Below are 137,535 nucleotides of genomic sequence, written 5' to 3'. Positions count from 1 at the left end.
CTTGGAGAGCTGCCAGAGCCAGCAACTTGCCCGGCTTCCCCCGACAAGCGCTTCCCTTCCCACCACTCTGGGCTGGCCTCAAAGGCTGAGGGGGCCCAGCAGAGCCGGCGTGAGGGCCCGCACAATCCTTGCAGGGCTGGAGCCCTGGCCACAGGCTGCTTACTTTCTCGGCACTGGAGACACCATTCTCCACAAGCAAATCCAGCAGGGCAGCGCTGGTCTCGGCATTGCAGAGGTCAGAGCTTGCCATGCCCCCAGCACCCATGGCGATGGTCTCTTCCCTCCAAATGCACCTGCTGAATTGGCAAACCATCTGCAGGAGAAAGGCAGGAAGAGAGGGATGTGCCCTGGAGAACTCTGACAGCGGCGCCAGGCTGAGCAGGGACAGCAGGCCCAGCCCAGGAGGCCGTGGCTGCAGGTACCTGTGCTGCCCTGCAGAAGCGGCCCCGGGCGCGGTCCTGCTCCTGTGTCCGGTCCCGTCCTGGATCTGGCAAAGAGCGAGCGCGGTCAGAGCTGAGGGGCTGCGGGACAGGCCGCAGAACACGGCCCAGCCCTGCGCTCCACAGGCAGGGCCGGCCCCGGGATGGCCAGTGCATGGAGCTGCCGGGGGATCAGCCCCGAGCCCTCCTTCCCCCTCCCTTTCCTTGGCCCTGTCCACAAGGGATGCGATGGCAAGAGGCTCATCTGGCTGCAGCCACCAGCCCTGGGGCCCAGCTGTGCCACTCACCCTCCTGCAGGGGCTGGGACTGCTCCACCTCCTCAGGCTGCTGGGCTGGGGCAGCTCCAGGGCCTTCCTCCTCCCCCTCCTTCAGCCAGGCCAGCTTGGGCACCCTGGGGGGTCTCTGCTCTGTGTCTCTCTCTGGCTTCATGGCTTCCTGCAGGAGAGATGGCACGGAAAAGCTCTGGCTCACCAAGTCCTGCACAAGTGCCTTGAAGGCACCTGCAACACGGCAGGTTTGGGAACACTGCGGCTCATCAAGTTCCAAAGTCTGGCCTGGAGGGGCCAGGGGGGAGTTGGAGAGCTGCCAGAGGGAGCAATTTTCCCAGTTGCCCCCAAGAAGTGCTTCCCTTCCCACCATACTGTGCTGGCCTCAAAGGCTGAGGGGGCCCAGCAGACCTGGCTTGAGGGGCCACACAATCCCTACCCACAGGCTGCTTACTTCCACAGAGACAACTCTCTCCCCAGGAATGTCCAGACCAGGAGCACTGGGCGGGCACTGAACGGCTGCGATGTCAGTGTCTGCCTCGCCCTCAGGTGTTGCGCCGTCAGCCTTGGCCGTGAGCTCACTGGGCGTGGGGTCAGGCTGTGCCATGACCTCGCCTGGTGCGATCCTGGTCTTTGGACGCCGAATGCCCACGAATTTCCGAACGGCCTACAGGAAAACAAAGGGCAGGGAAGAGCGGGATGTGCCATGGAGAGCTCCGACAGTGGTGCCAGGCTGAGCAGTGGCAGCAGGCCCAGCCCAGGAGGCCGTGGCTGCAGGTACCTGTGCTGCCCTGCGGAAGCGGCCACGGGCACGGTCCTGTTCTTGTGTCTGGTCCTGGCCTGGATCTGGCAAAGAGCGAGCGCGGTCAGAGCTGAGGGGCTGCGGGACAGGCCGGAGAACACGGCCCAGCCCTGTGCTCCACAGGCAGGGCCAGCCCTGGGATGCCCAGTGCATGGAGCTGCCAGGGATCAGCCCCAGGCCCTCCTCCCCCCTCCCTTTTCCTGGCCACGTCCACAGGGGATGGGATGGGAGGGGATGGGATGGGAAGAGGCCCAGCCGGCTGCAGCCACCAGCTGTTGGCCCAGCTCTGCCACTCACCCTCCTGCAGGGGCTGGGGCTGCTCCACCTCCTCAGGCTGCTGTGCAGGGGCAGTCTCAGGGCCTTCCTTCTTCTTCTTCCTGAGAAACCTGCACAGGCTGAAGCGTCTCTCCGCCATCCTACAGTCGGGCCTCAAGGGTAGCCGCCGCAGGGATTGGAGATGCCAGGGAAAAGCTCCAGGGCACGAAGCCCCAGAGAGTGGCCTCGAGGGCACCTGCCGCAGGGCCTGGAGACTCCTCGCCAAAGCTCCGGGTCACCAAGTCCTGCGGTCTGGCCTCGAGGGCACCTGAAAGACAGAAAAGCCTACAAAAGGCAAGTCCCGCAGTGCGGCCTCAAGGGCAGCCGCCGCAGGGATTGGAGATGGCAGGGAAAAGCTCTGGGGCACGAAGCCCCAGAGAATGGCCTCGAGGGCACCTGCCACAGGGCTTGGAGACTCCTCGCCGAAGCTCCGGGTCACCAAGTCCCGCGGTCTGGCCTCGAGGGCACCTGAAAGATAGAAAAGCCTACGAAACGCAAGTCCTGCAGTGCAGACTCAAGGGCAGCTGCCGCAGGGACTGGAGACACCTCGCAAAAGCTCCGTGTCACCAAGTCCCGCGGTCTGGCCTCGAGGGCACTCGCAGCACAAAAACGCCACCAAAACGCTCCGGATCAGAAAAGAACGAGTTGGCTGCACGGGGGCTCCGCACAGCACCGCTCTGTCCCGTCTGTCCCGTCGCACGCTCCGAGGAGCACTGAGGCGTGGCCACCTCACCACCACTACTAAGTCATCACGTGTCACAAAGGGCCCTGTGACACCCTGCCCCGTGCCACCCCACCGTGTCACAAAGGGCCCTGTGACACACTGCCACGTGCCCTGGGGACTCCCCCAGCCCGGCCAACCTGCCCCAGGCGGGAAGGAGTCCGTTCTCCAAAGCATCCAAGACAGCTGGACACGAACTTTAGGCACAGCTGAAAAACTAAGCAAACCCTCCCCTGCTGTGCCTGCCCACGGCAGCAGAAGGAGCCCCCTCGGCTGCCGAGGCAGCCGCAGCGGGAAGGCCACGGGGCCTCCACACGAGCTGGCACGGGCTCCTTGGGAGAAGTGCCGGCTGGTGGCCCTCCCGAACACGGGGCTGTGACACACAGAAGGAACGTGGGGGCGAGGGCACCAGTGCTGCTCCCACCCCATTGCCCGGGGCTGCACCAAAATCAGCAGCTCTGGCAAGTCCTCGCCCAAGGAGACCTGCCACCGCCCCCAGTCCTGGCAGGGCCGGTGCCCGTCTCCTGCCCCACACAGCTGTGTCCCCGGGGCACTTCTCTGCCCCAGGGCAGCCAAAGCCAACAGGCACTGATGTCTGTGCTCTTGCAGGGGGCTGTCGGGAGCAGCAGCTGGAGCAATTGGTGGCCGTGCTCAGCAGCTGTCAGAAGGCAGAAACACTTTCTCCTTGTGGGAATGATTTTTTTTGGGCAGCACAAAACCACTCTCAGTTGCTGAGTTTTGCAGGAAGATTAGATTGGTCAGATATCCTGTCAAGTTTCCTTGTGTTATTTGGACTTTTTTCTTGCATTCTGCAAAATAAAAGCTGCCCAGTCTGATGTTCAAAGCTCCAGGTTCTGCATGTCCGGCTGCGACTCCCAGCTGATAGCCAGGGCATTGGGGAAAGTGGAGGGGACAGGGAGAACTCAGGGATGCAAACCTGTTCCCTGTCTCTGATTAAGGTGCCGGCCTCCTGAAGGAGCAGCCAAGACAAGTGCTGGCAGCAGACGTCTTTTGCCGGTTGCTGCTCCCACATGGACACAGGGCACACGTGTTGCCACGGGTCCAGAACACTTGATGCAAGAGCAATGGGGGGCCATGCATTGGCAGGGAATGGGCTCCAGCAAGCCCAAGGTAGGATCCTCTAGCAGCAAAACCTGAGCTTGTGAACTGGGCCATCTTTGCAGCAGACAGCACAGTGCTGACTTCTCTACATCCCTGAATCTCAGCCATACGAGTCCCTGCTTTGCTTCAGCTTCTGCTGCTTTTTCCTTTGTTCCCAGCTCACAAGCTCAGGTTTTGCTGCTAGACGATCAGGCTTTGGTCTTTCCATTCCCTACCAATGCATGGCCATAAGCAGCCCCCGGGCAGCCCCCTGGTTCCCTGCCAGCCGGCTGCTCTGGTGCTTGCCACTCTCTTAGAGCCTTGCACAAATCCCATAGACCATGAGAGGTTACGTGGGTACAGCGTGGGCACCCCATGCCTCCTGCCTCCACTGCAAAACAGGGAAGGGACCTTCCTGCAGGGACCAACCCGCCGACATCCCAGCTCCAGAAAGGCAGAGAGCTCTGCCAGTGTTTGCTATAAATCCCTTGGGCTCAGGTCTAATTGCTAAGATGGAATGATACGTTACTGGGGATTTCAAACACCTCTATTAAAAAAGAACTCTGGGAAACAATACAAGGAAATCACGGAAAGAGCTCTGGGATCCTGTGTGAGGTGGGAGAAAAAAACACTTCTGCCAGAAACAAAGGATTAAAACCCATGGAGGGCTTCAACTGCAGCTTGTGAAAATACCATGTTTAGAACACTGGATCTAAGAGACATCATAAATAAATATCTAATCCATGATAGAAAGCCAAAACAGCTTCTTTTGACGTACAAAGCATGTTTTAATAATATATATATTAAAAGACAGTCACCAGTCCCTGGCTGTTGCTGGAATCCATAGGTCTGGAATGGGATTCCCATTGCCTTGATCAGCTCAGCCCAAGATTATTTAGATTTTCCAAGGCCTTTACTGGCACAGACTCCCCCCAAAGCTGAGCCTAGCCAAGCTCAGCCATTTTCAGCACCACTGACCCCCCAGATCAATGTCCCATTTTCGAATTCATGCAGATTGTCAGGAAGAAATTCCAACAAAGCTGCCTTTCATTCCTGCCTTTCGTGGGCCATTTGGTGAAGTACTTAAAGGGAGCCAGGGCCAGACCTGTTTTAATTGCATCCTGGGAAGTTATTTTTCCAGGGAGAAATATTTCTGGGGGGGGGGGGGGGGGAAATGTCCATAAAAGTAACTTTAGGAGCGATGCAGCTTTGTGGGTGTTTCCTGGAGGAAATCTGGGCGATTGAAATCCCAAGTTCCGACGCTTTTCCGCAGCAGCAGGGCCCGGAGGATGCTGCTGCCAGCCCCCCAAATCTGGCTAGCTCCCTTGGGAAGGGAATTCCTCCTGCAGTTGGGAGCCATGGCTCGGCAGGATTGGCCTCCTCCCTCTCAGCTGGGTTTTCCTTGGGGAGGGATCCTGGACACCCCCAAAAAGGGCCGCTCCAGGCGGGGATTTCCGTGCCCCTGGTGGTGGTGGGAGTTGTTTTTCCCTTCATCCCTTTAACCGAGGGCAGCCCCGCAGGAGCTTGGCAGGAGTTTCCCGGCTAGGAGAAGGGAAATTCATGGATTTCACAGCCATCAAAGTGAGAGTTCCCAGTGGATCCTCCAGGAGAGGCCTCAGGGTTTCTTCCTTTTCCTCAGGAAGTGACAACGCTGGAAACTCCAGCCCATGATCACTTTGTCCCCCTGAAATTCCTCATTTTTGGAGCTCTCACCTCTTGTTTCACCTTTCAACTTCATTCTGATCCCCAGGGAGCGCGGAGCTGCACCAGGAGAGCACCTTTCCTCACCTGAGGAGACGGGCTTAGCTTCCAAGGCAGCTGAAGGAAGGCAAAAGCAGCTTTTCCTATGGATAACAACAAAGAATTGGACACTCCGGAGTGTCCAGGGAGGGGTTTCCAGTCCCAGATGTGACTGGGTTGTCCTTCCCAGCCTGGGTTCCAGAGGAGTGACCAGTTGTAGGAATGGGAACACAACCTGGATTTGTGGAATCATGGAATGATTTAAGTTCCCAATTATTCCTTCCCAATATCCCATCTAAACCTAGTTTCTTCCAGTTCGGAGCCATTCCCTCTTGTCCTGTCCCTCCAGAGCCTTGTCCAAAGTTTCTCTCCAAGAAGGACAGTCGTAGGTGATCCTACAAGTAAGTTTGTCTCCAGTGCCTAAACCCAGGCTGGCAATCCCTAAACCAAGGCTGGCAGTGCTTAAACCAAGGCTGGCAATTCCTAAGCACTTTCCAGTTGGATACTTCAGACTTGAGCTTTAACCAACTTCCTCTGTAGGATAATTAAAGGACTTAATATGAGAAGAAATACTGGGAATAATATCCCAATATTTCATTAAAAATTAATAATTGATAACACATTAATGATGGAGCTGGGAATGAGGAGTGGAGCTGGAGCACCACTCTGGGAGAACCTCAGTGAGAGGGGGACCAGGAGCAGCATCTCATTCCCCCCAAAATGGACTTCCCCTCATAGATCCCAGAGTCCCAGATTGGTTTGGGTTGGAAGGACCTTAAAGCCCATCCCATCCCACCCCCTGCCATTGGCAGGGAACCTCCCACCATCCCAGGTTGCTCCAGCCTGGCCTTGGACACTTCCAGGGGTGGGGCAGCCACAGCTTCTCTGGGAATTCCATCCCAGACCCTCCCCACCCTCCCACGGAGGGATTCCTTCCCAATATCCTTCCCATCTAAATGTAATCTCTCTGAGTTGGAAGCCATTCCCCCTTGTCTTGTCACAAATCCTTCCCTTCCCCACCATCCCACCTGCAGCACCAGCCTGAGACATTTTTCCTCCTGGCTGCACTTTCCAGGCTCTGATCCAACACTTGGAGGAGCTTCCCACCGACTCCAGCAGGTCTTGGATCAGGTGCTGCGAGTCCAATTTGTCCTAGCCAGATCCCAGTCACAGGGGTGGAGTTTTTAAGCCTGAGTTTAAAGCTCATGCCTGGACTTGGCTCCCTCCCTGACCTCTCTGAAAACCTCTCCTCGTTTTCCTTGGCTCCTCCAGCGATTCTGCAGCCGCCTGTGGCTTTGGGAGTGGCTCAGGTTACTCACTGGTGGCCTCTTCTCCTGCCTCTGCCTTCCAGGAAGAGTTCCCTCCAGGATTTAGGACAGGGTTTTTGGTAGCACCCTCTGCTCTTCAACCTGTGAAACCATTTCAGTGCAACCACCTGTTTTCACACGCTCAGAATTCCACACAGTGTCCTCCTTTGGAGAGGAAATTTTCAAGGCTTCAGCTCTTGCTTGAGGCACTAGCTTTTGGGTTTGTTTGTTTTGTTTTTTCTTTCAAGAAAATCCCAAAAGAAAAAGAAAGTTTGATCCAAATCTAGTCTACATTTCTGCGCTTGGCCCAAGGGAAGAAACTTCCCCCCTTGGAAACACAAACTTCTTACCACACTTGTCTTGGAGCTCTAAGGAGAAAGCAGCGATGCCCAGGAGCACTTTAGGAAGAGGATTGGAGCCCAGCTGTGGGTTGGAAGCCCTGATCCAGCCCAAAGACTGGAAAAGGAGGTGCCTCTCCTTGCCTTCTGCCAGGTTGGGGCTGGCACAGGGCTCGTGGTGCCTCCAGCAGGGATGGGGAAGATGGTTCCTCCACCCCCAGAGCTGTGACCCAGCCTCTCCTGGAGCCAGACAAATGGACTTCTGCTCATACTTGCAAGTCCATCCCTAATTATGGGTGGCTTCAAAGCCCCCTGAGGTCAGGAGGAGCCTTTCCAGTGGCCTCAGCAGGTTCAAAGGGCTGGTGGGGTCTGGGGGAGGAGTTGGAACCCCTTCCAAACCAAGTTTTGCTTGGATTTTTCCCTCCCTGCTCTTCAGGGCACCCTGGGAAATGAAATGGAAAGAAATAACCCCAGGGCCATACTCAGGCTGGAAGATCAAGCAGTCAAAGTCATCAGGAAATTGTTTAAAAAGCCTTGCGTTGCTCCAGGAATGTTGTCCCAGTTTCCCTGAGCCGTTCCTGTTCTCCCGGGTTTAACAAACGGATCATTTCTCTGATTTGACCCTGTTGCTGGAGCCCCCAGGCCACCCCCAGGCCTGGACAGGGCAAACAGGGTCCTGACCCCAAACTTGGAGTTTAGCTGCCCCCCAACACCATTTGGCTCCTCCTGCCCTGGAGAGTTGTCCCAGTGATCATCCCCAGGCATTAATTCCTGGTGGGAATTCACTTCAAGCTCTGGTTTGGAAACCCATCCCAGGAAGTGTCTAAGGCCACCTGGAGCAACCTGGGCTAGTGGAAGGTGTCCCTGCCCATGGCAGGGGATGGGACTGGATGATTTATATGATCCCTTCCAACCCAAACCACTCTGTGATTCCATGTCCAGTTTGCAGCTGCCAGAAGACAGGGAGAAAGATCCCTGGGATCACCATTGGATCAGAAGCAAGGATCAGGATCAGGATCAGTTCCAGGATCAGGAGCTGAGTCTGGGGCACAGCCAAGTGTCCCAGGAGCTGTCAGACCATCCTCTCTCCACCCCTAAGGAAGCCAAAGGGAAGCTCCAGCTCTTGGTGGGAAGATCAGGATGTTGGTTTTCTTGGCCAGACAAAGGTGGCACCACTCCAAACACCCGGAATCCTGTTCCAGCCAGGAAAAAGCAGCCTTAGGAGCCCTAAGGCAAATTCCTCCAGCCAGAGGAGTTGGAATCACACATGTCCACGTGGATTAATCCCTGCTGGGAGCACTGGGAGGATGGGAAGCTCTGGGGGGTCTGCAGTGGGACAGTGAAGGTGTGGCAGGTCCACACTCCAACATTTGACACAAGAAAGGGCACTTTGCACTTGCACAGAACAAGGACAAGTTTTCTGGAATTGAACCCCAGAGGGCATCAGACACTTCCCACAAAACCCACTCCCTCCTTGGCAAATTTCAGCTTTAACTGGGCACCGAAATCTGCCCTGAATATCCCAACACTCCCCAAACTGCTGTGCAACAAACCCTCCTGCCCCACAGTTCCTGCCCTGCAGGGGAGTGGCACTCACCCTGGGCCATCTCCAGGACTCTGAGAAGGACTTTATCCCTCCTGGAGGGGCTCCAAGCACACTTTTCACCCCTTAGGGAGCCACCCGCCCTCCTGCATCCCACAGAAGCTTCCCACGAAGCCCAGGCACGGCACTGGGAGCAGCTGGATGCCTTGGGGTGGTCCTGCTGCTCAGGGAGAGCCCACAAAACATGCAAACCCAGCCCGTGATACCTGAGAAAGTGCCATTTTAATGGGATAACACCTTTCCCACACAGCTCCTGGTGGCTCCAGCAGCAGGAATAAACCCCAGCACAATAGAACAGTCTTTAGTTGTGAGAGAGCCGGGGCTCCCACCCTTCATTTTGGCTCCCAAAGACAAGGATCTCATTAATGGGAGCTCCCATTTCCAGCCTGAGGGAGCTAAACATAAACCCAGCCCTTTCCTGACACTTCCGAGCACAGGAGTGAAATGCTGAGGCTCTTTTCCTGCTCCCAGGTTACCTGAGCAGCCACCTCGGGTGGCCTGGGAATCCCTCCTGGCTCCAGGGCTGCTCTCCAGCACCAGGATCCCACCAGGGACGCAGAGGCCACCCAGGGCCATCTCCTGCTCTCCTCTGCCTTGTCCCACTCCTCCCATGGGCAGGGACACAGCTTTCCCACTGAAAACCTGCCACTATTGGAAAATCTCCGCTGGCTCAGTGGCTTCCCGGCGTCCAGGATGTTCAGGATCATGGATGTCCAGTTTGGATGGGGCTTGGAGCAACCTGGGCTAGTGGCAGGTGTCCCTGCCCATGGCAGAGGGTGGAACTGGATGAGCCTTAAGGTCCCTCACAACCCAAACCAGTCTGGGATTTTGTGATCCCTTTAAATGAGGTTCTCCTGGAGCATCCTCCAAAACAGAGATCCCTTTGCTCTCCTGTCAGGATATTTGTGTTGGGATCCAGCTCCTGCCCTGCCAGGAGCATCAAGGAGCAAGAATAAAACTCGTGGTGTGAGTGGAACAAACAAACCTTCCTGCACATCCCAGGAAGGCTGTGCACCCATGGCCAGCCCAACTAACACGGGATTGACCCCGTGGAAGTGGGACCCCCCAGGCAGGAGTGTGAGGATTCCTGCCCCGAGGAGGAAGGAGCAGCACAGCCCCCGTGTGCTGAGCTCACTGCAGCCTCATTCCCTGTCCCCCTGCAGGGGAGAAGGGAGAGAAAACCAGGAATGAGGTTGAGCCTGGGAAGAAGGGAGGGGTGGGGGAAGATGTTTTGGGATTCAGGGTTATTTCCCATTGCCCTGCTCTGACTGGATTGGGCATAGATTTGATTTCTTTAGTGGAGTCTGTCCCACCTGGGATAGTCACTGGGGAGTTATCTCTCCCTGTCCTTATCCCAATCCATGAGCTTTTCCTTATCTTTTTCTTCCCTATGTGGTTGAGGGGGGGCAGTGGAAGGTGTCCCTGCCCACAGCATCACGGGATGAGCTTCGAGGTCCCTTCCAACCCAAATCCCTCCAAGATTATGAAAGCCCAGCTCACTGTGTTCCAGCTGCTCCTTCCCAATCCATCAGTGCCATTTGTTGTTCCTGTCCCTTCCTACACACCAGGCACTGCTGCTGACCCAGGACCTACCTCAGGTCCCCTCCATTTCCAGCTTTGGAACGTGCATTGGAAGTTCTGCCCAGATTATTTGAGTTGGATTGGAAAACTTCCTTTCTCCCTCTCCAGGTTAAAGCCAGACCAGTTTGGAACCTCCTGCTCCTTCTTATCCAAACAGTTTCTCCTTCCCAGATGTGGATCCCCAGCTCCTCCCAAGCACAGCCCACACTTGGGCTCCAAAAAGTGTTCCAAAAAGCAGAGGAACCTGAAAGCACAGAAGAAATGAAGCAGCTCTTGCCTCCAACCTGATCCAAGGGAAAGCTGGGAGCCAGAGAGTGATCCCTGTGGTCAGGCTGCCAGCCCAGGAATTGGGAGATGCTCCAAGCCTGTCCCACTTCCCATCCATTTCCTTCTACACCGAGTCAGTCCTCTGAAACAAAAAGAGCTCTGTTAAAATGCACCTTTTCCATGAAATCCATACAAGTCCTTTCATTTTATATCCCACTCACCTGCAATGGGCTCCTCGGGCCTTCTGGGGATTCTGTGGATAGAAAGCAAGGGCTGTTCCTTTCCCCCCAGAGCTCCCTCAATGTGGTTCAGAGGGAGACAGAGAGGGCACAGGTCCAATATTTTCCCTGGCCGTGCCAGGTGTATCTGCTGTCCTTCCCAGGGAACCGAAATTCCTTCTGTCTCTGGATTTGGGTCGTATCTGTTATTTCAGGGATTTAAGTTGTTTCTCCTTTCCTCCCCCACCTGATCCTGTGCAGGGCAGAGTGAGACTGAAATGAGAAGGATACTGGGAAGGAATTCATCCCTGGGAGGGTAGGGAGGGGCTGGGATGGAATTCCTAGAGAAGCTGTGGCTGCCCCATCCCTGGAAGTGTTCCAGGCGAGGTTGGAGCAACCTGGGCTAGTGGAAGGTGTCCCTGTTCATGGAATGAGATGAGCTTTAAGGTCCTTCCAACCCAAACCCTTCTGGAATCCTATAAAATAATCCAGAAGGCACAGTCCCTGTCCTCCAGGGCTGGATGCCTTTCCAGAGGTGGAATCTCCTGTCCCATGCTCCATGGTGAGAAGGGCAGGAGCAGGGAGCACCAAGCAGAGGGTTCCACCCAACCAGCTGAACCGTGGCAGGATCCAGGCAACCCTGTGACCCCAATGTCCCTGTGGGCAGACCCTCCCCAGTCCTTCCTGCCTGTGCTCCTCAGCAGGCTGAAAAAATGCCAAAAACGGGGAAAGACTTGGGAGAGAAAAGCCCACCTGGCACCTTTCCTGCCACCTCTGCAGGACCCAGAGCTCCGTGAGCCCTGAACACCCCTGAGAGATGCCAAAGCAGCCCAAGCTGGCAGATCCCAGCCCATTCCCAGGCACACAGCAAAGCCCCGTCTGTGGCACCCCGGGGACACCAACCAAGGCCACCCCGGGCCAGCTCTGCTTCACAGCTCCTCCATCCGGGGGGGAATTTCTCTCCCTCTTCTCCTTGGGAAGAGTTTCCCTCCTGTGGCTCTCAGATACAATTCCAGGCCAGGCTGCCAGCAGGATTTGGGTAGGAGGGGGTGGGAGCTAATCCCTTTTTCATCACGTTAAATGAAACCATAAACTAGACCTTTTTAATTCCTTCTGATGAAATTTCTCCCTGGAAAAGGGAAATGTTGTTTCTCTGTGTTTTTTTCAGGGAACCGGGCGGGAAGCACTTTGGGGGAAATGTGCTTTGGTGTTGCAGGGAGTTATCCAGCACATTGTGGAGTTCTCCAAGAGCTGGAGGTCCTTCCATGGCTGGCAGATCCCGATCCATCCCTTGGACTAGACTGACTCACCTCCACACGTGCATTTGGAATTTGGGAAGAGGGAAGAGCACAAATTGATCTGAGATGGTCCAGCCATGTAAGACATGTAAGGTCCCAGTGCCAACCCATTCCCTTGGACTCTCCACATTCCCAAAAGCCCTTGGAACACCCTTTCCACAGCCCTCCTCTTCTGCAACATCAGGCTGTGCTGGTTCCTTCCTCAGTGGGTGGATCCAAGGTGCTTTGGGGGGAAAAAAGAAAGAAAAATCCCTGGAATATTTAATACTTAAAGCAAAACAGGTGGAGTGACCCAGGGTAGCTGAGCCAGAGCAGAGGGAGCTCCAGCAGGAGCAGGCACCAGCTCAAGGGAGCAGAGAAATCCAGATGGGATTTCGAGGACATCACGGCTGGGTTGGAAGTGGGATGTACCAGGATGCAAACACCTGACAGGAAATCCCTGATTCCAAGGCAAAAATAGTGGTGCTGGTGAGGATAATGAGAGTGGAGAGTGGTGGAACCCCCTTCCCAGGTCAGCAGCCACAGTCTGGGAAGTGGTTTCTTTAGGAGTAAAATGGGGTTTTTTGGGGGGGAATGGGAGGCTTGGGAAAAAATGGGCTTTTACTGGGAAGGAAATGGGGATTTCTGTGGGGAGGGGAGAGGGTTTTTTGGGAGGAATATGGGGACTTTTTTGGGGGAAATGGGGATTTTTGAGAGGGAAACGGGGTTTTCTGGGAGGGAAATGGTGGATTCCCAGAGCATTCCCAGATATCCGAGTCCTCCAGACATGGGGAGGTCCTGTCACGGCCCAGCCACTGTGTTTTGGGGATCCTGCCACCAGCTGGGAAATACTCCCCACCTCCCACCCTGCAGGGAATGTCAGGCCCATGGGGAAACACAAACCCTGCTCCCCCACAGCTGCCAGGCCCCATCAGCACCGGGGGGGCCTGACAACGTGAAGGGGTTTCAATCCCAAACCACCACTCCAGAGGATTTTCCTCGGCTAAGGAACCACCCCTATGCTGGAACACAACCCAAGGCAGAAGCGTGCCCAGCTATTCCCAATCCCTGTTTCCTGAGGCTCCTTTCCCACTCCCTGAGGCTCCTTTCCCCTCCCGAGGCTGTTGTTGGCCGTTTCAGTGCTGCATCCTCAACCTGCCTTTAAAATGAACTCTCCATTAAAATGAACCCTCCTTTAAAATGAATCCTCAGCTCCAAGGCTTTGATCCAGGTCTGGAAAACAAAAGCAACCCCGAGAGCTGAGGCTGGGGGATGTTAAATAAGTTATTAAGCCTCAGTACTGAACGATTCTTGTTTCAAGTGGCATTTGGTCCAGAAAGCAGGAGCAAATGGGTGGATAAAGATGCAGGAAGTCATTCCTAAGGTCTCCCAGGAGCCAAATTGGTGCCTGCAATCCCAAGCTTTCCACCCTGAGAAGGGCCAGGTGGACATGTGGCTCATGTCACCAGGCCAACAACCCCCAGGGACACCGAGCAGAGACAGGAGGAGGAGGAGGGGCTGGGGAGGTGAACTTATGGAATAGCTGAGGGAAAGGAAAAGTCAGGATTTCAATCCTGTTATCCCAGGGCAGAGCTGAGATCTCTGGAGAACACCCAGAACACCCTGCTGCTGCTCCAGCTGGATTCTGTGGATGCAGAAGGGGTGTGGGAGGGGAGCCAAGGGGTGACAAAGGGGGACAAAGCCAAAGGGGAACGGGACAAATCTCTCTGTGCCCCTAAAGGGTGGCTTTTTAGCACTGGGAAGCTCTAAGGGGCTTGTGGGGACAAACACCACCTAAGCAGGAGTCTGAGCAACCCATGATTTTTTGGTCCAGGTATTTAAAGGGAAAAGGGACCCCAAAAGTTTCCACCATTGGTTCTGGGGGTCCTGGGGGACATCTTGCCCCCCTTTTCCTTTCAGGATGCAGTTCCAGAAATCAGAAAACTGGAGTGGCAAACACAAAGTGTTCTGCAAACACCCCCAAGTGTCACGGGCTGGTAAGAATAGAACAGACCATTTCTCCTCTTCCTCCCCAGCTCCCCTAATTCCTGTCCCAAAGCCCCCAGGGCAAAGCCTCCCACCCTTCCAAATGTCTGCATCTGACCTGCGAAATACTCCCGTGGAGGGGATGATCCACTGGGTGGGTCTGCAGGTCCAGACAGCAGGAAAAGAAACCAAGAAGCAAAAAAACCCCAACAAAACAAACCAAAAACCCCCATAGAAACATCAATCACTAAGGAAAAGTAAGGCCACTGGCACTTCATCCATGATCCAAGCAACTAAAAACCTTGGGAACACCCTTGCAGGGGACTAAAGCTCTGCACCCAGTTGTGTCCACACTAATACTCTTTGCAGGTTTAGGAGTGCCTAAAGCTGGACTCTCCTGGGCAGAACACCCAGAGGTCAGGAGGAAAACACTGCTGACACCTGCAGCTCGCTCAGAAAGAAATCCCTGGAGTTATTTCCGCAGAAAAAGTCACCAGGACACACACTGGGGAGGAAACAGGTACTTAAATTAATCCTTTCTAAATGAACATATGCAATAAAAATGGAATTAACACCTGTGCAGATAAAACACTTCAGCTCCCTCACATGGGGATGCTCCAACTGCATTTTCACTTGGTCCTGATAGCTCTGAGCAGGATTCAGGAACCTTCTGACTGGCAGGAAGGGGGAAAAGAATCATTTAATCCCCATTTATCCTGTACCTCGTGTTGATGAGGAGAAGGAGATGTGGGGAGAAGTGGCCACAGAGGAGAAAAGGGCTCTGGAAACCTGGGAATGAGAAACAGCAGCTCCCACTTAAACAAACAAGTTATTTTAATAACTCTGCAACTTGAACATTCAAGTGAATATCATTTTAACCTGCAGAATAACATCTAAAAATCAATGTAATAACATTTTTAACACAATTTCAGGGTTCCAGTCCCTAAACATTTTATATCTGAACAAGGCATATCTGCTAATTGGGATTTGGTGGTTTTTTTGGTAGGAATGTCAGTGAGTCCCAAGGCTTTTTTTTTAGTCTTCTCTTTTCCCTCTTCTTCACTTCCTTGAAGCCTGGTTTATGCTGAGAACCATCCTCTGGATTTTTTCATCATTCCTTAAAATATTGGCTTTGACAGCACGAATCTTGTCCTGCTGGTCTTTAATCAACTGGTCCAGCTCAGCCAGCTCAGCTTTTAATGGTTCCAGAGCACTGTCTGTGACGCTGAAAGACAACAGCAGGATGTTGGTGGGAACTCTGAGCTCCCTCAGCTTATTTAATCCTCAGAAAAAGGACACTGCAATACCTGAAAGGCTGCAAAGTATTTCATGGAATCATCAAATCCCAGAATGGTTTGGGTTGGGAGAGACCTTCATCATCTTGTCCCACCCCTGCCATGGGCAGGGACGCCTCTCCCTAGAGCTCCAAGCCTTGTCCAACCTGGCCTTTAAGTTGTTCCCAACTTTCCTGAGAGAAAGTTTGGAAGAAGCAGCACAACGACAGGGATAGGGGAGAATATTGTACAGGACAGACCCCCACGAGGCAACAGCAAAACTCACCTCTTGGCTCATCTGGTTTAGCTGCTAAAACTCCAAAAGAAGGACCAGAGAAGCTGTGGCTGCCCCATCCCTGGAAATGTCCAAGGCCAGGATGGGGCCTGGAGCAACCTGGGGTGGTGGAAGGTGTCCCTGCCCATGGCAGGGGTGGAATGGGATGATTAAGGTCCCCTCCAACCCAAACCATCCAGGGATTCCATGATATAGAAACTGAGCCTCACTAGGGACAGACAATCCTACCCCAAGAGGAAATTTAATAAATTTAATGAATCCTACCCCAATAAACCACAAGTTGCATCTGAAGTCCATGAGGCCCCCTTCCATAATTCTGCCAATCCTCAGGAATGCTGGCCAGCCAGGGAATGGCAGCCTGGAGGAGCCTGCTGTCACCCTGAATTCCCCAGGCACCCCAGGGCTCATCAGCTGAGATCCACAGCTCCAACCCATTCCCCTTTCCCCTCCTTCCCACCACGGGAACCACCAAAAGCATCCCTACGACTTCCATGGAAGTTTCCCCACTGCAGCAGAAACAGAGCAAACAATGATGTGCATCCAAATCCCAGGACATTTGGGAAGCATTGTCTGATACTCTGGAATTCTTTCCTGTGCTAATCTGATTAGGGTCTCACAGGAAACCTCGTGTTCTCACCTACCAGGAGAGGAGCCAGCTGAGAATCCACCCATCTTGCTTCCACATGGATGAAGCACATGGATTCAGGGAGCAGCAAATCTCCCTGGGCTGGCTGTGACTCCAAGAATATGGATTTCTACTTCAGATTTGGGATCAGAGGACACACAGCTGGAAGGGATGGTGTGCTTTCAAGGAGTATAAAGGCACAGAGGTGGGACAAGCAAGGCCAAGGAATCTGTTCCAATGCCACTCAGACCATGGAAGGACATGGGAATCCATGGCTGAACATGGGAATCCATGGCTGAATATGCGAATCCATGGCTGAACATGGGAATTCATGGAAGAACATGTGAATCCATGGCTGAACATGGGAACTCATGGGAGAATATGGGAATTCATGGCTGAACATGTGAATCCATGGCAGAACATGTGAATTCATGGCAAAGAGCAGGCTGGGATTTAGGAATGCTCTCCCAGTCCTGACCCCAAAGCTCCTTTTTTATCAGCTCTCCCCCCACTGCCCTTCCCACCTTTGGGAGAAGGAAGCCAAAGCCTGAGATGCCACCTCCATGTCCCCTCTGCTCTCTGCACACCCCCCCAGACTGGGCTGGAGGCACTTCCCCTCTCCAAAGCCCACTCCAGAGCCCCAACCCACGGCAGGGCCTGGGGACAAGCTGGCTTTGAGAAATGAGTCCGGCTCTCCCAGAGGCAGGAATGTCTCCTGAGCCAAGCCCAGCCCTCCCTGAGCACACTGACCTCTGCTCTCTCCTCAGGGCTTCCTCGTGCTGCCTGTTCTCCTGCTTCCACATCTCCAGCTCGTTCTTCATGGCATCCATGTCCTCCTGGATGTAATCCACGATCCTGCCAAGGGCTAAGGCGTTCTGGCACAGAGTCTGGATGGAGGCCTGAGACTTCCCGATTTCTTTGGCTACCAAGTCCCTCTCTCTCTTCCTGGATCCTTCCGAAACAATCGGCTTCTCCTAAGGGAAAGGATCAATAAGGAAAGGATCAAAATTAGGGAAAAGTGAAGAATGCTTTGGAGACTGGGAAGGAGCTGGAGAAGTGTTTCTGACGGGATGAAATGGAAGAGAAAAACCATGGAATCACAGAGTGGTTTCAGTCGGGAGGGACCTTAAAGCTCATCCCATGGGCAGGGACACCTTCCACTGTCCCAGGTTGCTCCAAGCCCTGTCCAACCTGGCCTTGAACACTCCCAGGGATGGGGCAGCCACAACTTTCTGGGTAAGCTTTGAAAGCAGCAGCAAGTTCTGGGAGCTCCAGCACCTGCTGGAGGGCAAAGCCTCCTCCTGGTTCTCTAAACCCCTTCTCTCCCTCCACTGTCCATACCTGGATTTCCAGCTCCTAATTCTGGTCCCAGTAACAGCCCTTCCCAGCTCCAATACATGGTGGTGATTCCCTGCCTTGTTCTCCTGTTAACGGCTAGAAAACCATGCAGGCTGCAGGTGTGGCCTCAACAAACTCCCAAAGAATTCCTACTGCTTCCCTCCTGTGCAGCCAGCAGAGTCTCTGTGGGGCAGCTCCTAAAGCCTCAGGTTACTGCAAGTTAAATAGGAGTTTCCTACAGTGGGAAAGCCAGGAAGAGCAAAGGGATGCCATAAAAAGAGCAAAGCGATGCCACGTTGTTAATTCACTGCAATAAGATTATTTCAGGAAAACCATCGCCGTGAAGGAAAAGCCCACTGGTTTTTTTCGTCCCCACCAAGAAAAAACAACCTGGTTTTTCTTTCTTTCCAACACTCCCACAGGTCAAATTCCCAAACCCAGCCCCACGGAGCTGGAAGTGCAGCTATTTAAAGTCATTGAAGATGTGCCAGAAAACTAGAGAGGCCTTTTTCTCCCCCCACAACCGCAGGGTGAACCCATTCCTGGGCACAACTCCTGGCTGCTGTGGAAGCAGGGAGGTGGCAGAGGGCTCCTCCCTGGTGCTGGGACACAGGATCCATCCTCTTCCCAACCTGGCCTGGCTTCCTGTGTGAGCCAGGGGCTGTTTGCTCAGCTGGGTTTTGGAGGCAGCAGCAGCTCCTGCCAAACCTTGGTGAACTCAGAGGCTTTGGGGGAGAGAGAGATGGAGTTAGAAAAGCACTTTGGGCAAGATTCAAAGGCTGAGCTTGCCTTTGGTTGGGCTCGTGCTTTGCCACACACGTGGTGCAGGAAAACAGTGGGATTTGGGAGTTTAGTGGGAGTTTATGTTCCAGTTGTTTCATTAGGAACGGGGCTGGAGTGACAAACGTGCTGAACTCGTGACCTTCGCTTCCGAAGGGGCTCCATGAGCTGCTAAAAACAACACTCCCTGAATTCCCTCCCTCACAGCAGCAGGTGTTTCATTACATACAGCACATAAACCACAGCATTCCGTGTTTTCTGGAGCCATCCATGTGTTCGTTATCCCGTGGGATGCAGGGATGAAAGCGCTGCGCTCTCACTGGGTTTTAAAGCCCTTCTCTGTCCTAACTCTGGTTTCCTACTCCTTGTGCTCCTTTCACAGGGAAGCTTAATCCATGGCACTGGACTTTCCACATGGAACTGGGAAGTTAAAAGACAACCAGCTTCAACTCAGCAGCAGAGTTGGATCAGATCCAGCAGCTTCCCAGGATAAAGTCCCGTTGCCTTGTTTTTCCCAAGTGCTCCAAACCCTCCCCACTTTCCTCCCCACCATCCATTATCCAAAGCCTCAGCCAAGAAATAAGGAATTCATTCCAAGTCCAACCATGTCAGAAGGGAGAAGACTCAGCCAGTCCATTATCTGAGGGTTGGGCTGTGAAAACCCAGGGAATGCTTCCTTTTTATTTTCCAAATGCCAAGTTTGGGAACATTTCCTACGGCATTCTCCTGGAAAAGCTGGCAGCCCATGGCTTGGACAGGTGGATCTTTGCTGGGTTAAGCCCTGGATTGGCTGGGGCCAGGGAACAAGGGACAGGAGGAGAGGGAACAGCCTCCAGCTGTGCCAGGGGAGGGTCAGGTTGGACATGGGGAGGAATTTCTCCATGGAAAGGGTGGTCAGGTACTGGAAGGGGCTGCCCGGGGAGATTTGGAGTCCCCACCCCTGGAGGTGTCCAAGGATGTGGCACTCAGTGCTCTGGGCTGGGGGACAAGGTGGGCATCGGGCATAGGGGGGATCCATGGGCTGGGAGGGCTTTTCCAAGTAAAAATCCCCCAGCTCAGTAAAGAAGCAAACCAGAATTGTGCACTTTAGGTACAGAATATATCTCGATATAGATCTATAAAAGCACAGATCTCTAACACACAGAGCCAGCCAACAATTTGAAATATTCTCCGCCAAAATACGGAGCTGACTGAAAAGCTCAAGTGGCAATAAAACACCATGGAACGTTTGGGATCAATCAGGAAAACACCCTTAAAGTACAGCAGCAAATATTCCAAACTAATTCTAGCATCCCAGGAATTTCAGCATGTCCTTTGTGTAGTTGAATTCCTCAAAACTGACATGAAAAGGGCGACATATTGTCCCATCCAAAGTCAGCCACAGAATCCCAGGATCATTAAGGCTGGAAAAGACTTTTAGGGTCACCAGCCACTCTTTCTTCATTTAATTAACACTGCCAAGATCACAGAGCGGTTTGGGTTGGAAGGGACCTCAAAGACCATCCAGTTCCACTCAGGGACACCTTCCACTACCCCAGGTTGCTCCAAGCTGTCCTTGAACACTTCCAGGGCTGGAGCAGCCACGATGCCACACGTCCTGCAGCTCGGGAATGATCAGCACCAACCCCTCAGGCTTTGCCAACTCTCACTAATTATAAAGAATTAAGAGGGAGACAAACCCATTACTGTGTGTCCCCAGCTCTGCAGTTACACTTACAGGTTAAAATCCACGTGGGATACCCTTGGAAATGCCCAGGAATTCTGGCAGGGGGTTTATTACAGACAAGGTGGGTGGCACAAGGCCCGAGCACAACCTCTGCACAACCATGGAACTGGATATCTCCAGGAGCTGGATTAGCCCAGGCTGTTTCATTAGGCCCTACACCTCAACCAACCCTCCTTTCCCAACACAATCCATAAATTATCCCCACAGAAAAGGCTGGATCACTTCTGGAGGCCCAACACGCCCCCTTTCCTCCGTGTTTGTCACGAGGCACCAAGACCAATGTTTAGTTTGGATTCCCAGGAAAAGGCCTGCCTTTCCCATCCCCTCCGTGCCAGCAGAACATGGGCACCTGAGCAACTCAAGAGCAGGAATTTTCTTTTTTAATCTTTTTTCATCAATAGGGGGGAAATTACCAACAAGGCTCCAGAAACCACCAGAATTTCCAGAAACAGCCTTTCCTTACTTTTACAGCCACTCCTTTGTTCCCCTTTTTTTATTTAATTAACATCTTTTTAAATATGCATCAAATTAGCCCGAACATCCATCAAGCACTTAATAGTTTCTACAGCCCCTTTTAACTCTACTGTTGTGCCCCACTATGAAAACAGGCCCAAGTAATCAGAGTTTTATTGAGCTCCCCCGTCTGCCCCCACCTCTTTCTATGGGACAGGGCAGAAACTTCATTTTGGACAAGTAATTTTGATCCATTCCATGCAAAACCAACAAGGTGGGAGCTTTTTTTTTCCTGCATAAAATATGGTTTTGGATCATAAAGGCTGTTTTCTTTTCCTGCTTTTTACAGAGGCTGCATTTTCAGTAGATTGTAACTATCCACGAGGGAGCCCTGTAAGAAACTCTTTCACAGGAACAGGGGGAAACCAGTAACTGTGAAATCATTTGAAATGAGCAGGATGCTTTTCCTGCTGGTGCCAGGTATGGAGTTCAGTCCCAGGCCAAGGAGTTGGAGACACAATGTTCTTCACCACTGGATTTACCAGACTCAGTCTGAGCTGGAAGGCACCTCAGGAGAATAAAAGAATGGATCTTTCAAAGGGGATTTTTAATTCTTCTTTCTTTTTTTTTTTTTTTTCTGGAAAGAAACATTCATATTTGATCCCTCTAAAAAGAGCTGGACTTTGCACTGGACATGGACACCCAGCTCAGCCCCCAGAGCTGCTCTGCTTTCCCTCACACTCAGCCTGTGCTGGGAAGAAAAATCTTCCCCAAATCTCCTCTATTTGGGGCAGAATTCAACACAGTAAGTGGAATCATGGAATTCCAGGCTGGTTTGGATTGGAAGGGACCTTAAAGCTCATCCCATTCCATCCCCTGCCACGGGCAGGGACACCTTCCACTAGCCCAGGGTGCTCCAACCTGGCCTTGGACACTTCTAGGGATGGGGCAGCCACAGCTTCCCTGGGAATTGCATCCCTCACCACCCTCCCAGCCAAGAATTCCTTCCTAATATCCCATCTAACCCGCTGGCAGTGGGAAGCCATTCCCCCTTGTCCCCCTTGTCCTGTCCCTCCATCCCTTGTCCCCAGTCCCTCTCCAGCTCTCCTGGAGCCCCTTTAGGCCCTGGAAGAGGCACTAAGGTCTCCCTGGAGGCTTCTCCTCTCCAGGCCACACATTCCCAGCTCTCCCAGCCTGGCTCCATCCCTGTGAATCCAGTCTGACCACACACACAGCCCAGGAGACAATTCCAGTTGGAATTAATGCCATTAATTGATGGCACATTGGGTGCCAGTCCTGCCCAGCTTTCCTTCCCTGCTCACCCCACTGGAACTCTGCATCCACCAGCTCCTCCTCTGGGAAAAAAACCACCTTTTTCCCATTGAAAAAGAACTTGGAATAAACCTGGTCCCTGTGGTAACCAAGCTGTGAGCCCTGTGCTGTGTCCTGGGACACACTCCCCTTCTCCCAGGGATGGAACCACTGCATTCCCACTTCTATCCCTCCCTTCTGGGAACACTTCCATCCGCTGCCTCATTTGGATTTATACTGGACCTACAGGAGAGAAATTCCATGTTTTTGTGTGCAAAGGAGCCAGGACTCCAGGATTATCCGAAATCCTGCCCCTGTGTTGTAACATCACTGCTTGGGGACCACATTATTTACCCTGGGACACCCCAGGATGGTGTGGTTTGTCTGGAAAACCTCTCCCAAATTCTGGGATATCTGAATCCCAATTAACAGCATTGGCTGGAGGGGACGCCCCTGTGCTGCAGTTGAGGGATTAATTTAAAAATCACTGACCTGCAGAGCTTTAAACAACCAGAATCAGCAATAATTATATTTCTTCTAAGCCTCAAAGTGCCCAAGGTATCCCAGTTTAATTAATTAAATTAATTTAATTAATACATTTTATTATATATTATATAATCTTTATTCATAAGAATTATTAAATATTTGCTAAAATACTTTAATATTTGTTATTTTTTAATAAAGTATTACCCAAAGTTCCAGCCCTCACAGCCCTATTTTTTATTCCCTTTATTTTCCCAGCTGGCAGGAGGACAAAGCTTTAATGAATATAAGTGGGAAAATACTCCATTTATGTTATATATTTAATAAAATGAGGGAAGATGAACATCCTATTGACAGACACAGGGATATCCATCCTTTCATCACATGGAATTTCCCAAAGCAAGTTTTCTTTCCAATTTTCCCTGGATTTTTGGTTACCTTATCCCAGAAACCCAGCAGTCCAAGTCCCTTTTCCTCTCCAATGCAGGCCACACTTTGGAATTCAGCTGCATATTGATGGAGGAGATATTTCTCCTGGAGATTTTGATGGAAAACCAATTAAAGAGCTGGAAGTCTGGGGAGAACTGGGCAATTCCCAGACCTGGCACCAAATCCAGGGCCATGAACACAGAGTTCAAGCCCATCCCTGAATTCCCACCTCCCACTTGGCAGCAATGAACCTCTTGGAATTCCTCCTCCTTTTTAATGACTTTTGCTGCCTCTCTTTTCCAGAGAGATTCCACAGAGCAGTGGATTCCTCCCAGATTTGCTGCTCTGCAGCCTTGCCCTGCCCTCCTCACGAGGGACATCCCTCAGGGATGAGACATTCCCAGGATTCTTGGCTGACATGACTCCAGGAAAACTACACATCTCCCTGGATCAGGAATCCAGGAAAACTGCACTTCTCCCTGGATCAGGAATGCAGGAAAACCACACTTCTCCCTGGATCATCTTTCCATGAAAACTACACTTCTCCATGGATTATGACTCCAGGAAAACTACACTTTTCCCGGAATCATCTTTTCAGGAAAACTACACTTCTCCCCAGATCATGACTCCAGCAAAACTTCTCATCTCTCTGGATCAGGACTCCAGGAAAACTAAACTTCTCCCTGGATCAGGACTACAGGAAAACTACACTTCTCTCAGGACAAGGATTTCAAGAAAATTATACTTTTCCCTGGATGACCTTTCCAGGAAAACTACACTTCTCCTTAGATCATCTTTTCAGGAAATCACATTTCTCTCTCTCTGGATCAGGATTTCAGGAAAAAACCACTTCTCCCTGGATTATGACTCCAGGAAAACTACACTTTTCCCTGGATCAGAACTCCAGGAAAACTGCACTTCTCCCTGTACCACCTTTTCAGGAAAACTCTTGATCTGTCTGGATCATGACTTGAGGAAAACTACACTTCTCTCTGGATCAGGACTCCAGGAAAACAAAACTTTTCCCTGGATCAAGATTTCAGGCAAACTACACCTTTCTGTGGATCATCATTTCAGGCAAATGACCTCTCTCCCTGGATCCCAAAGCCCTCAACAGCATCACTGGAAAAGCAGGAGCAGCTCAGCCCCCTCCTGCAGAAAGGCCATCCCACGATATTCCAGGGGCTCGGGCAGGTTGTCAGTGCTGCAGTGGGAAGTCAGCAGGATTTTTCCAGCCCGAGCTGACACAGCTCAGGGCTCAAAAGGTGCCACAAACCCCAAGCAGGGACTGAATGGATGTTGGAGAGGCTCCAAGCGAGCCGGGAATGCCCTGGATATCAGAGAAGGGACAATTGGCCTTTGCAAACATTTGGAGGGGCTCAAAGGGCTTTTGTCTTTAGGGTGTTCTCTTCGTCTGAGAGAAAAACCATCCAGAAAATGGAGCACAAACAGCAGGGGAAGCTTCCCGAGCTGGAAATCCATGGGACTGTGTCAATCCTGCCCTGTTATCCCGTTTTGTGCCCTGACAGGACACACCAACCAGCATAGAGGGACAGTGTGACCTGAGCCACTAATGCTGCTCCCAAATTTAGGCTGGAGTGATGATCCAACAGCACCATCTAGTCAGAAATCCAGGAATAGAACAGCTTGGCTTGTTCTCCAGGGCTTAGGAATGAGCTGAAGCATCAACAGAGCACAATCCACTTCGACCCCTGTTTAGTTTCCAGGGAAACTTCCCCCTCAAGCTCCTGCCAAATAGCCATCAGTGATCCCAGAGCTGCACATTTCTAAGGAATGGGGTGTGATCCAGCAAGGTGGATAAAGATGGGTAATTCCAAATGGATTTATGAGCAGGAATCTAAAAGTGTTTTGCTGTTTTTAGAAGGATTTGGTTTCTTCATTCACAGAATCATCACAGACTGGTTTGGGTTGGAAGGACCTTAAAGCTCATCCCATCCCACCCCCTGCCATGGGCAGGGACACCTTCCACTAGCCCAGGGTGCTCCAACCTGGCCTTGGACACTTCCAGGGATGGGGCAGCCACAGCTTCCCTGGGAATTCCATCCCAGCCCCTCTCCACCCTCCCAGGGAAGGATTTCTTCCCAATATCCCATCCAAACCTCCCTGGGTTCATAAACCACAGCCCTTGCAACACATGAAGGGAATTTCCTTCCAGGCAAGCAGGTCTAGGGTTGCCCAGTCAATCCCAAACTTCAGGGAGGAAAATACACCCCCCAAGAGCTGGATCTGCCATCCCAACTTTTTCTTTTGGGAAAGCTGAAAGAGGTAGAGAAGTGGTCAAGGCTCCAAGAGCCACCATGGATTTCAGGGAGCTCTGGGAAAAGCTGGACTCGGGGTCTGAGCTGCAGCATTTCAAACACTCCAGATCATTCCTGACAAAGAACATCGAGAGTAAAAACCTCCAAGGCTGAATAAAGATTAAAAGAAATGAGGAGGTGGGGAAGGGAAGATCGAGGAGTTCAGGAAATGCACTCAAAAAAGCTGTCTCATTTTGTGAGAGGTTTCTGGAACTCACTGTATCCCCTCAGTGCCTCCTCACCAGCACATCCAACCGGAGTTGGAGACTTCCCACAGGGCCAAGGGATCATAAAAGTCAACCTAAAAACTTTGTAAGGTTGAAAAAGCAAAAGCTCTCCAGTTGTAACAGGAAGACACTTAAATTAGGGGAGTTCAACCTTTTGTGAGCACTCACAGGTCCTTTTTAGACCTTTGTAAGGGAGCAAAACAACAAAAAAAACCCCAACAAAACCCCAGCAAACCCAAAAACTAATTTCCCTTTCACAACTACTGACTGGGGAAAAAAAAAATCACAGCAGCAGACAGAGGAAAAGCTTCGTCAGAAATGGGAAAAAAAACATTTAAGGCAAAGAAAAAGGTCATGATTACAAACTTTAGTTTCAGATTTCCTTGCAGGCCATTCTCATCTTACCCTCTCTGTTGTCTGGGATGATTTCTGTGATGCCTCATAATCCTTCTTGGTTTCCAGGATTCTTTTTACCAGCCCACCTGTTGAACAGTCCAGATATTCCTCAGCATTGCTTGGCACTAAACTTGTTTCAAACATTAAAATCAAACCCAACTGCTTCCGTTTTTTATAATGTAAACAGTTTTTAGGGTCAGAGGAACAGCATTTTATTGTGTATTTTAAATCCTGAGATCCAATGTATTTGTTAGTTCCATTTTTTTCTCTGAAGCTTCTCTAGAAGTGGCCCTGAGGGCAATCCCATCTCAGAGCTGACAAGCTGTACCTGACACTGCAAATGTGGGGAGAGCCCTTCCCAAACTTCATTTGCAAAGCCTGGCCATGATGATGATGATAGATATAAAAATATATATAAAAGCAAACATACCATGCTTCTGATCATCAACCAGCTCAACTTCAGGCTCCTGAACAGGCAGGAAGAGAGATTTAGTTGGAAAAAGTCAGTGTTGCTGTACAATTATTACAGTTATTCAAAAATACTCAGCTGGAAGCTGCTTAAGTCCATTCCAGAATCCCAGAGTGGTTTGGGTTGGAAGGACCTTAAAGTTCATCTCATTCCACCCCTGCCATGGGCAGGGACACCTTTCCCTATCCCAGGCTGCTCCAACCTGGCCTTGGACACTTCCAGGGATTGGGCAGCCACAGCTCCTCTGGGAATTCCATCCCAGCCCCTCCCCACCCTCATAGTCAAGAATTCCTTCCCAATATCCCATCTGGCAGTGGGAAGCCATTCCCCCTTGTCCTGTCCCTCCATCCCTTGTCCCCAGTCCCTCTCCAGCTCTCCTGGAGCCCCTTTAGGCCCTGGAAGGGGCTCTCAGGTCTCCCCAGAGCCTCCTCTCCACCAAGCTGAACATTCCAAACAAAACACGGAAAAATGTTCTGTAATGTGCACCATGCCCAAACCTTTCTCATGTGTGGCAGAGGCCCTGCTGCCTCCACCACAAACTGCTCGTCCTCCTCCTCCTCAGGACCCTGCTGGTCCAGGATCACGGTCGGGGCGGTTTTGGCGCTGCCGCTCCTGCAGGGGACACGAGGAAAGTGGGAATCTTCGGGAGGTCTGCCCAGACCAAAACTAAATAAGCAACTAAAACTAAATAAGCAACTGAAAGCCAACTACAGTCCCAGAATCACTGAGGTTGGAAAAGCCCCTCAAGGTCAGAGTCCAACCTGTGGGCGACCCCCCTTCACCCCCACGAGCAGTGGGGTGACCCCCCGGAGCTGGGGAGGCACAGAGCTGAGGAACAGCTGCTTCCAGAGCCCACATTCCCACCTTTCTGGGACCAGGGGCTCTGCGCTCTCCTGCCGTCTCACTCGGGGAGGGGCCGGCCTGGCACTGCCGGGGCGCGGGATCCGCCTGGAACGACAGCGGGAAAAGGGTTCGCACGGGACACACACCAACGCTGGGACACAAAGGAATCAGCTGGGGATCCCAGCTCATCTCACCCACACAACCCCCCTCCTCATGGAGGCCACGGAATGTTCTTCTCAAACATCCCTCGTGTTAATAAAATCACATCCCAAACTCCCCCGGATCAAGAGCAGGACAAGGATAAAAGCCACACCTTTGGCTGGGCTGAGGGGGCACATCGGGAGGCGCTTCCCCACCCTCAGGCTTTTCAGGAGCCACGTTCTCCACTTCTCTCCCTGTCAGATAAAATAACAGAACACAGTGGCTTGGCTGGCAAGGAAAAGCTGGTTTTCCCCCGACAGTATTTTGAGTTGTACCAGCGCTCATGGAACACAGTAGTGCCAAGCTGCTTCAATCAGAAATGAAGTCCTACATAAAGCCAAAGATCTTGGGGCCTTGCCAGTTTGTAACCAAGCACAATTCAAAAGGGGACACTGAAAAATTAAAATTTAAAAATAAAATTTTAAATTTTTTAAAAATTTTAAGACTTCTTAACTGAAAAGTTAAATTTCTTTGGTTTTATATGTTTCTTAATATTGGGAGTTTCCCTCAGCTGTGAAAATACAATGACCTCCCTCGATTTTTGCAGAGGATTCTAGGATTTGAGGATTTCTTCTGCAATCCCCCCCAGTCCAGATATTTAATACTCATAAGGAGAAGGAGGAAGGAAAAAAATCACATACTGGCATTCCCAAAATGGAAAACTGACCTTGTATTAACCTGGCTGTTCAAGAACTCCCTGCAACAGATTTCAAAAAATTCCCAACAGGTTTTTATTTTCAAGTGAGAACCCACAAAGTGTTTATAAACTCTTTACTTCTGGTTTTTTTTAACACAAAGCACTTTCATAGATGGCTTTTGGTGTTAAATAGAAACTACTTGGATAAAGTTACTTGAAGCACTTAAACACAACTCACTCGTGTTTTGGTACAGTTTAAAAACTCTTAAATCCATCAAATAAAGGGAGTAAAAAGCATTAGAGAAGTGCTTTATTTATTAAAAAGCCCTTTTTAATAGTAGAAGTTTTTAACTATGTTTGATGCTGGTCTTTTGTCCCTGGGATGTCACAGGGAAAATCATCTGGAAATAACAAATACAGTGATTTTTTTTAGATAAATTCAGAAATTCTTCAATCATAATCTGACAAAAGAACTCCATCCAGGACTTGGCAACTACTACCAGGGCCAGGAGAAGAGGGGAAAACACTTCAGCTCGTCCCAAAGTATGCCCTAAATCCCTGAAAACCTTGTGGAAGGACTACCTTCAGCTCTGCTCTGATGAACCTGCTCCAAAGGGAGTTGTGGAAGAGCAATAACTGGGATTTTCCAGCGGTTTCAACTCCCAGTTCCCATTTAATTCCACTGGAATTACCTGGAGCATAAACCTGATGCCCAATGAACCAAGCAAAGGATAAACCTGAGTCATTCCAGGGGTGACTGAGCAAATATGGGAGAGGCCAAAGCACCAGAACACCCTTTTCCAGAGGGCTTTACACACCCATTCCTGATTTAGGGGGCTCCCAGGAACCATGCAGGGAGCATTCCTACTGCAGGACACCACAGGAGATCATTCCTATGCTGACAAATTCCTCATTTATAAAGGAAAATAAAAGCACAATGGAAAGGTTCAGAGCCTTGATGCTCCACAATAAAATGTGAAGCAAAATACAGAAATAATACTCTAAAAGAGGCAGGAAAAGAAGTTTATTTCAGCTAATAAACCATGTTTTTATATCACAGAATCACAGGATGGTTTGGGGTAGAAGGGACCTTAAAGGTCCTGAACCTAAAAAATTAAGGTTCACTAATGTATTGCTGTTCCACTGCCTCATGGAATAAAGCTGAAAATAAAGAATAGTCAACACAATAAAGGTTGGACTTGGAGGTGCTCTTGGAGGTGTTTTCCAACCTTATTTGTTCTATGATCCTGAATATTTGATTCTTCTACTACCTGAGGATCCAACCCAGATCAATAATGAACATCCAGGTACTCCTCTTACATCCATTCAAAATATAAATAGAGGGACATAAATCATAAATAAATCAAATATACATAAATATTCCAGCACAGACACATTCCAATGGACAGGGCAGCTCCAACTGATGCCAAGGAATCCGTGTGGAAGTTCTTCCAGTTGTGGAAGGTCCCACAAATGTCTTGGCCATCCTTCTCTCCTTCCTCAGACTGACACAGGAGGGCTGGGAAACACCCTTTGCTCTCCCACATCCCACATCCCACATCCCTGGGATCACCTTTCCCAACTAAGCCAAGCATCTGGATTTGGAGAAAACAAAAAGGTAGCTTTTTTCCTTCAACCTCAGCTCTCCCTCCTACATTTTGCTTTTCCAGGGCTCCGAGGAGCTGGATACAAATATCATCCACAATCCACATCTTTGGGAGCTATGAACAGCTCGGGGAAAAAAAGAGGGAGAAATCAGAATGCAGAGGTGGAATTTTCCCCTGGAATCCCGTGAAATGCAAACACTGAGGCTCCCAAACCTGTCCAAAAAGGCCATGTGCTCTGACTGAGTTCCTACAGAGGGAATCCCAAGGGATTGAGGTGCAGCATTTTCCTTGGGATGTGGCCTCTTGGAAAAGTTGCCAAAGAATAGGAGAAAGAAAATAAAAGTAATTGTTTTATCAAGGAATGTACTTTTTTTCAAACCAGCTGTGATTAAAACACAAGGCAGAGGTTGGATGAAGTGTAAATCCCCCTCCTCTAATCTTTTACCTGCATGGATTTGATCCCAGAGCCCCCAGGTCGGACTTCCCATGGCACTGGAATTTTACCCTGCCCTACCTTTGTGTTTTCCTGCAGCTGCTGGTTCAGTTCTCTCCTGCAGTTCAGCTCCACCATCCTGGGCAATCCCACTCCTCGTGTCCACAGCTCCTGGAACAAACCAGTTGATGGCCAAATGAAACCACAGAGCCAGGAAAAAAGGGCTTAAGGGCTATCCCAGTGTGACAAACCCCCCTCAGTGGCAATAAATCACAGCCCAAGTGCACAAAGGCTCTTCTAGGGGAGCACTGAGGGAACTCCTGATGTTCCTGCAAATCTGTGGCAACTCCTTCCATTCAAAACAATTTACAGATATTATTTATTAGCCTGGCCAAACAATACAATAATAAGAGCATTTGATTACTACTAATTATCCTTACTTAATTCCCTAAGTTACAGGGGGATGCTGGTGACAAAAGCAAAATAAGACACAGTGGAAAAAAGCTGAAATATTCAGTATAAATCTGATTTTTAACTGGAGAAGAGACATTCCCTCCTTGATTTCCAGTGAATATTAGATAATATAGAAAGTCCTGATCATCATTACCACTGTGCAAGAAGCATCAGCCTCCAGAAGGTTTTCCTACCCTCTGGATTCCTCCCTGGAATATCCTGAGCTCTGCTTACCTATTGCAGCTCCCCCAAAAAAGGGTAATTCCCCAAAATGGCTCTGGCAAACTCCAATTTTGAGTGTCCTGCCCCAGGAAAAGAGGAGGATTTTCAATTGTCTACCTCAAAGCCTGGATTTCATCATTCAGGAAAAGTGGATTCTGATTTTAAGGGACAATCCTATAAATGGGGAGTGTGTGTGTCTGGTCACTGCAGTTTTGTGCCAGATCAGGCTCTAAAACAAAGACTCCAGTCTTGGGAAATAAAAGAAGTTATAGGATCACCCAAGGATCACTAAGGAATAAAATAAGACTCTATTTCATGGAATCCAGATGGTAATTTTTTAGCTGCAAAACTATTAAAACCTCCCAGCACTTGAGATGTGATGTCATAATTTCAATTTCCCGGCACCGACTTGGATTAAGCTCCTAAATTAACACAGATCCAAAGTGCCAGGGCTTTTCCAAGGTATTTGAGGTGCATTGTCCTGAAATCAGGACTGAGAGACCTTCAGTATTTTGGACATGGAAACCTAAAACAAAACCCCAAAGAAAATGTGGGGCTTGGGGAAGATTCAGCAACACTCAGCTCTTTGTACTAATTAATAACAGTGACATGGGCAGATGAAGGGGATGAAGATCTTCCTTAGTCTGAAAAGCACCAGTTTTTAACCAGAATTGGCTATTTTTCAACAGGGATCAATAACAGGGGGCATTTAATCTCCTGAACAGAGACATTAAAGTGATTTCTGGACTTCTGGGGTAAAACTAAAACATCAACCACCGAAGGAAAATTAGAATCCACCAGGTCACCGAAATAAAAGTAGGGGGAGAGGGAAAGGCATTTATTTAAAATGGATTTCTTTCTTCATTTTATTCGGTAGAAATGAGGTCTGGGGACCAGGCAGTTTTATTCCTTATCCTTGTGTTTCTCCAGGCATTTCCTCTTGGTTTCCCACACAAAGCTTGGATTCCTTTCTTCCTGATGTGTAACTATTAAGCACTTGGAATATTCGGAAGACAATCTAGTTCCATATATTAAATATTTAATATATTTCTATACAAAAGCTGGCGAAATAACCAGTGGAAACGAAGGACCTCGACAGATAAATAATTGGATTATTTGGAAAGCCTGGCTTAATGTCCATTAAACTCAGTTCAAACCACCTGAAGATTAAAAACTTCACTGAAAGCTTGTCTGGAGAGACAAAACTGCAGGTGTGAGATGGTTCCTGCTGGTTGTCCCAGCTGTTAAACAGCTCCAGGGAACAAAGCCAGAGGTTTCCACCCAAAGGCACTACAATCCATACCCGGCTCATCTTCCCTGCTCCAACTCCCACCACAAGGTTCCACCTGGAGTATCTGAAGTGTCCCAAGCTATGGAAATCACTCACAAAGCTTTGGCTTGGCTTGAATTCCTCCAACTGGCTTTTCAACTCAAGGAAACCCAGGAAGTGGAACACGAATATGGAACAAACATCCCGGGAAATTCCTTTTTGCACCGGCAAAAAGTTCATCTCTGGGAATCCCAGAAGCACTGAGGTTGGAAAAGGCCTCCAAGATCATCAAGTCCAACCTCTGGCCTTGCCTATTTGGTTGGTTGTTTGGTGGGGTTTTGTTAACAAATATTATCTTTTCATTTTTAACCCCAAGAATTCCTAAAGAGCAAAGAGCGAGATTTCAGATCCTTGACAAATGACTGAATGATTCAGAAGAGAAGTGAAGTTTGGATTCCCTGTGTATATTTTGGAAGAGCACTCTCCCCAAATATCCATCAGTGATAAAGTTACAAATTTAGAGTTCACAGCTGTAGGATTCTTATACAGAAAAGCACATTTTGCCTCACAAACCCCTTTCATCTTCTAAAACAACCTTAAATGACATATCCTAAGCCTTAGTAAAGCACTGTGCTTTTACAAATTTTAAATTTACAAATGTTAAATAAGCCAGGAACAGTTGCAGACAAGTCAAAAAGTCCATTTAGAGAGAACACAATAATTACCAAGAGAAGAGAATTCATCCCTGCACGAGAAATGTGAGCAAACTGAACCCAATTTCACTTTTTCTGGACCAAATCCAGGCAGGAAAATTGCCTCTTGGATTCATAAATGCAGGCTGGGAGTATAAACCGAGGTCTGACAATAATAAACAAGGATATTTCAGTATTTCTGCTGTTTCTATTCACTAACCCTCCAGCACATTGAATAGAAATAATAATATCCTCCCTCTGGTTACCTTCTCCTCCAGGTTTGGAGCGTTGCCTCGATCCTTTACTTGAAGGCTGCCTTGATATCCCTGCAGGACTTTCACTCTGGAAAAGAAATTCCAGAAATTTATACAACTGGAGATCTAAAAATCCTATAATTATATCTAAAATTTTCTTACACGTGTTGCTTTTTCACCTGTATTTCTTATGCATCGAAAATATTCTCTTCAGAACTGACCCACACGTTTTGGGTGTGTTTCCCTCAAAGTCTGCAGGTTTTTTTCCTGGATACATCCCAGGTCAGATTTCCTTAGTGTAAAACCAACTTCCAAATGTGAATGAGGAGTACCCAACCCTGTGGAAGTTGTGGAGCGCCCGTGATGCCACTGCTGGTCTTGGGATCTGATGTTTGGCTCCTAAAAGGAGTAAAATGTTTCCAATCCCCTCGTAACCTGCCGGGAAGTCTTTTAAATTTCATTCCAAAACAGAAGCAAGGATTAAACAATTGTCCTACTGGGCTTCCGCAGTCTATCACTCAAATGGCAACTTCCTTGGATAAAGATCCTGGACAAACTAAGGGGGTGCTGCCAGAAAGTCCAGCAGACAATGGATGATCCGAAGGTGCAGCTGGTCCAGGAGGGAGGGGGAGAGTTCCCAAGGGGAAAAGATGAAACTGGAGGAAACTTCAGGATGTTTCTGAGGACCCTGACCTTGGTGTGGAAGCAGAGAGGCCAGGAAATGAAAGAAGGGAAGCACACACTGGAATGATCCTGATCTCCCTGGATGCAGCTGGCCCTGCCTCAATCCAGGAACACCTGATTGACAATTCCTTCTGCACCTGGCAATGCTCCTTGGAAAGGACAAAAGGCTGCAAGCTGGGAAAAAGATGTGCAAAAGCAGCAATTCCTTTGGGATGAGATGCCAGCATTCCCAGGGGATTTGCCACTCGCTATGCCTGGGGCACAGCTGGGGCCAAAGGAATCCAGAGAAGGTGGAAAGGAGGGTTCCTGCCAGCCCAAGGAAAATCCTGGGAATGGGAGCAGGGGGGGAAGGAGACAGCCCATCCCCTTACACCCATCCTGGCTCCCACCAGGGGATCCTGCTTCCATGTGGACCAGAGCATGGAGCCAGTGGTGGGATCTGGCCCTCACTGCACACAATAAACCAGTTTCCAGCTTCCAACAAGTTTCCAACACGGACGGGGCTTGGAGCAACCTGGGCTAGTGGAAGGTGCCCCTGCCCATGGCAGGGGGTGGAACCAGGTGGTCTTTAAGGTCCCTTCCACTCAAAGCACCCTGGGATTCTATGATTCCATGATTCATGCTTCCAACAACTTCCCTGCCCTTATCCCTAACTCCCTGATTTCTTTAGCAAAGGAAGAAACGACCTCAGAACGCACCAAGGTGAAGTTCCAGGTGATTTGTAGAATTCCACTTTACGTTTCCGGGCTTTCTATCCCAATAATCTCTGCCCCCTATCCAAAATCCTGAAATATGTGTAGCACCTCACAGGATTTCCTTCCTCAGGTGCTTTTTCTGGGGAGTTTCTGTGAACCAATAGTCCCTGAAGTTTGCATCCAAGATTTATTCCAGCCCTGCTGATAATCACAACCCTTAAGGCTGGAAAAGACCTCCAAGATCATCCTGTCCAACGTTCAGTGTCCATGTGTTTGACCTAAAAATGAGGGTTACAAATTCTTCCAGAGTTATGCCAACGTTAATCCTGGATGTTCCACCGACCTGCAGGAGAAAACTGTCAAATCCCACCATTAATTTTCCAGAATATCTTGCACACAGGACAATGGCCCATCCATGGCATAATGGATAAGGACACGACAAGATGCTCTGGGTTGGAAAGGACTTTCAAGCTCATCTCATTCCACCCCCTGCCACCTTCCAAGAGAAGGTTCCTCCTCTTGAGGAAATACAAGGAAAACCAGACAGAATTCCCTCAGCTAACACTGAAGTGGTTCATCTTCATCATCTTTAATTACTTTCCCAACCCCAAGCCTTTGCAAGGAGGGAAAGTGAAGCCCATCTGGCACATTCCAGCTCCAGCAGCTCCTGGGTGATGTCATTATTAGCACAGGGAGCTGGGAAGAGGCTCTGAGGCTTCTGGAAAAGTGGATTTAGTTTACTGATGTCAGGCAGGGGCTACAAATACTGGTTTTGCAGAGCCACTGGCAGCAGGTGCAGGGTAAAAGCTGATATTTCCTCAAAAAAACCCTCCAAAATCCCACAATATTTATGATTTGGGGCTTTCCAAAGGGAGAGAAAAGAGGTCATTCCCCTTCTTAGGGATTCACAGGCTTTGAAAAGCAGCCACTGGAGCCATTAAAGGGAAATCTTACACTCCATCCTGGAAAAAACACATTCTATGGAATTCTTGATGGATGGATGCTTCCCATTTTTGAGTGATTATGGAGAGGATCCAGCAAACCATCCATTCTGCTGCTCTGGCCTCATTATTAACCTTTAAATAGGTTGAATTTCACTTTAAAATGTAAGAAAACAAGTTTTTCTGATGTTTCAGAACTCATTAGATAATTCCCCCCTCCAATTCATCAGATCCACTGATAGGTAGATAATAATAATTAAGAATAAACAAATAAAAAAAATAAGAATTAAGTGTGTGAACCGAAATTTAATTCAACCAGCCCTCAAAAATACTTTTTTTTTCTACTTAGATCCACAGGGCCAGGAGGTGTATTTGCATTTCTACCATAAATAACGTGTGCAAGGATAATATTATATAAATTAAACATACATAAAGGGAGATCTTCACTTGCTAAGGCCCACTGAAGTGCTGTGGGGAGGAGACTTAGCAGGAGAACATCAATCAGTTATCACTTGTGAAGCCTCACAAGATGATGTTCATCTGCACACGAACGCTTTGCAAACACAGAAAGATTAGGAAAATTCCTCTTTTTGAAGCCTAAGTTGAAATGATGGCTTTCTAACACACTGACACCAAAAAGAGGGGGTCATTCCCAGCAGATTTCCATGGAATGATTCTCTCTGCTGGCTTTTTTTGGTTCCATAGTTTGTTATAACATCCAATTAAGCTCCGACAGAAAGAGAAGTTGGTCAGATCTGATTCAAGGGACCATTTCCAGAGCACTGTGCTTTGCAGGGCATCAACAAAACTCATTTTCCAAGTGGCCAAAAGTGACAGGATATTACACAAAGCTTTAGCCAAGAGTTTCAGCAGCCACAGGAAACATGGAGGAGCCTTTTCCAAGGTGTTTGGCCCCAGGGACAAATGACAAACCTGTTCTGTTCCACTTCCAGCCCAACAGCACCATGTGCTCCATGACCTCCAGCACCTTCTGTGCAAAGATAAAGTGATCCCCATTATTTAGAAGGTCAAACAAAAGCCATTTTAAATATGATTCTTTTTTTTACCTGAGGTGGACTGAGAGAGAACAGAACAACCCAACCCTGATCCCAAACTGTGGAATGCAAGAGCCAGCCTTCAGGCAGCTTCTGATTGCCATGTGTTGCCCAAATGTCTCTTAATTCCTGCTTATCCTTGCTTTCTTCTAGCTCCAGAAAATTAGAGATACCCATGGGATGACTATTGCACAACACACAGAGTTGCTTTAGTGACAGAAAAATACACTGAAATTAAAAAAAATAATAAAGTCAACCTGTCAAAATTTACGTAGATTTTAAAGCTTGGATAATTAGCAACAAGAGGAATTAAGACTTGCACGAATACACATTAGAGATCCTTAATTTTATAGGAGCAAAGCCAGGAGCTAAACTTTGAAGGCTTTGCTGTACATGTAGAATATGAATTATAAAAAGCTGAACTGATTTGTTTTCTAAAGGAAACGCAGAGAAAAGGTAAAAAGGTTTGTCCTCAGGGCAAAAAAGAGGGGTTGCCTCCAATTGTTTCACTTCTCTTATAGTTAATACATATATGGTATAACCATATATATAAAACATAGCTGATGATTGATGCTGAGGATTTATTAATTCTGCAGCAGAGACTGCAAAATCCGAGTCAATATTTGCCATGTGCACAGGGGGAACTTGTTTGCCTTCCTTTGAATTCATTTGTTTCACTGCCACGTCACTTCAATGGAGCTACAGTGGTGAAAAGAGGGCAAATCCCTGGAAATAAAGGCATTACCTTGCTGTGGATTCTAATTATTTCAAGCTGGAATTTCCTCTGTTTCACTCTGTGCAACTATCACAGCTCGAAAAATTCACTGGGCACATTTTAATCTCATTTTCCTCTTCCACAGCCTTAAAGATGAGGAACCTTTTGTCCTGCGCTGGTTTAAAGGGTGTGTTTTCATCACCTAAATAACAACAAATCAGCAGCCTCTGCTCTTACACAAGCAAACAGGGGCAAGAATGTCCTCTAGATCTCAGGGAATAAAATCCACTTCCAAGCCTTGGAATCCCTCCCAAAAGCACTTAAGAAGGGAAATGAAACTTGCCTGCCCCCGTGTAGGATTGTGGTGCCCAAGAGCACAACGAGAGCTTGGGACGAGGCTCAGAATTTCCATTAGAGCCCCAATCTGCAGGAAGTTTAACTTGGCCAGGAATATTTGCTTGGGGCTAAAAAAAACCCTTCTTTTATAAGCTCTGCCTCCAAGTGCCAGCAACTTAAAAAGTTTGCCTGGATTTCAGTCCAGGAAGAGCTCACCCCGTGTGGAAGACACAGTGATGTCAGCGGGCCAAGACTCCTGCAAGACTGGGGGTCCTGCCTCTCTTTTTCCTTAGGCTGAGCTGCTTCAGCTTAATTCCCTGAAGTCTCACTGTCTAAATATGAAGCCATCTGGCTCCCTAACTCCCCACATGGCCTCATGTCCCCGGGAAGCAGCAGCTGGAGACACAGAGGTATCCCAAAGAACAGCTCCTGTTCCGAGGCGCTCCCCGAGCTGCTCCCACCATCATCCAGCTACACAACAGGGGCCCTGAAACAACAGAGGGGTTCTTTTCTTTCCAAAACAGTAGCTCCTGTTAAAGCATGACAATAAATGAAAAAACCCAACAGTTTTCCAGGGAAGATCCTGAGGAACAAGGAGAAACCCCAGGGCAGGGGGTTGGGAGGAGATGAGCTTTAAGGTCCCTCCCAACCCAAGCCATTCTGGAATTCTGTGAACTTGGAATAAACCAGTATTTTTCCTGGAGTACCCAACATATCAGCACCCAGGAATAAAATCTGGAAAATGAAATAAATTGAGTGGATTTTTTTTTTTTTTGATTCAAGCTCAGAGAAATTCTTAATAAATAAATAACCAACCAACCAACCAGACAAGCATCTGTTCTGTGTAGTTTACAGCCCTAAAACTTGTTATCTACCTACTTTTTAATCAAAATCTTTCCAAGGAGACTCCCAAATCATTCTAAAGTGCAACACTTCCAACATTCCTGTATTTCCCACTACTAACCTCATTATCTGGCTGGCACTGGCTGTCTTTAGTTGGCCTCGGTGTTTTCCTAAGTGTGGATTCCTCAGGATCTGTGGGCTGTAAAAGGAATGAGCTGGTTTAGATTCAATGGGCTGAGATTCACCCAAATTAAGCTCCCTCCGAACAGAAGCATCTTTCATGTCCATCAATCCCAAATTTCTGCCATGAAGAGAGCAGAAGAGGGGAACAGGAATTATTTAGAGGAGAAGGGGAAGATAAGAAGAACAACAAAACAAAAGGCAATGAAGAGATGGTTCTTAAAGACAGTTTAGGATTTAGAATCAGGGAATCCCAGAATGGTCTGGGTTGGAAGGGACCTGAAAGCTCATCTTGTTCCAACTGACTCCACACTGAGGCCTTCCAGGACCTGAAGGGGTTGACAAGAAAGAGGGAGAGGGACTTGGGACAAGGGATGGAGGGACAGGACAAGGGGGAATGGCTTCCCACTGCCACAGGGCAGGGTTAGGTGGGATACTGGGAAGGAATTCTCCCCTGGGAGGGTGGGGAGGGGCTGGGATGGAATTCTCAGAGAAGCTGTGGCTGCCCCATCCCCAAATTCTCTTCTTTTTGAAGAGGTTCTATGCAGATTCCCACGCTGGCACCCAACTTGTAGTCACTGCAAACAAAAGAGAGATCCTCTGGAGCCAGGCTGGGAGAGCTGGGGCTGGAGAAGAGAAGGCTCCAGGGAGACCTGAGAGCTCCTTCCAGGGCCTAAAGGGGCTCCAAGAGCTGGAGGGGGACTGGGGACAAGGGATGGAGAGACAGGACAAGGGGGAATGGCTTCCCACTGCCACAGGGCAGGGTTAGATGGGATATTGGGAAGGAATTCTCCCCTGGGAGGGTGGGGAGGGGCTGGGATGGAATTCCCAGAGAAGCTGTGGCTGCCCCATCCCTGGAAGTCTCCAAGGCCAGGCTGGACGGGGCTTGGAGCAACCTGGGCTAGTGGAAGGTGTCCCTGCCCATGGCAGGGGGTGGGATGGGATGAGCTTTAAGGTCCCTCCCAACCCAAACCACTCTGGGATTCTCTCATTCCTGTCATCTCTTCTAAATGACTCTTCTAATGGATCTGTGCTCACCTGGAACACCACAGCAAGAGGCTACTGGAACACAAATGAAAAAGGCAGAAAAGGACAAAAAATACCTAAATTAAAGTACCTAAACTGAAGCTCAGCAGAATCCCAGAATGGTTTGGGCTGGGAGGGACCTCAGAGACCATCTCCTTCCAACCTCCTGACAGGCTGAGAGAGCTCGGGGTGGGGAAAAGAAGACCCCAGGGAGACCTTAGAGCCCCTTCCAGTGCCTAAAGGGACACCAAGAGAGCTGGAGAGGGACTTGGGACAAGGGATGGAGGGACAGGACAAGGGGCAATGGCTGCCCAGGAGGGAAGGGTTAGATGGGATATTGGGAAGGAATTCTTGGCTGGGAGGGTGGTGAGGCCCTGGCACAGGTTGCCCAGAGAAGCTGTGGCTGCCCCTGGATCCCTGGAAGTGTCCAAGGCCAGGTTGGACGGGGCTTGGAGCAACCTGGGATGGTGGAAGGTGTCCCTGCCCATAGCAGGGGGTGGAATGGGATGGTGTTGAAGTCATGCCCACAAGAATCCAGATGGGCTTCCCAGCAGTTCTTCCAATTAAAACAAACAAACAAACAAACAAAAATAACAACAAAAAACAAAACCAAAAAACACACACCAAAAACCCCCTAAAACAAACAAACAAAACAAAAAAAACCCCCCAAACCCCAAAAACAACAACAATAACAACAAAATCAAAAAACCAACGACAACAACAACAAAATAAAAAACCAAAAAGCCAAGCAGCTTAATCTAGAATGCCAGAAAAAATTAATACAGAAGTGCAGCTCCACCAGAGTCGCAGACTCCACCCCAGAACCTTCCCCTCAGGAGAGGAACTGCTGCTGAAGGGAGGATTGAATTGCTAAAGGAGCAGAAACACAGCCATGGGAGGTCACTGGAACAACCACAGCATGGGCACAGTTCTCCTCTGCAGTGACATCCCCGTTACCTTTCTCTCTGCTTTCTCCTTCCCACGTTCCCAGAGATGCTCCTCATCCTTTTCCTTGTCCCCGCGTCTGTCCCGATCTCTTCCTCTCTCTCTGTCCTTCTCTCCTTCCCTGTCCCTGCCCTTCTCTTTGCCTCTTCCTTTCACTCTGTCCTTTTCTCTTCCTCCTTCATGTTTTTTCTCTTTTTCCTGTCCTTTCTCACGCTCCAGATCATCTTCTGTGTCTCCTTTTCCTTTGCTTTTTTCGGGTTCTCTTCCTTGCTTGGTTGGTTTTTTGCTTCTTTCCCTTTCTCGTTTTTCTCCTTCCCTTGAGGTCTCATGTTCTGGTTCTTTGTGCCTCTCTTTATTATCCTTCTGTTTCTCACCCTCCTTTTCTCTTTCTCTGCTCTCTTTGGGTTTGCTGTCTCTGCTTGAGCTTCTGTCTTTGATTTCAGGGTCCCTTCTGCTCTAAAAAGAAAGTCAACACTCCAAATTAATTCCGGTAGCACTCAGTGACTTTACACAGACAAAAAAACAGCCAAATAAATAATACCCTCCAAAAAAATGCAAATTCTACCTCTTTATCCCTATGGCTTTTTGGTTCTTCTGGTTTGGACTCTCTGCTTTCTTTCTCTCGAGGTTTGGAGGATGGAGGTTTCCCTTTAGGATCAGCTCTTTCCCCAGCTAAGACCCTTTTTACAGCAGCATCACTGGAGAGCTGCAAGGAACAGAAAAACATCAGGTAAATGAGGAAATTCTTTTAGGAAATGTCTCCTTTTTTTCCTAACTCTGTGATCAGCATGACCTGGGGGTTGGGGTTTTCTTCAGGGTTTGCTGCTGTTGTTGTTATAAATAAAGCTCTTTTTTTTTTCTCCTTCACAGAATCAGAGAAAAGGCCTCTGAGACCACTGAATTCTTTCCCAGGAGCTCTTTTATATCAAACACCTCCCTTTAAGATCCTAATTAATTAATTCTTGTTATAATTTGATTAAATGAACCAGAACTATAGAAATTGGTGGTGGGGTTTTTTTAGTGTATTACAATTCTCATTGCAACTGCTTAAATATATTTCAAAATGATGAAAAACCTGTCAAATGATTATACCAGGACTGTCAGATTGGTTAAATATTCTTAAAATCACACAATGTTGGTTGGATCTGCATTCACTCTCAGGCCACTCCACTGTCACCCAATACTTGTTCCATCAGCAGCAACCAAAAAAAACCCATCCCATTTCCAGGGAATTTTCCTTCCTGAAACAGGAACAGCTTTGCAATCACTACACTGAGGTTGACTCCTGATTCTTTCCTGGTTTACAAATGCATATATTTATCAACATTCCCCTTCCCTGATCTCAAGTGATTCATAAGGAATTAACACAGCCAATTAAAACAAAATAATTTCAATTATTAGCAAAGATAATGCAAAGCAAACTCCCAGGCAGCCCGTAAACACTCTAATATTTCATTGTTAAACAGACACAATTTCTTCACACTCATTAGTTCAAGGGGTTCCGAAACACCTCTGTTTTGAAGGGTATTTTTGAAAGGTTTTTTGAAATATCTTTGTATTTCAAAAATCTCTGTAACGCTTCTAAGCAAAGAATCCCTGTCGCTTTTAATATAAGAATTATTTTAAGAACGTAACAACAGAAATAACATGTAAAAATGTAATAATTCAGTGTAAGAGCTGCCCCTGCAGTTGTTTTCAACCACTTATCAAATATCTCCTTTGCTGCGTTTCCATATTCAAAAAAGGCCCGGTGGAAAAATGACTTTCATTCCAGAATTAAGAGGTTTGACTGAGAGATCCCCTGGATCCCCTGGGCCACCAATAAATATCAAAGCAACTGCTCCAGCCTCCCTGTGTGTACAAAAGGCAGTCCCACCTTGTTCAAACAACACCTGCCAATGGCCTGAAGGAACTCGTTGGTTTTCTCGGGCTCGTGTCCAGCCACGACACGCACCGGCCTCACTGCCAGGGGCTCCCCTGTCACCAGCACCACCACATCGATGGCCTTCTGAAGGAAGTGGATTTTGGAATCTTTATCCTGGCAAAAGAGCAAGTCAGAGATATTTTGAGCTCCACAATTAGACGTGCTTGGGGTTCAGAATTACACTTCACGACTCGCCCTTCGACGGACACGACGTCTTCCAGTGGTCATGGAAGAGCAGAAGTAAAACACTAACACACCAAATAAACAAATTAAAACTTTACTGGAGGGTTTCTGGCCCAGAGAATGAAATGCTGGTGTGAAGGAGAAAATGCAGTGGGGAGAAAACAGGGGTTTATTTAATAAAATGTAACAAAATGCTCCCCCCCTTCAGAAATAAAAAGGAAGGGAAAGAAATGCTGCAACCTCCTATTAAATAGTCATCCATCCTTCCTGAAATCTAATAATTTATGGAAGGAGACAAGACATTATTCTAAACCAAACATGTTTTCAAATAAAGACCCAAACTTTCCTCCTCCATCCTCATCATTTCCAGGAGTTATCTGTGTGTTCTGTCCATGTAAGAAATCCTAATGGACCAGGGAGAAATCTACAGCTCCCAACTGCAGCAGGAAATCAAAGTGTATCAAGACAGAAAGAGATATCTGAAACAGTGCTGAGTGTTTTTTATTGGGTGGATTTAAGGTATTTCCCTTATTTCAAGTGACAGAAATTGATATGTATATAAATATAATAAAACATAAATATAAATAAATATAGATATAAATATAGATTATATATATACAAAATATTTATAAGATGATATAAAAAATTACAAGATCAAGCTTGATATCCAATATTTGCATTTTGCCAGGAACCAGCAATAACAAATCAACCTGGGAGTTGGAGAACTCAGGGAGCTCAGCCAAGAGCCAAGCAGAAAGCAGCAAATACACATTAAAGTCCCCCTTGTACTTAAGAAAAGCAGTTTTCAGGGATAATATTCACCTCCTCTCTCAGTAATGAGCCATTTTTATACTGCAATAAAGCTACTGTGGAATGCAGCTCCTACAGAAATGCCTCAGCAAGTCCTGGGATACTAAACAGGAATATTCCATGGATATATTTATGCACCATATATATGTGTGTGCATAGACACAAATATATAAAGCAATAAAGCCACAGGCTCCACTGAGAGACCACAGGACTCTTTAAACCTGCCTGTGGATTTCTAAGCATTGAGATTTCTTATCAATTTATCCCTCATTATTGATCAGTTATTTATTATCAATCCCTTGCCACAGAATGATTTTTTTCTCATACAATAATAACTGGGAAAAGTGGATCTGGGCAGAGATTACCCCTCAGTGGTTTGAAATAGGTATAAAAATAGTTCTTTGCACCCAGCAAAGTGTCACAGCCACAAATCAATCTATAGCTGCTCACCCCATGCAGTGCAGAAAAAAACCCACAGGCAGGAACTTCCACAGCAAAACTAAAGACAGATCCTTGAGGCAGAGCACAGAAAAGGCCAAAAGAACCTCGTGGCAGCTTTCAAAGAACACTCATTTTAAAGTTAAGGAAGTAAGGAAGTCTCAGACCCACCTTAACATTGTCTGACTTCAGCTCAAAATCGGTGTAAAGTCCTTTCAGAAAACCTGTCACCCTGATTACCTAAAAAACAGAAGAGAAGGAGTAGGTTAAGAACACTGAAAGCCTCTGCTTTAAGTAATAAATTAGGAAGTAATAAAAAGTAAGTAATACAGCTCTTGATTTTAATCTGTATTGCTTATTTTTCACTTTATTCATGGGGCATTTAATACCATTTATTAGATTTGAAGCTTCAGACCCTTTTAAACTTTGGGATATGGACATAACTGACCACGTGACCAGATGCTCTCACCCTTTGTCTCCAAGGAAATCTTTCCCTCAAGCTCCTGCCAAACAACCAAGGGCATTTCAGTGATCCCAGAGCCACACATTTCTAAGGAATGGGGTGTGATCCAGCAAGGTGGATAAAGATGGGTAATTCCTAATGGATTTATGAGCAGGAATCTACAGGAATCTAAAGATGTTTTCCTGTTTTTAGAAGGATTTGGTTTCTTCATTCACAGAATCATCACAGACGGGTTTGGGTTGGAAGGACCTTAAAGCCCATCCCATCCCACCCCCTGCCACGGACAGGGACACCTTCCACTGGCCCAGGCTGCTCCAACCTGGCCTTGGACACTTCCAGGGATGGGGCAGCCACAGCTTCTCCGGGAATTCCATCCCAGCCCCTCCCCACCCTCCCAGGGGAGAATTCCTTCCCAGTATCCCACCTAACCCCGCTCTCTGCCCGCGCGAACCCCTTTTCCCAGCGCCTCCTCCGCCCCAGCTCCCGCGATGCCCTCGGCCCTCCGGCCGTGCCCTGTGCGTGTCCCCAGCCCGGGGGTGTCGCTGGCGGTGCCCGGGGGTTCCCGGTCCCACCTCGGAGATGAGGTCGTGCAGGTACCGGAACGGCGGCTTGTTCAGCAGCGCGTCCGTCAGCGGCGGCTTGCGGATCACCTGCCCCAGGCTCTCCCGCGTCCGCCGCGCCACCGCCTCGTTCATGGCGGCGGCCCCCGGCCCCCCCCAGCGCTCAGCCGGCGCTCATGCCAGGGGGATCCAGCAGCAATCCCACCGGGAATGCACCGGCAGCGGCCCGGCCGCGCTCCCGGCGTGCCCCGCGCTGCGCATGCGCGCCGCGCGTTGCTAAGGGACAGCGCGGCCATAGCAACCGCACCCCGAGGGGAAAAAACCTGGAATCGGCCCCAAAGCCGCCCCTCAGCGGAATAAGCAGCGATTAAATGAACGCTATGGCAGAGGGCGGCGGATAAGAGCCGGAAAAGTTGGGGGTTTTACTGCGGTGACGCTGTTTGGCTTTATCGCTGAAGGGCTGTTTCCACGGTCCTGTTGGGGCGAGCCAGCACTGGAAGGACAGGGAGATGCTGGAGCATCCTGGTGCCTCCTCTGGACTCGCTCCGGGGACTGGAGCCCCTGTGCCATGAAGCCAGTCTGGGAGAGCTGAGATTGTCCAGCCTGGAGAAGAGAAGGCTCTGGGGAGACCTGAGAGCCCCTTGCAGGGCCTAAAGTGGCTCCAGGAGAGCTGGAGAGGGACTGGGGACAAGGGATGGAGGGACAGGACAAGGACGAATGGCTTCCCACTGCCAGAGGGCAGGGATAGATGGGATATTGGGAAGGAATTCCTGGCTGGGAGGGTGGGGAGGGGCTGGGATGGAATTCCCAGAGCAGCTGTGGCTGCCCCTGGATCCCTGGAAGTGTCCAAGGCCAGGTTGGACGGGGCTTGGAGCAACCTGGGATGGTGGAAGGTGTCCCTGCCCATGGCAGGGGGTTGGAATGGGATGAGCTTTGAGGTCCCTTCCCATCCAAACCAGTCTGGGATTCTGGGGCTGCTGAGAGACACGGCATAGCCCAGGCTGGATATCTTCCATAATATCCAAATCAAACCTCCCCTGGCACAGCTTGAGGCTGTTTCCTCTCATCCTGTCCCTTGTTCCCTGGGAGCAGAGCCCGACCCCACCTGGATTCACCCTCCTGTCGGGGACTTGCAGACAGCATTAAAATCCCCTATGAGAGAGAGGAAAGAGTTAGAAAGTCATTAATTTAGTAATTGGAGTCTGTATTAAGATTATTAAAACCTTTGCTGTATAATTCAAGCAGAAATAAAGGGTCAGCCCATTCCCTTTCCAGTAAACACCAGACTGTGCTTCTGAAAATGGGGAAAAAACACACTAAAATAACTTTAAACTTGCATCCAAATCCCAATTCTCCAGCTAAACCCGGGTCTTTGCACAGCGCAATCCCACCTGGATCGGGAATACCTCAAACAGAGATGGGTTTAGGAGCAGATTGGAAAATTAAAGCTAATTAAGGCTGTGGCCCCTCCAGTGTTAAACACCAATTTGTGCCATTCCCAGTGAGACATCCAGAGACAAAGCAACTAAGCATCTAGAAATGACATTTTATTTTGTGAAGAACACTTGAAAAACAAAGATGAAAGCTTTTCCAGGCTTTGCAATATAACCATCATAACCCACGGAATCACAAAGACTCCATTTTCCAAAGGGGTTCCCTCTCCCTACCCCCCCATTTTCCACAAACTCTCTCCTTGTGGAATGACCCACGAGAGTTTTAAGGAAAAAAAAAAATATGCATTTTTGAGCCAATATGAAAAATAATCCAAGATTGGTTCAGTGCAGGTGCTGCTACATCACACTTGAACAAAGGCACAAAATCCCCTCTTGGAATTCCCACTTCAGTTTCTCCAACCTCGGTGTTCTCCGGGAGAAAGCAGAGTTCTCAAAGGGGGAAGGCTGAGCTCAGTCCAGCTCTCCAGCAAGAGCTGGAGGCACTAAAGGGACAGCAGAGAAGTGCAATGCAGTGGAACCACCTGGAAACACAAAGCTTTCCAATCAGCACCTGGATCCCTCCTGGAAACATGGGCTCCCAAGAACACTTGATTTGGAAGAAGGCGACAAAACAAGATAGGAAAGCATCAGCTGCCCTCACCTCAGGCAGGAAACCTACCCATGAAACCAGGATTTCAGGATTCAAGTGAATTCAAGGACATTAAAGAGCCCCTTCTGGAGTGATCGACCCCCAAAAAACACAGAAGTTGAATTTTAAAGATATGCACAGAAATAAATAAATACTAATCATGTGCTTTGTGTGCTTTGTGGCACTTTTCACTTCTTTTTTGCTGATATCTGAGCGTCAGTTTTTATCTTTCAGCTGTCTGAAATACCAGAATATTCTTAACCTCTAAAAGGTACAGGAAAAATCCCACCTTAGGTAAAATTTTAGGAGTCTGCTGAACTGGCAGCTCCTGCTACAAAATCTCCTCCACTGTCAAATATTTGCTGCAGTTCCCAAAAGCAACTTGTATTTTGTCCTCTCATTATTATTAATTAGGGATAATCAGGCTTACTTTTGATCTTAATACTTCAGAACCTGATGTCAGACAGAGGCTCCACCTCAGCCCTGTGACACCGAGAGAAACATGGCAAATGTAACAGAGTGTTAGAACAACTGGAAAGATGAGAAATGAGGGAAATTCCTCTGAAAAAAGAGCACAGAAAATAAATACAAGCCCTTTTCCTGAGTACAGTAAAACCCACTTAACACCAAAACATTGGATCTGTCAATTCTTTCCAACCGTTTTGTCTGTTAACGAAACTTATGGACAACAAAAAAGTCCTAGAAACTGCAAAATTCAATTTAGTGGCAACAAAAAAAAGCCCTGGAAATTTCAAACTGTAAGAGTACCACACTCTTGTTCCAGGTCACAGAAGCCCTCTGGGTTTTACATCTTGACAGATCCTGAATTTGCCCTTTTTTCAGCCCGTTTTGTACACTTTGTTCAGAGATTTCCATGTTTCCTTCATTCCTCAAGTCTGGCTCCAGCTCCTACAGACTTAGGTTTACATATAAAGAGAGAAAAGCAAATTCTGGTATTGGCAGTAACTTCAGTGATGAGGGATGGGAAAAAAAAGAAATTCTACAGAGAGATGATTCTGACAGGATTAAAACTCAGTAGTGATGGTGCAACGTGTCAGACCTGCCCCAAAAAAATCCATTTAGGGAGAATACAAAAGACTCAGCAATATTATTGAATATATTACTCCATTTCCTCCTAGATAAAGTGCATTTACCCAGCCTGAGAGTAGGTACCACATGGAGAAAGGGACACTAAAGCACTTCCCCAAGAGAGAGCAGAGAAAAGTCCGAGTTATCCTGAATCCTACCCCCAGTTTGGCTCCGGGATTCTTGAGGGCACTTTGGGAAAGCCCCTCTGGCTGCTCCATGTAGGTAGATGGATACAGTGTGTTGTGGTGAGCAAAGCCTCTCCTGTGCTATCTGAAAACCCCCACATTGATGGAAAGAGCCACTTCTGGTTTCCGGGGCTTTGTGGGCAGCTTCTCCTCCAGGAAAAAGGGCTCCTGGACACTCCTGGCTTGGCGACTGTGGGAATAAAACAGGAGGGTGATTAATATTAGTCTTGAGCTTTAGTACCCACAGCAGACGAGTCTGGACTGATCCCCAGGTTCCAGTGAGTTGTAAGAATGAACCACGAGCTCAGCCCAACCAGCTGTGCAAAGCCAACCAGTCAGGAATTTCCTTTTCCTCATCCCCACAGTGTCACAACAGAAAAAACTGAGGCTCCCTGTAGGAACTTAGAGCCAGGAGCTGGAATTATCCAGGTGCTTCCTGCAGGACCACTGGAATTGTGTGCTCTGAGAGCACCCAGCTACCACTGGTCCAAAAAACCATCCAGGTATCAAATTAATTCATAGAATCCCAGACTAGCTGGGGTGGGAAGGGACCTGAAAGCCCATCCAGTCCAACTCCCTGCCATGGGCAGGGACACCTTCCACCAGCCCAGGTTGCTCCAAGCCCTGTCCAACCTGGCCTTGGACACTTCCAGGAGTGGGGCAGCCACAGCTGCTCTGAAAAGCAGCAAAGAACAGTTTTTCTAATGAAAAATAAATGCCAATACTCAGTACCTTTTCTTTTTTTCCAGGGCCAGCTGCCTTTGCTTCTCTTTCCCAATGTCATCTCTCACGGTGCTGAAGTCCTTGGTGTCATCAAGGAGAAGGTTCTGTTGTGGAAAAGGATTTGATCCGTGGAAGTCAGAAGCTCAAACTATTTCCCACCTGTTGCTCAGTTGACACAATTCATTTCTGAGAGCATTTCTGCTGACTGCTTTTACAGCAATTAACTTCAAGTGAAGTACAATCCCAGAAGGGTTTGGGTTGGAAGGAACCTTAAAAGCTCATCCAGTCCCACCCCCTGCAATGGGCAGGGACACCTTCCACTAGACCAGGTTGCTCCAAGCCCCATCCAACCTTTTACACTTCCAGGGATGGATTTCTTCCACTAGTCTAAGGCAGTAGGATGGGACATCAGATTTTTCTCCTACTGCTTTATAACCCAGCCAGTATATTCTTTCCTTCTCCTAAACAAGCCTGATTGCTAATTCAGAGCTCAATACACTGCTGGGCAAGTCTTTTTTTACATCATTAAGTAGATCTATCCATTTTTTGGAATATGTAATGGGTTTATATCCATAATGGGATTTTTAAAGGGCACTGTCCTTGGATTTTACTCAGAATTAGAAAAAAAAGCAAACAACCAAACAGTCAATTAAATGAGGGCAAAAAAAAAAAAGAACCAGGAGAAAAAGGAGCAGCAGCAACACATCTCCCATCCACATGTCCAAACCCACATCCCAGTACTTCCAGAGATGCTGCAGGAAAACCAGGAAGATTAAACCCCAGGTGATTTACCTTCACCCCAATGATGTCTCCATCCCTCAGGTGATAAGGTGCTGACTGCAAACTCTCCTGCTTTTTCCTCCTTTTCCTCTTGGAAATTTGCTGTGTCTGAATAAAAAAAAAAAATAAAATCAAAGCACAAAATTTTTTGAATTCTCCTGAAATACAATTACAAAGGAACTGCAGCACAAACCAACACATTCCTCTCCAACAGCTGCTGGATTGTGTCATTCCAGCTCTTACCCAGCTGGATATTGGCAGCCACTCGAATCTCTCCGGGAAGTATTTGGCTATTTCGATTTTCTCCACAGGGAGACAGTAGTGAGAGGCCACTCTCTGCCTCAGTGCCCAGGTGGTGCATTCCTTGGAGATGTCCCACACCAAATCCCTGCAGTCAGAGTAGTCCCTTTCTCCTGGAATTCCCATCTGGACTCGCAGCAGCAGCTCATGGGGGCTGGCAGCAGGAGGAGAGAACAGACATTCTTGTGAGTCATGCCTTCAGAATTCCCAGTTTTCACTCCCTCCTGCCTTCCCTCGCAAAAAACAAGCTCTAAGTCTTCCTGAATCCCCCTATTTCTAATCCTGCCAGCACTGGAGTTAAAAGCTACTCAGTAAAGGCTCCTCTCAAATGCAGAACTGAAAGAAATAAAGTGTCTTGAGCTCTTACCCCAAATTCTCCTCTTTTTGCAGAGGTTCTATGCAGATTCCCACACTGGCACCCAACTTGTAGTCACTGCAAACAAAAGAGAGATCCTCTGGAGCCAGGCTGGGAGAGCTGGGGCTGGAGAAGGGAAGGCTCCAGGGAGACCTGAGAGCCCCTTCCAGGGCCTAAAGGGGCTCCAAGAGCTGGAGGGGGACTGGGGACAAGGGATGGAGGGACAGGACAAGGGGGAATGGCTTCCCACTGCCACAGGGCAGGGATAGATGGGATACTGGGAAGGAATTCTCCCCTGGGAGGGTGGGGAGGGGCTGGGGTGGAATTCCCAGAAAAGCTGTGGCTGCCCCATCCCTAGAAGTGTCCAAGGCCAGGTTGTACAGGGCTTGGAGCAACCTGGGCTAGTGGAAGGTGTCCCTGCCCATGGCAGGGGGTGGGATGGGATGAGCTTTAAGGTCCCTCCCAACCCAAACCACTCTGGGATTCTCTCATTCCTGTAATCTCTTATTTATAAATGACTCTTTTAATGGATCTGTGCTCACCTGGAACAACACAGCAAGAGGCTACTGGAACACAAATGAAAAAGGCAGAAAAGGACAAAAAATACCTAAATTAAAGTACCTAAATTGAAGCTCAGCAGAATCCCAGAATGGTTTGGGCTGGGAGGAACCTCAGAGACCATCTCCTTCCAACCTTCTGCCACTGGAATAACCGTGGTAGTTATCCCAGTTTATCCCAATTTAAAAAGATGCTCAGCAAAACCGAAACAATCAGAAATGGGCTTTCTGCTGACAGGCACCTGGTTTATTTCCCCACCAATCCCTCCGACAGTTGCAAAGCCAGTTGCACATTCCCCAAAAAACCTACTTGAGTCTCTGCTTGTTGTTCCTCAGGAGCTTTCCAGGGCGTTTGCTGTCCACTGTCCATGCCCTGAGGAACGAGGGCAGGGGCACAACCTGCTCCTGGCAGCATGGCAAGGTCAGGGCCTTAGAGAAAGGAACATCTTGTCAGTAATTTTAGCAGCCATTCTCCTTGGAAAAAGAGAAAACCACCGGATTAACTCCCAAGGCAACACTCAAAACTGCATTTATTGCACACCAGCTGTTGCTTGTGGTTACGATCAAAATATTCCCTTTTCCAAGGGAGTTGGGCTTCACTCCCTCCCAACATTTCTCAACTCAACTTACATTCCAAAAGTACCAAATTTCTTTTTTTAAGCAAAATTTGAACATCAGGGAGGGAATGAGGCTGTTGGAATCGTTTCCCAGTCTCTACGAGCTCCTCTACGCCCTCACCAAGGACTCCCCCCTTCCCATGCTCAGACAATTCTGTTCCCAAGCTGCAAACAGGCAGTTTTCCATAGCAGGAGCTTGGCAGAGGCCTGAAACCAAAGGCATTCCCAAAAAATAAATGTTGGGATGGACCAGAATCTAATGAGATATCCTTCCCCATGCAGTTCAGGACAACAAAGGTAGGACTAGCTCATGTATTTTTGTGGTGGTTTTTTGGTTGGGCTTTGGGTTTTCTTTTCCTTTTGGGGTGTTTTGTTTGGTTTTTGGGTTTTGGTGTGTTAACATCTTATGTTTCTGGTTAAAAACAAAACAAAGGCACCTTAGTTTCTGGCCAAAGAAACTAAGCCAGACCTTCCTGAATGACAAACGTGACCTTCTGTGCACCCAGAGCAATTCTTTATCCACCAGCTTCAACACCAAAAAAATCAAAAGAAGAAGTAGAAAACTAATAGAGGAACAAGGTGGGAATGGAAAATGGCTTTTTTAGGAAGTGCCTGGATGTGTGTGCTTCTCATGGAGAAACTGGACCCAGTGATGCAAAGCCAAAGGCTGCAAAGCCAGAGTTCCAGGTGAAGTGCAACGAGGCTTCCCCAGGCCAGGAATCACGAGGGGGAGGAGGAGAACTGCAGGGACACTCAGGAACTGTCTGAGCCACATTGCTCCAACTGCCCCTTGGTACTCAGCCCTGAGCATGGCACAGAAGAAATGCCCCAACACACTGGAGAGCGGGGAAAAGGCAGTGCACAGGAGGTGTTACCAGGGCTCGAGTCCCCCCAGGGAGAACATCTCACCTGCAGCTTCAGCTCCTCCAGAGAAGCTTCTCCTGCTATTTCTATCCTGCCAGCATAACAAAGCTCCATGGTTGGGTGGGTGGCTTCTGGGGAAGCTTTGGGAAGGGGGGAGAAAGAAACAAACAGAGGAGTCATCATGATTTTGTTCATAATCCTGAGAGATCGCAGTCCCCTCACGGGGAGATTCCACTTCCAGACGGGACCTGCCCTCCCATCGTTCTGTAGAGTCACAGAATTCCAGAATGGTTTGGCTTGGAAGAGATCTTAAACATCCAACTCCCTGCCACTCCCTTCCACTAGAATAAGCACAGCAGGATCTACTTATACACAGTAGATAAAAACCATTCCAACAGTTTCCAAATAAGGAGGGTTCCAACAGATCCTAGAATGCCAATTTCTAAAATAGGAGCAGTTATTCCCATTGATAAATAGGATTAATTGTGGGTTATGACTCTGAAATGTAAATCCTATGGCAAGCAAAGGTAAATCTGCCCTCAGCTGATGAAATCATCAGGGGAGAAAGTAAAACCCAGAAAAGGTTTGAGAGGAGAGAAAAACGCAAAGAAACCTCCGAGGAGAGGGTCTTGCCCTCCAAAACAACTCAGCAGCAAAGAAATATTCTTTTCCTGTAGAAAGGAAAATCTGTTTGTTTCCCATTTTCCAGTTTAGTGATTCCCACTTCATTTCCCTCTCCCTTCTCCACCCTCCCTTGGTTTTCCTACCCCAGCTGGTTTTTGATGTGACCTTTAAAAGAACACACACACTTAAAATCCTGCATGTGAGGTCCTTTATACCATGGGAGCTTTACTCATCACTCCTTTTCCAGCTTCCCAAAAAGCCAAACAGCCTGAAGGGAATTAAATGTGCTATTGGGAGTCTGGCATTTGAAGCCAAATCACCTCTGTGCTTTAAAATGCTGCCATTGCCTTCAGGGACAGAATAAAGAGCCCTTGCTTCAAAACATATTGAGATCTTGAGAAAATCCACCTGAGGAACATCACAACAGGATTATCCAGCATTTATGGATTTGTCACAAACCCCCTTTGTCTCCTTTCACCACAGACTTGCTGCAACTTGTACAGTGCCTCGTGGATTGCAGGAGGATTTAAGGCTTTGCGTTAAAGTTTTGGGGTTGACTCCAAGCCCTCAGAGCAACCCCAGGTGATTCCTTCCCAAGCTTGGCCAAGCTCACCTGTCCCAGCAGACACCTGCAAAGCTTCCATCTGGCAGGTTAGCCCATTCACTTGGTCCTGAGCATTCTCTCCATGTTTCTTATGGCTTGAAGGCCTGAGCCACCAGATGGGAATTTTCAGGAAACCCTGGAAAGTGAACAGAAAGCACCGGGAAGTTTGTTTCAGTGCAAAGGAAAAAAAAATCCCCTTTGTCTCAGGAAGGAGGAAAAGACTCCTTCAAATGGGAGTTCTGAAACAGGGAGTGTTGGAGACACCACCCCTGGAAGTGTTCAAAAGCATGGATGTGGCACTTGGGGACACAGTTTAGTGGTGAATATGATGGTACTGGTTAAAGGTTGAACTTGATGACCTTAAAGGTCTTTTCCAGCCCTAATGATGCTACATTTTTGCAAGGGACACCTTCCACTAGTCCGGGTTGCTCCAACCTGGCCTTGCACACTTCCAGGGATGGGGCAGCCACAGCTTCCCTGGGCAACCTGGGCCAGGGCCTCCCCACCCTCACAGGGAGGAATTTCTTCCCAACATCTAATCCAGGGATTCATCAAAGCTCATCCACTGCAACACTGCTCAGCCTCTTCAGAAACTCCTGGTTTTCCTGATAGGTTTTCCCACCTGCTCTGCATGGCCAGGAAGGGACACAGAGTTGATCCTTGTCTCCTTTCCTGAGCAGGAGAGCTTCCTTGCTTCCAGGTGCTGCTCTCAACACCCACAGCACTGTGGCAATAACCTCTTATCCTACATTTTTTTCCCCAAGAACAAATGTATTACAAACCTCTGGTTTTCCCTGAGGAAGCTTTACTTGCTAAGAGCCCCGTTCTCTGCCCACTTGTCTGCTACCCTGCAATTTCCAGCTTCCCAACACTTCATGGGATACAGCTGGGGCAGAGATCCATGGTTTTCCATGCCTCTTGGATCACCAGTTGTGTTTATTACACTCCTTTCCTTCCACAGTCCAAGGAACAGGTGCCAGGTGTGCAACAGTCACTTGGATGAGATTTGTCTATGAAGGGCAAAACCCTGAGCTTTCTGTAATCCAGGGGGTGAAGAGCAGGCTGAGGGTGGGACACTGGAGCGGGTTCTCCAGAGAAGCTGTGGCTGCCCCATCCCTGGAAGTGTCCAAGGCCAGGTTGGATGGGGTTTGGAGCACCCTGGGCTAGAGGAAGGTGTCCCTGCCCATGGCAGGGGGTGGGATGGAATGAGCTTTAAGGTCCCTTCCAGCACGAACCACGCTGGGATTCCATGATTCCACTTAGTTGTTGAATTCTGCCCCAAATACCAGAGGGCAGGGTTAGATGGGATCTTGGGAAGGAATTGTTCCCCTGTGAGGGTGGGGAGGCCCTGGCACAGGTTGCCCAGAGAAGCTGTGGCTGCCCCTGGATCCCTAGAAGTGTCCAAGGCCAGGTTGGATGGGGCTTGGAGCAACCTGGGCTAGTGGAAGGTGTTCCTGCCCATGGCAGGGGGTGGAATGAGAAGATCTTTAAGGTCTCCTCCAACCCAAACCACTCTGGGATTCTGGGATTCCAAGTCTCTGTCCACTGACTAAAAACACAATCCCTCTTGTTTTACCTTTTCTGGAAGTTTTCCTTCCGTTATGACCAAAGTGTCTCCTCTGCACACATTGAGTTCCTTCAGGGTGGCATTCTGTGGGAAGAGAAAAGCCAGGCTATTTGTGAATCCCCAAGTTGTTCAATGCAGCTCTGCCCAGGAAAAGTCTCTACAGAACAGGGAGGAAAGAAACTCAAGGCAAAAAGAGGATCCTCTTACTTCCTGACTTAGTGCTTCCCCTGCTTCATAGCACCAGTCAAGCCTTCTCAAATGCCAGTTATCACCTACCAAAAACCAAAAAATACACATGCAAAACTAATTAGCCAATGATGCTGGTTTGGGAAAACATTACACAACTTAATAAGCACAAAAGGTTCTTTTTTCTTGGGTTTTCTGTTTGGTTTTTAAACACAACTCTGACTAAATCAAGTATCGCCTTCATGCCCTTCCCCAGACCCAAGAAACACTTTGCATAAATGTCTCTTCCTCACCCACCTAATTCTCCCTGGTTTAAGAGGAAAGGGAAGGAATTCCAATGTCAATTTACCATTTGAATCTATGACAAGCTCTTTAAAATAAAAATTACACTATAAAGACAGCAAGTTTAGAATTCTTTCCTCTCCTCACAGATGATTGCAACAAATAGACAAGGTTTAGGGTGGCAAGAGCTGTCTAAGAAATATGAAAAATTCCTTTTAAAAGTAAATAACAACACAACAAACCTGATAATCCACATTTCTGCAGCATTAAATTGAGACACTGAAAAAAGAAACACAAGGTGAGATTTGTCTCAATGCCCAGGTTGAGAAATAAAAGTTTTCAGCACACTTTCTAACAAAGACTGACTGATTCCTGGGCATTTCTTTTAATAATACAATTAGATAGACAAGATATATTTTTTTCTTGAGTTGTATATTAAACCCTCCAGGGAGATGAGATGGTTTTCAGGGAAGAAATTCCCCTCAGCTCAGTCAGCTTTTCCCAACTGTTAAAAAAATAAACCTTTGCTGTCAGTTTGTTCCTTTTTTGAATAAATTTTGAAGAAATCCTTATTTGAATAAATTCTGTCCCCGAGTTTGCAGAGGAACTTTTTAAATATCTAAACCTGCAAACTCAACCCTTTCCAGCCACTGTTTGCCATCACTGGAAGCACCGAGAGTTTCCTCTTCCCAACTCCTCTCCCTCCGATTCCGTGTGAGGCAAAGGGTGTAGGGAATGTTTTGCAGGAGCAGCAGAGCCAGGAATTCCCAAAGCTGCCTTACCTCTCTGACAGAGGCAGTCTCCTCCACAACTATCTCCATCTCGGGGCTCGAGTTTGGGTCGCTCCCAACCATAAAGTACAGGAAGAGCTAAAAATGGGATCAGAATAAATATGGGAATAGTGAGAAATAACCACTCCCTGCTGCAGGAATGGCATCAAACTGCACTGAAACACCTCTGGGCTAAAGCAACCGAGCCAAGCAGCACAGACAGAGCAGTAAAGATATTAGAGTTATTCATTAACTCCACAACTCCTCCTCTTGGACAGGGCTTGGAGCAACCTGGGCTAGTAGAAGGTGTCCCAGCCCACGGCAGGGGGTGGAATGGGATGAGCTTTAAGGTCCCTTCCAACCCAAACCATTCTGGGATTCCATGAGGTTTACAACTTGCAGATTCCAAGAGCAATAGCCCCCTTGGCATCCTTTGTGCCCTTTACAGAGGAGATGCATGAGACACTTTCCCTCACAGCTCTACCTGAGTGGAAGTTGGAGCTTTCCCATGGCACAACCCAAGCAAGCTTCCCATCTTCAGTTCTGCTTCCTTGACAGTGTAATCCTCAGGCACTTCAGGGAGGATAAAAACATGGAGAACATCATCAGCTGCTGCTTCCTGGAAACATCAATTCTATCCAGCTGCTCTTTAGAGCAAGATAAAACCATTCCATGAGCTTTGGAGAACTTCACTTCCCCAGCTCTGCCCGCACATCTCCAAGTCTCCTACAATGAGAGCAAAGAGATGGAGATCTCCCAGGGCTCCCTGTCTATCGTTGGGACCACTCCCACCGTGAATCCCTTTTTTCCCCACCACCAGCCCAGCTGGAATTTCCCCTCACTGAAACTGCCTCTGATCCTTTCCATGTGCTCCTCCAGGAAGAATCTGCCTCTGCCTTCTCTAAAGATTCCACGTTAAGGAGTTAAAGATGGCAATCAAGACTCCTCCCCATCTTCAGGAAGCTGGAAGAGCCCAGCTTCCCTCCTTTGCCATCCATCCCAGCTCCCAGACCCTCTGGGTGCTGTGCACCGGACAGGTTTTAGTTTGCAAGGGCTCCTTTCTCCTGCTGAGCCCCCAGAACAGGAACAACATTCCAGGTTTTGTCTGACAAGCACTGAATGGAAGGCAATTAATCTCTCCTTGGATTTTATTAATGCAGTGTATGAATAAAATAGCAAGGACATGGAAAATGTTTCCCAGGAAGCTTCTCTCCACTGCTCCAACACCACCCAAACCAAAGCTGGGGGTCCCTTTGTGCCCAACTCTGCCCCACAGGAGCACAGCTAAACACTGACAGCTGGAATTAGGGATGGCAATAACCAAATAAGTTTGACCTCTACCTTTGTGTGGCTGCTGCTAATGAACCTAAAAGCTGGGGGGAAAAAACCCCACCCAACTGCTTCAGTTAAGTCTGGAAATCAGGGAAGTTCTTCTCCCAGGGAAGGACAAAGGGGAGCTTCAAATCTCCTCAGTGATTCCTTACAGAACAAGGATGGAATACATCAATTTACCTGGAGACAAAAGTTTCCCATTCCCACTAACAGGTCTAAGACAGCTCTCATTTGCTGTAAGAAAAAGGGAAGGAAAGAGAGATGTATTAGATAATTCAAGTAAGAAATTTGGCTCAGAATTAAGATTAATTACCATTAGATTAATTACAACAGGTGTCCCCACCTATGACATCAAAAGCCCAACTGGAGAAATTCCCAGAAAGTCCCTGAATAGTCTTTTATTCTTTTGCTGAAGGATCACTTTTCTCTTTTAAAGTACAATCAGCAAAATTTTACAAAACTGGCCAAGTGCTTCCAAAGGGAAAGACAACAAAAACTTGAAAGAAAACTGGAGACTCTTCCAGAAAGGAATAAAGTTAAAAAAAAAACTTCTTCAATAGTGAGTACAATACTTTAGTAACACAACACAAAGATTCCTAAAGTAAAATAAGAGCCTCATGAAATGCATTTTAATCAAGACTTATACTGATTTATTTTCTTAAAGCTTGGAAAACTAATAATTCAATTTAAAATTAAAAGAGTTTTAGCTCCTTTGCAGCCTCTTTCTTTCCAAAAAACACCAGGCAAAACCAAACCACCAGGCAAAACCAAACCACCAGGCAAAACCAAACCACCAGGCAAAACCAAACCACCAGGCAAAACCAAACCACCAGGCAAAACCAAACCACCAGGCAAAACCAAACCACCAGGCAAAACCAAACCACCAGGCAAAACCAAACCACCAGGCAAAACCAAACCACCAGGCAAAACCAAACCACCAGGCAAAACCAAACCACCAGGCAAAACCAAACCACCAGGCAAAACCAAACCAAAAAACAAACAAAAACCAGACAAAACACCAAGCAAAAAAACACCAAACAAAAAACCAAACCAAACCAAACAAAAAAAACCAAACAAAAAACCTCCTAACAGCAATGGATTTGCTGTTTTGAATAGACTGATGGAAAAACCAGGAAAATCCTGGTAAATTCAGTAAATTGAGTATTATCAGACAAAGGTGAAGCAGGTGAACACTCACCAAGTTCCTCCTCCAGGTGAAGCTCCCTTATTGCTTTCATTTTGATATCTGACATCACCTAAAAGAAAGGAATTTTAACACTTCCAGCAGGGAATGCCAGGAACACCCCTGCCTGGATAAATGCCACTCCACAAAGAGCAACAAATAATCCCTCCCTCCTCTTTCAGCTTTGGTTTCCTGCTATCACCTCAAACACACAGGATGGGCCAGAAATCAAAATTGCTTCACACTAGAACACTGCCCTGGTTTAATCTACCTGCCAAATACCCCAATAATGGCACCTTCTGAGCTCCAGAGTATCTTCAGCAGATAAAAACTTCATCCCTGAGGCTAAACCTGATTAATTGGGCAAAGGGCAGTGGGCAAGCCTGAGGAAAAGAGCCCTGGCCAAGCAGAGTCCTTACTGTTTCAATAGTGGCAGTAATTTTAACTTGGTTCTCTTCATCTTCTGCCCCACAGAAGTTCTTCACTTGGAGCCAGCTGATGTCACAGGTAAAGGCTGTCAGATTGCCACTGGAAATGTTCACAAAGCTGTGAAAATCAACAGTGCAGAGACAGTCAGAGACAGGAAAGCTGCCCGTTGTCAGAGTAGGTCACTCCCCAGCAAAGCTCCCAAACAAACTGATGATTCTGAGGTCATTAACAGTGATGGAACATCACAGGGTGAGGGTCAGGCAGCACAGAAGTGTAAGGAGAGCAGAAATTTGAATCTGACAACTTCAGATTCAACTGGGAGATTCCCCTTAAAGGATAAAACCTTATGGTGGCTTTACCCTGGCACAGCTTGGGCTGATTGTCTTCTGAAATTGCTCTGCCCTCTCATCCCCCCAAGTCCCTCAGACTCAACCCTCACAAATTCAGGTTATGCCCAATATTTGCCAGCACACTGAGCACGTCTTGTTGCCACCAGGTTCTTTCCCCCTTTCCAAGTGGAAGTCAAAGGGATGTGTGCCTGCACTTGGAGAGCAAAGAACGTCTAACAGCTGACAAGTGTCTGTTCTCCAGAACCTAAGACTGACCTTTTAAACACAAAGCAAGGTAAAGTGATAATTAGTTACAAGAACGTATCGTTTGTGTTTAATCATGCTCCTAATCAAAGTGGTCACCTCTGGTCGTGGCTGTCCAAGATGAGCACTGAGCACCCGTCCCTCAGACCAACGCTTCGGATCGTTTCCTCCATGTCTTCCTCGCGGAAAACCTCCCAGTTCTTGGCTTCTTTCTCTTCTTCAGAGCTGTTCCTGAGGACGATTCCCCCCGAGGGAGCCAGGGCTCTGTGCAGGTCCCCCAGGCTGGTGCTGCAGGAGAAGGTGTGCTGGGCCTCGGTGAAGTGCTGGCCCTTGCCTCCCTCGTTGTGCCCGGCCAGGCGCAGCACGTTCAGCACCACGGGCTCGTGCTCGGCGCCCGCCAGCACCCTGGTGCCTCCCACCTGAGGGCAGCAATTCCACAGTCAGGGATTACAGGGCAGACTGGGCAGCAAGGAAATCATCCAGGCAGAAAGGTGGACGCTCCCCTCCTCATTAGATACAAAGCAGCTCCCTGCTGAACGACCAGAGTGACTCAAAGGGGTTGGGAGGAGAAAGGACAACCCCCAGGGGCTGTTATCCAGAGAAGCCCCGTCCCTGGAAGTGTTCAAGGCCAGGTTGGAGCAACCTGGGATAGTGGAAGGTGCCCCTGCCCATGAGATGAGCTTTAAGGTCCTTCTAAGCCAAATTATTCCATGGTAACAGTAGCTGGGAAACCAGGGGACACCTGTCTCCATCAGAGTAAGAATAAAGGAATTTTGTCTCTCAGGATATTAAAGAACTACCCAAAAGTGACTGAGGCAGATCAAAGGAGTTAGATTTTAAAACCTGATGTTGAACCTAAGCAATAAATACAGTTCCTTGCTGGAGAAAACTGAATCACACAGAAAGCTGAAGTAAAAACTACCCCAAAAACTACCCTAAAAGCACAGCCAAGAGAAAAGCAATTCTGGTTCTGGACGTTTGGGGTTTTAGGTTTGGTTTGGGGTTTTTCTTTGATAAACCTGGAAGGAAACAAATACTTTTACAATAGATGTCTTTTAAAAATAACTCTTTAATCTGCTACCCGGACAGAATAAAATGCTGTGTTTCATGAGCAAGTCAAAGTTAAGCAGAAGCCTTAATATTCTATTAAAGGGAAGATGCGAGACTGGAAAATTTCAGGGAGAGCATCCACAGTCTTATCCCTTCAGAACTGACAAGGCAGGAGGGTATTTGGTCCTTTTACCTCTTTCCCATTCCACACAAAGATGTCTGTTCCATCAGCCACCCCAACGCCGTCCAGGCTCAGCTCATCTCCTAAAAAACAAGCAAATCGTGAGCTTCTTGCGCCCCCAAAACACACAAGCAGGGTCAGCAAGTCAGCCCCAGGGGCTTGTTGAAGTCCTTGACACTTGAAGAACTGTGGGAGGAATATTTAGAGCACTAGGAGTGTCTCTCTATTTTATATCAACGTCCTAGAGTCGGGTTATGTGCTGGTAAAACACTGATTTTCTCTCAAATTTAAAAGGGGCTGAAAAAGCTTTTCAAGACTAACACTTAGAATTGCCTAGCAAGGAGACAAAAAGGATGATTTTAAAAACTAGTGCTCTTAAGAAATTAATGTACTCTTTATGTAAGTATTCCCCGTTACAAAATTCCTACTTCAGCTTAAGTTTAGCTTATGTTTTCCTACATTTCCCCACATTTTCTCCTTCACTTCCATCCTCTCCTCCACCTAGCAAGAAAATCCTATGAGAGCAAACATCCAAAAGCAAATCAAGGGCAAAATAAACACTGACATATTTTTATCAGCAAATATGTTTAACTTGTTTAAGACCTGAAGTCTCACTGCACTTCACAGCAAAGATTACCCAGAAAAGTCCCAAAATCATTCATTTCACTAATAAGAGTGAAATAAATAACTGAAATAATGGAATAGGAAGTTTGAGTTGGAAGAGTGTTCAGTGATACACATCTCCAAGACGGTTTATATGTGAAATCTTTGATGTCTGCAGTAAATTAAATATATCAAGAACATGGAAGCTTTGATTGTAGTGGCCTTACCATCAAGCATCTGGTAGAGGTGTAATCCTGCTGGTAAAGGCTTGGCCAGACTCAGAACCATGTCTCCTTCCCAGGAGTCCAACATCTCATTGGGAAAAATCACCAGAAGAATTCCATAAATATTATATAAATTTAGATAGCGTTATTAAAATGTCATGTTTATATGCTAGTATATAAAACATAATAAACGTTATAGAAATATTATAGAAGTTCTAAAATAAATATTGTATTTGCATAGTTTGTATTATATAAAATTATCTGATATAAATTATTTACATTTATATAACATTATAAATACTAGATGTTATATATTATATGTTATGTAAACTTATATAATATTATATAAAATAACAGCAGGCAGTAAATCACATTCCAAGCTGCTGGAAGCTGTTACAGGCCTGGCTCCCAAGCTCACCTCTGGACACCTTGAATAGATAAAGACAAATCTGTCCCAACATGAAATTTTAAGTGTCAATCCATAATAAATAATTATCTTATGAGAGCTTTAAAGTCTTGAAGCTCTTTAGCTCTTGAAGCCATGAAACTGCTGAAAACTTAATGAGTTTTTAGTTAAATTTAGTTAAATTTTCAGCAGTTTCATGGCTTCAAGAACAGACCCCAAACCACTATTCCTTTATTTCTAAACCCACGTGAGTTTTTAGCCTCACTTTTACAGTTGAAAACTCCTCATTTAAATAAAAACTGCAGCATAAGTACGTTTGCAAATGTCGTTGTGGCTCAGGTGAAGATGAAGTTTGAGTTCACTGAAGGGAGCAAATACCTGGAAAACTGCCTGGCGAAGGTCTCCCAGGGTTTTCCTCCTGTCAATAGTCAAATCCACCACGCTCTCTTTCCAGGAGAGGGAGGGATGCAAAGCCCCGTTGTGGAATTTGTAGCAGGAGCTCAGATGGAGATGTAAATCAATGCCATTGTTGGCTGAGTCACATTCAGCTCTTGGGGAAGAGGAACAACAACAAAAGGGTGACTTGAACACCCACAAAGAGATGCAGCTGGAAGTGATCCCTCCATGGCTAAATTCCCTGTCCCATCAAGGCTATGGGAACCCCTCCATGGCTAAATTCCCTGCCCCATCAAGGCTATGGGAAGAGATGTTTCCAAGGTGACAGGTTTGGGTTGCAGGGGACCTTCAAGCTCATCCCTGGTGTCCCTCAAGGGCAGGGACACCTTCCACTAGATCAGGTTGCTCCAACTTGGCCTTGACCACTTCCAGGGGTGGGGCAGCCACAGCCTTGTGTGAAAATCCCATAAAATCTCTCACTCTTGTGCCTCTGTTTTGATAATTCAGCTGTGATTCAGGTGTATCCTCACTCACCCACAAGGAAAAGTTCCAAGCAACCTGAACACCACTAGTTCTTCCCTTGTTTCTGGAAAAGAATACCAGTGTAGCTGTTCTTTCACAGCAACACAAGTCATTCCCCCTTCTCTCACAGGAGAACTCCCTCTCTAAACCCAGGTAGGATGATGCATTCCATTCTCCTTCCAAAAGTGCACCAATTTGCACCGAAAAATGGGGCAATTTTGAACTGTAAGCACTGAAATTCCATCAGATGCCTATTTATGCCCCTAAAAGGGAGGCAGGGAACCACCAGAAGGCAGAATCTGGGTATACAAATGGCATTCTTCAATTAAACTCCATGACACTGAATCATTTCAACAGCTGGCTCTACTCAGGGGTTTCTTCCCTTTAAATCCCTCTGGAGACCTGCAGGGAAGAGCTGGTTGAGCCTGGGACAGTGCCATCAATATACCTCTTTTTTTGCAGCTCAGTGTTAGCAGCATTCATTTCATCCAGGAGGTGCTCAGGAATTTGGTACCTCGGATTTCCTCGTGCTGCCACAAAGAATAAAAGGCTGGTTTGGCTTCAAATGTGGCTTGGCAAACAAGAAAATCAAGATGAAACATTACATTGAAAAAGCAACTATGTTCAGAATAGAGAAAATTCAACTGCAAGACGATACAAAGAACAAAAAAATAATTTAATTCTCCCAATCAATCCTGAAGGGAAATTAATATAAATGCCATGAGGGACAACTTGCATTTGTTTTGGATGTTCTGCTATTATTTGTGAAGCATACTTAAAAACCAATTAGTATCAGCTATAGCCAATTAACTGGCCACTAATTTCATTTAACCCTTTTTTTCCAAGGGATCACTGCAAGGAAAACTGGATCTCCAGTTCTTGGAAAAGGACAGAAAAGCCCAACAGCCTGAAAAACTGGCACAGCAGGAAGCCCCCAGGACATCAAGATGAGCTTTGTGTACCTTCAGGAGGTCTTTTCAACTGGGATTTTCGGTAAAACAGCATGTAGGCACTCTCTTTACCCTGGAATTGTTTCTCAATATCCTTCTCCTTGATGGGCTGGACTTTGGAATCGTTGAGATCAAACCAGTGGCCACCAGCAGAGGTGGCCCTCGGCCTCGGGGGGTTCTTCTCTGAGTTCCAGGGGACACCATTGCTCTGAGGAGGGCTCTGCAGAGCTTGGCCTGGAGAATCCAGCTCCACCAGGAGCTCGTGGGCTTCCTTCAGGCCAACCTTGTTGGCATCAGGGCTCAGCTGGAACACCTGGGGGTGATGCTGCAAATACTGAGAGGAAACAAGGGCAGGATGAAGACAATGAGTTTGAAATGCAGCAGCTGCTCCCCCCGAGCCATCCTCGAGCTGAGCCACAAACCCCCACAAACCCCATCCCTTCCACCTCCATTCCATGGGCCTTCCTCAGCCATTTCCTCAGTGGAGACAAGAAAACATGTGATTTTCTTACCACCCGACCTTTTCTGTCACACCAAGCACCCTCAAACCCCTCCACAAATCTACAAAACCAAATACAGAAATTAAACAACCCCCAACTAAACCTGAATCTCAGTTTCAATCAAAGATTCATTTGCTATTTCCAAAAGCTTAAAACAATTTCCAGTTATTTCAAGCATACTGATCAAGGTGCTCTGGGAGAGACCCAGCACTTGTCTTTGGCAATATTTTCGAGAGCACATCAAGTTGGGAATGTTTATTTAACACTGGGTTGCTCACAAATTGTTTCTATCCCTCTGCAAAAGGCTCGTATCCAGATTTCACACCCACATTTCCATAGTTACTGTGAAATTAGAGCAGGTAGCTCCATTCAAAAAAACCATGGAATTCCTACATAGCTACAACATAAATGCTGAAGTATTTTCCTTAAAGCTTTATAAAACACAGCAACCAACAGGAAAACAAGATTTTCCTGGAGTATTCATTTCATGGACATGCTGGAACCAACCAAAATTCCCCTTACAAACTTCTCCTTGCTAAGTCCAAGGCTCCATATTTTCAATCATCATCCAACTGACTCTTCAACAGGAATATAAATTATTACTATAAAGTTATCTCAACAGTAAAACCCAAACTACCACCCCTGTGAATACCTTTCTTAACGCTCCATATTGTTTCCTGTATTTCTTATTCCAGGACACCCCTTTTTTCTCCAATAATTTCTGCCCCAATTGATCCACGGGAATTTGCTTCGAGTCTTCCTGGAGAGAGACAAAAAACTGGGATAACAAAGGCTCCAAAAGTCAAGGGATCAGCACAAAGAAGCCAGTTTGGAAGTGCTCCCATCATTCCTGGTTTCTAATAAGCCAATTGAACATCACCTTTTACAACAGGTGTAGGGGGCAGCTTAAGAAATATTCAAAAAGGACCTTTTTCTATATGAAGAGAAACTATTACTGTCAAATTTCCTTTCCAGCCTCAATTCTTTTTTTTCAAGCCTCAATTTTTTTTTCCAAGCCTCAATTTCTTTCCAAGCCTCAATTTTTTTTTTTCCAGCCTCACATTTTTAAGTTTCAGTTGCTTCCCAGGGAGTTCAGAGGAGCTCTGGACACTCAAACCTGCCCACTCTTACACACACAAACCCCTTCCAGGCTCAAAAATCCAAGCAATAAGCCCCTTACATACCATACCTCTGCTAAAATCCCTTTTAAGACTGTCAGTGGATTCTCAGTCTCTTTGGAATTTTCAGCATCTCTTCCAGCCTTATCCTCAATCAGCTTTTCCTCTTCTTCCTGTGCAACAAAGAGAAGAGACTCACAGATGCTGTTGTACCACACACAACTGGGTTTGATTATTCTGTAGTAAAATTAGGAGGAAATTCTGATTAATTATCCTTCTTAAGGACATGAGACACTCTGAGCCTCATAACATATTAATTAGTTTGGCTGCTCATTCACACTTTTCCTGGAAAATAAGGCCTATAAAGCAAGGAAGGGAAAAAAAAAAACACCTTTAGGACTTACCTGTAGTTGCCAGTTTCCTAATTCATCCACATCTCTGATATAAACATGATAGTGTCCTCCATAGCAGCCACCTTTGTGTATAATAACAGAGAAGAGCTCATACATGTACTCTGAATCATCCATTTCAGGCTTTAAAAAGAGAAATAATAACAGTCACAAGGACACACATCAGTAAGTCTTGCACCCAAGGACAGTTTCACACCAGCACAGATTTCTCAGGGCCTGTTTTTTGCAGCTTGAAATGTGGTTTTTTTGGTGCTGGCAACACAGGGGAGGGTTGATATAAACCATGGAGCATAAATTCATGGAATGGGTTGGGTTGGGAGGGATTTGAAAGCCCTTCCACTAGCCCAGCTTGCTCCAAGCCCTGTCCAACCTGGCCTTGGACACTTCCAGGGATGGGGAGGCCACAACTTCTCTGTGTCACTAAGCAACCTTTTCACCAGGATTCTGACCAAAAGTGGGAATTCCAAATGGAAAATAACCAAATATTGATGCAAATAGAGCAGCTCAACCTGTTTGTGAACAGCCAGGCTTATTTTTAAGACAAGACAAAAAACAAGCTCCACTTAAAAACACTAAAATTGCCAAAAAAAACCCAAACAAACAAAACCTTCCTCAAATGCAACCACTGAGAAATCTCCAAGCTTGCATTGCAATAGTTCAATAAGGACAATGTGTGTTTCATCATTGTATATTATTTATTTGTTATTATTTAATATTATTTATTTAGTATTCTTTATTTAAATTTTTATTTCTCGCTATTCATTTACTATTGTTTATTTATTATATTTATTATTTAAAAATTTTGATTAGTATTATTTATTTACTTATTATTTTATTATTCTTATTATTAATTATTTATTTAAGTAGGGTCTTTAAGGATCCAAAATTGTCAGGAATTATTTATTTGTTATTATTTAATATAATTTATTTAGTATTCTTTATTTAAATTTTTATTTCTCGCTATTCATTTACTATTGTTTATTTATTATATTTATTATTTAAAAATTTTGATTAGTATTATTTATTTACTTATTATTTTATTATTCTTATTATTATTTATTTATGTAAGTAGGCTCTTTAAGGATCCAAAATTGTCAGGAATTATTTATTTGTTATTATTTAATATTATTTATTTAGTATTCTTTATTGAAATTTTTATTTATCGCTATTCATCTACTATTATTTATTATATTTATGATTTTAAAATTTTTTATAGTATTATTTAAAAATTTTTATTAGTATTTTTTTATTATTAGTAGTAGTAGTATTTATTTATGTAAGTGGGCCCTTTAAGGATCCAAAATTGTCAGGAAGTGATGGTATAACTCAATTTTAAATCAAAATCATATCTATGAATTCCAACACAGCTTCCTGAGAAAAATGGAATAACTGGGGGCACATAAAACATATACAGCTCAATTTATATCCATATGGTCAGACAATGACAATATAAAAACGAATTTCCATTTCCAGCTGATAAGTCTGGGAGTTTTCAAGGAAAGGGCAGATTGAGTTTTGCATAATTATTACACCCTTGGAGAGCTACAAACCATTCCCCCCCTCAGTTAGAAAGTGGTTTTTTGGACAAACCCTCGGAATCAGGGCCAGAAGAACCCCCCGAGCTTTCTCCACGCCCCACATGTGAGGTGTGGGTGCTCTGCTGAGGCTGCAGGGTTTGGAGAGCTGGCCCAGCACAAACCTGCTCACAGAAAGGCCTCAGGTCGATGTGCAGGGGGAAGGTGTAGCAGCTCGTCTCCTTGTACCTCTCGCACTTCTCAAAGTCGAAGTTGAACCTCAGCAGGGACACGGTGAGGAACGGCGGCAGCTTCCGCAGCTTGGCAGACTGGGAGGGAGCCAAGAGACAACTGTCAGCTCACAGGGAGAGCACAGCAGTGTTTCTACCCTCTGCACAACTCCTTTTCCAACTAAAGACACGGCCAGGGTGTTACAATTTAAAGTGCCTTCCCTAATCCTCAATTTCCCTACGTTCTGAAAGGAAGCCAGAGCCTTCCCCCCTGTTAAGCCCCATATCCTCCTGGACTGGTGATCTTGGTCCTGCTACAGAAAACAAAGGACATGGGGGAAATTCCGGTCAGTAATTCCATTTGCACAGCCACAGAACACTGGAAGTCTCCCTGATTTACACAGGAAAGCACCTTCCAGGCAGGAAAGCCAAGAGAATCCATTTTCATGAGGGGGAACATAAATCAAGACTGAACAACTTGGTGTGGGACACATCAAGAACCCTTGGGAGAAGCAAAACCAACCACCTCTGCATGCAAGTGTGCATTCAATGGCCACGTTCCTGAGCCTTTCCAATGTCTCCATCCAACTCTCATTTCCAGGAGAACCTCCCAGGAACACACACATGGCTCAACAAACCCCCTGAATTAGGTATTCTTGTTTTATCCATTGTCAAGACTATGTGGCAAAGCTTAGTGGAACAGGGATTCCAAAATCCCATGTTCTGCCAAGCTCGGTGTGAAATCAGATGGTGCCATTAAATTTTGGTCAAGTCCTGCAACAGGAAACAAAAAAGGAGGGAGAGCCACATCCAGAGAGCCCCAGAGTACAAAGGGATGTGCTGCTCCAACATCCCTCCTCCACGCTGCAGCCTTCCAGCACAGCCTGACATCCCCAGCTATGGGATTTCCTACCAAAATCCAGCGTTCCAACTCTCCTCCTGCAGGGATGAGCACCTTTGAGAGGCACACAACTGTTCCCCTGCACTCCCTTGAACCCAGCAAAGTTTAATCCAACCAGCATGTGAGGCATGGCCAAGTGTTCCCGAGCTCCCCAGGCACTGATTAACTTGGCCTGCCCTCAGCTTCCCTTTGGAATGCTCCCTCCCACATCCAGCTGTAGGGTTTCGATTGCACAAGGAGCTTTGCTGTTGGCAAGAGGGCAGAATGCACCAACAAAAACACAAAACATTTCCTTCACAAAACACAGAGCAACAGTTCCCACTTCCCTGTGCAGAGCAACTTCTGCTCATTGGTTTTCTCTCCCATTCGGGTTCTTCGGGAGAGAATTTCCACGGTTTTCCTCATTACATGGATCTGTGTTTTCTCTTTATGCTTCTTGACACAGTTGCTCAGGTTTCATAGAATCATGGAATGGTTTGGGTTGGGAGAGACCTTACAGCTCATCTCATTCCACTCCCTGCCATGGGCAGGGACACCTTCCACTAGCCCAGGGTACTCCAACCTGGCCTTGGACACTTCCAGAGATCCAGGGGCAGCCACAGCTTCTCTGGGCAACCTGTGCCAGGGCCTCCCCACCCTCCCAGGGAAGAATTCCTTCCCAATATCCCATCTAACCCTGCCCTGTGGCAGTGGGAAGCCATTCCCCCTTGTCCTGGCACTCCAGTCTCTCTCCATCTTTCTTGTGGGCTCCCTTCAGGCACTGGAAGGCCCCAGTCAGGTCACCCCAAAGCTTCTTTTCTCCCAGCTGGACAATCCCAGCTCTCCCAGAACTTCCTCAGAGGAGAGCTGCCCCATCCCTCTGACCATCCTGGTGCCTCCTCTGGACTTGCTCCAGCACGTCCATGTCCTTCCATTACTGGAGACCCCAGAGCTGGAGTCTCCATCCAAGCAAACTGAGCTCTGAGAGTCCCCAGTCCTTCAAAGTTACCTTTGAAGCTTCAACAAGTTTATCACAGGCTCCACACCGATACAAGTTGTCATTTTCAAAGTATTCTTCTTCCACATACATGTTCCACAGGGCCTCCTCCAAGCCAGCAACACCTTTGACTGCCACCGTGAGGTCTAAGAAATCTTCCTATGCAGAAAGGACAACAAAAAAGGAGCTATTGAAGTGGTGTAAGTCCATGGGACAGTAGAAGGATCCTCATTCCCATCACCACAGCAGATGGAAATGTTCGCTGCTGACGGGGAAAGACCATCAGAGAAGAGAAATTAATTTTTACACCCCAATTTTTTTGGAGCATCAAAGACTGTAAATATACATTTTGCTGTTGTTAGAGAGCTGAGCAGTGAGGTAACTGCATCTCCCAAAGGCTCAGAGGAGACAGGAACATTTGGGTTTTTTCCCCTCTGAGGGAGGTGGTTTGGAAAACACAGCCAAGACTTCAAGTCTCGATTCAACAAGGACACAAGAAAATATGAGATTTCTTTTCTTTTGGACTTAAAAAAAAATAATAATATTGGAAGTACCTTCATCACACTGTGGTGGAAAATGCCCCTGCTTTACCTGTCTCTCACTGACATTCTTGCACTCCTTGCACACAATGTGGTTGACAACAATCCCGTGGTACAGTCGGTTGATGAGGTCATGGCCTGATGTCCCCACCAGGGAGGTCTCCAGAGCACTGAACAGGATCCTGTTCAACTCCTGCACATCGTGTTGCCTCATCTCCTGCCCCAGGAAACAGGGAGAAATCAAACAGCGCTCTTTGCTCTGCTAATTCCTTAAAAACAGCATTTATCAAGTGTCACAGAGCTGCCTCTGACTCCTCACAGGTTACCCCCTGAGGAGTAAAATACCACATTTATTACTGTTCTTGAGAGGGTTACGCTGAGTAGCTCCAAGTACATCACCTACAACCCACATACGACACTCCCACTTGGGAAGAACCCCGGAATGGTTGTGGTTGGGAGGGATTTTAAAGCTCATCCCATTCCATCCCCTGCCATGGGCAGGGACACCTTCCATTAGCCCAGGGTGCTCCAATCTAGCCTTGGACACTTCCAGGGATGGGGCAGCCACAGCTTCTCTGGGAATTCCATCCTACCCCCTCTCCACCCTCCCAGGGAAGAATTCCTTCCCAATATCCCACCTAACCCTGCCCTGTGGCAGTTTGAAGCCATTCCCCCTTGTCCTGGCACTAAACTCTAGGACAAGTGACACACTTCCACTTGGGTAAGAATCTGAGTATTTGAGGACACTGCCAGAAAACATTCCTGTAAAAACCAAGGAAAAGCTCCTGGAGTTGTATCAAAGAGAACAACCATCTTCTGCAGCTTCCTGTGAACTGGCATGGAGTTTGTGTGGAGAGCCAACAACAGCTGACCCAGTCCAAGGTCATCTACACAGCCTGAAGGATTTTAAGATGTGTCTTAAAGGTCAAACTCCAAGAAAAAAACCAAACAAACTCTCCATTGAGGAAAACAAGTTTCCAAGGGCTGGAGATTTGCACCTCATGGCTGTTCCAGCCAAAGCTCTCGGTGAGGTCTGTGGTGGATGCAGCCTGTTGGTCCAAGAGCAGGAGCTGAGCAAACAACCTCTGGAGCTGCAATGGAATTATTCGAACCTGGGAACAAAACCCACAAAACACACCCAAAACAGGTCAGAAAGGGTCATTAAGATCATTTAAATCACAGTAATTTAGCACAAAATTTGTAACAAACTATCGCTGTCTGTGGCTTTCATAACAGAGGTGACCTGATTCACACCAGAACAGCAGTGACACTTTGTTCCCAAAAATCTACAGTCCAATCAAATCATGGAATGGCTTGGGTTGGAAGGGATCTTAAAGAACAGCTCATTCCATGGGCAGGGACACCTTCCGCTAGCCCAGGTTGCTCCAACCTGGCCTTGGACACTTCCAGGGATGGGGCAGCCACAGCTTCTCTGGGAATTCCATCCCAGCCCCTCACCACCCTCACAGCCAACAATTCCTTCCCAATATCCCATCTAACCCTGCCCTGTGGCAGTGGGAAGCCATTCCCCCTTGTCCTGTCCCTCCATCCCTTGTCCCCAGTCCCTCTCCAGCTCTCCTGGAGCCCCTTTAGGCCCTGGAAGGAGCTCTCAGCTCTCCCTGGAGCCTTCTCTTCTCCAGGGGAACCCCCCCAGCTCTCCCAGCCTGGCTCCAGAGCAGAGGGGCTCCAGCCCTGGGAGCATCTCTGTGGCCTCCTCTGGACTCATTCCAAGATATTTCCTGTGTTGGGTCACACCAACAGAGCCATGGAACACACCTTTAGTGATAACCAAAACTCTCCCATCACCACAGTAAAAAAAGAACAACTTTTCCTGATATTATTCCTGACACTAATCCCTAAAAACTCAGCTCCAACACACCCTGATCCACCGATTTCCACGTGATGTGGAGGAACAAGATGGGAAGGAGAACGTTTCAGCAGAGATGGATTCAATATCTGATCCCTGAAGGAAAACCTTCTGGCACTGGACACTTGGAACTGTGTGAAAAATCCAGCATCACCCAACCCAAACTGCTTTTTGGGGTTAAATCTGGGCCTTCCCTCCTCCTCACAACAAAGGGCACGGGAATTGAAACAAAATTCCTCCAACTCAACCCTGAGAGGTGACTAAAAAATTCCCAATACCTTTGCATCTGGTTTCCTGTTGTCATCCAGAGTGCCGAGTTCCTCAGGTCCCAGAGAAAACAAGGCCTCTGGAATGGGAAAGAAAAACATCTCTTTAAAAAACACAACATCTGGGGAAAAGGGGACAAGGGGGGAAAAGGGACAAGGGAGAGAAAGGCAGGAGAGAAGGACTGGCAAATATCTTTTTCAGGAATTGTAGTGATGGGATTAATAAAATTACCAACTCCAGACAGCAATAACCTCATTTATTTACACAAGTTGCAACTTGTAAGAAAACTCAATGTTTCTAATACTTAAATTTTGTGCCAAACTCGTTTTACAGCCCAACATCCTGGAATAATTTACTGGAAGTGAACTGTTCCTGAAAACCATCTTGAGTTCCCTGTGTTTCATAAATATCCAGCCATGAAAGTCTCCCTAAAATATCGCCCCAAATATGATTTTAAAGGTGGTTTTGAAGCCTTTACCTCTAAATTCTGGTGTGAAAAGCAGAGTCTGCAGCAGGGAATTGAGGTAGCAGGTCCCACCCTGGTTTTTGATCCCGCTGAGGTTGGTGAAATCCCTGGGAGCTGGAGGTTCACACTCTCTGGGCTTTGATGTCTTCCCTTTTCCCCAGTGATTGTTGGAAATGAAGGAAAAATCCTCGTCAAATAAGTCCCCAAACATTGTGAAGGCAAAAGAGGCCTTGGAAAAAAAAAATTGCAACAGGAGTTATTTGTTATTAAAAGGGCAATTGAACCCATTCAAATCCTAAAAAATAAACCTATGTTTGTATCTGTTTTCCATTTTATTCTAAAAATCCACGTCAGATCCATGCAAAAAAATGTAAATTAGTGTAACAAAAAAGGGGGAATTAAAAGCATTTCTGTTCCCACGGGTCTGAACAGAACCAAACACATCCCAATTCAGTTTGGCCCCAGCAAAAAGCACAAGTATAGCAAAATAAATAAGCCCTTTTAAACATCCAGGATTAAGGAGTGCTCAAGTTTCCTGCAAGGAAAAACATGGAAGGCCTCTCCAGCTCCTCCAAATCCCTCAGAAATCCACATGCACCTGTAGCCTGCCTCTGGAATTGGCCAGTTCACATGGGGAGAGTGGAACAAACAGTCAAAAATCCAGTGATGCTGTAAGGAAATTATATATTTGCTTCCAGCTGTTTGAGTCAGAAACTCATTGGTGACTAATTTTTCTTATGGGATTCTTTTTGGAAGCATCTCAGCTTCCAAAACTTGCTCCTTTTGTTCTGGATTTGTCAGCCCACAATTCTCTTTGGTGTGTGAAGCACCAGCAGTGAGTAATCCCTGAGTTATTCTGGAGCAGGGAATAACCATTCCCTAATTTACCTTCAGCCCACGTGAAGTTTGACACACCTTGACCATATTCCACCTCTTCCAAAAGGTTCCAGAGAGCTGGATTTAACCTACAACTGGACTTGTCTCCTACCTTAATAATTAATCTTTAATTTAATCCACCTCCTCCTCACCCTTTAAACTTCTCCTTTACCTCGTTGAGAGCATAAAGACTTCAAAGGCCAGGCTGGAGCAACCTGGGCTAGTGAAAGGTGTGATGATCTTTAAGGTCCCTTCCCACCCAAACCATTCCATGCTCCAGCCCATTTCAGCCCTTCCCACAGAAGTGTTTAGGGAAAAGCTCTGCTGGGAACAGCTCTGCTCATTCTGGAATGTTCTTTCAGCTCTTCATCCAAGAGAAATCCCCCTACAAACCCTCACAGAATAAAACAATGTGGCTGGAGACACTTTCTGATGAAAACAGAGAGGGAACAAATCCCTTCCAGAGCTTTGCATCGGCTCTTATCCCAGGACTGCCTTAAAACCTCTGGAAAGGCCCTGCCTCCTGAGCTTCCAGAGGCAGTTCCTAGGTTTGGAACTCCTTCCAAAGTGTCCCACAGCCCTCATTCCTTTTTCCAGTCGGGCGTGTTGCACTTCAGCCCCTGTTCTCCTGATCTGAATCTCCAGCAGCTCATTCCCAAGAGGAATGTTCAACCAATCAGGCACAACTCCAGGAGACACCCCCACCCACCACTCCAGGGAAGCACTTCAGTGCCAAATCCTCCCTCGCTCCTTATTTCTGGAGCCTCCAAGCACTGCTGCTGGCAGCCTCCTTCCTTGGATCCACACAGGAATATGGATTAGAAGGAATTCTGGAGGAGGTCTCTGGTCCAAAGCAGGGCCAGCTTAGAGCACACCGTGTGCCACTGCCAAGGCTGGAATAAATCCATGGCAGGAGATCCCAAACCCATGAAAGGGATCCCCAAAGCTCTCCAATAAATCCAGGAAGGAGATCCCATACCCTTCTAATAAGTCCATGACCAGAGAACCTAAAAATCCCTCTGGTAAATCCATAAAAAGAAATCCCCAAACCTCTCTGAGAAATCCATGACAGGAGATCCCAAAATCCCTCCAACAAACCCAGGACAGAAGATCCCAAAATCCCTCCAATAAACCCACGACAGGAGATCCCAAACCCATGGCAGGAGGTGACAAAACCCATGAAAACCATCCCAAACCCCTCTAATAAATCCCTAACAGGAGATCCAAAACCGTCTGATAAACCCATGACAGGAGATCCCAAACACATGAAAGGGATACTCAAACCCCTCGAGTAAATCCATGGCAGGAGATCCCAAATCCATGACAGGAGATCCCAAACTCCTCTGAGAAATGGGATCCTCAATTCCCTCTAATAAACCCATGACAGGAGATCCCCAAACACACGACAGGAGGTCTCAAAACCCATGAAAGGGATCCCCTAACCCCTCTAATAAACCCATGCCAGGAGACATCAACCCCCCCAATAACCCCACGACAGGAGATCCCCCAAACCCCTCAATAACCCCATTCCAGGAGATCCCAACCCCCTGCAACAACCCCAAACCAGAAGATGCCAGAGCCCTGTACCAAGGCTGTGCCAGGAGATCCTAAAGCCCCGCACTAATGCCGCGATAACCCCCAAAAGGCGGCCCTGCCCCGTCACTGACCGTGCCCAGCGCGGCCCTACAGCCCCGGCCCCGCGGCCGCCGCCATCTTTATGGGGGGGCGCCGCGCGGGGCACGCCGGGAAACGGCGGCCGCAAGGGCCTGCTGGGAGTTGTAGTTCTGGGATGGCCGCGGGGCGCGCATGGGAGTTGTAGTTTGGTGGCGAGAGCGGGACACCGTGTCCAGGGAATCTGGGGATACCCCGTCCCTGGAAGTGTTCAATGACAGGATGGGGCTTGGAGCAACCTGGGAGACTGAGAGGTGCATGGCGGGGCTTGGAAACTCCTGCCATGGGTTTTTTAGAGGGGTTTGGGATTTCCTGTCATGGATTTATCAGAGGGGTTTGGGATTTCCTGTCATGGATTTATCAGAGGGGTTTTGGAGTCTCCTGCCATGGATTTATCAGAGGGGTTTGGGATCCCCTGTCCTGGATTTATTCCACCTTGGCAGCTGTGTTGTGCCTGCCCCAGTAATGCCCTCCCGAGCTCACAAGGACCCAGACTGATCCCACCAGAATCCCAGAACCATCAGGGTGGGAAGAGACCTCCAAGATCATTCAGTGCCACCATCCCCCCACCCCTGAACCTTGTCCCCAGGGGCCACTGCCAGGAGCCTCCTGAACACTTCCAGAGATGGCAACTCCACCCTCTCTCTGGGCAACTCCTGTGAAAAAAGCAGCTCACAGTGAAAAAGCAATGTCTGGTATCCAACCTGACCCTCCCCTGGCACAATTCAAGGACATTTCCTCTCGTCCTGTCACTTGGGATGTGCTGGAAGAGCCCAATCCCCCCCAGCTCCCCCCTCCTGTCAGGGGGTTGCAGAGCCAGAAGGTCCCCCCTGAGCCTCCTTTTCTCCAGGCTGAGCCCTCCCAGCTCCCTCAGCTGCTCCTGCTGCTCCAGCCCCTTCCCAGCTCCATTCCCTTCCTTGGACATGCTCCAGCCCCTCAATGTCCTTTTTGCCCTCCCAGCACAGCCCTTCTCCCTTGGGATTGTCAATTCATCCCCTGAGGTCCACGACTTCTTACCCAAATCTCACGTTCCCACTGTCCCCTCGCTCACATGTGAGCAGCGAGCGACCCTTATCTCGCCCTGCCTTGAACCCAGTGAGGTTTAACTCATCCATAAAACCTTGTTGGGACAACCAATCCAAGGGAGGGAGTCTCTGGAAAGCTCCCAATGCCACCAAGGTACTGATTAACTTCTCCCAGCCCGGCCTTGCCTTTGCACCCACCCCTCACCTTAAGGGAGCCACGAGGTTGGCTTGGAAAATTCATCCCACAGCAGAAAGGAGGGAAGGGCAGGACATTCCCTCTTCAGCAAAGAAGCGCATTCCCTCTTTACAAAATATATAAATTAGCTCTTTTTGTGAGAAAATGCTGTTTCTTAAACTGGTCATCTTCCCAATGACCACAAAATTCAAGTATTTTCTGTTCTGACAAAAACCTGCTGTCTGCCACTTTTCCACTAGTTTCTCCCCACAGAGAAATAATTCCAGGCACTGGTAAAATGGGGGGGGGAAATAAGGAAAGGATGAGGAAAACAATATGCAATATATAATTATATCTTAGTGTATTGAATGAGGGAAGAGAAGTTGTGTGCCTGAGGGACAGCTGTGGCTCTAAAAATCTCAGGTTGTGTTCTTTTCCCATGTTATTTAGTCATTAGTTTGGCCATCAGTGACATCAAAAGCAATGGGGTGAGGCTGAAAAATCGTGTTTGTGCTGAAGCTGCTGGGTAACTAAGCCAGGCCTGACCCCTGGGCTCACTCCTGGGTCGCTGGTGGTTGTTAAAACACCATCAGAGTGTGTTCTAGGCCTGGTAGGGAGAAGTTTTCAACCAGCTGTGAAACGACTGTGTAAAGCAAGAACTTGGGCTTCACCTTCACAGATCTGTCCCTCAGCTGCCACCTCCGCCCCTCGCCCCCTGGGGAGATTCCCGCCTGCTCGGGAAAGTTGGTTCATCCTCCTTTTCCCCTTCTCCTGAGGGTCTCCCGCTGTGTCCTCAGAGGAATGATCTGAACATCCACCAATCCACCCACAAGGAGGCTCTTTGCCTTTGCTGCTGTGCTGGTGGAGTTGTGTACACTGGGATCTCCTGCCTTCGTGGAATTTGCCTTCCTGAGAGACAAGTCCTGAGAGATCTGACAGCACCTTGAGGAGCTAATTCCCCATTAACACCAAGGAACTGACTCAGCACACAAAAGGGTTACAATTTGACTTCCAAGAGAAAACATGAAAAAATAAACCACTCACAATCCAAAGCAGTGAATTATTAACTACGGGATTATCTCAAAGTACAGGGCAACACCCATCATTTTCCTTCAAAAGCATCTTCCAGCCACAGCCTGCAGGAGAAGCCTCTCCCACGGCCACGGGAACATGGCTCGGAGGCTCTGCTGTGCCTGGATTTTCCTCCTCCTCCTCCTCCTGCCCGGCCCCGCAGCCGGAGGGAAGCTGCTGGTGGTGCCCATGGTGGGGAGCCACTGGCTGAGCATGCAGGAGGTGGTGGAGAAGCTCAGCCAGCGGGGCCATGAGGTGGTGGTGCTGATGCCAGAGGTGAGCTGGCACATGAAGGCCTCGCAGGCCTATGAGGTGCTCACGTACCCGGTGACACAGACCCTGGAGGAGCTGGACGGCTCCTTCAACGACTTCGTGGCCGTTCACCTGAAGGGCCTCCCCTTCCCCCTGAATGTCCTGGACATCTACAAGAGCTACGTGCATGTCTTCAACACCTTCTTTGGCCAGTGCAAGGACCTGTTCCGCAACCAGGAGACCCTGAAGGCGCTGAACCAGAGCGGGTTCGACGCCATCCTGACAGACCCCTTCTTCATGTGTGGGCCGACACTCGCCCACTACCTCTCGCTCCCCTTCGTGTTCTTCATGAGAGGCTTCGGCTGCAACCTCCACTTTGAAGCCCCACAGGCCCCAAGCCCCCTGTCCTACATCCCGAGGCTGTTCACCTTCAACTCGGACCGCATGACTTTCTTCCAGAGGGTGGAAAACGCCCTGATGTCCCTCCTGGAGCTCAAGTATTGTGATGGTTACTACAACGAAGCACTGAAGTTGTCCTCAGAAGTCCTGCAGAGGGACGTGTCCCTCACAGACCTGGTGCACTCTGCTTCCATCTGGCTGATGAGGTTTGACTTCGTGTTCGAGTATGTCAGGCCTGTGATGCCCAACATGGTCTTCATCGGAGGAATAAACTGTGCTAAGGAGAAACCACTGCCTAAGGTAATGTTCCTTTTCCTTCCTCCTTTCCTTCCTTTTCCACATTTTCCAGTGAAAATTCTTTACTTTGTTTCGGGAAGTTTATCGCTATTGATTATTTTTATTTCTGGGAATGATTTAAAACAACCAGCTTTTGGCAGCTGTTTTCCACAGGCTGAAATCAAATCACCTGGAGAGAGACTTCCTTGAATTAATGAGGATTTTCTCACAAAACCAGGGATTTCATCTGCCAGCTACAAATTACTGCCCTCAGTGAATGTGTATTATTTGCCAAGCAGATCCAGTTTGGATTTCATTTTAATGGAATCTGACATATAGTTCTGTAATCTGACCAAAAACCCGAAGGCCACGCTCTGGGAGTCATATTTGGGTTTTAACTCCAGGCTCTGCAACATCAGTTAATTTGCTTTGGTTGCACTTTCATACTATTTAGTTCCCAAATTGCCTGTCTGTGTTAAGTTATTCCTGTTTGGCGTCGTAGAACATACAAGTCATGTTGAAATGGGAAGAAATAACCCACAATAGTGTATTTGGGGAATGCAAAACTGAGCTTTTCACAGCTATTTCTTGAGATTTGCTTTCACCGGAATTGTTCTGCAGGGTTTTCAAAGCCGAGCTAGAAATTTAAAGCTATTTTTGATAGTTACGATGTAGTCTCTGAAATAAGAACATTATTTTTCTCCAGGACACAAATCTCTTCCCTAGGAAATTACTCCTTCCCTTCTGAATTGTGGTCACACAACATCCCTGCACAGTCTTTGAGCTGAAGGGGTGGTTTTTTGCTTTCTTCTTCCCGATTTCTTTCATGCTCTTTGACAGGCTTATGCAGAGCCCACTAAACCTGATAAATAAGAATAAACTTGACAAATAAGAAGAACATTATAAACTAGAATATTAGAATAATACTGTAGCTAAGGCATTCTTTCACTTAAGACTCAAAGAGGAGCACTAGTTTGAGATTTAAGAGGCAAATTCTTGCTGTTTGCATGACATTTACTTTATGTGTTGAGGATCTTAGAGCTGCAAAGACTTTGTACGTTTGCTACAGGGGCAGAGCCATCCTGCCCTCATTTTCTACAGAATGCCACCTTCTGTCTTCACACACTCAGCAGGTGAAAATCACATGTTCCAGACCTGGCAAAACCTTGTGTATTCCTCCTCTCTGCCTTTGTTAGCCCTCTTTTGTGCAGACAGCAGAGGAATTGCTCCTATTTCACTTGGAATAGGGCTCAGCAAGGAGGCAGAAATGCAGCAGAGAGTAAACAAGTGTGAAGTGAATCAGAGGGGAGGGGGAAAAAAATCTACCTGTTCACACACACTGGTAAGCCCTGGGTTGGTCACTATTGTTCAGAAACACAATAATATTATTCATTCATTCATGGCTGGGCTTCGCGAACGAAGATTTAGGAAGGCTCTATCCACATTTGTTACAGGCACGCTGGTGGCTTATGAGGCCAATACGGGATAGAGATATCTGATTGCAAAAGGCACAGCAGAAAGACTCCTTAGGTGGTAAATTCTGCAAGACACGATTCTTTCTGCGTTGTCTTTTCTCCTCAAGAGGGATCCTGCTGCGTTCTCAAAGGAAACAGCAGCGTTATAGATGGTGTGTCTCCAGGCCTCCCGATTGGAGGCCAGAGCAGACCAGTTATGATGATCAATATGGCCAAAGGCTGAGATGTTGTTTCAGGCAGTCCTTGTATCTTCTCTTTGGGGCTCCTCTCTTGTGGCAGCCAGTGGCAAGTTCACCATAGGGAGGTGGTGGTTGGTCCTTCATCCTTGAGATGTGCCCTGCCCAGCACAGCTGTGTTCTCAGCAACATGGCCTCAATGCTTGTGACTGCTGCTTGCTCTAGAACAGATGTATTGGTCACAAAATCTGACCACTGGATGTTTAGGATTGTTCGGAGGCATCATTGATGGAAGCGTTCTAGGAGTCGCAGGTGGTGGCGGTAGATGACCCATGATTCAGATCCATATAAGAGAGTAGACAGCACTATGGCTCTGTAAACACTGATCTTGGTGCTTTTCTTCAGGTGTTTATTACACCATACTCTTTTGTGGAGTTTTCCAAAAGCACTATATGCCTTTGCTAACCTGTTGTCCATCTCCCCGTCAATCTCACCATCCGAGGAGATGAGGCTGCCTAGGTAATTAAACTGCTGGACTGATTTGAGCTCTGATTGGCCAATGGTGATGTGGGGATGATGGGGGACTTCCTGAGGTGCAGGTTGATGGAGAACTTCTGTCTTCTTTAAGCTGACTTCCAGCCCAAAGAGCTCAGCAGCGTCTGCAAAGCAGGATGTTAAACGCTGCAGAGCTGCTTCTGTGTGGGCAACAAGGGCGGCGTCATCAGCATAAAGCAGCTCCCGGACAAGATGGTTTAAGGTCTTGGTGTGGGCCTTCAGTCGCCTTAGATTGAATAGGCTTCCATCAGTACAGTATCGAATGTAGATACCGTCCTGATCATCGAGGTCTGCCGTGGCCCTTTGGAGCATCAAGCTAAAAAAGACTGGAATAGCTATTATCATGGGAGTAATACACAAACAATAATGCCAGGGTTGTGGGGTCAGTCCCTGGATTCAGTCTGGCACTGCTTTGACTTCCATAAACCCCAGAATATTCCTCCAGCAAAGCCCTGAGGGCCTCAGTTCACTGCAGGGAATTTCACGGAATGGCAGCAAATAAGGGGTCACACCATCCTGGTCAGGCTTTCTTTGGAGACTCAAGCTGGGGGATCACCACCTACTTTTATTTATAACAACTCAGCAATCCGTTCTTCCCTCAGGAAACTTGAATTTTAGGGACTGCTTGTGCCTCTCTGGGAGTGGATTCAAAGCCATACATCCAACTGCCAAATTCCTGGCTCATTTAACCAAGAGAGAATGGCTCTTCTCATCAAAGCTGGGCTGCTGCTCAGGAGGGAACATGGGAGAGGGAAGGTGGAGCTCAGGGCTGAAGAGTCCAGGAGACACCCGGATGTGGTTGCTGATGTGTCTGTGAAAGGAGGAGAGCTCAGAGGTCTGGTTTAGTTGTTGGGGTTTTCCATGTGCGTGTGCTCTCGGTGGGATTAGCGAAAGCTATCACACCTCGTCCGAAATTTTGCTTTCTTCCCAATACATAAAAATGGTTTTCAAGGCCATGGCTCCTTCTTTGTGTCCCAAAAGGCCTGTTCCACCCTCTTTTCACTCTGTTTGCCCTCAGCCCATCATTCAGTTCCTTTTTTTTGGCCGACTACCAGGAAGGAAAAAAGCCAAACGGGATTGTTGTCCTCCTCCTCAGATCTGGGATTGCCTGATACATCCTGGTGGTTGTGATCTCTTTGGAAGAGATGCAGGTTTGACTGCGTCCAGAGGGTGGGAATTTAACATCAGCCTGGTGTTCTCAGCTGGGTTAGTCCATGAAGGAGATGCTGCTGCAGTTCCAATCCCTTCTGCCCGGTGTATTTTAAGGGCTGTCCTTTGAAAGCAAAACAGGCTTGTTTTCTTAGTAGGTGTTTCCCAAGACAGTGGTATTATCCACAATTATTACTCAAGATGCCAGCCCTGCTCTTAGTTTCATGGAAGAAGGACGGTGCTGACAGAATTCCAAGCTTAAACATTAATAGAAAGTCCAAATGTTTTTCCGAGGACACGGCGCTTCCCTTCCATTACGTTGACACGTGCCATATTGCAGGCTAATCCCAACAGGGCTGGGAAGTTAAATATTTGTTTCGGTGGTCAATAAGTTCCCTGGTTAGTTTGCATGGAGCTGCATACAAAGGACTGTGTGGGAGCCCCGCGGAGCAGGAGCCTCTGGTTCCCTTCCAGCGGCATGGCTCTTCCCTCCCGGGGCTTTTGTGGCTGGACCAGCCTCCTTCTTCCGCTGACATCGTCCTTCATCCCTGCTGAAGGTGGGAAGATCCTGGTGATCCCTCAGGATGGAAGCCACTGGCTCAGCATGCGCCCAGTGGTGAAGCAGCTCCAGCAGAAGGGCCATGAGGTGGTGGTGGTGGTGCCATCCATGAGCCTGGGACAAGAGAACTCCACCAGGGATGTAGAGCTCTGAATGCCCTGCAGAAGGGAAATCCATCCAAAGGCACCTGCCCTGCCACCTAATTATGAACTTATAAAATTTAATGAGAGGTTATCACCAACGTTAAAAGCCCCAGCAATTCATAATCAGGAAGGACCTGGACTCACAGGATTGGGGTCATGAACTGCCCCGACATTGGCCGTGAACGACTCATGACTTGGTGAAACGGGAGCGTGTTGGTGGTTTGTGTTATCGGAGGTACAACGGTGAACTGCTGTTTTGCAACCTCATTTTAGAGCTGACAAGATAAGGGGTTAGGTGAAAGTTGTGTGGAGAGGTGAAGGAAGACTTCCTGTTGGCTGCTTCTCTCAGAAAAAAGGGATGTTTGCATTAATGAAAAGAAATTGGATTTTTCTCAGTGGTGCCCAATGGTTTGGGTTATAGAAAACAAAACAAAACCCAAAACCCAGATACTTCAACTCTGATATCTCATATTTATCTCCAAGTTATGTTTCACTGTGCAACTTGCCTTGGTCAGTAAATGTCAGGTGGCTGAGGGCAAGAAGAAGAGTCTGAGGCATTGAGGTGTCTCAGCTCGGGCGAGTGAGGTGCCTGAAGGTGACACACCATCAGTGTGTGTTCTAGGCCTGGTGGGGAGGAGTTTTCAACCAGCTGTGAAACAACTGTGTAAAGCAAGAACTTGGGCTTCACCTTCATAGATCTGTCCCTCAGCTGCCACCTCCACCCCTCGCCCCCTGGGGAGATTCCTGCCTGCTCAGAAGATTTGGTTCATGCTCCTTTTCCTCTTCTCCTGAGGGTCTCCCGCTGTGTCCTCAGAGGAATGATCTGACCATCCACCAATTCACCCACAAGGAGGCTCTTTGCCTTTGCTGCTGTGCTGGTGGAGTTGTACACTGGGATCTCCTGCCTTCGTGGAATTTGCCTTCCTGAGAGGCAAGTCCTGAGAGATCTGACAGCACCCTGAGGAGGTGTTAATTCCCTATTAACACCAAGAAACTGACTCAGCACACTAAAGGGTCACGGTTTGACTTCCAAGAGAAAAGAAAAATAAACCGCCTACAATCCAAAGCGGTGAATTATTAACTACGGGATTAACTCAAAGTACAGGGCAACACCCATCATTTTCCTTCAAAAGCATCTTCCAGCCACAGCCTGCAGGAGAAGCCTCTCCCACGGCCACGGGAACATGGCTCGGAGGCTCTGCTGTGCCTGGATTTTCCTCCTCCTCCTCCTCCTGCCCGGCCCCGCAGCCGGAGGGAAGCTGCTGGTGGTGCCCATGGTGGGGAGCCACTGGCTGAGCATGCAGGAGGTGGTGGAGAAGCTCAGCCAGCGGGGCCACGAGGTGGTGGTGCTGATGCCGGAGGTGAGCTGGCAGATGGAGACCTCGCAGGCCTACGAGGTGCTCACGTACCCGGTGACGCAGACCCTGGAGGAGCTGGATGGTGCCTTCAATGACTCCATGGCCGCTCACCTGAGGGGCCTGCCCTTCCCCCTGAATGTCCTGGACATGTACAAGAAAACGGTGCACGTCTTCAACACCTTCTTTGGCCAGTGCAAGGACCTGTTCCGCAGCCAGGAGACCCTGAAGGCGCTGAACCAGAGCGGGTTCGACGCCATCCTGACAGACCCCGCCTTTATGTGTGGGGCCACGCTCGCCCACTACCTCTCGCTCCCGTTCGTGTTCTTCATGAGGGGTTTCCCCTGCGACCTCCACTTTGAAGCCCCACAGGCCCCAAGCCCCCTGTCCTACGTCCCGAGGCTGTTCACCTTCAACTCGGACCGCATGACTTTCTTCCAGAGGGTGGAAAACGCCCTGATGTCCCTCCTGGAGCTTAAGTATTGTGATGGTCTCTACAGCGAAGCACTGAAGTTGTCCTCAGAAGTCCTGCAGAGGGACGTGTCCCTCATAGACCTGGTGCACTCTGCTTCCATCTGGCTGATGAGGTTCGACTTTGTGTTTGAGTACGTCAGGCCCGTGATGCCCAACATGGTCTTCGTTGGAGGAATAAACTGTGCTAAGAAGAAACCACTGCCTCAGGTAATGTTCCTTTTCCACATTTTCCAGTGAGAAATTCATTACATTGTTTTGGGAAATTTATCATTGTGTAGTGGTTTAACTATTTTTATTTCTGGGAACGATTTAAAACAACCAGCTTTGGGCAGCTGTTTTCCACAGGCTGAAATCAAATCATCATGAGAGAGACTTCCTTGAATTAATGAGGATTTTCTCACAAAACCAGGGATTTCATCTGCCAGCTACAAATTACTGCCCTCAGTGAATGTGTATTATTTGCCAAGCAGACCTAGTTTGGATTTCATTTTAATGGAATCTGACATATATGTCTGTAATCTGACCAAAAACCCGAAGGCCACGCTCTGGGAGTCATATTTGGGTTTTAACTCCAGGCTCTGCAACGTCAGTTAATTTGCTTTGGTTGCACTTTCATACTATTTAGTTCACAAATTGCCTGTCTGTGTTAAGTTATTCCTGTTTGGCGTCGTAGAACATACAAGTCACGTTGAAATGGGAAGAAATAACCCACAATAGTGTATTTGGGGAATGCAAAACTGAGCTTTTCACAGCTATTTCTTGACATTTGCTTTCACTGGAATTGTTCTGCAGGGTTTTCAAAGCCGAGCTAGAAATTTAAAGCTATTTTTGATAGTTACGATGTAGTCTCTGAAATAAGAACATTATTTTTCTCCAGGACACAAATCTCTTCCCTAGGAAATTACTCCTTCCCTTCTGAATTGTGGTCACACAACATCCCTGCACAGTCTTTGAGCTGAAGGGGTGGTTTTTTGCTTTCTTCTTCCCGATTTCTTTCATGCTCTTTGACAGGCTTATGCAGAGCCCACTAAACCTGATAAATAAGAATAAACTTGACAAATAAGAAGAACATTATAAACTAGAATATTAGAATAATACTGTAGCTAAGGCATTCTTTCATTTAAGACTCAAAGACGGGCACTAGTTTGAGATTTAAGAGGCAAATTCTTGCTGTTTGCATGACATTTACTTTATGTGTTGAGGATCTTAGAGCTGCAAAGAGATTGTACGTTTGCTACAGGGGCAGAGCCATCCTGCCCTCATTTTCTACAGAATGATATATCACCGAATATTTTATCACTCTATCTGCCACCTCCTGTCTTCACACGCTCAGCAGGTGAAAATCACATGTTCCAGACCTGGCAAAACCTTGTGTATTCCTCCTCTCTGCCTTTTTTAGCCCCCTTTTCTGCAGACAGCAGAGGAATTGCTCCTATTTCAATTGGAATAGGGCTCAGCAAGGAGGCAGAAATGCAGCAGAGAGTAAACAAGTGTGAAGTGAATCAGAGGGGAGGGGGAAAAAAATCTACCTGTTCACACACACTGGTAAGCCCTGGGTTGGTCACTATTGTTCAGAAACACAATAATATTATTCATTCATTCATGGCTGGGCTTCGCGAACGAAGATTTAGGAAGGCTCTATCCACATTTGTTACAGGCACGCTGGTGGCTTATGAGGCCAATACGGGATAGAGATATCTGATTGCAAAAGGCACAGCAGAAAGACTCCTTAGGTGGTAAATTCTGCAAGACACGATTCTTTCTGCATTGTCTTTTCTCCTCAAGAGGGATCCTGCTGCGTTCTCAAAGGAAACAGCAGCGTTATAGATGGTGTGTCTCCAGGCCTCCCGATTGGAGGCCAGAGCAGACCAGTTATGATGATCAATATGGCCAAAGGCTGAGATGTTGTTTCAGGCAGTCCTTGTATCTTCTCTTTGAGGCTCCTCTCTTGTGGCAGCTGGTGGCAAGTTCACCATAGAGCAAGATCTTAGAGAGGTGGTGGTTGGTCCTTCATCCTGGAGACGTGCCCTGCCCAGCACAGCTGTGTTCTCAGCAACGTGGCCTCAATGCTTGTGACTGCTGCTTGTTCTAGAACAGATGTATTGGTCACAAAATCTGACGACTGGATGTTTAGGATTGTTCGGAGGCATCGTTGATGGAAGTGTTCCAGGAGTCGCAGGTGGTGGCGGTAGATGACCCATGATTCAGATCCATATAAGAGAGTAGACAGCACTATGGCTCTGTAAACACTGATCTTGGTGCTTTTCTTCAGGTGTTTATTACGCCATACTCTTTTGTGGAGTTTTCCAAAAGCACTATATGCCTTTGCTAACCTGTTGTCCATCTCCCCGTCAATCTTACCATCCGAGGAGATGAGGCTGCCTGGGTAATTAAACTGCTGGACTGATTTGAGCTCTGATTGGCCAATGGTGATGTGGGGATGATGGGGGACTTCCTGAGGTGCAGGTTGATGGAGAACTTCTGTCTTCTTTAAGCTGACTTCCAGCCCAAAGAGCTCAGCAGCATCTGCAAAGCAGGATGTTAAACGCTGCAGAGCTGCTTCTGTGTGAGTGACAAGGGCGGCGTCATCAGCATAAAGCAGCTCCCGGACAAGATGGTTTAAGGTCTTGGTGTGGGCCTTCAGTCGCCTTAGATTGAATAGGCTTCCATCAGTACGATATCGAATGTAGATACCGTCCTGATCATCGAGGTCTGCTGTGGCCCTTTGGAGCATCAAGCTAAAAAAGACTGGAATAACTATTATCATGGGAGTAATACACAAACAATAATGCCAGGGTTGTGGGGTCAGTCCCTGGATTCAGTCTGGCACTGCTTTGACTTCCATAAACCCCAGAACATTCCTGCAGCAAAGCCCTGAGGGCCTCAGTTCACTGCAGGGAATTTCAGGGAATGGCAGCAAACAAGGGGTCACACCATCCTGGTCAGGCTTTCTTTGGAGACTCAAGCTGGGGGATCACCACCTAGTTTTATTTATAACAACTCAGCAATCCGTTCTTCCCTCAGGAAACTTGAATTTTAGGCACTGCTTGTGCCTCTCTGGGAGTGGATTCAAAGCCATACATCCAACTGCCAAATTCCTGGCTCATTTAACCAAGAGAGAATGGCTCTTCTCATCAAAGCTGGGCTGCTGCTCAGGAGGGAATATGGGAGAGGGAAGGTGGAGCTCAGGGCTGAAGAGTCCAGGAGACACCCGGATGTGGTTGCTGATGTGTCTGTGAAAGGAGGAGAGCTCAGAGGTCTGGTTTAGTTGTTGGGGTTTTCCATGTGCGTGTGCTCTCAGTGGGATTAGGGAAAGCTATCACACCTCCTCCGAAATTTTGCTTTCTTCCCAATACATAAAAATGGTTTTCAAGGCCATGGCTCCTTCTTTGTGTCCCAAAAGGCCTGTTCCACCCTCCTTTCCCTCTGTTTGCCCTCAGCCCATCATTCAGTTCCTTTTTTTCGGCCTACTACCGTGAAGGAAAAAAGCCAAACAAGATTGTTCTCCTCCTCCTCCTCAGATCTGGGATTGCCTGATACATCCTGGTGGTTGTGATCTCTTTGGAAGAGATGCAGGTTTGACTGCGTCCAGAGGGTGGGAATTTAACATCAGCCTGGTGTTCTCAGCTGGGTTAGTCCATGAAGGAGATGCTGCTGCAGTTCCAATCCCTTCTGCCCGGTGTATTTTAAGGGCTGTACTTTGAAAGCAAAACAGGCTTGTTTTCTTAGTAGGTGTTTCCCAAGACAGTGGTATTATCCACAATTATTACTCAAGATGCCAGCCCTGCTCTTAGTTTCATGGAAGAAGGACGGTGCTGACAGAATTCCAAGCTTAAACATTAATAGAAAGTCCAAATGTTTTTCCGAGGACACGGCGCTTCCCTTCCATTCCGTTGACACGTGCCATATTGCAGGCTAATCCCAACAGGGCTGGGAAGTTAAATATTTGTTTCGGTGGTCAATAAGTTCCCTGGTTAGTTTGCATGGAGCTGCATATAAAGGACTGTGTGGGAGCCCCGCGGAGCAGGAGCCTCTGGTTCCCTTCCAGCGGCATGGCTCTTCCCTCCCGGGGCTTTTGTGGCTGGACCAGCCTCCTTCTTCTGCTGACATCGTCCTTCATCCCTGCTGAAGGTGGGAAGATCCTGGTGATCCCTCAGGATGGAAGCCACTGGCTCAGCATGCGCCCAGTGGTGGAGAAGCTCCAGCAGAAGGGCCATGACGTGGTGGTGGTGGTGCCATTCATGAGCCTGGGACAAGAGAACTCCACCAGGGATGTAGAGCCCTGAATGCCCTGCAGAAGGGAAATCCATCCAAAGGCACCTGCCCTGCCACCTAATTATGAACTTATAAACTTTAATGAGAGGTTATCACCAACTTTTAAAGCCCCAGCAATTCATAACCAGGAAGGACCTGGACTTACAGGATTGGGGTCATGAACTGCCTCGACATTGGCCGTGAACGACCCATGACTTGGTGAATCGGGAGAGTGTTGGTGGTTTGTGTTATCGGAGGTACAACGGTGAACTGCTGTTTTGCAACCTCATTTTAGAGCTGACAAGATAAGGGGTTAGGTGAAAGTTGTGTGGAGAGGTGAGAGAAGACTTCCTGTTGGCTGCTTCTCTCAGAAAAAAGGGAAGTTTGCATTAATGAAAAGAAATTGGATTTTTCTCAGTGGTGCCCAATGGTTTGGGTTATGGAAAACAAAACAAAACCCAAAACCCAGATACTTCAACTCTGATATCTCATATTTATCTCCAAGTTCTATTTCACTGTGCAACTTGCCTTGGTCAGTAAATGTCAGGTGGCTGAGGGCAAGAAGAGGAGTCTGAGGCATTGAGGTGTCTCAGCTCGGGCGAGTGAGGTGCCTGAAGGTGACACACCATCAGTGTGTGTTCTAGGCCCAGTGGGGAGGAGTTTTCAACCGGCTGTGAAACAACTATGTAAAGCAAGAATTTGGGCTTCACCTTCATAGATCTGTCCCTCAGCTGCCACCTCCGCCCCTCGCCCCCTGGGGAGATTCCCGCCTGCTCAGAAGATTTGGTTCATCCTCCTTTTCCCCTTCTCCTGAGGGTCTCCCGCTGTGTCCTCAGAGGAATGATCTGAACATCCACCAATTCACCCACAAGGAGGCTCTTTGCCTTTGCTGCTGTGCTGGTGGAGTTGTTCACACTGGGATCTCCTGCCTTCCTGGAATTTGCCTTCCTGAGAGACAAGTCCTGAGAGATCTGACAGCACCTTGAGGAGCTATTACCCCATTAACACCAAGGAAATGACTCAGCACACAAAAGGGTTACAGTTTGACTTCCAAGAGAAAAGAAAAAGAAAAAAAACCACCCACAATCCAAAGCGGTGAATTATTAACTACGGGATTATCTCAAAGTACAGGGCAACACCCATCATTTTCCTTCAAAAGCATCTTCCAACCAGAGCCTGCAGGAGAAGCCTCTCCCACGGCCACGGGAACATGGCTCGGAGGCTCTGCTGTGCCTGGATTTTCCTCCTCCTCCTCCTCCTGCCCGGCCCCGCAGCCGGAGGGAAGCTGCTGGTGGTGCCCATGGTGGGGAGCCACTGGCTGAGCATGCAGGAGGTGGTGGAGAAGCTCAGCCAGCGGGGCCATGAGGTGGTGGTGCTGATGCCAGAGGTGAGCTGGCACATGAAGACCTCGCAGGCCTACGAGGTGCTCACGTACCCGGTGACACAGACCCTGGAGGAGCTGGACGGCGCCTTCAGCGACTACGTGGCCACTTTCCTGAGGGGCCTGCCCTTCCCCCTGAATGTCCTGGACATGTACAAGAAATCGGTGCACGTCTTCAACACCTTCTTTGGCCAGTGCAAGGACCTGTTCCACAACCAGGAGACCCTGAAGGCGCTGAACCAGAGCGGGTTCGACGCCATCCTGACGGACCCCATCTTCATGTGTGGGCCGACGCTTGCCCACTACCTCTCGCTCCCCTTCGTGTTCTTCATGAGGGGCTTCGGCTGCAACCTCCACTTTGAAGCCCCACAGTGCCCAAGCCCCCTGTCCTACGTCCCGAGGCTGTTCACCTTCAACTCAGACCGCATGACTTTCTTCCAGAGGGTGGAAAATGCCCTGGTCTCCCTCCTGGAGCTCAAGTATTGTGATGGTTTCTACAGCGAAGCACTGAAGTTGTCCTCAGAAGTCCTGCAGAGGGACGTGTCCCTCATGGACCTGGTGCACTCTGCTTCCATCTGGCTGCTGAGGTTTGACTTTGTGTTCGAGTATGTCAGGCCTGTGATGCCCAACATGGTCTTCATTGGAGGAATAAACTGTGCTAAGAAGAAACCATTGGCTAAGGTAATGTTCCTTTTCCTTCCTCCTTTCCTTCCTTTTCCACATTTTCCAGTGAAAATTCTTTACTTTGTTTCGGGAAGTTTATCGCTATTGATTATTTTTATTTCTGGGAATGATTTAAAACAACCAGCTTTGGGCAGCTGTTTTCCACAGGCTGAAATGAAATCACCTGGAGAGAGACTTCCTTGAATTAATGAGGATTTTCTCACAAAACCAGGGATTTCATCTGCCAGCTACAAATTACTGCCCTCAGTGAATGTGAATTATTCGCCAAGCAGATCCAGTTTGGATTTCATTTTAATGGAATCTGACATATATTTCTGTAATCTGACCAAAAACCCGAAGGCCACGCTCTGGGAGTCATATTTGGGTTTTAACTCCAGGCTCTGCAACGTCAGTTAATTTGCTTTGGTTGTACTTTCATACTATTTAGTTCCCAAATTGTCTGTTAAGTTATTCCTGTTTGGCGTCGTAGAACATACAAGTCACGTTGAAATGGGAAGAAATAACCCACAATAGTCTATTTGGTGAATGCAAAACTGAGGTTTTCACAGCTATTTCTTGATACCCAGCTTTTGGGTATAAACCTTCTGGTTTTCCTTCAACAGCTTGTCAGGGGTTCTGAGCAACTGGTGTGTTTTCCATGCATCTCCTTCCTCTGAGCTGTTTGAAAATTCCCATTGAGTCAATCCATGTTGTGAACTACCAATGTGGAGATAGTGTGGGTGTTAGAGCTGCTCCTTTTGGAGGACAGGTTCCTGGGAAGGGCAGAAAGCTGGGACAAGAGAGGTCCACCAGGGATGTAGAGCCCTGAATGCCCTGCAGAAGGGAAATCCATCCAAAGGCACCTGCCCTGCCACCTAATTATGAACTTATAAACTTTAATGAGAGGTTATCACCAACTTTTAAAGCCCCAGCAATTCATAACCAGGAAGGACCTGAACTCGCAGGATTGGGGTCATGAACTGCCCCGACACTGGCCGTGAACGACCCATGACTTGGTGAATCGGGAGAGTGTTGGTGGTTTGTGTTATCGGAGGTACAACGGTGAACTGCTGTTTTGCAACCTCATTTTAGAGCTGATAAGATAAGGGGTTAAGTGAAAGTTGTGTGGAGAGGTGAGGGAAGACTTCCTGTTGGCTGCTTCTCTCAGAAAAAAGGGAAGTTTGCATTAATGAAAAGAAATTGGATTGTTCTCAGTGGTGCCCAATGGTTTGGGTTATGGAAAACAAAACAAAACCCAAACCCCAGATACTTCCACACTGATTTCTCATATTTCTCTCCAAGTTATATTTCACTGTGCAACTTGCCTTGGTCAGTAAATGTCAGGTGGCTGAGGGCAAGAAGAGGAATCTGAGGCATTGAGGTGTCTCAGCTCGGGCGAGTGAGGTGCCTGAAGGTGACACACCTTCCTGGGCTCACGCAAAGCCGCCTTGGAAGCACAACCCTGACCTTTCCCTTTTATGATGATGAATCGTCTGCCGTGGCTCCGTTGTGTGCGAACCTGTGAACGCCTGGAATGGGAGTCAAGTCCAAGGGCAGGAGATCAATGGAAGTTCTGCCCAGTGGGGTGTTTGCTTGGGTGGAGCACAGCTACAAAAGCCTGAGAGCCAGCCTTGGCCTCTCAGTGTGTGGGCTCCTCTCTGGGCAGCTCCAACATGCTGAGGGCACTGCTGCTCCTCTTCCTGTGCTTCCTGAGTCCTGCCAGTGCTGGGAAGCTGCTGGTGATCCCCATGGAGGGCAGCCACTGGCTCAGCATGAAGGAAGTGCTGGCAGAGCTAAGCAAGAGAGGGCACGAAATTGTGGTTCTGGCACCGGACAACAAGGTGTACATCGGCTCCTCAGATGTCTATGACTTGAAAACCTACCCTGTCCCTATCAAGAAGGAAGAGATGGAAGCACAGATACGCTCATTGGGTCTGATGTGCTTTAGTGAAGAGCCTTTCCTGGTCAGATTTTGGAATGCTCTGAAAGATTTACAGAAGACCGCTGCCCTGTTTGAAGCCACCTACAGATCCTTGCTGTACAACAAAGAGATGATGAAATACATCCAAGACAGCAAATTTGACGCCGTCTTCACGGATCCCTTCAGTCCCTGTGGGCCGATCGTTGCTGTTCAGTTCTCCGTCCCCAGTGTGTTCTTCATGAGGGATGTTCCATGTAACACGGACAAACAGGCTGCTCAGGGCCCGGACCCGCCGTCCTACGTCCCACGGATATTCTGGCACAGACAGACCACATGACGTTCTCCCAGAGAGTGAAGAACTTCCTGCTCTTCCTTTCCGAGTCCTTCAGCTGCAGCATTGCCTTGTCCCCCTTTGAAGAGCTTACCTACTTGGGTAAAAATCTGAGTATTTGAGGACAGTGCCAGAAAACATTCCTGTAAAAACCAAGGAAAAGCTACTGGAGTTGTATCAAAGAGAACAACTATATAAATCCATAAAAGGAAATCCCTCTGATAAATCCATCACAGGAGATCCCAAAATCCCTCCAATAAACCCATGACAGGAGATCCCAAACCCATGGCAGGAGGTGACAAAACCCATGAAAACCATCCCAAATCCCTCTAATAAATCCCTAACAGGAGATCCAAAACCCTCTGATAAAACCATGACAGGAGATCCCAAACACATGAAAGGGATACCCAAACCCCTGGAGTAAATCCATGGCAGGAGATCCCAAATCCATGACAGAAGATCCCAAACTCCTCTGATAAATGGGATCCTCAATTCCCTCTAAAAAACCCATGACAGGAGATCCCCAAACACACAACAGGAGGTCCCAAAACCCATGAAAGGGATCCCCTAACCCCTCTAATAAACCCATGGCAGGAGATCCCAAAACAAATGAAACGGATCCCCAAATCCCTCTAATAAACCCATGGCAGGAGACATCAACCCCCCCAATAACCCCACGACAGGAGATCCCCCAAACCCCTCAATAACCCCATTCCAGGAGATCCCAACCCCCCGCAACAACCCCAAACCAGAAGATGCCAGAGCCCTGCACCAAGCCCGTGCCAGGACATCCTAAAGCCCCGCACTAACGCCGCGATAACCCCCAAAAGGCGGCCCTGCCCCGTCACTGACCGTGCCCAGCGCGGCCCGACAACCCCGGCCCCGCGGCCGCCGCCATCTTTATGGGGGGGCGCCGCGCGGGGCACGCCGGGAAACGGCGGCCGCAAGGGCCTGCTGGGAGTTGTAGTTCTGGGATGGCCGCGGGGCGCGCATGGGAGTTGTAGTTTGGTGGCGGGAGCGGGACACCGTGTCCAGGGAATCTGGGGATACCCCGTCCCTGGAAGTGTTCAATGACAGGATGGGGCTTGGAGCAACCTGGGAGACTGCGAGGTGCATAGCGGGCTTGGAAAGTCCTGCCATGGGTTTTTTAGAGGGGTTTGGGATCCCCTGTCATGGATTTATCAGAGGGGTTTTGGAGTCTCCTGCCATGGATTTATCAGAGGGGTTTGGGATCCCCTGTCCTGGATTTATTCCACCTTGGCAGCTGTGTTGTGCCTGCCCCAGTAGTGCCCTCCCGAGCTCACAATGACCCAGACTGATCCCACCAGAATCCCAGAACCATCAGGGTGGGAAGAGACCTCCAAGATCATTCAGTGCCACCATCCCCCCACTCCTAAACTGTGTCCCCAGGGGCCACTGCCAGGAGCCTCCTGAACACTTCCAGAGATGGCAACTCCACCCTCTCTCTGAGCAACTTCTGTGAAAAAAGCAGCTCACAGTGAAAAAGCAATGTCTGGTATCCAACCTGACCCTCCCCTGGCACAATTCAAGGACATTTCCTCTCTTCTTGTCACTTGGGATGAGCTGGAAAAGCCCAATCCCCCCCCAGCTCCCCCCCCCTGTCAGGGGGTTGCAGAGCCAGAAGGTCCCCCCTGAGCCTCCTTTTCTCCAGGCTGAGCCCCCCCAGCTCCCTCAGCTGCTCCTGCTGCTCCAGTCCCTTCCCCAGCTCCGTTCCCTTCCCTGGTCACGCTCCAGCCCCTCAATGGCCTTTTTGCCCTCCCAGCACAGCCCTTCTCCCTTGGGATTGTCAATTCATCCCCTGAGGACCACGACTTCTTACCCAAATCTCACGTTCCCACTGTCCCCTCGCTCACATGTGAGCAGCGAGCGACCCTTATCTCGCCCTGCCTTGAACCCAGTGAGGTTTAACTCATCCATAAAACCTTGTTGGGACAACCAATCCAAGGGAGGGAGTCTCTGGAAAGCTCCCAATGCCACCAAGGTACTGATTAACTTCTCCCAGCCCGGCCTTGCCTTTGCACCCACCCCTCACCTTAAGGGAGCCACGAGGTTGGCTTGGAAAATTCATCCCACAGCAGAAAGGAGGGAAGGGCAGGACATTCCCTCTTCAGCAAAAAAGCAAATTCCCTCTTTACAAAATATATAAATTAGCTCTTTTTGTGAGAAAATGCTGTTTCTTAAACTGGTCATCTTCCCAATGACCACAAAATTCAAGTATTTCCTGTTCTGACAAAAACCTGCTGTCTGCCACTTTTCCACTAGTTTCTCCCCACAAAGAAATAATTCCAGGCACTGGTAAAATGGGGGGGGAAATAAGGAAAGGATGAGGAAAACAATATACAATATATAATTAAATCTTAGTGTGTTGAATGAGGGAAGAGAAGTTGTGTGCCTGAGGGACAGCTGTGGCTCTAAAAATCTCAGGTTGTGTTCTTTTCCCATGTTATTTAGTCATTAGCTGGACATCAAAAGCAAGGGGGTGAGGCTGAAAAATCGTGTTTGTGCTGAAGCTGCTGGGTAACTAAGCCAGGCCTGACCCCTGGGCTCACTCCTGGGTCGCTGGTGGTTGTTAAAACACCATCAGAGTGTGTTCTAGGCCTGGTAGGGAGAAGTTTTCAACCAGCTGTGAAACGACTGTGTAAAGCAAGAACTTCAGCTTCACCTTCATAGATCTGTCCCTCAGCTGCCACCTCCGCCCCTCGCCCCCTGGGGAGATTCCCGCCTGCTCAGGAGAGTTGGTTCATCCTCCTTTTCCCCTTCTCCTGAGGGCCTCCTGCTGTGTCCTCAGAGGAATGATCTGAACATCCACCAATCCACCCACAAGGAGGCTCTTTGCCTTTGCTGCTGTGCTGGTGGAGTTGTTCACACTGGGATCTCCTGCCTTCCTGGAATTTGCCTTCCTGAGAGGCAAGTCCTGAGAGATCTGACAGCACCTTGAGGAGCGAATTCCCCATTAACAACAAGGAAATGACTCAGCACACAAAAGGGTTACAGTTTGACTTCCAAGAGAAAACAAAAAGAAAAAAAAAACCACAATCCAAAGCGGTGAATTATTAACTACGGGATTATCTCAAAGTACAGGGCAACACCCATCATTTTCCTTCAAAAGCATCTTCCAACCAGAGCCTGCAGGAGAAGCCTCTCCCACGGCCACGGGAACATGGCTCGGAGGCTCTGCTGTGCCTGGATTTTCCTCCTCCTCCTCCTCCTGCCCGGCCCCGCAGCCGGAGGGAAGCTGCTGGTGGTGCCCATGGTGGGGAGCCACTGGCTGAGCATGCAGGAGGTGGTGGAGAAGCTCAGCCAGCGGGGCCATGAGGTGGTGGTGCTGATGCCAGAGGTGAGCTGGCACATGAAGGCCTCGCAGGCCTACGAGGTGCTCACGTACCCGGTGACACAGACCCTGGAGGAGCTGGACGGTGCCTTCAGTGACTACGTGGCCACTCACCTGAAGGGCCTCCCCTTCCCCCTGAATGTCCTGGACATGTACAAGAAATCGGTGCACGTCTTCAACACCTTCTTTGGCCAGTGCAAGGACCTGTTCCGCAGCCAGGAGACCCTGAAGGCGCTGAACCAGAGCGGGTTCGACGCCATTCTGACGGACCCCATCTTCATGTGTGGGCCGACGCTCGCCCACTACCTCTCACTCCCCTTCGTGTTCTTCATGAGGGGCTTCGGCTGCAACCTCCACTTTGAAGCCCCACAGTGCCCAAGCCCCCTCTCCTACGTCCCGAGGCTGTTCACCTTCAACTCGGACCGCATGACTTTCTTCCAGAGGGTGGAAAACGCCCTGGTCTCCCTCCTGGAGCTCAAGTATTGTGATGGTTTCTACAGCGAAGCACTGAAGTTGTCCTCAGAAGTCCTGCAGAGGGACGTGTCCCTCATGGACCTGGTGCACTCTGCTTCCATCTGGCTGCTGAGGTTTGACTTTGTGTTTGACTATGTCAGGCCTGTGATGCCCAACATGGTCTTCATTGGAGGAATAAACTGTGCTAAGAAGAAACCACTGCCTAAGGTAATGTTCCTTTTCCTTCCTCCTTTCCTTCCTTTTCCACATTTTCCAGTGAAAATTCTTTACATTGTTTCGGGAAATTTATCGCTATTGATTATTTTTATTTCTGGGAATGATTTAAAACAACCAGCTTTGGGCAGCTGTTTTCCACAGGCTGAAATGAAATCACCTGGAGAGAGACTTCCTTGATTTAATGAGGATTTTCTCACAAAACCAGGGATTTCATCTGCCAGCTACAAATTACTGCCCTCAGTGAATGTGAATTATTCGCCAAGCAGATCCAGTTTGGATTTCATTTTAATGGAATCTGACATATATTTCTGTAATCTGACCAAAAACCCGAAGGCCACGCTCTGGGAGTCATATTTGGGTTTTAACTCCAGGCTCTGCAACGTCAGTTAATTTGCTTTGGTTGTACTTTCATCCTATTTAGTTCACAAATTGCCTGTCTGTGTTAAGTTATTCCTGTTTGGCGTCGTAGAACGTACAAGTCACATTGAAATGGGAAGAAATAACCCACAATAGTGTATTTGGGGAATGCAAAACTAAGCTTTTCACAGCTATTTCTTGACATTTGCTTTCACCGGAATTGTTCTGCAGAGTTTTCAAAGCCGAGCTAGAAATTTAAAGCTATTTTTGATAGTTACGATGTAGTCTCTGAAATAAGAACATTATTTTTCTCCAGGACACAAATCTCTTCCCTAGGAAATTACTCCTTCTTTTCTGAATTGTGGTCACACAACATCCCTGCACAGTCTTTGAGCTGAAGGGGTGGTTTTTTGCTTTCTTCTTTCCGATTTCTTTCATGCTCCTTGACAGGCTTATACAGAGCCCACTAAACCTGATAAATAAGAATAAACTTGACAAATAAGAAGAACATTATAAACTAGAATATTAGAATAATACTGTAGCTAAGGCATTCTTTCACTTAAAGACGGGCACTAGTTTGAGATTGTCCTTTGAAAGCAAAACAGGCTTGTTTTCTTAGTAGGTGTTTCCCAAGGCAGTGGTATTATCCACAATTATTACTCAAGATGCCAGCCCTGCTCTTAGTTTCATGGAGGAAGGATGGTGCTGACAGAATTCCAAGCTTAAACATTAATAGAAAGTCCAAATGTTTTTCCGAGGACACGGCGCTTCCCTTCCATTACGTTGACACGTGCCATATTGCAGGCTAATCCCAACAGGGCTGGGAAGTTAAATATTTGTTTCGGTGGTCAATAAGTTCCCTGCTTATTTGCATGGAGCTGCATATAAAGGACTGTGCGGGAGCCCCGCGGAGCAGGAGCCTCTGGTTCCCTTCCAGCGGCATGGCTCTTCCCTCCTGGGGCTTCTGTGGCTGGACCAGCCTCCTTCTTTTGCTGACATCGTCCTTCATCCCTGCTGAAGGTGGGAAGATCCTGGTGATCCCTCAGGATGGAAGCCACTGGCTCAGCATGCGCCCAGTGGTGGAGAAGCTCCAGCAGAAGGGCCATGAGGTGGTGGTGGTGGTGCCATCCACGAGCCTGTACATGACCTCAAAGGAGCCGCAGAACTACACCGTGAGGGTGTACCCTGCCCCGTACCCGGACAGGTACCTGGATGCCACCCTCAAGGCCTTTGTTGATGCTCATTTTACTGAAGGATCTGTTTTGAATTTTATTATTGCCTCGTACCAAAGCACAGTAGAGATATCCAGGGTCTTCTTCATGAACTGCCAGAGCCTCCTGCAGGACCAAGACCTGCTGCGGTTCCTGAGGGAGAGCAAGTTCGACGTGGTGTTCACGGATCCCATCCTGATGTGTGGACCCGTGGTGGCCGAGTACCTTTCAGTCCCTTCCATCTACTTCCTGCGGGGCTTTCCCTGTGGGATGGATTTCGACGCTACCCAGTGTCCAAACCCTCCTTCCTACATCCCCAGGCTCTTCCTGTATTACTCAGACACCATGACCTTTGCTCAACGTGTGAAGAACATGCTGGTGAATCTCCTGGAGCTCTTCTACTGTAAGCCAATATATGCTGAAGTGGAAGAACTTGCATCTGAGGTTTTGAAGAAGAAGGTGACAGCCACAGAGCTTCTGAGCCGTGGATCATTTTGGTTAATGAGATACGATTTTGTGTTTGAGTTCCCAAGACCAGTGATGCCCAACATGGCTTTTATTGGAGGGATAAACTGTCAGCAGAAGAAAAAACTCTCTCAGGTATAATGTTTTATTTTGGGGTTTTTTTGCTGTTTGTTTTTTTTTTTTTCAGGTGAAAAGGCAAAAATAGAAATAGGAAAATAGAATTGTAGCATCACAGAATGGTTTGGGTTGGAAGGGACCTGAAAGATCATCTCGCTTGGCAGGGATGCCACTCCCATCCTTACATCAAATCCTACCTGAAAACATCTTGATGTTTAAAGATAAAAAGCTAATGACAAATCCTGCATGAGGCAAAAATAGGATTTCCTAATATCCAGCCTTCGGGTTATATCATATCCTGGCAAAGCTAAAGCCACATCAGGCATAATTATGAGGATTTACGTGACATATAATTGTTATGCAAATGTTAAGCTCTTGTTGAACTGAAGCTCATCCCAGCTTTGGTGTCATCCCTTCCCACTGGGAACTGTCTGTCTACACTTCCATATATCCCTTCTCCTTTCATCCACCTTGAAGGTTACAGGGCTTAAATTTTACCCATTCACCATCTTTTTTTCTGTCACAGCCAGACTGATTCCTTTCCATGCTGTTGTGTCAAGGTGTCACTATCTAACCCCCAAAAGAAATGCTCCCCTTCTTTTTTATCCTCCCCTTCTTTCAAAGGTTATTGAGTTAGCTTTGAAGCTTTTTTGGGTGTTTTCTGTAAATTCCAATTTGGGCTTTTGGGTGTCAACCTTCTGGTGTTCCTTCATCGGCTTGTCAGGGGTTATGAGCAACTGGTGTGTTTTCCATGCATCTCCTTCCTCTGAGCTGTTTGAAAATTCCCATTGAGTCAATCCATGTTGTGAACTACCAATATCGAGACAGTGTGGGTGATGGAATTTGCCTTCCTGGACGTTGCCTTCCTGAGAGACAAGTCCTGAGAGATCTGACAGCACCTTGAGGAGCTGATTCCCCATTAACAACAAGGAAATGACTCAGCACACAAAAGGGTTACAGTTTGACTTCCAAGAGAAAACAAAAAGAAAAATAAACCGCCCACAATCCAAAGCGGTGAATTATTAACTACGGGATTATCTCAAAGTACAGGGCAACACCCACTATTTTCCTTCAAAAACATCTTCCAGCCACAGCCTGCAGGAGAAGCCTCTCCCACGGCCACGGGAACATGGCTCGGAGGCTCTGCTGTGCCTGGATTTTCCTCCTCCTCCTCCTCCTGCCCGGCCCCGCAGCCGGAGGGAAGCTGCTGGTGGTGCCCATGGTGGGGAGCCACTGGCTGAGCATGCAGGAGGCGGTGGAGAAGCTCAGCCAGCGGGGCCATGAGGTGGTGGTGCTGATGCCAGAGGTGAGCTGGCACATGAAGACCTCGCAGGCCTACGAGGTGCTCACGTACCCGGTGACACAGACCCTGGAGGAGCTGGATGGCGCTTTCAATGACTTCGTGGCCGCTCACCTGAGGGGCCTGCCCTTCCCCCTGAATATCCTGGACATCTACAAGAGCTACGTGCACCTCTTCGACACCTTCTTTGGCCAGTGCAAGGACCTGTTCCGCAGCCAGGAGACCCTGAAGGCGCTGAACCAGAGCGGGTTCGACGCCATCCTGACGGATCCCTTCTTCATGTGCGGGGCCACGCTCGCCAACTACCTCTCACTCCCCTTCGTGTTCTTCATGAGAGGCTTCGGCTGTGACCTCCACTTCAAAGCCCCACAGTGCCCAAGCCCCCCGTCCTACGTCCCGAGGGTGTTCACCTTCAACTCGGACCACATGACTTTCTTCCAGAGGGTGAAAAATGCCCTGGTCTCCCTCCTGGAGCACAAATATTGTGATGGTTTCTACAGCGAAGCACTGAAGTTGTCCTCAGAAGTCCTGCAGAGGGACATGTCCTTCACAGACCTGGTGCACTCTGCTTCCATCTGGCTGATGAGGTTTGACTTTGTGTTCGAGTATGTCAGGCCTGTGATGCCCAACATGGTCTTCATCGGAGGAATAAACTGTGCTAAGAAGAAACCACTGCCTAAGGTAATGTTCCTTTTCCTTCCTCCTTTCCTTCCTTTTCCACATTTTCCAGTGAAAATTCTTTACATTGTTTCAGGAAATTTATCACTGTTGATTATTTTTATTTCTGGGAATGATTTAAAACAACCAGCTTTGGGCAGCTGTTTTCCACAGGCTGAAATCAAATCATCATGAGAGAGACTTCCTTGAATTAATGAGGATTTTCTCACAAAACCAGGGATTTCATCTGCCAGCTACAAATTACTGCCCTCAGTGAATGTGAATTATTCACCAAGTAGATCAAGTTTGGATTTCATTTTAATGGAATCTGACATATAGTTCTGTAATCTGACCAAAAACCCGAAGGCCACGCTCTGGGAGTCATATTTGGGTTTTAACTCCAGGCTCTGCAACGTCAGTTAATTTGCTTTGGTTGCACTTTCATACTATTTAGTTCACAAATTGCCTGTCTAAGTTATTCCTGTTTGGCGTCGTAGAACATACAAGTCACGTTGAAATGGGAAGAAATAACCCACAACAGTCTATTTGGGGAATGCAAAACTGAGCTTTTCACAGCTATTTCTTGACATTTGCTTTCACTGGAATTGTTCTGCAGAGTTTTCAAAGCTGAGCTAGAAATTTAAAGCTATTTTTGATAGTTACGATGTAGTCTCTGAAATAAGAACATTATTTTTCTCCAGGACACAAATCTCTTCCCTAGGAAATTACTCCTTCTGAATTGTGGTCACACAACATCCCTGCACAGTCTTTGAGCTGAAGGGGTGGTTTTTTGCTTTCTTCTTTCCGATTTCTTTCATGCTCTTTGACAGGCTTATGCAGAGCCCACTAAACCTGATAAATAAGAATAAACTTGACAAATAAGAAGAACATTATAAACTAGAATATTAGAATAATACTGTAGCTAAGGCATTCTTTCACTTAAGACTCAAAGATGGGCACTAGTTTGAGATTTAAGAGGCAAATTCTTGCTGTTTGCATGACATTTATATGTTGAGGATCTTAGAGCTGCAAAGAGATTGTACGTTTGCTACAGGGGCAGAGCCATCCTGCCCTCATTATCTACAGAATGATATATCACCGAATATTTTATCTCTCTACCTGCCACCTTCTGTCTTCACACGCTCAGCAGGTGAAAATCACATGTTCCAGACCTGGAAAAACCTTGTGTATTCCTCCTCTCTGTAGCCCCGTTTTCTACAGACAGCAGAGGAATTGCTCCTATTTCACTTGGAATAGGGCCCAGCAAGGAGGCAGAAATGCAGCAGAGAGTAAACAAGTGTGAAGTGACTCAGAGAGGAGGGGAAAAAAATCTATCTGTTCACACACACTGGTAAGCCCTGGGTTGGTCATTATTGTTCAGAAACACAATAATATTGTAGGGCAAGAATAAATATTATCATGGGAGTAATAAACAAATAATAATGCCAGGGTTGTGGGGTCAGTCCCTGGATTCAGTCACTGAAGATTCAGCCCTGAAGGGCTTGTGGGTCCCTTCCAACTCAGGTTATTCTGTGACTCTGCCAGACCTCAAGGTCTGTAAGAATCATCTCAGAGGGGGTGGGAGAATATGAGGCCACAGGCCTGGGTCTCAAGGAAGACAAACTGCACTTCAAGTGACTCAGACTGGCTGCTTCAGGCTGCATTTCTCTTGCCCTGCACCTTTTGTGGCTCTCAGTAGCAATTCCATACCCACTGACAGCCAGAAATCCAGTTGCCAAGTAAACTCAGACCCTGAGCCCCGGCCCCTTCGGTTTGCTCCTCCCCACATCCCTTTATCTCCCATGGTTTGTAGAGGAGAGAGTGAAGGAAGCTGTAAAACACAGGTCCCTCCACAAAAATCCCCTCCTGCCTCAGGTTCCCTTTCCATGGGAACTTTGTCTTCTGGTTAAACTAAAATTTAAAAAGAAATTAAATTAAAACTACTTCTCTAACGTGAGTCTAAAGGTACTTTGATAGAGATCTGTGGACAAAAATCTACGAAGGGTTTAGGAGTAATATATTTATTTAGAAATATCAAATACACTGATATTTTCTCTACAAAAGCTAGTTCCAATTAGTTACCTGGACAGCCTTAAATGTCACCTTTCTGTTAGGATAGTCATTAATTTCAGGATAATATACTATCATTTTCATACCATTTTTGGTTGCAGCTTAGGAAAGAGCTGCAGCTTAGGGAATGTGTTGTGTGATCTCCTTTCCTGCAGCTTCTTGCCCTCACAAAGATTTCAATTACTTTCCAACTCACAGAATTGCTTTTGTGGGTTGTCTTTCCTCTGAAGTCCTGCTGGCCAAACTAAATCCTCTCTTATCCTGGGCAGGCAAAATGCCAGGGCAGGAAAAACCTGAGGGGGGAATTGGGCAGGTTCACAGCAGCAACCACCAAGCTGCACTTGCCAGACCCTGCTTAGCATCAAAAAAATAAGGGCTGGCTTCAATTGCACAAGGATTCCTGCAGGGATAAGCCTGATCCATCATCCAGAGACCTGGGAAATCCAATTACACTGAATCCCAGGATGGTTTGGGTTGGGAGGGACCTTAAAGCTCATCCAGTCCCACGGGCAGGGACACCTCCCACTAGCCCAGGGTGTTCCAAGCCCTGCCCAGCCTGGCCTCAGACACTTCCAGGGATCCACAACTCTTGCATTTGAGCAACCTCTTCCTGCTTGCAGGGCCCAGAGCATCAATCTCATTCCACAGGAGGAAAACAAATCCTGGTTTTTGTGGAACCAACCCTTCCAGGCTGCCTCAACAAACATTTGTGTTTAGCTCTCGTTTTAGTGCTGCTGAGATATCCATTTTCCGCCCTTCTTCCTTCTCCCAGTGTTTGCTGCTCAGAAATCCACACATCCCAGCCAGTCCAACTCAGGGATGAGCAGCTGGGGAGAGTTTTAGGACAGTCCCAACTCCCCAAAGCCATCTCAGAGACATCCTGGAATAACCCCCACAAGCTTTGTCACAGCTGAGAGGAGAACAAACCTGCAGCCTTGTGTCACCCCAGCCTGGTCTAACACAAACTTGATGTCCCTTAGTCCCCACTGGGGAAGGTTTTCCTCCAAGCAGGCCCACAGCTCTCACTCTTGGAGCCCTCAGCTCCTCAGATCCCTGTTTGCATGTGAATCAGGAGCAACACACCCTCGGGAGCTGAAAGGGCTGCAGATGCCCTTTGCTCCTCCTAATGAAAAACAAACACAGAGAAACTTATCATGGTAGTTTGAAATATTGAGCCAGGCTGGTAATTTTCTCAATAATGATTACCCACCTTTGTTCTGACCTGTGCTAACCTAGGAACTTCAGCCTTTCTTTATCTGTTTGGCTGTTCTCCTTTTACCTCTAATTTGATTTTTTTTTTTCTTTAATTCTGCCCTTCCTGTTGCCGCCTCGCCTTTACCACAGTTTTTGCTCTGATGGTCTGGTACAAAAAGTCTGTGGAGTCAATAAGAAAGTGTAGCAATACTATCAGATTTCTTCTCTTACAGTCAAGGCAAGATGAACTTTGGTTGGCTGTTTTCAACCACCTGATCATGCTGAAAATCTTCATGTCCAGAGTAAAAAACACACCAAGTAGCAAGTTCCAAATGAATTTGGTCAGTTCTTGTCACAGCAGTTGCAACAAACCCTTTTGTCTCCGAATTTCCAGCATTTCATGAGAATCAATCATAAATGTGGTCAGTCCTTCCACACCTTCAGTGTGAGCTGTCTCCCAAACATCTCTTAAATATTGGCCCTCATATTTTTGGGCCTGTGTAAAAATTGCGTTTTCCACGTCTAAAGGTGGTTCCTCCTTGGCAATGTGAGAACGGAGCTTCTCAGCACTCTTTGGGTGTCTACTGAGACAAAGACCATTCTCCAAGGCTGTCAGGGTTTGTTTCTCCATCCTGAAGGTGTTGGGAATCCCACCACCACTGAGAGAAAAAACAGGAAAACCTTTGTGCTGGTGATGGTTTTGCATCAGCTCTTTTCTTCTCCAGGACCTCTTTCTTCCTTAGCACCACCCAAAAAGACTTCCACACTCATCAAAAGTCTTTGGTCTGGCACTGCTTTGACTTGCATAAACCCCAGGACATTCCTCCAGCAAAGCCCTGAGGGCCTCAGTTCACTGCAGGGAATTTCGGGGAATGGCAGCAAACAAGGGGTCACACCATCCTGGTCAGGCTTTCTTTGGAGACCCAAGCTGGGGTATCACCACCTACTTTTATTTCTAACAGCTCAGCAATCCGTTCTTCCCTCAGGAGACTTGAATTTTAGGCACTGCTTGTGTCTCTCTGGGAGTGGATTCAAAGCCACACATCCAGCTGCCAAATTCTGAAGAGTCCAGGAGACACCTGGATGTGGTTGCTGATGTGTCTGTGAAAGGAGGAGAGCTCAGAGGTCTGGTTTAGTTGTTGGGGTTTTCCATGTGCGTGTGCTCTCGGCGGGATTAGGGAAAGGTATCACACCTCGTCCGAAATTCTGCTTTCTTCCCAAAACATAAAAAGGGTTTTCGAGGCCGTGGCTCCTTCTTTGTGTCCCAAAAGGCCTGTTCCACCCTCCTTTCCCTCTGTTTGCCCTCAGCCCATCATTCAGTTCCTTTTTTTGGTCTAGGACTGTGAAGGAAAAAAGCCAAATGGGACTGTTGTCCTCCTCCTCAGATCTGGGATTGCCTGATACATCCTGGTGGTTGTGATCTCTTCAGAAGAGATGCAGGTTTGACTGCTTCCAGAGGGTGGGAATTTAACATCAGCCTAACTACCAATGTGGAGATAGTGTGGGTGATGGAGCTGCTCCTTTTGGAGGGCAGGTCCCCGGGAAGGGCAGAAAGCTGGGACAAGAGAACTCCACCAGGGATGTAGAGCTCTGAATGCCCTGCAGAAGGGAAATCCATCCAAAGGCGCCTGCCCTGCCACCTAATTATGAACTTATAAACTTTAATGAGAGGTTATCACCAACGTTAAAAGCCCCAGCAATTCATAATCAGGAAGGACCTGGACTCACAGGATTGGGGTCATGAACTGCCTCGACATTGGCCATGAATGACTCATGACTTGGTGAAACGGGAGCGTGTTGGTGGTTTGTGTTATCGGAGGTACAACGGTGAACTGCTGTTTTGCAACCTCATTTTAGAGCTGACAAGATAAGGGGTTAGGTGAAAGTTGTGTGGAGATGTGAAGGAAGACTTCCTGTTGGCTGCTTCTCTCAGAAAAAAAGGGAAGTTTGCATTAATGAAAAGAAATGGAATTTTTCTCAGTGGTGCCCAATGGTTTGGGTTATGGAAAACAAAATAAACCCAAAACCCAGATACTTCAACACTGATTTCTTATATTTATCTCCAAGTTATATTTCACTGTGCAACTTGCCTTGGTCAGTAAATGCCAGGTGGCTGAGAGCAAGAAGAGGAGTCGGAGGCATTGAGGTGTCTCAGCTCGGGTGAGTGAGGTGCCTGAAGGTGACACACCTTCCTGGGCTCACGCAAAGCCGCCTTGGAAGCACAACCCTGACCTTTCCCTTTTATGATGATGAATCGCCTGCTGTGGCTCCATTGCGTGCAAACCTGTGAACGCCTGGAATGGGAGTCAAGTCCAAGGGCAGGAGATCAGTGGAAGTTCTGCCCAGTGGGGTGTTTGCTTGGGCGGAGCACAGCTACAAAAGCCTGAGAGCCAACCTTGGCCTCTCAGTGTGTGGGCTCCTCTCTGGGCAGCTCCAAGATGCTGAGGGCACTGCTGCTCCCCTTCCTGTGCCTCCTGAGTCCTGTCAGCGCTGGAAAGCTGCTGGTGATCCCCATGGAGGGCAGCCACTGGCTCAGCATGAAGGAAGTGCTGGCAGAGCTGAGTAAGAGAGGGCACGAAATTGTGGTTCTGGCACCGGACAACAAGGTGTACATCGGCTCCTCAGATGTCTATGACTTGAAAACCTACCCTGTCCCTATCAAGAAGGAAGAGATGGAAGCACAGATACGCTCATTTGGTAAGAGCCGCTTTAGTGAAGAGCCTTTCCTGGTCAGATTTTGGAATACCCTGAAACATTTACAGAAGAGCGGTGCCCTGTTTGAAGCCGCCTGCAGATCCTTGCTGTACAACAAGGAGATGATGAAATACATCCAAGACAGCAAATTTGACGCCGTCTTCACGGATCCCTTCAATCCCTGTGGGCAGATCATTGCTGTTCAGTTCTCCATCCCCAGTGTGTACTTCATGAGAGGTGTTCCGTGTAACATCGACATTCAGGCTGCTCAGGCCCCGGACCCGCCGTCCTACGTCCCACGGATGTTCTCCCTCCAGACAGACCACATGACATTCTCCCAGAGAGTGAAGAACTTCCTCCTCTTCCTTACCGAGTCCTTCAGCTGCAACATCGCCTTCTCCCCCTTTGAAGAGCTGGCCTCGGAGTTCCTGCAGAGGCCGATGACGATGGCGCAGCTTTTAAGTCACGGGTCCGTGTGGCTGAAGAGAACCGACTTTGCCTTTGACTATCCCATGCCCGTAATGCCCAATATGGTTTTCATTGGAGGAATCAACTGTGGACACAAGAAAGCGTTGTCTGAGGTCAGTGATGGGCTGGGAGAGGGGGAACAAGGGAAGAGTTCCGGCAGTCACACACCTGTGTGATCCCAGAGTGTTTGACAGGGATCTTACCTCTCTCTCTCAGAGGACTTACAAGGGCCTGGAGTGACAGGACTAGGAGGAATGGCTTCCCACTGCCATAGGGCAGAGTTAGGTGAGATACTGGGAAGGAATTCTTCGCTGGGAGGGTGGGGAGGCCCTGGCATAGGTCACCCAGAGAAGCTGTGGCTGCCCCTGGATCCCTGGAAGTGTCCAAGGCCAGGTTGGATGGGGCTTGGAGCAACCTGGGCTAGTGGAAGGTGTCCCTGCCCATGGCAGGGGGTGCGACTGGATGAGCTTTAAGGTCCCTTCTGCACTGCCCTCTAAGCTCCCAGATCCAACCTGTCCATGCCCTGAGGCAGGGCTGGGACACTGGGAGTGCTGCTTAGGGTGGATGGTGTGTCCTGCAGGAACCTGCCTCATTCTCCCATCTTTTCAGTCTTCTCAGCCTAGAGAGTGATTCCAAGAGCTGTTCCACAGCCTGGGGTTCTGGGCCTCCCAGAGCTGAGTTTCCTGGGGTAGAGGCAGCGGGCCTTGCCTGGGAGAAGCCTGTGCAAGGCTGTGGTGCTGTGCAGGTGACCCATCTCCTGCAGGGGCAGAAGGCCCCTCCAGAGGGAAGGCATCAGGAGTGCAGTCCCAGCCAGAGCTGCCCCGGCCTTCAAGGACACTCTTTATGGTTCCTCTGATAGAGAAAAGTGGATGTGATCTGGTGATTCAGCAACACAGCACCAGCCTGTGAACTTGGCTGACTTCCCTGCTGGTTCTGCAGCCTTTTATCACCTGGGTGATTACACATTCACCACCCAGCAAATAAAACAGGGATCAGCAGTGGGGCTGAGGCACAGATTGCTCGGGAGCAGGGAGCGGGTGCCAGTGCTGCCGCTGGTTCCTTCCTTGGAGGCACTTCCCTGGTTTGTGCAGGAATGGCCCTGGGCCTCAGTGCTCCCCCAGCAGTCACAGCCAGGCTGGTGGTGCTGCTGTCCCTGCTGGGTTTGGCTGTGGGTGGGAAGCTCCTGGCGGTGCCGGTGGACGGGAGCCACTGGCTCAGCATGAGGCAGGTGCTGGACAGTCTGCGGCAGAGGGGACACGACGTGGTCGTGGTCGCCCCTGAAGTGAGTTTGGACATCAAGCCATCCAAGAACTTTGTGATGAAAATGTACCCAGTGCCTTTCACACAGGAAGGGATGGAGAAAGATTTCCAGGCATTTTTGCAGATTTCCTTTGAGGAAGGATCTTTTCTGACAAGATTTCTTAAAACATATGAAGGGATGAAAATACTCGGTGAATTGTCAGTTCTCAGCTGTGAAGAGCTCCTGAAAAACCAGGAGCTCCTCAGGTATCTTCAGGAGAGCCAGTTCGATGCCCTCCTCACAGACCCTGTAGTACCTTGTGGGTTGATCCTGGCAGAGCATCTTTCCCTTCCCTCCGTGTATTTCCTCCGAGGAGTCCCCTGTGGTTTGGATTTTGATTGATGGTTTGTGTTATCAGAGGTACAACGGTGAACTGCTGTTTTGCAACCTCATTTTAGAGCTGACAAGATAAGGGGTTAGGTGAAAGTTGTGTGGAGAGGTGAGGGAAGACTTTCTGTTGGCTGCTTCTCTCAGAAAAAAAGGGAAGTTTGCATTAATGAAAAGAAATTGGATTGTTCTCAGTGGTGCCCAATGGTTTGGGTTATGGAAAACAAAACAAAACCCCAAACCCAGATACTTCAACACTGATTTCTCATATTTATCTCCAAGTTATATTTCACTGTGCAACTTGCCTTGGTCAGTAAATGTCAGGTGGCTGAGGGCAAGAAGAGGAGTCGGAGGCATTGAGGTGTCTCAGCTCGGGTGAGTGAGGTGCCTGAAGGTGACACACCTTCCTGGGCTCACGCAAAGCCGCCTTGGAAGCACAACCCTGACCTTTCCCTTTTATGATGATGAATCACGTGCTGCGGCTCCGCTACATGCGAACCTGTGAACACATGGAATGAGAGTGAAGTCCAAGGGGAGGAGATCAGTGGAATTGCTGCCAAGTGGGCGTTTGCTTGGGCAGGGCACAGCTACAAAAGCCTGAGAGCCAGCCTTGGCCTCTCAGTGTGTGGGCTCCTCTCTGGGCAGCTCCAAGATGCTGAGGGCACTGCTGCTCCCCTTCCTGTGCCTCCTGAGTCCTGCCAGTGCTGGGAAGCTGCTGGTGATCCCCATGGAGGGCAGCCACTGGCTCAGCATGAAGGAAGTGGTGGCAGAGCTAAGCAAGAGAGGGCACGAAATTGTGGTTCTGGTACCGGACAACAAGGTGTACATCGGCTCCTCAGATGTCTATGACTTGAAAACCTACCCTGTCCCTATCAAGAAGGAAGAGATGGAAGCACAGATACGCTCATTGGGTCTGATGTGCTTTAGTGAAGAGCCTTTCCTGGTCAGATTTTGGAATACTCTGAAACATTTCCAGAAGACCGCTGCCCTGTTTGAAGCCGCCTGCAGATCCTTGCTGTACAACAAGGAGATGATGAAATACATCCAAGACAGCAAATTTGATGCCGTCTTCACGGATCCCTTCAATCCCTGTGGGCAGATCATTGCTGTTCAGTTCTCCATCCCCAGTGTGTTCTTCCTCAGGGGTGTTCCGTGTAACATTGACAAACAGGCTGCTCAGAGCCCGGACCCGCCGTCCTACGTCCCACGGATATTCTCCCTCCAGACAGACCACATGACGTTCTCCCAGAGAGTGAAGAACTTCCTCCTCTTCCTTTCCGAGTCCTTCAGCTGCAACATCGCCTTCTCCCCCTTTGAAGAGCTGGCCTCGGAGTTCCTGCAGAGGCCGATGACGATGGCGCAGCTTTTAAGTCACGGGTCCGTGTGGCTGAAGAGAACCGACTTTGCCTTTGACTATCCCATGCCCGTAATGCCCAATATGGTTTTCATTGGAGGAATCAACTGTGGACACAAGAAAGCGTTGTCTGAGGTCAGTGACGGGCTGGGAGAGGGGGAACAAGGGAAGAGTTCCGGCAGTCACACACCTGTGTGATCCCAGAGTGTTTGACAGGGATCTTACCTCTCTCTCTCAGAGGACTTACAAGGGCCTGGAGTGACAGGACTAGGGGGAATGGCTTCCCACTGCCATAGGGCAGAGTTAGGTGAGATACTGGGAAGGAATTCTTCCGTGGGAGGGTGGCGAGGCCCTGGCACAGGTTGCCCAGAGAAGCTGTGGCTGCCCCTGGATGCCTGGAAGTGTCCAAGGCCAGGTTGGATGGGGCTTGGAGCAACCTGGGCTAGTGGAAGGTGTCCCTGCCCATGGCAGGTGGTGGCACTGGATGAGCTTTAAGGTCCCTTCCAACCCAAACCTGGGAATCCTGGGATTCTTTGATTCTACCTAAAGGTATAATTCAGATTAAGGCTTCCTGTATCCACCTAAAAAACAGGCACAAGATGTGATCCCACCTCCTTTCTTCTGGTCTGCCCAACACAGGGCTTTTGTTTGGTGAGGGGATTGGGTGCCATGTTGTGTTTAATTCCAGCTGAAGTCAGGTACACAAGCACCATCTCAGGCAGGAATTGCTGCCAAGAGGGCTGCTGGATTCTAACAGCCCTTCCAACAATTCTTTGCCTTGTAAGAGGCAGGAGAATATTTCTTCAAGACCATTAGCTGCTTATCTAGTGAGAAAAATAACTCGTGCAAGAGCATCACATGCTCTTTTTTGTACCAGCAGCCTTGTGTTTGAGTCCAAGCTAATATTTTGTGGTGAAGATTTTTGTGTGACAACATCTTCCATCACAAACACGAGGCAGCTGAATTTTCAGACTTGGATCGGGAAATGTGGGTGGGTGGTTGCCTGGGAAGCTGTGGTCCATAATGTCCTGGATTAGCTTGTTGGAGCTGGTGATGTGTGTTAGCTCCTTGCTGCATGTGATCTATATCCTTGCTTGCTTGTGCTGTAGGTAGAACAATCTCATGTAAAGCCAGAGATTAAGTGGAAAAGGAGATATAGGAGCAGGCAGGTGCTGAATCTGAGTGTCACCCAGGTGTCTCAGCAATAAATCCCTCTGTTTCCTAGAAAGGAGAATGTTTTATCTTTGTGAACATGACTCCAAAATAAACAGACTCTCCTCTCTTCTTCCCTTGAACTTCTTTCACTTGCCGCCCTTCCCGGATCCTTAGGGAATGGATTCCTCCTGCCTCTGACCACTCTTCCCTCAGATTCTCAGGCCTTTTTGAACGTGAATCTTCTTTTACAAGGAAAGAGATTTGCATTTCAGAAGCCGGGCTTGTAAAATCCTCTCCAGAGCCGCCCTTCCCCGCCCTCAGGCGTTACTTCACTCCTCCCACTGATCTGCTTTTCCACAGAAGTCCCTTTCAAATTGTCACTTTTGTCAGGGCAGTGCTTTTTCCTATCTGTTCTCTCCATCAGAGCTGCTTAACTGGCTCCTGGGGACAAACCCGGGCAGATCCTCTGGGAATGCATCCCACAGGCAAGAGCATGGAGCGACTCCAGCTTAAAATCAGGCTCTGCCCGGGATACAAGGCTCACTGTCGTCTTTTCCAGGGGCTAAAGATCATGGTCCGGCAGCAATAGTTATTGCAGGAATGTTGATTCTTCACTCCTGTTCCTCCTGGAAGAAGAAAATGATGGAGAGATTTAGGTCAGGATGAGAAAGAGTTTGTGGTGCCTGACACCATCGATTCGAGGGTTTTCCTTCACTGATCCAACCTTCTGCTGCACTGGATTAAGTTGGTACCTGGTGGTGTTCCCAGCTCCAGTGCTGAGCTGGATGTGAATCCCAGAGCTGGATGTAAAAACTGGGCAAAAAACTGGGTTGGTTTTAGTTCTGTGTCACTCCTGCAGGTAACTTTCTATAGAGTTATCAGGATCTGAGCATTTTTGCTCTCACAATTGGTTTTTGCAGGTTAGGTGGGAGTAGTTCATCACTGCAGTAAAGAGGCAAGACCCAGCAGTGAGGGTGATCCCTCTCTTACCAGGTGTTTAAAGATAAGTGTTATTAACTCAAACTATTTGTTTTCCTGTCACAATCGACTTTTAAAACAACGAATCTTTTTGGTTGATGGAACCACCCTTAAATAATTTAGAAATGAAGCATCATAACTCATCAGTTGGTAGGTAATGTTCTGGTCTCTGTATCTGCATCTGCTGCCTTCCCAAAAGCTTCCCTACAAAGGGAGCTGCAGTAGTTTGAGAAAAGTCCTTAAAAATACTCATTAACCTCCATAGTAAATTATCCTATTGTCAAAACTTGTTCTGTGCCGTAATTTTCCTAATTAGGGCTTGTCTGCAGATCCTGCCTGTGCATTTATGTGGTTTGCTTTCATGGCCCTGGGGCAAACTCTTCCCAGACTGATCTAAAATTGTTAATTCAGTTTTAACTGTAGCTGGCAAAAGCCATCCCCGTGTCCTTCCTCCTCCCAGCCCCTACTTCATCCTTCCAACAAGAGGCTTTTCAGGGTAATGAACTGTGAGGGCCAACTTTCCATTTTCCTTGCAGTGTCACGATATAAAACTGCTGAAAAAACCAGCCTGTTTCACATGTGAAGCTTAAATATTTTTCTAATCTTTTTACAAATAGAAACGGTATGGGCTGGCAGGAGGGGGAGGAATTTCCTTAGACTGAAAACTGTGGTTTGGAAAATTGATGTTGTGTTTTGAGCAGATTTGTTGAAGGATCCCTCATTTCCTTAAATCACAGAATAGCTCCTAGGAGGGTCTGTTCTGTGATCTTCCTCCTTTCTATCCTTTTTAAAGACAGGTGCAGTGTTTCCCTTTTCCCAGTCACTTGGGACTTCACCATGACTTTCCCAATATCCTGCAGAGTGGCTCAGCAATTCCCTCAGGACTCTGGGAATATGGGGTCCCATATGTTTGGAGGATGACCCAAGTGCATGTTTGGGTTCCTCAGGTGGTCATGAACCTGAGCTTCTCTTACAGAAGATGGGATTTTGCTCCCCCAGCCCCATCTTGGTGTCCATCTGTTGCTGAAATTAATGTTCATTGGCTATAAATTACACAATTCCCTTCATTATTTAGTATTCTATCTTCTATTTGTTACTGATTTCTCGCTTCTCATCCTAATTAGCCCACATTTTTCAGTCTTTTCATTATCTTTTTCCTAGATAGGGAGGGGTTCAGTACAAATGCTGAATTGTCTTGGTTAGTTTCTTCTTTATCTCGTGGTTCTGCAACCTTGTGGTCCATAAATTCTGCATTTCTCGTGTCCAGTCTGAGCAATCTCTCTCTCCCAGGCTTTGTTAACCTCCCTCTAGGTCTGAGATCGTTTCCAAGCATATCCGGTTGCTTTAGCAAAAGGTAAATCCAGTAATTTTCCCAAACTGTGTTCCCACAAGAGCAGCTTGTGGCAAACCTTTTTAAATGCTGGCTACAGTGGCACGTGACAGAGTGGGAAATGACATTTCTTGTGATGGATTAAACCAATTAATTAGAAAATTATTAGGAAAGTTATATCTGTTCCAATACAGACATGAGGGCAGTGAGGTTGCCAGTGAAGACTGAAGCAAAAAGAGTCCCACAGGCTTCTCCTTGTCCATCATCTCCAGTTTCCCAGTCTGGCTTGGGGGGGATACACTTCCTCTGACCTTCTTTTCCTGGCAATGGACCCGTAGAAGCCCTCCTTGTTTGCATCCCGTGCCAAGTTCAGCTCCAGCTGCACCTTGGACTCGCTGCCCCCCTCCCTCCCCAACTGGAGGGCATTCCTGCAAACCCAGGGCTCCTCCAATGCACAGAGGGGGGTGTTTTCCAGGGGAGCTGCTGTTCTGATCTGTACCTGCCAGACTGGCTGAACTTTAACACCCTTATTCCATCTTTGCCACATCCGTGATTACACATTGACCGAACAGCAAATAAGTCTAAAGATCACCCGGACAAAGCGCGGCCCAGATGGCTTCAAAACACCCAGCTGGGGAGGTTCTTCCTCGGAGGCTCTCCCTGATTTTTGCAGGAATGGCCCCAGGCCTCAGTGCTCCCCCAGCAGTCACAGCCAGGCTGGTGGTGCTGCTGTCCCTGCTGGGTTTGGCTGTGGGTGGGAAGCTCCTGGTGGTGCCAGTGGACGGGAGCCACTGGCTCAGCATGAGGCAGGTGCTGGACAGTCTGCGGCAGAGGGGACACGAAATAGTTGTTGTTGCACCTGAAGTGAGTCTGTACATCAAGCCATCTGAGAGTTTTGTGATGAAACCCTTTGCAGCACCGCTCACACTGGAAGAGGTGAAGAAAGAATTTCAGGCATTTTTGCAGATTTCCTTTGAGGAAGGATCTTTTCTGACAAGACTTCTTAAAGCATATGAAGGGATGAAAATACTCGGTGAATTGTCAGTTCTCAGCTGTGAATGGCTCCTGAAAAACCAAGAGCTCCTCAGGTATCTTCAGGAGAGCCAGTTTGATGCCCTCCTCACAGACCCTGTAGTTCCCTGTGGGTTGATCCTTGCAGAGCATCTTTCCCTTCCCTCCGTGTACTTCCTCCGAGCAGTCCCCTGTGGTTTGGATTTTGAAGCCACCCAGTGCCCCAAACCCCTTTCCTACATCCCCAGGGAATTTTCACAGCTCACAGACCACATGACCTTCTTCCAGAGGGTGGGGAATCTACTCTATGAGATCCCAAACTTTTTCATCTGTGATTTTGCCTTTCAACCCTTTGCCAAAATGGCTTCGGAGTTCCTGCATCGGGATGTGACTGTGCTGGATCTCCTGCGCCAGGGCTCCGTCTGGCTCCTGAGGGTAGAATTTGTGTTAGACTATCCCAGGCCTTTGATGCCCAACATCATTCCCATTGGAGGAGTACACTGTGCTCACAAGAAGCTGACTCAGGTGGGTCTGGCTTTGATTTGTGCTGTGGTTGATTTATGTGTCCTGAGGGTGAAGTTTTGTGTTACAGAGAGGAATTGAGTTCCCTTTTTGGGTGCCAGTCCCCTCACAGAGTGTTTTAAATCTCTGCTCTGCCCTCTGAGCTCCCAGATCCAACCTGTCCATGCCCTGAGGCAGGGCTGGGACACTAGGAGTGCTGCTTAGGGTGGATGGTGTGTCCTGCAGGAACCTGCCTCATCCTCCCATCTTTTCAGTCTTCTCAGCCTAGAGAGTGATTCCAAGAGCTGTTCCACAGCCTGGGGTTCTGGGCCTCCCAGAGCTGAGTTTCCTGTGGTAGAGGCAGCAGGCCTTGCCTGGGAGAAGCCTGTGCAGGGCTGTGGTGCTGTGCAGGTGACCCATCTCCTGCAGGGGCGGAAGGCCCCTCCAGAGGGAAGGTATCAGGAGTGCAGTCCCAGCCAGAGCTGCCCTGGCCTCCAAGGACACTCTTTATTGTTCCTCTGATAGAGAGAAGTGGATGTGATCTGGTGATTCAGCCACACAGCACCAGCCTGTGAACTTGGCTGACTTCCCTACTGGTTCTGCAGCCTTTTATCACCTGGGTGATTACACATTCACCACCCAGCAAATAAAACAGGGATCAGCAGTGGGGCTGAGGCACAGATTGCTCGGGAGCAGGGAGCGGGTGCCAGTGCTGCCGCTGGTTCCTTCCTTGGAGGCACTTCCCTGGTTTGTGCAGGAATGGCCCCGGGGCTCAGTGCTCCCCCAGCAGTCACAGCCAGGCTGGTGGTGCTGCTGTCCCTGCTGGGTCTGGCTGTGGGTGGGAAGCTCCTGGTGGTGCCAGTGGACGGGAGCCACTGGCTCAGCATGAGGCAGGTGCTGGACAGTCTGCGGCAGAGGGGACACGACGTGGTCGTGGTTGCCCCTGAAGTGAGTTTGCACATAAAGCCATCCAAGAACTTTGTGATGAAAATGTACCCAGTGCCTTTCACACAGGAAGAGATGGAGAAAGAATTCCAGGCATTTTTTCATCTTTCATTTGAAGAAGGATCTTTTCTGTCTCGATTTCTTAAAGTGTATGAAGGGTCGAAAAGAATCAGTGCCTTTGGGATCTCTAGCTGCAAAGGGCTCCTGCAAAACCAAGAGCTCATCAAGTACCTTGAGGAGAGCCAGTTTGATGCCCTCCTCACAGACCCTGTCCTACCCTGTGGGTCGATCCTGGCAGAGCATCTTTCCCTTCCCTCCGTGTATTTCCTCCGAGGAGTCCCCTGTGGTTTGGATTTTGAAGCCACCCAGTGCCCCAGTCCCCCTTCCTACGTTCCCAGGATATTTACAGACCACACAGACCACATGACCTTCTTCCAGAGGGTGAGGAATTTGCTCTACGACTTCCCAAACTTTTTCCTCTGTGATTTTGCCTTTCAACCCTTTGCCAAAATGGCCTCGGAGTTCCTGCATCGGGATGTGACTGTGCTGGATCTCCTGCGCCAGAGCTCCGTTTGGCTCCTGAGGGTAGAATTTGTGTTAGACTATCCCAGGCCTTTGATGCCCAACATCATTCCCATTGGAGGAGTACACTGTACTCACAAGAAGCTGACTCAGGTGGGTCTGGTTTTGATTTGTGCTGTGGTTGATTTATGTGTCCTGAGGGTGAAGTTTTGTGTTGCAGACAGGAATTGAGTTCCCTTTTTGGGTGCCAGTCCCCTCACAGAGTGTTTTAAATCTCTGCTCTGCCCTCTGAGCTCCCAGATCCAACCTGTCCATGCCCTGAGGCAGGGCTGGGACACTAGGAGTGCTGCTTAGGGTGGATGGTGTGTCCTGCAGGAACCTGCCTCATCCTCCCATCTTTTCAGTCTTCTCAGCCTAGAGAGCGATTCCAAGAGCTGTTCCACAGCCTGGGGTTCTGGGCCTCCCAGAGCTGAGTTTCCTGTGGTAGAGGCAGCGGGCCTTGCCTGGGAGAAGTCTGTGCAGGGCTGTGGTGCTGTGCAGGTGACCCATCTCCTGCAGGGGCGGAAGGCCCCTCCAGAGGGAAGGTATCAGGAGTGCAGTCCCAGCCAGAGCTGCCCCGGCCTCCAAGGACACTCTTTATTGTTCCTCTGATAGAGAGAAGTGGATGTGATCTGGTGATTCAGCCACACAGCACCAGCCTGTGAACTTGGCTGACTTCCCTGCTGGTTCTGCAGCCTTTTATCACCTGGGTGATTACACATTCACCACCCAGCAAATAAAACAGGGATCAGCAGTGGGGCTGAGGCACAGATTGCTCGGGAGCAGGGAGCGGGTGCCAGTGCTGCCGCTGGTTCCTTCCTTGGAGGCACTTCCCTGGTTTGTGCAGGAATGGCCCCGGGGCTCAGTGCTCCCCCAGCAGTCACAGCCAGGCTGGTGGTGCTGCTGTCCCTGCTGGGTCTGGCTGTGGGTGGGAAGCTCCTGGTGGTGCCGGTGGACGGGAGCCACTGGCTCAGCATGAGGCAGGTGCTGGACATTCTGCGGCAGAAGGGACACGACGTGGTCGCAGTTGCTCCTGAAGTGAGTTTGCACATCAAGCCATCCAAGAACTTTGTGATGAAAATGTACCCAGTGCCTTTCACACAGGAAGGGATGGAGAAAGATTTCCAGGCATTTTTGCAGATTTCCTTTGAGGAAGGATCTTTTCTGACAAGATTTCTTAAAACATATGAAGCGATGAAAAGACTCGGTGAACTGTCAGCTCTCAGCTGTGAATGGCTCCTGAAAAACCAAGAGCTCATCAAGTACCTTGAGGAGAGCCAGTTTGATGCCATCCTCACAGACCCTGTAGTACCTTGTGGGTTGATCCTGGCAGAGCATCTTTCCCTTCCCTCCGTGTATTTCCTCCGAGGAGTCCCCTGTGGTTTGGATTTTGAAGCCACCCAGTGCCCCAGTCCCCCTTCCTACGTTCCCAGGGGGTTTACACAGCTCACAGACCGCATGACCTTCTTCCAGAGGGTGGGGAATCTGCTTTTTGACCTCCCAAACTTTTTCCTCTGTGATTTTGCCTTTCAACCCTTTGCCAAACTGGCCTCAGAGTTCCTGCATCGGGATGTGACTGTGCTGGATCTCCTGCGCCGGGGCTCCGTTTGGCTCCTGAGGGTAGAATTTGTGTTAGACTATCCCAGGCCTTTGATGCCCAACATCATTCCCATTGGAGGAGTACACTGTGCTCACAAGAAGCTGACTCAGGTGGGTCAGGTTTTGATTTGTGCTGTTATTGATTTATGTGTCCTGAGGGTGAAGTTTTGTGTTGCAGACAGGAATTGAGTTCGTATTTAGGGTGAGTTTGGTGAATACTTATGAAAGAAATTTCTCTCCCACTTTCTCCCTCATTTTCCACTTGTAGGCCTCTGTACCTTCTCACTTACAAACACGCTGAGACAATGCCTTTTTTTCTATGCATATTCAAAGTTAATTTGTGGAACATCCTGTAGTTTTTTTCTCCCTTAGTGAGGGACGAACCAGCCAGAGGCAAATCCATGGGGCTGTGAAAGCCTTGCAGTCAGGTGTAATCCCTACAGCTCAGCAAATGTTTGTAAAAGGGCCTCGTGTTTACTGACAAATGCACATCAACCGTCTGTCCTTGTGGCCTCACCATGTCTTTCTTTGTCAGTGAGTTTGCTTCTTTCTTTGTCAGTGAATTTGCTCCTTCGCAGGGGTATTCCCAGAGCTGGAATCTCGAGGAATGTGGCAGATTGTGGGCTCTCAGGTTAAGCAGCACCGTCTCTGTTTGCAGGGCAGGTCTCCCAGGGGTTTGACTTGATCATGGCAGTGTGAGCTCTGAGAACAAATTCAGTGAGCCTCGTGGAGCTGTGTTTGCTTGGCAGGTCCTGCTCAAAGGTGACAAAGCTTTTACTACGGAAACACAAGAGGCTTATCTGGAGCACCCACCTCATTTATCAGGTTGCTGAGCTCTGCTGCTGGTTCTGCAGCCTTTTATCACCAGTGATTACAGATTTACCACACGGCAAACAGCTGAGGGGTCAAAAGTCGGGCTGAGGCACGGATTGCTCGGGAGTGCAGAGCGGGCACATGTGCTGCCACTGGTTCCTTCCTTGGAGGCTCTCGCCAGGTTTGTGCAGGAATGGCCCCGGGGCTCAGTGCTCCCCTTCACTTCCCAGTGACACTGATGGTGCTGCTGTCCCTGCTGGGTTTGGCTGTGGGTGGGAAGCTCCTGGTGGTGCCCGTGGATGGGAGCCACTGGCTCAGCATGAAGGAGGTGCTGGACAGTCTGCAGCAGAAGGGACATGACGTGGTCGTGGTCGCCCCTGAAGTGAGTCTGCACATCAAGCCATCCAAGAACTTTGTGATGAAAATGTACCCGGTGCCTTTCACACAGAAAGAGATGGATGAAGATTTCCAAGGATTTACAAAGGACTTGTTTGAAGGGGGATCTTTTCTGGCGAGAGTCATTCGGCTTTATCAGCGGTCAAAGAAAACCTCTGCTCTGTTCCTGGCCACCTGCACACACCTGCTCCACAACAGGGAGCTCATCAATTACCTTGAGGACAGCAAGTTTGATGCCATCCTTACAGACCCCATTCTCCCCTGTGGGCAGATCCTGGCAGAGCATCTCTCAGTCCCCTCCGTGTATTTCTTGCAGCAAATCCCCTGTGCTCTGGAATATCAAGCCACCCAGTGCCCCAAACCCCCTTCCTACGTCCCAAGGGACTTTACAGGCCACACAGACCACATGACCTTCCTCCAGCGGGTCATGAATGTGCTCTATGACATCCCCAATTTTTTTCTCTGCGACGCTGTCTTCCAACCGTACGCCAGACTGGCCTCGGAATTCCTGCATCGGGACGTGACTGTTCCGGATCTCCTCCGCCAGGCTTCCATCTGGCTCATGAAGATAGACTTTGTCTTGCACTACCCAAAGCCCTTGATGCCCAACATGATTTTGGTTAGTGGAGTAAACTGTGCTTCCAAGCAGCTCAGCCAGGTGGGTCACGCTCTGGTTTTCCCTGCGGGGTTGGAGTGGCTCCGAGGAGCTGCAGCGCAGGGTGTGTCCGAGTCCTCGGGCTGTGGGCGGGGGCAGGAGGATTTCAGACTGCTTTTGTTCTGCACTGCTGGCAGTGAAGGCATCGAAGGCAGAGGTGGAGGGAGTGCTGTACATGGAATTAGCTCTGGGAAGTGCTGTGCCTCTGCTCCAAGCCACCTCTGGCACTGGAGGGGTGTCCCAGCACCTCTTCCCTCAGGGCTGTTTGGTCTGAGACCTTCACTCATCCTCTGATCCGACTTGACTGATTTCCTCTACATTCCTGTATTTGTTCTTTAAGGGTGGATTCTCTGTGCTTTGAATTGTCAGAGACTCATGAAAAAAAACTTCCTCTGCTTTGGAACATCATTTGAGGCCTCTCAGGGAACCTCCTGAGCGTGTCCAGTTAGGTCAGGCTGGTCCTTCCTGTGCCTTGCTGAGTTTTGAGTGTCTCCTACGTCCCTTATACCAAACACACTTCATCATATTAATTAATTCTGTATCCAGTTCAGATTTTCCATGTTGCAGCTTTGCCACTGTCAATCTCACATTCAACTTTTTATTATTTTTTATTTTATTATCCCAAGCCAGCAGCAGAACTTTGTTTTTCCCTTTGCTGGCTTTCCTGATGCTGCTATTGCCTCATTTTCCCAACTTGTGGCATTCTTTTTCCATATCCCAGGGCCAGTGGCGCTCCTTATTTAAAGTATCAACTGGCATAATTAAAATGAAGTATAAGTTGGCGATTTTATTCTTCTAGAATGATTCTTGGATTTATTTCAGCCTTTTTTTTTAATGTGTTTTCAAATCTACTTTGTGGTTTGCGGAGTAACTTCTATTTTTAGTAATAACTCTTCCTGCTGAGTTTTTCAGATATTGGCTTTGCCAAGTGGGTGAGATAAGGCTGATTTTTCGGGAAAAGCTGAATCTCACACAGTAAAAATGAAACAGTTTTAAAGAGGATTCAAACTTGGCTCTCAAGTCTAGAAAAGATGGAGATGGAATAAAGTGTCCTGCTAAACCTTGTATAAAATCTGGAAAAGCTAAGGGTGGAAAGGGGACTGACAGGCAGTTTCTCCCAATATTTGACCTGTGACTAACACTGAAATGCAAACAAAAAGGAGAATTTTTCCACACCATGCAGTATAAAAACCCCAAGTCAGCCCCTCAAAAGCAGCAGATTATCTATTTTTTGTAGACAAAACCTATGAATTTAAAAAGGATTTGGGTGGTTATAAGAGGTGCAGGCTGACTGCCAGGATTTATAGGCTTACAAGAGGGATAATCATGGATTCCCCTCTCTGGGATATTTGTTGGACCATTCCCAGCTCACAGCCTTGGCACTCAACCCTGCACTTTGGCTTTACTTTCCCCTCTATCTCCTTCCACCCTTGCTTTTGGAACAGGCAGGACTTGTGGACTTCAGACTCATAAACACGCGAAAGGCTGTTCCTGTGTTGCTCAAACTCCAGTGTCACAACTTCCATGAACTCTTTTTGAACTTTTATGAACTTTCCTAAAACTTTTATGACCTTTTTTTTTGAAACTGTTATGAGCCTCGAGGGTTTGGGTTGGGTTTTGTTACCTCTTCAGTGGTGTTTTATAGCGTTCTGTTTTAGTGTCTCACAGATGATCCATGTTTGGCTGAACAACTGTGTGTCAAATATGAGATGTGAGGGGCCTGTCTGTGGGGTAAGAGTATGTCTGCAACTCTGAGTTTACTACATGAGTAAGTACTGCCATCTTAAGGTGTATTTAATGCTTTGCCTTGTTAGGTGAGATCCTTTTCCCACAGAAATGTGGGAATGGACTCACAGGAACTGGAGCTTCAGTTTTTGGCCTTTTAATGTCATCTCACTTCCAGCTAGAGCCAAAGTTCGGCTTAAACAGGGTGGGACTGTATGGAATCATGGAATTGCTGAGGTTGGAAAAGACCTCCGAGATCATCCAACCATCAGCCCAACACTGCCAAGCCCACCACTGATCCATGTCCCCAGGTGCCACATACATGCATTTTTGGAACACTTTCAGGGATGGTGACTCCACCATTTCCCTGGCTAGCCTGTTCCAATGCTTGGTAACCCTTTCCATTGAGAAATTTTTCCCAATATCCAGTGTGAACCTCCCTATTGATGTCTGAAACTCCCTCGTCTTTAATGCAGTTTCTTTGGATGTTACAGTCCTTCCTCCTGGCTTATGAGAATCCCTTTTTTTAACAAGCCACGTGGAGAACCTCCTCTCTAATTAAGCATTTTAGGACACTCTTAGTATTAGGCTTAATATTAGCCTCTGAATGTACTTCCCACACTCAGGTGCCTTTGGCAAAGGCAGCCAATTCATGAAGCAAAATTCCTACAATTCCTACCTGCTCCAAGACAGCCCTTCCAGGCATGAAGAAACTGTTCAGAGCTCTCTCTGTTTGGGTGTGCTTGGTTAGGGGAGTCTAAAACCATTTGTCTTCTCCATCCAGCTCTTGTTCAGTTGCCATTCCTGCATTTTATTTGGCTTTTGTGACCTTGCTAGCTTTTGGCATCCAGCTTTTCCCTATCCATGAAATATGCCTTAGTGGCAGGTGAGATCTGCTTGGCCAGGCCCTCCTTTCCAGCACAAACTGCTTTTTTTAGGTTTATCTGGAAAGTTTTCCAGTGCCTTTGCCTGTCCCTCCCCCCTAAAGCATTGCTTTGTTACAGGGAACTGTTTCATTCCCCCAGGTACACGTTGGGTTTCCATTGCATCACTTGCTGCAGCTTCAACTCAGGTTCTCAGCAATAATTAGGCACTTAAATGCCAATCAAATCAACCAGATTTGGGTATCTAAAGAAGTCCTGGGAGTGGGACTTCCCTCCACAGCAGGGCAGCTGTGTTGTTAGACAGGCAAACCTTCAAAAACCTCCAGGGTAAAAAAAGCTTCTACCAAATTTTCAGTCCAAATCCCTCAAACTGTTTGTGACTGATTTTTTTTTTTACTGTTACCCAGAAGAGTTTGACTCAGTCATCAGGAAGAATTCAGGAGGAATTTCTTCCTGGAAAGGGTGGTCAGGCCTTGGCAGGGGCTGCCCAGGGAGGTTTGGAGTCCTCATCCCTGGAGGTGTCCAAGGAAGGACTGGCCATGGCACTCAGTGCTCTGGGCTGGGGGACAAGGGGGGGATCAGACAAAACTTGAACTTGATGACCTTGGAGGGCTTTTCCAACCTCAGTGACTCTGAGATCACTGTTCCTCCCCATCAAGTAGCCTGTGATCAAGATCAGGACTCCTAATGTGGGTTTGGGGGTTTTCTGCCTTAAAAGTCGTACCCTAAGAAATGCAGAGGCATCTCAAACTGTTCTCCCCTTCTTCTGGTGAGCACAGGAGACAAGTGTGGACTTCCCTTGGCTCCTACCACAGCCAGGCCTTGATAACTTCTTGGAAAAGTACCTATTATTGTGAACTTTCAAACACATTTGTCCCTCGTAGCCTCTCACCTGTGAACTCTTACAGCCCCTCTTGAGCAAGAACATCATGTTCTGCTGCATCTTTGTTTTCAAAGAGATGTTTGGCCCCAGGCCACTCATCTGTGAACTCTGGTGGCCCCTCTTGAGCAGGAGCTGCACGTTGTGCTGTGTCACTGTTTCGATAAAAAGGTATTTGGTTAATAAGTCACCCAAACTCTGGTGACTCCGCTGCTTGGCGTGCCAGCTCCTGCAAACCACGGAGGGCATCCTGCGTGAACTCCAGGCACCTTTCCAAGCAAAGGTCGGAGGTTTAGGTCTTCCTTGTCAGTAGTTCACCACAGTTTTTGTAGCACAAGCTCTCCGGAGAAGCTCAGTGGCCATAAAATTGACTCCTGCCTTGAATCTGGCCCAGCCACATGCACAGTGACTCACTTGAGACATCCCTGACCCAGCAAAACCACAAGCAACTGCTGCCTCTGCTAATCAAGGGCCCTGCTAATTGTTCTCAATCACCTGAGATAACTTAAATGCATGGAACAGCTTCTTCAGGTGCCTTGATAGCACTTTAATCCATGCTTTTATCAGTGTTCAAACCCTGATCTTGGAACTCCAGTAACCTGCCTCAGCAAACATTTTGTAGGGGTAAACATTAAAGTCCACCGCGATATAAACGAGGTACAACTATTTTCTGCCTTCATATTCTGCTGAAAGGAGTAAGAAGGAGCAGCTGATCTCCTTTCCTGCCCCACGGCAGGGATGTGGAGGCACCAGGTAACCGCTGGGCTGGTTCTTTTCCTTGCTTTCTGGAGCGTGGCAGGAGGTGGGAAGCTCTTGGTGGTGCCTCAGGATGGGAGTCACTGGCTGAGCATGCGCATGGTGCTGGAGAAACTCTGGGAGAAGGGGCACGAAATCGTGGCCGTGGTTCCTGACGCCGCTTTGCTCCTGAAGAGCCCTCAGTCCTTCACCATCAAAACATACTCCGTGCCCTACACACAGGAGTTTGTGGACAAGTACTACCAGGAGATGGGGGAGAAGAGCTTTGAGTTGACACTCACAGCTCTGCTCAGCAACGTCTCCCAGCTGACCAGCCTGTTCTCCTCTGCCTGTCGGCACCTCTTGTACGACCAAGAGCTGATGAGGTACCTCCAGGACAGCAAGTTCGATGCCATCATGATGGACCCTGTGCTGCCCTGTGGCCCCATCCTTGCTGAGTATCTCTCCCTCCCCACAGTCTACTTCATGCGTGGCCTCCCGTGCACCTTAGACTACAAAGTTGCCCAGTGTCCCAGTCCTGTGTCCTACGTGCCCAGGACTTTCTCCTCCACTTCGGATCACATGACATTCCCAGAGCGTGTGAAGAACCTCCTGATTGGGCTCTCAGAGCCTGTGCTTTGCTACCTGTTCTATACAGAGTACAGGAACTTGGCTTCTGAGTTTCTGCAGAGAGATGTAACGATGCAGGAGCTCTTCAGCAAAGCCTCGGTGATGCTGATGAGATACGACTTTGTTTTTGAGTACCCGCGCCCCATAATGCCCAACATGGTCTATGTTGGAGGCATCAACTGTGTGCAGAAGAAGCCATTGTCAGAGGTTGGTCGTTGCTTACCCCGAGAGTGTCATGGCATTTATTGGTGATTATTTAAGATGTGCTGGTTTAAGTGCTCTCTTGGTGTGTTCAGCTGGAGAAGAGGAGGCTGAAAGGAGACCTCATTGCAGTCACATCTTCCTCAAGGGGCAGAGGAGGGGCAGGCCCTGAGCTCTGCTCTGGGGGGACCAGGGACAGGAACCCGGGAATGGCTGGAACTGTGTTAGGGCAGGGTCAGGTTGGATCTCAGCGAAAGGTTCTTCCCCCAGAGGGTGGTTGGCATTGACCATGCTCCCCAGGGCAGTGGGCACAGCCCCAAGGCTGCCAGAGCTCCAGGAGGGTTTGGATGATCCTCTGGGGCACAGGGGGATGGGCCTGTGCAGGGCTGACGGTTGGGCTGGATGATTCTTGTGGGTCCCTTCCAGCTCAGCATATCCTGTGACTCTGTTCTGTAATACTTGTCTTGATCTGGTATGTGATCAAATCCTGGGATGGCCTGGGAGTGGGATTTCAGGCTTTGATAGATGATCACAAGGCTTGCTCTTCAAACACCTAAAGGGTTTCTCTCCAGGAGAGCTTAGGTCAAGTTGCCTGAACTGTGTTGCTGCCTGTAGGTGTAGCTTAGCTTGTTGTAAGCACACCATCATCATATTGGACACTCAGGGCATGTTCTGTGTCAGAGAAATGACAAAATAATTCAGAGTCATGTGATTTAATATTCCTGACAGTTGTGGAATTAATCACAGGAGATGATTGTACAAAAAAAATGGAAATCTGTGGATATACCCAGGCACTTCTCAGTGCCAGAGCATGGAGCTGTGTCAGGGGGGGTTAGGCTGGATCTCAGGTTCTTCCCCCAGAGGGTGGTGGGCACTGAACAGGCTCCCCAGGGTTTGGTCACAGTCCCAAAGCTGCCAGAGCTCCAGGAGTGTTTGGACAACACCCTCAAGGACAGGGTGGGATTGTTGGGGTGTCCTGGGCAGGGCCAGGAGTTGGACTGGTGATCCTTGTGGGTCCTTCCAAATGAGGATATTCTGGGATTCCATGTGTACGAATACCCCAAAACCAGGGGTGTGCAGGGACACAAGGGGAGCTCTGTTACCTCTGGATTTGTGTAAGGTAGCAAATAAGAGGCTGATTGGGAAAAGAAGCCTTCAGGACTGTAACCATCTCCCCTCCCTTGTCTAAATCTCCCTCGTGCTGTGCAGGCAGGGAGATGTCAGTGGTTTCTCCTTTCAGACCGGGAGTTATTGCTCGGCTTGCGACACCTTTACTACTGTAAACCCAGGACTTTCCCTGTGATAATTGCTGTGATAGAGCACCAAATCTGCAGATAAACCTTTACAACCCACTGTATATCAAATCTCTGTCAATCTTTGCTTCTTGGTTACACTCCAAGGGCACAAAGCAATCCAAAGGTCAGGCTTGTTCCTAGTTCTGTGTCGTCACTGGAGTGGACCCAAGGCAGGGAGTTGATCATTACCTGGATGTTAGTGATTGCTGGGTGAGTCCCATTCATGACTCTTGCTCAGCCTTTCAGCCCAAGATGCTGTTGGTCCCTCCTCCCTTGGTCACTCCTCCCTTTGTCATTCCTCCCTGGAGTGTTTGAATCCTCTGCTGTTGATCCGAACATGCAACTTCATCTTGCGGTGCCTGGTTGCTTAGAGCCTTCACCATGCACGGGAGATAAACCCAATATTTACCCACAGTTAAAAATTACCCCAATTTCTCTCTGTTAAAAGTTAAACCCCACCTCAGTTAAAACTCAAGTGCAAAGTACCCCCGTGGTTCATTCCTCCTCCTGCAGCCATTTAAAACTCTGTTGGCCGCACGAGGGAAATGGCTCCTTCCAAGCCAGGATTTCATTCTTCTGCCTCCTGGGCTGTGTTTTGCCTGCTCCTGTGGACCTTTGGTGAAGGTGGGAAGCTTTTGGTGGTGCCCATTGACGGCAGCCACTGGCTGAGCATGCGCCCCGTTGTGGAGCGGCTCCGGCAGCGGGGACACGACCTCGTGGTGGTGGCACCGCAGACGAACCTCCGGATCCGCCCGTCGGGGCTTTACACCCTGAAAACATACTCTGTGTCTTACACCAGGGAGTATGTGGAGGCAGAATTCCGACAGATGGGCCACAGGAGCTTCGCACCCCAGCCCTTCTTGGAAAAACTCGCGAAAATAGCCAATTTTACCACCATGTTCTTGGATTCCTGCAAACGTCTCCTGGCTGACAGAGAGCTGATCCAGTACCTCGAGGAGAGCAGATTCGATGCTGTTTTCATGGATCCTTTCTTTCCCTGTGGGCAGATAGTGGCTGAGCACCTCTCCCTGCCTTCTGTGTACTTCGTCCGGGGGCTGCCCTGCGGCCTCGACTCCCAGGCCACCCTCTGTCCCAGCCCTCCTTCCTACATTCCCAGGTTTTCCACCCGCCTCACGGACCGCATGAGCTTCCTCCAGCGCCTGGGCAACCTCGTGGCCAGCCTGAGCAGTTCCCTGGCTTGCTCTTTCCTTTATTCTCCCTACGATCCTTTGATCAGGGAGTTCCTGCGGCGGGAGGCGACGGTGCCGGAGCTGTTGGGCCGCGCGGCCCTTTGGCTCCTGAAATACGACTTCGTGTTTGAGTTCCCCCGGCCCCTCATGCCCAACATGGTCCTGGTCGGGGGCACCGGCTGCACTCGGGAGAACAAGTTATCCCGGGTTAGTTCCCTCCTTTCCCTGCTGCCTGCACTGAGAGTTCTGTCCAGGAGATGGAGCTCCCAGGCAGGAATAAGCGATGCCAGGCGGGAGTGGCTGGGCAAGCACTTGGCACCTCGGCGTCCAGCCCTGGAGAGATGAGGAGTTACTTTGTAGGACACCTCTGGATTCCCAGGCAAAGCTGCACCAAAGAAACTGGCTTTTCCTTTTCCCATTTTCCCTATTTCCATTCCCTTTTCCATCTTCTTGTCTGCGGCTCCTTCACGAGGGGCAGTGGAGGGGCAGCAGCGACCTCTGCTCTCTGTGGGCAGTGACAGGACCCGAGGGAACGGCTGGAGCTGTCAGGGAGGTTTAGGCTGGGTGTTAGGAGACGGTTCTGGAAGGCACTGCAACAGGCTCCCCAGGGCACTGGAAGGCATGGGAACAGGCTCCAAGGCTGCCAGAGCTCCAGGAGCGTTTGGACAACACCCTCAGGGACAGGGTGGGATTGTTGGGGTGTCCTGGGCAGGGCCGGGAGTTGGATTGGATGGTCCTTGTGGGTCCCTTCCATCTCAGGATATTGCATGAACTTCAGGATGAAACCCACCCCACCAGTGAAGCAGCCCTTCTGCCACTTTTGTGTGAAATACTCTGGACTGTAAATGTATTTTGTTTTAACTGTGCCAAACTTCCTCAATATGGGATAACTCCTGCTTTGCATTAAGAAATCTTCCTCATTCTCTTATTTTCCAGTGAGCGTCCACTGCAGGTATGTCATAAAGGTGGTGAGTAGCACTCACTGAGATGAGCAGATACTCATTAAAAACACTGCTAAAATAACCTGAATGTTCCCAAAGCAGGGCTGGAAAAAGTTTCCTAAGAGTAATGGCACTTCCGAGCAGATTGTTGGACCTTGGAATGCAAAAACATTTAGAAAACAAAATAAAACTGATGTGACTGATCCCACAGGAAATAAATTGGGTCAAATATACCTCTAGACAGCCCCAAAACTGTGCTAAAGAGCAGAACTAAGAGAGTCAGTCTTGGTTGTCTCTCCCCATGGCAGAGGGTTAGAATGAGATGATCTTTGAAGTCCCTTCCAACCCAAATCGTTCCATGGTTATCCCATCAGATCCTGGAGATAAGATTTCACTTGCCAGACTTACACGAACTTTTAGTTCGTTTTATTCCACTTCTTTCACTCTGATTCCTGCAACAGTTTCCCTTTGTCTCTCCTTCCCTGGCTTGACCAAATATTTTTCTATGGCAAAGAATTTTTGCTCCAGCCTTCGGCTGTTTTTGTGCTTCATTGGAATCCCTTTGTTCTTGGATTCCAGTGCTGGATCTCCTGGTCCTTCTGTTATTGAAATCAATCAAACCAAATAGATACAAACCCCTGGCAGGACTTCAATATTATCCTACTCAAAGCAAAGACAATAAATCCAGATATGAGGAGTTCAAGCTGTCAGAACACTTGTCCAAAATTTTAATTCCCTCTTGCAACTCTGGGGTCTGAAAAGAAGAACATCAGCTCTAAATCCAGACTTGCAATAAATGTGGAAATGAGCCACCCGGGGAATGGCTGCCAGGAGAAATATGATGGTGGTCTATCCAAGGCCAGGTTGGACGGGGCTTGGAGCAACCTGGTTGAGTGGAAGGTGTCCTTGCCATGGCAGGGGGTGGAATGAGATGGGCTTTGAGGTCCCTTCCCACCCAAACCATTCTGGGATTCTATGAATTGATCTCCTTAATTGGTCCAGCATCATTTTTGTGGCACAGACCATGTCTTTGAGCAGACAGGCTTTGCTACACAATTGTTTTCAAGCCAGTTTTTCCTCAGGTGCATCGTGAATCTGAGTTCCGGCACCTCCCTGACTTTGTTCACCCACCTGCGGCCATTTCTTTTTCCCCAGGACTCATTTTCCTGCCCATAGCTGACTTTCCTGATCATAATTTTGTGGTGTTGTGTCACATTTTTGGTTTGTTGTGTCGACTGCTTATTTTATTGCCTTTCCAGGGAGTTTTGTGGGAACGCCACAGCAATTCCAGCATCTGACCTGGAAAGGACCTTGACCAAGGGTGTGCTTCCTTTTGGCAGGAATTTGAAGCCATTGTGAATGCCTCTGGAGAACACGGCATCGTTGTCTTCTCGCTGGGCTCCATGGTCTCCGAGATCCCCATGAAGAAAGCCATGGAAATCGCGGATGCCTTGGGAACAGTCCCTCAGACGGTACCACTTCCCTCTTCCCCTTCCGGCAGGGCTGTTTCCAGGCCCTCCCATCCCTCTCCTGCTGAGAGCTGACGTGCTGTTGGCTCCTCCTGGCAGGTCTTGTGGCGATACACGGGCCCGACGCCCCCCAACCTGCCCCAGAATGTGAAGCTCGTCAAGTGGCTGCCACAGAACGATCTCCTGGGTAGGTCTGAGGAGCCTCAAGAGGCACCAGGGGGTTTCTTTTACTCTTTTACTCTTCCACTCTTCTACTGTTGTAAAACCCCATGAGCATCATCTGTGGGTCACAGGCCTTGCTGGGGGTCACCACCAGCTGACCCTGTCCCTGTGGGTCACAGACCATCCTTGCAGCCTTTGCTGCTGGAGCCAGAGCTTGTCTTTGAGAAAGTGCATCTTCAGAACTGCTGAATTATGGAACAGCTCTGATGGAAAGAGTTCCCAAAACTCCCAGTCCAAAACAGGAGTCTTTATCTCTCACTAACCAGTCTCGACACCCAGCTGTGTTTTTGTCATGCCTGCTGGGCTGAAAAGCAAATTTAGGGTCCCCAAGTGTGCATTTCCAGACAGGTCTTTGGGCTTTGCAAAGTGGTGAAGTTGTATGTGATGTTGCCAGGAGAGCATCTGTTGGTGAGACAACAGGCTCAGCTGTGGGAGATCCTTGCAACCAGCAAATCAGAGAATCACAGAATATGCTGAGATCCCATCAGGATCATCCAGTCCAGCTCCTGGCCCTGCACAGGACACCCCAACAATCCCTCCATGTGCCCAAGAGTGTTGTCCAGACTCAGACAGGCTTGTTGCCATAACCATTCCCTGGGGAGCCTGGTCAGTGCCTGATCACCCTCTGGGGAAAGAACCTTTTCCTGAGATCCAACCTTACCCTGGTAAAAAAGTAGTTCAATGGCAACATCCACTTTAACCCCTCCTGGCTCTGATTTAATCCTAAAGTCCTTGGAGGATTTTCCAGTGATTACCCCAACCAAGACAGAGCTCTCCAACTCCGAGTTCCTTCAATCCCCTGTTCTCTCCCCTCAGTCCATAAGGAATGGACAGCTCAAAGCTCTTGATTTATACCCCCAACAGCCCAAAGGTCTTGATTTGCAGCAACCAGGGCTGTCTTTTGGGCAGGTTTTGTGTAACCCCCAGCCTGTGTTTGCCTCCACAGCCCACCCCAAGACTCGAGCCTTCATCACCCACGGGGGCTCCCACGGGATCTATGAGGGCATTTGCAACGCGGTGCCCATGGTGCTGATGCCCCTGTTTGGAGACCAGATGGACAATGCCAAGAGAGTGGAGTCCAGGGGAGCAGGACTGACCCTGAACATCCTGGAAATGACCTCCCAGGACATCTCCACCGCCCTGAGAGCCGTCATTAATGACAAAACGTGAGTGACAGGAGTGCGGCCTTCCTGCCTGCGTGGCTGTGTGGCACTGCCAGGGACTGCCAGGATGCAGGGATGGGAGGATGCAGCTTTAGAGGATGCAGGAACTGGAGGATGCAGATTTGGAGGATGCAGGGATGGGATGATGCAGGTTTGGAGGATGCAGGGATGGGAGGATGCAGGGATGAGAGGATGCAGGGATGAGAGGATGCAAGGATTGGAGGATGCAGGTTTGGAGGATGCAGGGATGGGAGGACGCAGGGATAGGAGGATGCAGGGATAGGAGGATGCAGGGATTTGAGGATGCAGGGATGGGAGGATGCAGGGATGGGAGGATGCAGGGATGGGAGGATGCAGATTTGGAGGATGCAGGGATGGGATGATGCAGGTTTAGAGGATGCCAGGATTGGAGGATGCAGGTTTGGAGGATGCAGGGATGGGAGGACGCAGGGATGGGAGGATGTAGGTTTAGAGGATGCAGGGATAGGAGGATGCAGGGATTTGAGGATGCAGGGATGGGAGGATGCAGGGATGGGAGGATGCAGGGATGGGAGGATGCAGAGATTGGAGGATGCAGGGATTGGAGGATTCAGGTTTGGAGGATGCAGAGATTGGAGGATGCAGGGATTGGAGGATTCAGGTTTAGAGGATGAAGGTTTGGAGAATGCAGGGATGAGAGGATGCAGGGATGGGAGGATGCAGAGATTGGAGGATGCAGGTTTGGAGGATGCAGAGATTGGAGGATGCAGGGATTGGAGGATTCAGGTTTAGAGGATGAAGGTTTGGAGAATGCAGGGATGAGAGGATGCAGGGATTGGAGGATTCAGGTTTAGAGGATGAAGGTTTGGAGGATGCAGGAATTGCAGGATGCAGTAGTGGGAGGATGCAGGTTCAGAGGATTCAGGGATCAGAGGATGCAGAGCTTGGAGGATGCAGGGATCAGAGGATGAAGGGAGCAGAGAAGATGTGGTATAAATGCAATGGAATAAGTCAACTTGACCAAAATGTCACCTCCTTAAATCCAAATTTCCCAGGCAAAGGGGGCTTGGACACAGAGTAGCAGGAAAGGCAATGGGTGAAGAGAGAGGTGGCAAACAGGTTTTATTCCCCAACCCAGTGGTGACACGAATCAGGGGAGAGCCTGGAAAGGTGGAATGGTTGATTTTCTTTGCATGAGGCTTGCCCAGAGGTGCTGGAAGCAAGTGGTGGTGCCCTGGAGTATTCCAGAGGCTGTATTCCTTTAGGAACTCTGCTTTCCAGTTGGCAGGGTTCACCAGACAGAGCTGTTACCACTCATTTATTTTACAGTTTTCTCACTCCTTTTTTTCCTTCCTGGAGTTCCTCAGGAGCTGTGTGAGCACAGAGAGCTGCAGGGTGGGCAATTCCAGCACAGAGCAGGAGGAACATGCAGAGATGCACTGAGGAAGGACAGGGAAGATCCCAGGATTGCAGTCAGCATGGCCAGGGAGTTTTAAGGCATCACAGAGGAAAGGAGCTCGAAGACATAAGAGCTCTTCCCTCCTCCCATTCCCAGTTTCTTAGTCCTTGGTATCCTCTCCTCCATCGTGTTGCTGAGAAATAGCACCTTACTGACAGTGCTTCCTAACCACTGTTCTGACAGCAATAATAATGATAATATAATGATAATGATAATATAATAATAATAATAATATAATGGTAATAACAATAATGATGATGATGCAGCAGCTTGATCTCGAAAAGCTGGACAGCTTTTCTGCCTCAGTCTGCCATTTCAGCCAGAGACCTTCACCCCAGAGATTTTGCTGAGAGTTCAAACTAAGCTTTTCCTTATTTTCTGATACCTTTCCCTCTTTTTTTTAGCATTGAAAACAGCACTGTCTGGGCCTGTAACTTTGCCATCCTCCTCTTCAAGGGGTGGGAGTGTGAGGGGGGAAACACCACCAGAGGAGCCCCCAGGGGCCACCAGACAACTGAATCTGCATGCCCTCATTTCAGGGGGCTCAGTCTCAGAAGCACAAGTCCAGTGGAGTCCAGAGAAGCTGTGGCTTCTCCATCCCTGGAAGTGTCCAAGGCCAGCTTGGACGGGGCTTGGAGCAACCTGGGCTAGTGGGAGGTGTCCCTGTCCATGGCAGGGGGTGGGATGGGATGAGCTTTGTGGTCCTTTCCAACCCAACCCATTCCGTGACTGAAAACTTCCCCTGGCAGGTACAAGGAGAACATCCAGCGCCTCTCAGACCTTCACCTGGACAGGCCCATCCACCCCCTGGACCTGGCTGTGCACTGGGTGGAGTTTGTGATGAGGCACAAAGGGGCCCCACACCTCAGGCCCGCCGCCCACGACCTCAACTGGGTGCAGTACCACTCCCTGGACGTCCTGGCCTTCCTCCTGTTCGTGCTGCTCCTCTCCCTCTTCATCTCCTTCAAGTGCTGCCTGTGCTGCTGCCGCAGGTTCTGTGGCAAGAAGGGAAGGACGAAGAAAGCAGCCAAATCCAAGACCCACTAGCAGGTGACTCCAAGTCCCACCAGCAGGTGACACCCGTGGTGGGAGATAAATCCTCTGCTCTGGGCCTCAAGGATCAGAGAACAGCCCAGATTTCACTGCAATAAACACTGATTTTCAGTCCAGCAATAATAGGGATCCTTTAAAATAGCACCACGAGAGGGGTTGTTGCACTGAGATAATTTTTTGCCTTTAATTAAGAATCTGTTGTTTCAAAATACCTTGTGGGGAAATTGCTTTTCATGCTCAGACACTTCAGGGCCGAGTGGGAAGTCCAAGGCTCTTGGTTTCCACCTCTTGGTGTACAGAGGCCTCAGAGGGACTTTTTGTTTTCACCTCTCCATGCAACAGGGATATACAGGGATTTTTGAAGTCTTCCAGGGTTTTAGGAGAACCCTCTAGTGTCAGATTTTCAAACACTCTGAGATCTTTTGTGTAGTTGCTGTTGTAGAAGAGGCAAATGTTATGCACTGACAATGCATGTCATGGAAACTAAGCTTCCAACGGGGTTGGGGGGAGTGTTTACAATATCCTGAACAAAACCAAGGGTTTTGGCAGGGAAGCTGCTGGAAAACCACTGTGTTTCCCCCCAACTTCCTCCTGCTCAGTGCTGTGGCTGGAGCTCACCTGTTATAAACCCCAACTGATTGATTCTTTGCCTGATGCTCAGGCAAAAACCCAAACCCCAGCCCTTTAAATAAACCCCAAATACTAAAAATAATGGCTCTGGTGTTTTCTGCCTTGAGAGAGAGGGGGGTGGACACTTTGATCATGGAGAAAGAGCTGGAGAAGGGAAAGACTGAAGCCACTTGGATCCACAACCTCCCCTTGTCAGCATTCCCGTGTCACTGGTCCTTGCTGAGAGGTGACATCCCAAGGCTGCCACCATTCCCAGGTTCATATCCAGGGCTCCAAACTGGGCTATCCCAGTCCAGGTGTCCTGGTGCTGCTGTTTGAAAAAGCAGGAACTTGGAGGAAGCTGTGAAGTTCAAGCTTCCTCAGCCTGTCCCCCTAATCTCAGGGACACCCACGGCACCCCCAGCCTGTCCAGGGCTTTGCCCTGCCCTCCTTCTTCCTGCAGCAATGAGAGAGCCACTGTCACCCAGCTCTGCTCTGACAGGGCCCTGCAAGTGCTCCTGGTAGCAATTCCCTCCCTATTAAAGGAAGGTTAAAGGTTCCATTGGATCTGATTCCTTAGGATGATAAAAGCAAATCATCAACCAAATCCCAGATACCCCCAGCCAGGTCTTGGTGCTCCAAAAGCAGCCTGAACAAAGGGAGCAGATTGTTTTCCCTGGGAATGCTCCCAGTCTGGATTATCTCGGGGAGGGGGCACATGGTCCCTGCTTTGCTGGGGCAGATCCAAGCAAGCTGTGACTGTTCCCAAACATGCCTTTCCCTGCCCTCCTCCTTCCTGCAGCAAAAAGAAGGAAACCCTTTTTTGGGCCGTGAGGGCTGAGCTGCTTTTCAAGTGCAGCTCCTGCAGCTCCACACGTTGCTCAAGTGCCAGCTCCGGGTGTCCCCTGTCCTGGCTGGAGCCCAGGGGGCAGCAGTGCCTCTGGAAAGGAGACCTTCTGGAGCCGGCACAGCCCCACCCGTGGTGGGTTCAGTCCCCTCTGAGCTTCCAGCAGCTGTTGGGATGCAGAACAAAACCACTTTGGGACGTCCTTGAGGAGAAGTTCTGAGTTCCCTCGGGAGCAATCCAGTGACCTTCTCTGCAGGGACAAGGGGAAACCCTTTGATGTCAGGTCAGATGACCAGAACTCAGAGAAAAAAAAACCCACAAAAATATCCCAATTGCAGCTCAAAACCTCTCACTGAGGGGAAGAAGAGCTGTGAGTAAAAAAGAATCAAAATGCCCATCCCCTGATTTCTTTGATTTTGGGAAGATCTTTTAAAAAAAAAAGATATAAGGCTTTTTGCCAAAGTGAAACTGCTGCAGAAAGTGGATATCCTCCTCCTCTTCCTCTCCTTTTTGCCCTTCACTCTCCTTAGCCTCGACTACTTTGTCCTCCTGCTCTTTATCTTCCCTTGGAGAAAGGATATGCAGGGCCAGGACTGGAGTGTCCAGCAGAGGCCACTCTGGGATCACCGAGAGAAATCCAGGAAAAGGCCCCCCCTTCCTACCAAACCAGCCCGGGTGGGTGGGACAGCGACTTGTTTATCCACCTGTGCTTCAGGAATACGGAGCCTGCAGCAAGGAGATGATTTTCAGAGGGAATTAGGAGCCAAAGCTCTTTGGAGCAACGGCTTTGGTGCAGAGGAAAGAGCTGGAGGGGCTGCAGCATCGCCACTGGTTCTCCCAAACTTTCCCAAGGGAAGGGTCAATCAGGGACAACGTCCCCTCTCACTGCCCCTTAACTGGATCCTTGACCAGGGCAGAGCCTCCAGCCCAGCTCCCCTTCCCAGGAGATGGAGAACTCCACATCCCAGCCCGTTTGGAAGGCTCAGAGCTGGGGCTGGGGCACCTCTCGGGAGGGGAAACTGAGGCAGGGCCAACCCTCACTCCCCTCCCCGAGTTCCCCAGAGCCCCAGGCTGAACTTTTCCAGCAAACCCTTCAAATATTTGGGAAAAGAAGCATCCAAAATCCCTTGGGGGGTACAAACATCTCCCACTCAGCATCACTGAGCACCCACACAACCCTCTCCAGAGCTGGTGCTTTCTGCTCCCACCCGGGGACAGTTTTTTAGTGTTGATTTTATTTTTCCCTGGATTTTAACATCCAGTAAGACTGGGGGGGAAAAAGCAGTGAAGATAGTGCTGCTCCCAGCTTTTCTAGTGTCCCTCAGCCCCACCCCAGCTGCACAACACGGCCAAGAGGCTCTTTGGTTTGGGGTGTCCTGGGGGACACAGCGGCCCTGGCTCCCGGGGCAGGATGCACTTGGCACCTTTCCCTGCTTCCCACCAGCCAGACCACGGGAAATGACAGAAATTGCTGACATTTTTCTGCAGCCACAGGGTTTCTGCAGCCTCACCCCTCAAGGGCAACAGGGAGGCTTTTCCATTGACGTGGGAGCTCTGAGCAGCTCTGAGGCTCCTCCACCTCCCCAGTGTGGGGGTCCACGGAGACCCCTGGCCCACAGGGACACCCCAGGGTGCTCCAAGCCCCGTCCAACCTGGCCTTGGACACTTCCAGGGATGGAGCAGCCACAGCTTCTCCGGGCAACCTGTGCCAGGGCCTCCCCACCCTCCCAGGGAAGGATTCTTTCCCAATATCCATCTAAACCTACTCTCTGGCAGCTTAAAGCCATTCTCCCTTATGTTCTTCAGAACTGCACTTAATTAATTCATTAATTAA

The 137,535-nt window shown here is 48.5% G+C and overlaps 10 protein-coding genes and 2 long non-coding RNA genes across 27 annotated transcripts in view; 7 read left to right on the top strand and 5 right to left on the bottom strand.

Moving 5' to 3' along the window:
* The window catches only part of LOC135416896 (uncharacterized), a 44,547-nt gene extending 42,587 nt beyond the window's left edge, over positions 1–1,960 (bottom strand). Inside the window, exons 1-5 of the mRNA XM_064660200.1 lie at positions 1,806–1,960; positions 1,488–1,552; positions 1,146–1,373; positions 728–875; positions 423–487 (exon numbers count right to left, since the gene is read on the bottom strand). Coding sequence (XP_064516270.1) covers positions 423–487; positions 728–875; positions 1,146–1,373; positions 1,488–1,552; positions 1,806–1,923 — 624 coding nt within the window. The 5' untranslated portion in view covers positions 1,924–1,960. The remainder of the gene's footprint in view (positions 1–422; positions 488–727; positions 876–1,145; positions 1,374–1,487; positions 1,553–1,805) is intronic.
* Positions 1,961–6,212: 4,252 nt separating this feature from the next.
* On the bottom strand, positions 6,213–13,067 carry LOC135416913 (uncharacterized). Its single transcript, XR_010431809.1, has 3 exons — positions 10,703–13,067; positions 8,584–10,623; positions 6,213–8,317 (listed from the first exon to the last, which is right to left on the bottom strand). It is a non-coding gene; the product is annotated as an uncharacterized LOC135416913 (long non-coding RNA).
* A 1,711-nt stretch (positions 13,068–14,778) lies between these two features.
* TRAF3IP1 (TRAF3 interacting protein 1) lies at positions 14,779–44,735 on the bottom strand. 3 transcript variants are annotated; one of them, XM_064660216.1, is made up of 15 exons: positions 44,509–44,732; positions 43,645–43,713; positions 41,995–42,156; positions 40,684–40,824; positions 40,131–40,574; positions 38,089–38,166; positions 32,711–32,786; positions 29,889–29,978; positions 27,243–27,324; positions 26,951–27,034; positions 26,584–26,698; positions 26,048–26,084; positions 25,627–25,703; positions 16,907–17,130; positions 14,779–15,187 (listed from the first exon to the last, which is right to left on the bottom strand). In XM_064660216.1, exons 1-15 carry the CDS (start codon positions 44,629–44,631, stop codon positions 15,022–15,024), a joined length of 1,968 nt encoding a protein of 655 aa, XP_064516286.1. In that variant the 5' UTR covers positions 44,632–44,732; the 3' UTR covers positions 14,779–15,021. The 3 variants fall into 3 exon arrangements, with proteins under 3 accessions (XP_064516286.1, XP_064516287.1, XP_064516288.1); XM_064660218.1 differs by lacking the exon at positions 14,779–15,187 and adding an exon at positions 16,132–16,318 and having other exon boundaries at positions 44,509–44,735; XM_064660217.1 differs by lacking the exon at positions 38,089–38,166 and having other exon boundaries at positions 44,509–44,735.
* A 1,287-nt stretch (positions 44,736–46,022) lies between these two features.
* USP40 (ubiquitin specific peptidase 40) lies at positions 46,023–75,386 on the bottom strand. Of its 5 annotated transcripts, XM_064660201.1 has the most exons (32): positions 75,282–75,385; positions 72,751–72,967; positions 72,284–72,351; positions 71,137–71,250; positions 70,191–70,355; positions 69,612–69,758; positions 67,678–67,821; positions 65,973–66,101; positions 65,640–65,741; positions 65,103–65,210; positions 63,963–64,284; positions 63,449–63,530; positions 62,461–62,632; positions 61,680–61,764; positions 60,862–60,932; positions 59,718–60,037; positions 59,016–59,142; positions 58,612–58,669; positions 57,594–57,647; positions 56,566–56,654; positions 56,094–56,180; positions 55,554–55,590; positions 55,051–55,115; positions 54,853–54,927; positions 53,286–53,412; positions 52,094–52,188; positions 50,878–50,996; positions 50,023–50,088; positions 49,599–49,809; positions 49,368–49,463; positions 48,585–48,679; positions 46,023–48,042 (listed from the first exon to the last, which is right to left on the bottom strand). In XM_064660201.1, the coding sequence occupies exons 2-32, from the start codon at positions 72,947–72,949 to the stop codon at positions 47,934–47,936; spliced, it is 3,738 nt and encodes a 1,245-aa protein (XP_064516271.1). In that variant the 5' UTR covers positions 72,950–72,967; positions 75,282–75,385; the 3' UTR covers positions 46,023–47,933. The 5 variants fall into 5 exon arrangements, 4 of the variants coding, with proteins under 4 accessions (XP_064516271.1, XP_064516274.1, XP_064516275.1 ...); XM_064660203.1 differs by lacking the exons at positions 46,023–48,042; positions 48,585–48,679; positions 49,368–49,463; positions 49,599–49,809; positions 50,023–50,088 and having other exon boundaries at positions 50,957–51,041; positions 75,282–75,386; XR_010431806.1 differs by lacking the exons at positions 46,023–48,042; positions 48,585–48,679; positions 49,368–49,463; ... (2 more) ...; positions 50,878–50,996; positions 55,051–55,115 and having other exon boundaries at positions 75,282–75,386.
* A 2,185-nt stretch (positions 75,387–77,571) lies between these two features.
* On the top strand, positions 77,572–134,957 carry LOC135416902 (UDP-glucuronosyltransferase 1A1-like). Of its 10 annotated transcripts, none has more exons than XM_064660226.1 (5): positions 77,572–78,507; positions 130,241–130,372; positions 130,469–130,556; positions 131,538–131,757; positions 133,942–134,957. In XM_064660226.1, exons 1-5 carry the CDS (start codon positions 77,656–77,658, stop codon positions 134,237–134,239), a joined length of 1,590 nt encoding a protein of 529 aa, XP_064516296.1. In that variant the 5' UTR covers positions 77,572–77,655; the 3' UTR covers positions 134,240–134,957. The 10 variants fall into 10 exon arrangements, with proteins under 10 accessions (XP_064516296.1, XP_064516297.1, XP_064516294.1 ...); XM_064660227.1 differs by lacking the exon at positions 77,572–78,507 and adding an exon at positions 89,736–90,685; XM_064660224.1 differs by lacking the exon at positions 77,572–78,507 and adding an exon at positions 95,946–96,952.
* LOC135416842 (UDP-glucuronosyltransferase 1-6-like) lies at positions 83,548–84,606 on the top strand. The gene has a single exon (XM_064660101.1). The coding sequence runs from the start codon at positions 83,725–83,727 to the stop codon at positions 84,604–84,606; it is 882 nt and encodes a 293-aa protein (XP_064516171.1). The 5' UTR covers positions 83,548–83,724.
* LOC135416912 (uncharacterized) lies at positions 90,963–95,800 on the bottom strand. The gene is made up of 2 exons (XR_010431808.1): positions 95,519–95,800; positions 90,963–92,090 (listed from the first exon to the last, which is right to left on the bottom strand). It is a non-coding gene; the product is annotated as an uncharacterized LOC135416912 (long non-coding RNA).
* On the top strand, positions 92,083–92,940 carry LOC135416910 (UDP-glucuronosyltransferase 1A1-like). The gene has a single exon (XM_064660241.1). It carries the CDS (start codon positions 92,341–92,343, stop codon positions 92,923–92,925), a length of 585 nt encoding a protein of 194 aa, XP_064516311.1. The 5' UTR covers positions 92,083–92,340; the 3' UTR covers positions 92,926–92,940.
* Positions 106,733–107,685, top strand: LOC135416909 (UDP-glucuronosyltransferase 1A1-like). The gene has a single exon (XM_064660240.1). The coding sequence runs from the start codon at positions 106,771–106,773 to the stop codon at positions 107,668–107,670; it is 900 nt and encodes a 299-aa protein (XP_064516310.1). The 5' UTR covers positions 106,733–106,770; the 3' UTR covers positions 107,671–107,685.
* On the top strand, positions 107,822–109,258 carry LOC135416911 (UDP-glucuronosyltransferase 1-6-like). The gene has a single exon (XM_064660242.1). It carries the CDS (start codon positions 108,588–108,590, stop codon positions 109,134–109,136), a length of 549 nt encoding a protein of 182 aa, XP_064516312.1. The 5' UTR covers positions 107,822–108,587; the 3' UTR covers positions 109,137–109,258.
* Positions 111,506–115,955, top strand: LOC135416907 (UDP-glucuronosyltransferase 1A1-like). Its single transcript, XM_064660238.1, has one exon. It carries the CDS (start codon positions 114,551–114,553, stop codon positions 115,550–115,552), a length of 1,002 nt encoding a protein of 333 aa, XP_064516308.1. The 5' UTR covers positions 111,506–114,550; the 3' UTR covers positions 115,553–115,955.
* On the top strand, positions 116,096–117,591 carry LOC135416908 (UDP-glucuronosyltransferase 1A1-like). The gene has a single exon (XM_064660239.1). The coding sequence runs from the start codon at positions 116,210–116,212 to the stop codon at positions 117,146–117,148; it is 939 nt and encodes a 312-aa protein (XP_064516309.1). The 5' UTR covers positions 116,096–116,209; the 3' UTR covers positions 117,149–117,591.
* Positions 134,958–137,535: the final 2,578 nt, after the last annotated feature.

This window comes from Pseudopipra pipra, chromosome 7 (genome assembly GCF_036250125.1).
Source record: "Pseudopipra pipra isolate bDixPip1 chromosome 7, bDixPip1.hap1, whole genome shotgun sequence".
Lineage (NCBI taxonomy): Eukaryota > Metazoa > Chordata > Aves > Passeriformes > Pipridae > Pseudopipra > Pseudopipra pipra.
This window is presented reverse-complemented; position numbering and strand designations above follow the sequence as displayed.

Bases quoted from the DNA above. Each gene is read 5' to 3' on its own strand.
- LOC135416908 (XM_064660239.1), top strand. From the start codon at position 116,210: ATGGCCCCGGGGCTCAGTGCTCCCCCAGCAGTCACAGCCAGGCTGGTG.
- LOC135416902 (XM_064660219.1), top strand. From the start codon at position 98,260: ATGGCTCTTCCCTCCTGGGGCTTCTGTGGCTGGACCAGCCTCCTTCTT. The intron at 99,130-130,240 runs GTATAATGTTTT...TCCTTTTGGCAG, and splicing joins AGAAGAAAAAACTCTCTCAG to GAATTTGAAGCCATTGTGAA. The intron at 130,373-130,468 runs GTACCACTTCCC...TCCTCCTGGCAG, and splicing joins TGGGAACAGTCCCTCAGACG to GTCTTGTGGCGATACACGGG.
- LOC135416910 (XM_064660241.1), top strand. From the start codon at position 92,341: ATGCTGAGGGCACTGCTGCTCCTCTTCCTGTGCTTCCTGAGTCCTGCC.
- LOC135416909 (XM_064660240.1), top strand. From the start codon at position 106,771: ATGCTGAGGGCACTGCTGCTCCCCTTCCTGTGCCTCCTGAGTCCTGTC.
- USP40 (XM_064660201.1), bottom strand. From the start codon at position 72,949: ATGTTTGGGGACTTATTTGACGAGGATTTTTCCTTCATTTCCAACAAT. The intron at 66,102-67,677 runs GTTTGTGCTGGG...CTCTTTTTAAAG, and splicing joins TGAGGCCTTTCTGTGAGCAG to CCTGAAATGGATGATTCAGA. The intron at 49,464-49,598 runs GTAAGAGCTGGA...TTTTTTATTCAG, and splicing joins GGCTGCCAATATCCAGCTGG to ACACAGCAAATTTCCAAGAG.
- TRAF3IP1 (XM_064660216.1), bottom strand. From the start codon at position 44,631: ATGAACGAGGCGGTGGCGCGGCGGACGCGGGAGAGCCTGGGGCAGGTG. The intron at 40,825-41,994 runs GTGGGACTGCCT...TGTTCCTTGCAG, and splicing joins GCAGGTGTTGTTTGAACAAG to CTCTCCAGTGATGCTGCTGT. The intron at 29,979-32,710 runs GTAACCAGAGGG...GGTTTGTTCCAG, and splicing joins CTCCAAACCTGGAGGAGAAG to GAGCTGTGGACACGAGGAGT.
- LOC135416911 (XM_064660242.1), top strand. From the start codon at position 108,588: ATGGCCCTGGGCCTCAGTGCTCCCCCAGCAGTCACAGCCAGGCTGGTG.
- LOC135416907 (XM_064660238.1), top strand. From the start codon at position 114,551: ATGGCTTCAAAACACCCAGCTGGGGAGGTTCTTCCTCGGAGGCTCTCC.
- LOC135416842 (XM_064660101.1), top strand. From the start codon at position 83,725: ATGGCTCGGAGGCTCTGCTGTGCCTGGATTTTCCTCCTCCTCCTCCTC.